The sequence below is a fragment of the Mobula birostris genome, chromosome 7 (assembly GCF_030028105.1).
Source record: "Mobula birostris isolate sMobBir1 chromosome 7, sMobBir1.hap1, whole genome shotgun sequence".
Lineage (NCBI taxonomy): Eukaryota > Metazoa > Chordata > Chondrichthyes > Myliobatiformes > Myliobatidae > Mobula > Mobula birostris.
In genome coordinates, this window is record NC_092376.1 from 81304172 (window position 1) to 81448350 (window position 144179).

The 144179-nt window shown below is 41.5% G+C and overlaps 1 long non-coding RNA gene across 2 annotated transcripts; it reads left to right on the top strand.

Annotated features, from left to right (window-relative positions):
• Positions 1-18375: 18375 nt before the first annotated feature.
• Positions 18376-72344, top strand: LOC140200770 (uncharacterized). 2 transcript variants are annotated; one of them, XR_011886725.1, is made up of 4 exons: positions 18376-18896; positions 45621-45801; positions 59849-60028; positions 71681-72344. It is a non-coding gene; the product is annotated as an uncharacterized lncRNA (long non-coding RNA). The 2 variants fall into 2 exon arrangements; XR_011886724.1 differs by lacking the exon at positions 59849-60028.
• The last annotated feature ends 71835 nt before the right edge of the window (positions 72345-144179 follow it).

Below are 144179 nucleotides of genomic sequence, written 5' to 3' on the forward strand. Positions count from 1 at the left end.
ATGGGAAGTCCGAAATTGTTTATAATATTCAAGGTGAGGCCTACACACTGCCTTATAAAGCCTCAGCATTACATCCCTGCTGTTGTATTCTGCACTTCTTGAAATGAATGCTAACACTGCATTTGCTTTCCTCACCACTGACTCCACCTGCAAGTTAACCTTTAGGATGTTCTGCACAAGGACTCCCAAGTCCTTTTGCATCTCAGATTTTTTGATTTCTCCCTATTTAGAAAATAGTCTGCACATCTATTTCTACTAGCAAAGTACATGACCATGCATTTTCCAACATTGTATTTCATTGCCACTTTCTTCCCATTCTCCTAATCTAAGTATTTCTGCAACACTACCTGCAACGTTTCCTCAACACTACCTGCTCCTCAACCAATCTTCATATCATCTGCAAAACTGGCAACAGAACCATCTATTCTATCATCTAAATTAATTGATATACAGCATAAAAAGAAGTGGTCCCAACACCGACCCCTGCAGAACACCACTAGTCATTAGCAGTCAACCAGAAAAGGATCCTGTTATTCCCACTCACCGTCTCCTACCAATCAGTCAATGCTCTAACCATGCTGGTAACTTTCCTGTAAGACCATAGGCTCTTGGTAGGCAGCCTCCTGTGTGGCACCTTGTCAAAGGCCTATTGAAAATCCAAATATACAACATTCACTGCATAACCTTTATCTACCCTACTTGTAATCTTCTCAAAAATTCCCAGCAGGTTCATCAGGCAAGATATTCCCTCAAGGAAACCATGTCGACTTTATCCTACCTTGTCTTGTATCACCAAGTACTCCATAGCCTCATCCTTAACAATTGACTCCGACATTCTCCCAATCACTGAGGTCAAGCTAACTGGTCTATAATTTCCTTTCTGTTTCCTCCCTCCTTTCTTAAAGAGTGGAGTGACATTTGAAATTTTCCAGTCTTCTGCACCATGTCAGAGTCCAATGATCTTTGAAGATCATTATGAATGCTTCCACAATCTCTACTGCTACCTCTTTCAGAACTCTAGGGTGCAGTTCATCTGGTCCAGGTGACTTATGTACCCCAAGGTCTTTCAGGTTTTAAGTTCCTTCTCCCTTGTGATAGTAACTGCACTCACTTTTCTTCCCTCACACCTTTCAACATCAGGAACACTGCCAGTGTCTTCCACAGTGAAGACTGATGCAAGATACTCATTTACTTCATCTGCTATCTCCTTGTCCCCCATTATTATTTTTCTAGCCTCATTTTCTAACAGTCCTGTATCCACTCTCATCTCTCTTTTATTTTTTACATACTTGAAAAAGCTTGTACTGTCCACTTTGATATTGTTTGCTAGGTTATTTTTATATTTAATCTCTTCCCTCTGAATGATTTTTTTCATTGTCCTCTGTAGATTTTTAAAACCTTCCCAATCCTCTATCTTCCCATTAATTTTTGCTTTGTTGTATGCCCTCTCTTTTGTTTTTACATTAGCTTTGACTTGTCAGCCACGGTTGTACTATTTTGCCATTTGTGTATTTCTTTGTTTTTGCAATACATCTTCCTCATTTTTCCCAGAAACTCATGCAATTGCTGCTCTACTGTCATCCTGGCCAGCATCTCCTTCCAATTTACTTTGGCCAACTTCTTTTTCATACCACTGCAATTTCCTTTACTCCACCGAAATACTGCTACATCAGACATTACTTTCTCCCAATCAAATTTCAAGTTGAACTCAATCATATTGTGCTCTTAAGGGTTCTTTTACCTTAAGCTCCCTAATTGCCTCCGGTTCATTGCATAACAGCCAATCCAGTATAACTGATTCCCTAGTATGCTTGACGACAAACTGCTCTAAAAAGCCATCTTGTAGGCATTCAACAAACTCACTCTCTTGAGATCAATTACCAACCTGATTTTCCCTATCGAACTGTATGCTGAAATCTCCAATGACTATCGTAACATTGCTCTTTTGACTTGCCTTTTCTATTTTCCATTGTAATCTGTGGTCCACATCTCAGCTGCTATTGGGAGGTCTATATATAATTACCAACAGGGTCCTTTTACCCTTGCAGTTTCTTAACTCAACCCACAAGGATTGAACATCTTTTGATACTAGGTCACATCTTTCTACTGATTTGAATGGCATTCTTTACCAGCAGACCCATGCCACCCTCTCTGCTGATTTTCATATCCCTCCGATACAACATGTAACCTTGGACATCCAGCTCCCAGCCACAACCATCCTTCAGCCATGATTCAGTGATGGCCACAACATCATACCTGACAATCTGTAATTGTGCAACAAGATCATCCACCTTATTTCTTATACTCTGTGCATTGTGATATAACACTCTGAGAACTGTATTTGCTACCCTTTTTGATTCTGCGTCCCTAATGCACTGATACTCATCCTGCTGGCTGCAATTTTGTACTATCATCTGCCTGCCCTTCCTAACAGTCTGACTGCATGCTATCTTTCCTTTTTTACCATCTGTCCTATCCTGAGTCCCTTCACTCCAGTTCCCACCCCATTGCCAAATTAGTTTGAGCCCTCCCTAATAGCTCTAGCAAACCTGCCCATGAAGATATTGGTCCTCTTTGGGTTCATGTGGAACTTGTCACTTTTGAATAGGTCATACCTTCCCCAGAAGAGATCCCGATGATCCAAGAACCTGAAGCCCTGTTCCCTGCACCAGCTTCTCAGCCACACATTAATCTGCCAAGTCATCCTGTTTCTACTCTCAATGCCACAAGGTAATCTAAAAATCACTACCTTGGTGGTCCTGCTTGTCAGTTTTCTGCCTAGCTCTCTAAATTCTCTCTTCAGGACCTCTTTGCTTTTCCTTCCTATGTCATTGGTACCACTATGTACCAAGACATGTGGCTGCTCTCCCTCCCCTTCCAAAATGTTGTGGACGTGATCTCAGACATCCCTGACCCTGGCACCAAGGAGGCGACATACCATTTGGGTGTCCCGTTCACATCAACAGACATCCTGTCTGTTCTTCTTACTATTGAGTCCCCTATCACTACCACACCCCTCTTCTACCTCTTTCCCTTCTGCACCATAGACACATGCTCAGTGCCAGTAATCCAGTCTCCATGGCATTCACTGGGGAGATCATCCCCCAGAACAGTATCCAAAATGCTATACTTATTATTGAGAGGAATAGCCACAGGGGTGCTCTGTGCTAACTGCCTATTCACATTTCCATTTCTCCTGACAGTCACCCAGCTACTCGTCTCCTGCATCTTAGGAGTGACTACTTCCCTGTAACTCTGATCAATTACCTGCTCACTCTCCAAAATCCAAATATTATATATCCAAATATATCAGTATTTGGATAGACAGGAACTGATTAAAGATATTCAATGTGGCTGTGCATGGTAGGTCGTGTCTAACCAACCTTATAAGAGTTTTTCAAAGATGTTACCAAGAAAGTTGATGAAACAAAGGCAGTGGATATTATCAACATGGACTTTAGCAAAGCCTTTAATCAGGTCACGCATGGGAGTTTGGTCAAGAAGGTTCAGCCACTTGACATTCAGGATGAGGTAGTAAAGTGCATGTGATAGTGAGTTCATGGGAAAAGGCAGAGTGGTAGTAGACTGTTGCCCCTCTGACTAGAGACCTGTAAATAGTGCTGTGCCACAGGGCTTGATGCTGAGTCCATTGTTGTTTGTGATCTATACCAACGATCTGGATGATAATGTGGTGAACTAGATCAGCAAATTTGTAGATGATGCCAAAATTGGGAACATCGTGGACAGAAAGGAGGTCTAATCAAAATTTGCAGCAGGATTGTACCAGCTGGAGAAATGGCAGTTGGAATTTAATGCAGACAAATGTGAGGTGTTGCACTTTGGGAGGACAATCCATGGCGGGACTTGGACAGTGAATGGTAGGGCACTGAAGAGTGCGGTAGAACAGAGGGGTCTGCGAATACAGATCCACCATTCCTTGAAAGTGGTGTCACAGGTAGATAGGGTCATAGAGAACATTTGACATATTGGCCTTTATAAATCAAAGTACTGAGTATCGGAGTTGGGATGTTATGTTGAAGTTGTATATGATGTTGTTTGAGACCTAGTTTGGAGTATTGTGTGCAGTTCAGGTCACCTACTTACAGGAAAGATATCAAAAGATTGGAAGTGTACAGAGAGAACTTATAAGGATGTTGCCAGGTCTTGAGGACTTGAGTTATATGGAAAGGCTGAATATCCTAAGGCTTTATTCCCTGGAGTATAGGAGAATGAGGGAGGATTTAATAGAGCCATACAAAATTCTGAGAGGTATAAAAAAAGGGTAAATGCAAGCAGGCTTTTTCCACTGAGGTTTGGTGAGACTTAAAGTTGAGGTCATAGGTTCAGGATGAAAGGTGTTAACTTTCAGAGGCACATGAGAAGGATCTTCTTCACTCAGAGGGTGGTGAGAGTGTGGAATGAGCTGCCAGATAAATGAGTGGATCCGGGTTCAATTTTTAACTTTAAAAGAAGCTTGGATAAGAAGATGGATGGGAGGGGAGTGGAGGTCTATGATCCAGGTGCAGGTGCAGGTTGGTGGGACTAGACAGAATAATAGTTATGCAAGGACTAGATGCGCCAAAGTGCCTGTTTCTGTGCTGCAGTGCTCTGTGACTCTCTGACTATCTATTAAGGTACTTGGCCTTCCAGTCAAGATGGCGCTGAGCAGCGATATCCTTGGAGGTTGCGGCTCAGACTGTTTTTTTTAGGTTTATGTGGATGGTTTTGAGGAAAGCCTGGGAATTGGGGGTTAGGGACAGAGACGAGGGGAGTTAAAGTTAGGGGCAATAAATGAAGAGTCAGAGGCAGGAGGAGGAGTACAGGTCGAAGCGGTCCGCTGTAGATGGCCAGTGATCCCAGTGGATGGTTGTCAGGTCGGTTTGGCAGGTACTGAGGATGAAAACCAGCAACTCCTATGGTCAATAACCGAGGTTGACAGGCCTCATGTGATGAGGGCTAGTGCCCCGAGGTTGGTGAAACCCAGGATCGGAGGTCTGTGTGGACAGGAGTCTCTGGGTCAAAGCTCCTTACCTGTATCATCTCTTCTGATGCCCCTCCTCCTTTCCTTTCTCCCATGGCCCACTCCCCCTCCAATCAGATTCCTCCTTCTTCAGTCCTTTAACTTTTCCACCTATTGCTTTCCAGCTTCTCACTTTAGGCCCCTCTCCTCTCCCCCACCTAGCTACCTTCCCCTCACCTGGCTTTACCTATCACCTTCCAGCTCGTACTGCTCCCCCAACCCCCACCATTTTATTCTGGCTTCATCCCCCTACCTTTCCAGTCCTGATGAAGGGTTTCAGCCCAAAACATCAGCTCTCCATAGGTGCTGCCTGACCTGCTGAGTTCCTTCTGTGTTCATGTGGATCGCTTTGTTATTATTATTTTGATTTGTTCTGGTTATTGTGTTGTTGATATTGCTTGTATTGTTCAGCTGAACACTGTGGGCATGCTATGTTGGCTTTGCGGTCTATCTCCAGCACATCATCACTCTGTGTTGTTTGTTAATTCAAATGATGCATTTCACTGTATGCTTTGATGTACATGTGACAATTAACTGAACTTCAGTCCTATTCACTGCACAAAAAAAGATAAATTGTGTGAGTATTTGCATGGTTAACACCAAAAATTATACTTGGTTTGGAACAAAGCCGAAATCCTTCAATTTGCATAGCTGCAAGCAAATTGCTGCACCTTGGACAACAAGAGGATGTTCGTCCTTAAAATCATGTTCTTCATCCAACAGACACGGAGAGGCTCTCTGTCTGCAGGAGCTGAGAAGAAAGTTCCATATTTCACTCAAAGGACCATCAAATTCCTTGTCAATGAGCTCTAAGTCAGGAAGAAGGTCTTCACACCATTCAGGGACCAGCAGCACTGCTGGAAGCCCTTTGAAAGAGTCAGCTTCTTTCAGAATTGAGACTACCTAAGTAATTCAGCAATCCTATAAGAAATTTCATGACTTTATAAGATATGCCAAATTCACCTCTAGACCAAAGTAAATAGTTGTTATCCATCTATATAGACGCACACACCCCAGACTAATGAGTTAAGTCGGGGGTCATTGCCAGGGTCGCAGATTGCCACAAACTGCATCTCCATACTGCCCCAGGGTACTCAGGATGAGGATTTTTGTTTTTAATGAGGAATATATTAGGAATGCAATGCAAGTAAACATGGAGACACAAGAGACTGCATATGCTGGAATCTGGAGCAAAGAAACATCGCTGGAGGAACTCAATGCATCAGGCAGCATCTGTAGAAGGAAATGGGCAGTCGATTTCAGATTGAAACCCTTCCTCTGGACTGAGTTCCTCCAGCAAATTGTTATTTTTTTTGATCCAAGTAAAGGAGCTTGCCTCACTGAAGGCAGAGGTGAAAAGGTGTAAGGAGGAGTCTGTGTGTAAGCTCGTGCAGAAGATTGTGTTGAGCCAGGAGACTGTGAGCTCTACTGGAGACCATGCCCACATCTTTGCTGGAGAGTAGCAATAATCCTGACACGCATGACTGATGTAGATGGTAGCCCCCGTGGCACAAAAAAGCCACCAGATAGTCTTGCTGCTGCGATGCAGGATCACGTTGAGCAGGTAGAGGTCTGATATCAGCCATGTAGGAACATTTGATACTGTAAAGTACTATCACCAGAGAACACCCTCAGTCCTACTGAGCAGAAAGGCATCAATCACAAGCAGATTATTGCTCTCATTGGGAATATGGATGAAACTCAAGAGCAGTTCTTGCTTTCCTAGGAGCAGGGGACTGCAGCACACGAGCAGCTGTTCTGGACACACAAGCTGAAGCTGTGCGTCAACAAGCAGTTCTGCTACTCCATGAGCGCAGATCTTGGTTCTGCAGGAGCAGAGGTTATTGCATGCAACAACAGTGAATTACACCGCTTCACTGATCCCTCGCCTCCCTCTTCACTGTCAGCATTCCTCATGGGATATCACAGACAGGATAAAAACAGCTGGAATAGACAACATTGTGCCAGAATCTGTGTAGATGACAGAATACTGGAGTGCTGTGGGATAACAGCACATTGGTCTATGCCTCCTCTTGTGCCCAGATGAGGTCACCCTCAGCGTAGCTTTCAACCTGATGGCACGAATATCGATTTCTCCTTCAGGTAAATTAATCCCCATGCTTTCTCTATTTGCCCCCCCCCCGACCTTTTACCTCTTCTTGCCTACATATTATTTTCCCCTGGTTCTTCTCCTCCTTCCCTTTCTCCTGTGGTCCACTCGCCTCTCCTATCAGATTCCTTCTTCTTCAGCCCTTGACCTTTCCCACCCACTTGGCTTCACCTATCACCTCCTAGCTAGCCTCCTTTTCCTCCCCCACCTTCTTATTCTTGTTCTTCCCCCTTCCTTCTCAGTCCTTATGGGTGGAGGTGAGAAACAGGAAAGGTATGGCCACATTAGTGGGATTGTATTACAGACCACCCAATAGTCAATGAGACTTGGAAGAGCAAATCTGCAGAGAGATAGCAGGCAACTGCAGGAAACATAAAGTTGTGGTGGTAGGGGATTTTAATTTTCCATGCATTGATTGGGACTCCCATACTGTTAGGGGTCTAGATGGCTTAGAGTTTGTAAAAGGTGTTCAGGAAAGTTTTCTAAATCAATAAGAGCAAAAGGATTGTAAGGGATAAAATTGGTCCTCTTGAAGATCAGAGTGGTCGGCTTTGTGCGGAACCAAAGGAAATGGGGGAGATCTTAAATAGGTTTTTTGCATCTGTATTTACTAAGGAAGCTGGCATGAAATCTATGGAATTGAGGGAATCAAGTAGTGAGACCATGGAAACTGTACAGATTGAAAAGGAGGAGGTGCTTGCTGTCTTGAGGAAAATTAAAGTGGATAAATCCCCGGGACCTGACAGGGTGTTCCCTCGGACCTTGAAGGAGACTAGTGTTGAAATTGCGGGGGCCCTGGCAGAAATATTTAAAATGTCGCTGTCTACGGGTGAAGTGCTGGAGGATTGGAGAGTGGCTCATGTTGTTCCGTTGTTTAAAAAAGGATCGAAAAGTAATCCGGGAAATTATAGGCTGGTGAGTTTAACGTCAGTAGTAGGTAAGTTATTGGAGGGAGTACTAAGAGACAGAATGTACAAGCATTTGGATAGACAGGGACTTATTAGGGAGAGTCAACATGGCTTTGTGCGTGGTAGGTCATGTTTGACCAATCTGTTGGAGTTTTTCGAGGAGGTTACCAGGAAAGTGGATGAAGGGAAGGCAGTGGATATTGTCTACATGGACTTCAGTAAGGCCTTTGACAAGGTCCCACATGGGAGGTTAGTTAGGAAAATTCAGTCGCTAGGTATAGATGGAGAGGTGGTAAATTGGATTAGACATTGGCTCGATGGAAGAAGCCAGAGAGTGGTGGTAGAGAATTGCTTCTCTGAGTGGAGGCCTGTGACTAGTGGTGTGCCACAGGGATCAGTGCTGGGTCCATTGTTATTTGTCATCTATATCAATGATCTGGATGATAATGTGGTAAACTGGATCAGCAAGTTTGCTGATGATACAAAGATTGGAGGTGTAGTAGACAGTGAGGAAGGTTTTCAGAGCCTGCAGAGGGACTTGGACCATCTGGAAAAATGGGCTGAAGAATGGCAGATGGAGTTTAATACTGACAAGTGTGAGGTATTGCACGTTGAAAGGAGAAACCAACGTAGAACATACAGGGTTAATGGTAAGGCACTGAGGAGTGCAGTGGAACAGAAGAGGGATCTGGGAATACAGATACAAAATTCCCTAAAAGTGTCGTCACAGGTAGATAGGGTCGTAAAGAGAGCTTATGGTACATTGGCCTTTATTAATCTAAGTATTGAGTATAAGAGCTGGAATGTTATGATGAGGTTGTATAAGGCGTTGGTGAGGCCGAATCTGGAGTATTGTGTTCAGTTTTGGTCACCAGATTACAGGAAGGATATAAATAAGGTTGAAAGAGTGCAGAGAAGGTTTACAAGGATGTTGCCGGGACTTGAGAAACTCAGTTACAGAGAAAGGTTGAATAGGTTAGGACTTTATTCCCTGGAGCACAGAAGAATGAGGGGAGATTTGATAGAGGTATATAAAATTATGATGGGTATAGATAGAGTGAATGCAAGCAGGCTTTTTCCACTGAGGCAAGGGGAGAAAAAAACCAGAGGACATGAGTTAAGGGTGAGGGGGGAAAAGTTTAAAGGGAACATTAGGGGGGGCTTCTTCACACAGAGAGTGGTGGGAGTATGGAATGAGCTGCCAGACGAGGTGGTAAATGCGGGTTCTTTTTTAACATTTAAGAATAAATTGGACAGATACATGGATGGGAGGTATATGGAGGGATATGGTCCGTGTGCAGGTCAGTGGGACTAGGCAGAAAATGGTTCGGCACAGCCAAGAAGGGCCAAAAGGCCCGTTTCTGTGCTGTAGTTTCTATGGTTCTATGGTTCTATGGTAAAGAAGCGTCTCTGCCCTATCTAATCATTTCCATAGATGCTGCCTGACCAGCTGTTCCGCAGGCATTTTGTGTGATTTCCATCATCTGCAGACTTTCTCATTGAACCATTACCTGTTCAGTCCACTTTAGGACTTAGCTCCCTCACCTCTCATTTTAGCCTCTTAGACAGCAAATTCATCTAAATCCCAAAACCATTCCGTCATTGGCCCAGGCATCAGTATGAATTCAGCCCAGCCAGGCCAAAATATTCTCAGGAATCATCAAAGCCTGCATGTGAAAGAAACAGACAGACTGAAATCACACATTGACGTGTGCAAACCACTATGGTGTAAAACATTCAGATACAAAATAATTACAAATCTTAGTAATATTTGGTTTCTAGTTATTCTATCCTATTCTGAAAACATTGGTACAGTTGAATTGGAGAAAATAACATCCTTCCTTGTATATAGAGTTAGATGGCATTGGTTGTAAACTCCATAACACCTCATCGAAAAAGGCTTCTAAGTGATAGCTGGCTACAGTGTTACTACTGAGGAACCCTTTGATTATGTCAGCTAGTGTGGCAGAAAGTATGCCATTGTAAATCTTAGCACATTCTGAAAATCGGCAGTGCCGGACAGAGGCATTGTTAGATGAAGGAAGAACATTAGTCATGCTCATGTGAATATTGTGCAGAGGTACTCCTGTCAATTTGCAGTGGGTCTAGTTTCACTTGAAATGGTCACTAGCTTGATCTACTCTGGGTTAGCTTTGCTTTCCTATATAAAAAATGTAAATATAATATACACAGAGCTAATCAATTCAATTTCAAGGCTTGCAATTTTATGCAAATTAAGATCAAAAGCATAGGAATTATTATTTGTGTTTTTGTATGTGCTGAACAAATGCATTGTGCTCTTAATAAGGTCCTAGGATGAAAGAATCACACAGCACTGAACAAAAACCTTTCCTCCACCCCTCCCCCTTCACCCCAACACACGCACACTCTGTCCATTCTCCCTCCAGAGGATAGATCTTCAGTCGAGTAAAATGATTTGTGTAACTGATTTTTTTTATCTCTGTGCTTTTGGTAGGGCAAGCTGCAAACTTAATCACCTGTTTTATGTTATCAAAATTAATCATTATCTATCTCTTGGTGTGAGAAACTCATGGAGTGAATATTAAGTTGGAGCTGGGATACAAGCACAGAGGTTTGGAGTGCAGTGGTGCAGCAGTACAGATGAAAGCTCATGAGAAGCATGGGAATTCCCATCTTAACTTTAATATCTAGCTGTAATCTAATATTCATTTCTGAAATGCTTGATGCAAAACTGGCTGATTATGTAAAATATCTATCCCTTACCATTTCGTTAATGCAGGGAATTTGGAGGAGTTGGTGAGCTTCAACTGAGAAATTGAAGCTTAAATGGATTTGGGTGGAGAAAAGACTGCAACTGCTTTATTGAGGTATCCCTCTGTGTATCGCTTGATGTAGTAATGGTACAGAAGGAGGCCCATTTTCCCAGAAAGGATAAAGAAACCCATCTCAGATAATGTGTGACTGGATTACTGAATTCGAGTGTGGTTCTTAGGATGTGGATTCAGTGCAAAAAGCATTTAAATGATCTGACCAGAATATCTGATTGGCCACAGATGAGATTCACCTCCATCCTTTCATGGATACATTAAGAATGGAAGCAGTTCCCTCAGTATTCTTCAATAGGATCAATAGGTACATTTAATATTAGAGAAATGTATAAAATATACATCCTGAAATTCTTTTTCTTCACAAACATGCACAAAGACAGAGGAGTGCCCCAAAGAATGAACGACAGTTGAATGTTAGAACCCCAAAGCCCTCCCACTCTCCCTCCCATGTACAAGCAACAGCAAAGCAACGAACTCCCCCTCCCCCACCAGTAAAAAAGCATCCGTGCCCACCACCGAGCACTCAAGTGTGCAGCAAAGCATCAATAAAGACACAGACTTGCAGTACCCCAAGGACCATTCGTTCACCCAGTATTCGACATACCACAGGCTCTCTCTCTTCCTAATAGAGAAAAAAGAGGTGTCCCCATTTCACAGCGAGAGGGGAGACATAACAAACAACTCGCTGATTTATGATGTTAAAAGACTGTTGCATCACTTTTTCCAAGCTCTGCGCTCAGAGAGTGGACACCAGAAAGGTGCGGCTCTCTGGACACACAACCCCCGGCAGCTGACACGCTGCTCCCGATGTTCCATGTTCTCCCCCGATGCTTCAGTCAGGGGCACTGGCCTAGAATCAGCTGGTCTCCAGGGCCACGAGAATCCGGCACCCTGAAGGCGAGCTAGTCTTCCAGGCCACATCCTTGGGATATCAAAAAGCGGCCGGTCGTGAGGCCCTGAGAGCGGGTCCCACTCCCACAAAGAACCAAAGCCAGTGTAACTCCAGGTCAGAGTCTGCAAAAGAGCCTTGAAAAGGAAAAAAAAGAGATATCAAAGATAGAACTAGAGCTGTTTCCGAAGCTGCATCTGCACCGACGATCAAATACTGTATATTATTCCTATTTTTCCCATTAATTTCCCTCCCCAACAATATTCTCCTTCCATTGCAGGGGATTTTTAAAGCAGAGAGCTAACCCACCAACCAGCATATTTTTGGTACATGGATGAAAAGCCATATGGTCTAAGGAGCAGTACTAATCACTGTGCCAATGTACTAAATCACTATTCTTTAAATACATTTTTAGATCCAATCCAATAATATATTTGATACATCATGATATTAGTTATTAGATTGGCATTAATATAAAAGACTCTGACCAAATAAATAGAATAACTCAGCCCTGAACCTTAAATACATGCTGTATTGTGTGTTGACTTACGAAGAACTCCTGGTCTTTGTGACTCCAAATGTATTCTCATTACAATTGTTTTGAATCCTCTTTGCTTCTAAGTGGAAAATGGCATCTGTCTTGTACCCTTTAGATTTATGATTTTCTTTCTGCTTCATCTTGTGTTTTACAGCCACCCATTAATTTCTAATAGATTATAAAAGGAAAATCCTGTTCCTTTCTCACAGCGCTTTTACTTCCGGCCCCATCTAACTTTTCATGGTTGGTTAAGCAATGCTAGTACTGTATTGTCCTCTTTGCATAGACAACAGCACTTCGCAGCACAGAAAAGCAATCGCGTTTAGAAATATCTGGGTACTTACCTTTTCCAGTTGACATCATTGGGTGGGGGGGATTGGTTTACAATTGTATTGCTCTGGTTAAAATTTTTACCGCTAATGCGATAGGGTATTTCATTTAGTAGCTTTCTGCGGAAGCATGATAGCATGTTTGGGTTTCGTTTAAAATTAAGGGGCTGTGATGTTCAACTAAGGAATACTGTATCAGCCAATCAGGACGGTGGAATTGGGAGGAAGTTCCAGAGAGAACTGCTCTGAGAGATTTGTAACAGACTCTGGTGGGGTTTGTGGTCTGTTTGGTGGAAGATGAAGGGAGGAGATCGGGAGAGATGGCCGTAGGGAAGACATGATTGCAAGCAGTGCTCCATGAGTCGCAGGAGTCCAAGAAAGAAGATCTACCAGGGACTGGTGATGAGAATTCGATGCTATGGGTAACAGTCATACCCAGCTTTTGAGCAATATGACCTCAAACAATGTGCACACTTAGACTGGTTTAATTGTATTAGGCCCTTTTATTTTTTTTTCCCTGTTTCCTCTTAAATACACTGTATGCAGTGTACGATCTGAATTTACACAGCATTTGCTCAAACTGGGGTTCAGTTAATCAAATCTTCCCAACTTTCCTGTTTGGTGGGACCCAAATCATACTGACCCTAGACGTATATTTTTTAAGAAGGGTAGCATTCTCACCACTGAGTCCAGTGGCTGTTAGCAGAGCTGGCTTATAAGCCAAGTTTCCATACTAGCCCGCCCGGTAAGAGGGCTTCATTGTGGGGGCTATTGTCTGGCGATTCGCTGAATGCTATGTAATTCCTGTAAAAATTGAGTAAGTGTTTTGTGTGTTTAAGCCTGCGTTTAAACGTGTTGGGGAAGGTGATTAAGGTACTTTATCATGGACATCGCAGAGATTAAGCTTTGGTGCAATTCAAAGAGGTTACCCTTGTGTTTACCTTTGTGAATGCTTGTGTACATACTTGCATCCTGGATGAATTGCTGATTATAGTGCTAAATTCTGTGAAAGTATTGGAGGAAGTTCCACTGGTTGAACAGGTGTTCCACCAATTATTGGATAAGGATGTCTTGTTAACCTGAACTAGCAGTGATGTGACTGAAGTTGCGCTGTCTGATAGGGTAGAGACATCTGCAGAGGTGGGGCCATGGGCTATCCATACTTTTAGAGAAGGGTGGCATGCAGTTGAGAGTGAAGACTTTAAGGGCAAATTGTTCACATTTCTGTGAAGTGAGGGGAAGGAGTTGTCTGATGTGAAAGGTCTAATGCGTCCTTCAGCGGGTGGTGAAAATTCTGAGTTGGTTTGGGCAATTACATCACTGGTAGATGTATGCTGAAGTGTACCAGCAGAGACTCAAAGTTGTCATAGGCTGTGAATGTTCTCTTAAGTCAAGCCCACCCCTGATGGAGTGGAGGAATATGAGGCTTGGGCGGAGCAGATCTCAGTTACTGGATGAGTGGCAGTTCTCAGATAATATGAAAAAGCAGTGACTGGTGGAGTCTAAAAGATATGGCTGCTGAGGTGGTGAAGTCCTGAGGTGGTGAGGTGGTGCAGAAAACCCATTAGTCACATCCATGGGCTACATGCAAGCATTAGAAAGTGTTATTGGTACGACGGCAGGTCAGCAGAGCTTATGATGAGGTTTAGGCACACATTCCAGGAGAAAGGGGAGAAGCTTTCTGCCTATATTTCAGGTGAGAGACACAGCTTCATTGCTTGTGCTGTAAAGGGGACATTCTACTGGCTGAGATAAATTGATTAAGGGTGGAACAAGTTGTGAAGGGCGTGCTGTCATGTGATATGATTGCTTTAAGCATTTGAATGTCTCATAAGATGTGTCCCCATCCCTTGCTTACTGAGCTGATCAGAGAAGTAAGAGAGGAGGAGAGCTCAGTGGAGCAGTGGGAGGCCTCAATCAGCAGGGCAACGTCCTGAGTAGTAGGTTCTGCTGTGGAAGCGACCCCTGATTCACCACGTGGGTGTTTTGCAGGATATAGTGAAAAATCTGCAAGCCAAGGTATTTTGGTTGATGTCGGCTAGTGCTATCCATATGGATTGAGGGTATATATGCGAGAGCCATACTTGATACAGGTTCTCAAGTTACTCTATTCTACAGACCCATTTCCAACCGGTATTTGATGCATTTACCATTGACAACACTCAGTACCCTTGACATTTGGGGCCTTAGTACTGACGATTATCCATATGATAGTTATCTGCCGTTGAAGCTAGAGTTTTCTGAAGCAGATGTTGAACTGGCTGAGGCATTTGATATATTAGTGTTGTTCTGTCTGGATCCAGTTGAAAAAGGTGAAGCTTCCAATATTGCGGGAACAAATGCTCCCATTGTGAGAACACTCGTGGGAGCCTGAAAGAGAGAAATGGAGAGATTTTTTTGAAAATCTTGTCCGTTCACCAGGTGCTCAGAGCTGTTTTTTTAATGAGGTGCAAGTTCCTCCTAATCAGGATGATGAGCATAAATGAGGAACTGTGTGGTACACCCAGCTCAAACCTATTGTGTTACATTCTGGGGAAGTAGCTAGAGCGACCCCAAATTTCCTGGAATGCCTGATGTCGAGGCTCGCTTGATGGAAGCTCCAGAAGACCACAAAGAGGAGTCACACTTCCCTGCTGGGGTGCTGGTAAGACCTGAACTGCAGAAACCTTTGACTGTCCATGTAAACAGCATGACAGTGATCGTCAGGAACACCCCTGAGAGAGAGGTTAGCCTCAGACATGGGATGCCAATGGCACATCTTTTCTCCATGACTGTAAAGTCTAGTTTTCTGGTGAGAAAATCAGTGGAGAGACAATCTCTTAGATTGGGAAAGTTAACAGCAAAGTCATTCAACTTTGGTGACTTACTGATACCCAAAGGAATGAAAAGGAGCCTGAATGAGAAGATGCTGAAATTCAAAGATGTCTTTTCTACAAATGAGTTTGATGTGGATTACTCCAAGAGAACTCACCACACCACCTGAGTGACAGAGGACGCCCCTTTCAAAGAAAGGTCTCGACAGTTAGCAGCCACAGAGGTAGAAGATGTTCTGCAGCATCTGATGCAATTGAAGGAAGATGAGATTATCACTGAGTCAAGGAATCCCTGTGTGTCACCCATAGTGGTGGTGAGGAAGAATAACGGGAAGGTATGAATGTGTGTTGAATATCGGACACTGAACCAACGTACAGTCCCTGACTAGTATATCGTTTTGTGGATTGAGGATGATGCGCCCTGCCTAAGTGAGCAAAATAGTTCTGTGTGCTGGACCTAAGGAGTGGGTATTATGGGATACCCATGAGTGAAGGTAATAAAGAGAGGATGGTATTTATATGTCCACTTAGGTTCTTTCAGTTGAGAAGTTGAGGAACATGGCCTGTCATTCCCAGAGTGATGCCCAGTCTGAAAGGTTCAACAGGGTATAGTTAGACATGCTTGGAACCCTGGATATCAGCAATAAGAACAAATTGAGTCAGCATACTGGGCATTTGATCCACTGCTACAGCTGTACACGGAATGAAACTACCAGATACTCAAAGCAAGATTACATGTAGTTCTCTGTTTCGGAGCCAGTGGTGAAGACTTGCCACAAAAGTCTGAGTATGTATCTGACATGAGGAAAAGGCTTATAAGATAGCAGCAGTCTCTGCTACCAAGCAAAATCAAGGAAACAAGCAGAGATACACCTTATGTAGTAGAGAGCCAGATGCCAAATGTGCCAGTTTTCTGGGTGGAGCCAGGGGATAGAAATGACCCTGTCAAAATTCTCTATTGGATCACTTTTTACCTCTAGGGCAGGAGGTATATGTTGACCCAAAGGCTGACCTGGGCCCTACACCTAGTAGGAGAACTCTGCGCAGAAGGAGGAGGACAGAAAAGTAATCAGTGGAAAGACCTGAAAAGGGCCCAACCACAATGCTGCACAGGCTCAGAGGATGAGGAAATGAGAGTGTCGTGTGCATTACCCTTTGCAAACTCTCCAAGAACTGATTAAGAGATTCCTGAGTCTCCCAATCCTGACTCAGATGTAATGGGGAGGACTACCAGTGGACAGGAGGATGCGGTGGTAGACAGTGAAGAGAAGCTGGGCTCCAATGTAATTGGGAATGAAGCTGAGCTCAGTGACGGGGGCCTGAGTTGCTAGAAGGCATGAGTAACAGACCAGGGGAGGCATCCCCAAGTGCAGAGGAAAGGTCTCAAGGAATGCCTGAGGTTGAAGATGAGATAAGAAGGTTTCATGTGTACAGTCACCTTTGAAAAAAGTCTCTGAAGTTGACCTGGAAGGAGTCAGTGTCAAAAGCTTGAGGATGATGGTGATTTTCATACTAGTTAGCAATATTTGGCCAAGATTCAGCAAGTAGTAGATCTATTTTTGTGACTACCTCACATGACAAACTCAATCTTCAGAAACGGTGTTCTTTCAAAAGGTCAAAGAAGCTGAAGCTCTTTCTGTAGAGTCTGGCAGTGGTAGGCTTGACTTCTCTACTGCTTCCTGCTATGTTGTCCTGCAGTTTCTTTCTCATCACATACGTAAGTCAGATAACATTGATCTCCTCTATCTAAAACCCATTCAAATGTATCCACCGTGTCATGTATCCTCCTTTTCAATGTATTGAAAAGTTCTTCCTCCTGTGCACTGTGGTTCTTTTGAATGTGAGTCCACTGGCAATTTATTTTGAACAGGAATATACAGTAAATCCTACCATGGGCAAAGAAATCACAGAAATATATCAAAGGTGTATTTCACACCAATAAAACAGGAAACTTCTATGCACTCTTGACATACAAACTGCAGCAGTTTCAAAAACTAGATTCATTCATGGGCTCAAGGTTTTGGACTATTCTTTTGGTGAGACTGTATTTTACTGATACCTTATATGCTTCAAATCGTAAACAAGAGAAAATCTGCAGATGCTGGAAATCTGAAAAAATGTACACAAAATGCAGAAGGAACTCAGCAGGCCTGGCAAAGGAAGTTACACAGCCAAAACATCGACTCTACTTTTTTCATAGATGCTGCGTGCCCTGAGTTTCTCCAGCATTTTGAGGGTGTTGCTCTTAGATGTGCTTGCTCTCTTATACATGCTTTGTGCTGTGTGTGACTATCGGTACTGTGTTTTGCACCTTGATCCTGGAGTAATGTTGTTTAATTTGGCTGTATCCATGGGCATTCATGTGTGGTTGAATGACAATTAAACTTGAACTTGAGCTACCTTCTCAAGGACTATTGGAAGTGGTAAGTAAATGCTGGCCTTAACAACACTGCTCAGATTCCAAGAATTATTAATCCTTGCTGCACATAATAACTGTTTATAGAGTCCATCATATGTAAATTGGATGTGACAAATCTCTAATCTTTTGGCACAGAGACCAAAGGTTTATTCAATGCCTAACCTGAACAGTGCTCCATGTGTCAACCTCAAATGTTTTTTGCCTTGCAGTACCTGTGTGCATGTTTCAAAAAGCCTCATTAATTTCCTAATGTAATTCAAATTAAGGAAGTCCTCATAGAATGTTTGAGAACATTATGTTTGGCCCAAAGCTGAAGGGCAGGTCATAGTTGTTCATTGACCCTCTTTGCCAAGTTTGAGCCTGTTTCATTGCAGGATATCTTGTATGATGTGCTCCAATAATTCATAAACAAGGTCTTCTTGATGCAAGTTTACTCAGCTAAAAATTAAGCAGCATATCTTTTAGTCAGCTTCTTTCTTTGAGCTTGTTTTGGCTGACAACCTGCACCAACCACATGGGGAGTTGATTTAAATTAGTCAATTTTGTGCTTTATATTCCTTTTGATGGTGAGCCTGCCTGATCTACAGAGCTCTAGCGTCAAGTTATCTTAAACAGCTCTTTCTTTGATATCCCTCCCATTTTGTATTTGCTAGTTTGCACTTTGAGACTAGACTATTTCTTATGATCTGTAATTCCTTTTTGTGCATTTTCTCGTGCCATAATTAAAATTCATTGGATTTCTAAATTATTTTTCTAACAATCTATCAACAATCTGAAGCCTGCACTATGCCTCCCTTTGCTCTCTGTTTTCCAGTTGAGTACATATACTTTCTAACTGTTATAGATCACAATGTAACTATGGAAGTCATAGTGCTCCCAATCACTGCTCCCAGGACAAATGCACTCATCTGATGGACTCCTTCTGAAACCTGGCAAAGCAATGACAACCTGCAGGTTTCCCAGCAGCTAGGTTTGGAAATCTCCCAGCTGATTCTACAGCAGATTAATCAGGCACATGTCCAGTGGGCCCATTCTCTTCAACTGAACTGCAGAGAGAAGAGTAAGTACAAGGTATTCTCTCTCGTTATTTAAACGTGTTTAAATATTTTTTGTTGGTTCTAAGCACTACAAGTGTTTTGTCATTCAGGAGGTGTTTTAATAGCTTTTAAATGTTTTTGAATGTTAGCGAATATCAGAGGCAATCACTGACATACTATGTTCTTAATAGCATGGACAGCCAATAACTCTGAGGGAGGGAGTTGTGGGCATGATTTAAACAATCCTGAGGTGGGGTCCTGCCAGTTATGATATCAGAAAGATCTTACACTGTGTAGAATATTGCCACCCTGCTGGTACTTAGCTCATCAATGGAAGTCAAGCTTGAGGAATCATTCCAGGTGAGAACAGCTTTTGAGGACAAGTGACCAGTGATCTTCGATAGTTCAGTGATTAGTGGAAGATCCCAGCCATTGTTTAATTCGGGCCAGGCTGTGATAACTTTGGATTAACAATGAAACTTACTTTGCATTTTAGTTTCCAGCACCATTTTCAAGACTTTCAAAATTGAAAAAGTCTTTTTTACATGTGAGTATCATTGCACACTCAGCAATAATCATAATGCTTATTCTGATGACATTTTTTAGCAACTGAAGCTCAGCCCAGCACTGAATATTGATCTTTAAAAAATCAGCTCAACTCTGAAAATTAATCGCACTCTGGGGAAAACTACTTTGCAGTGCAGGTGCTCAACCAGGCCAAGTTGGAGTAGAACCAAGTAGTTGTTGAGCAGGAAAGGTGAGGAGTGAAGATTCACTTGGTAAAGGAAATGAACTTATCTTGCTTCTTTTATTAACCCATTTCTACCTCTTCTTAACTTTCTGGTAACATTAAGCTTGTTTCTTACTTCTTAGATTTTGCCTTATCTGCTAAGAATTTCTAGAAAGTTTTATTTTTATTTGTAGCTAATATTCGACGTGTTAGATTTTGCCGGAAAGGAGGCGCCATTAAGTGGTGACTCTGTTTGCAGCTCAGATGGATATCATCAAATATTCCTTTTCTGAACTATGACAGCTGAAATACACAGTCACAGCCAAGGGTACTTCAATAAGCAGCAACGTTTTAAGAAACTGAAAAAATCTATTGAAACTCAAAATTGACAAATCTCAGATGGCAGACTTGGGTTGTGAGTGCAGTTCTTCTTTAAGAAAACAGAAGTGGGGATGCTATGCCAATCTACCAGTACAATTGAAACACAGAAGCCTTAGACTTACACTCATGACTATCTTGTTGGCAAATCTATAGTCTCTGGAAAATAAAATTGAAGAATTCAAGCAAGATTACTGTACCAGAGGAACATCAGGGACTGCTGTGTACTCTGCTTTACAGAAACATGGCTCACACCTACAATTTCAGATGTAGCACTGCTGTTTCACTGTTCTCCACAAAGACAGGACAGCTAGGTCTTTTAAAGCCGGAGTAGGTGGAGTATACTTTATAATTAACTCATCACAGTGCACAAACATGGCAGTTTTGTCTTAGCCCTGTTCTCCCGACCTAGAACATCTAGCTGACAAATGTCATCATTTTATCTGTCAAGGAAGTTTTCCATCATTATCCTAGTAGCAGTATACATTCCATCTCAGGTCAATATCAGGCAGCCAATGAAGGAGCTGAGCAATGTAATCAACAAGCACAAAACAATGCACCTGATACCTTCCCTATCATTTGTGGAGAATTTCAACCTGGCCAGCTTGAAGAAATCTGAACAACTACCATCAACATGTCACCTGTGGAACCAGAAGAGGTAACACGCTTGACCACTGTTAAAGCACCATCAATAGTGCTTACTCTACCATCCCATGCCCACACTTTAAAAAGTCTGATCACCTGACTGTACTTCTACTCCCAACATATAAGTAAAGACCGAAGACTGCAGTACCAGTGGTGAGGACCAAGAAGATGTGGTTAAGGGAGGTAGATGTGGTCAATAGGTCTAGAGCAGATGCAAACACATTGGCTCTCCATGCACCCTTGGATCACCTGAACAATAGTGATACCTACGTCAGGCTGCTGTTTATTAATTACAGCTCAGCATTCAACACAAACATATCCTCAGTACTAATCAGCAATCTCCAAAACATCTGAAACTCCCTGTGCAGCTGGATCATTGACTTCCTCACCAGGAGATTATATCTTCTCTCTCTGACAATTCAGCACTGGTGCACCTCAAAAATGTGTGTTTAGGCCACTGCTCTTGTTATGTATTCATGTACATTTTGACACTTGCTGACTGGGGTCAGGCTTCCTGTGTGTTACATACTGAACCTAATGTGAGAGGGCATTCTGGGTAGATATCTTGCAAGTAAAATGTTCAGCAACATGTTTCTCCTCACCTCTCCATCTCTTTTGTGTGCTACTCAACTACCCGGCTCCCCAGAACCACAAACATAACATCTGGCGATGAGGTGACAAGTCTTCATGTGGTATTTACTGTTTTGTTCCCTTCGTCAAAAAAAAAGTCAGTGTGCAATGCTGGAGGTGTACTGGTGTGTAATGTGGAGAGTGAGGGTGTTTGAAAATGGTGACAATGTTTGGAGGTATGGGGCTGTATGATGAAATGACAGAGCAATGAAGTTCATATACTATAACATTTGAATATTTTGCACTACAAATCAAGTTTCAGATGATATTTGTGTCCCAACTTTTCTGACTGTGATGGGTGCAAAAACATTTAATTCATTACACCAACTAGTGTAACCTGCTAAGTCTGGCGATAAGCCTTATGGATACATAGTTAAAGCCCTAAAGGACCACGATTCACCTAAATGTTTGATTATTGTTGAGAAGTTTAGATTTCATTAGGAATTAAGAGGAAGGTGAGTCTATTTCACAGTTTGTGGTGGTGCTGAAGCAATTGTCTGAATTCTGTGATTTTGTGCAGTTGCTGAATGACAGCTTATGTGATAGACTCATATGTGGTCTGCCTAATGAGGCAATTCAGGAATATTTGCTTACAGAAGATAGAGACTAACATTACAGAAGGGAAATGTGATTAGTACATCGATGGAGATGGGAGCTAAAGAAGCACAGCTATTAAGTGCATTTTCCCAGGTTCATATAAGTATCTTCTGATTTTGAGAATAAGACTCCTTTTGGCAATCAGTGTTACTGTTGTGGCAAAACTGGGCATTTAGCAGAAGAATGCTGGTATAAGGATTTAGATTACCAAAACTGTGGCAAAAAGCACAGCACCCGTAAAAGTAGACAGTCACTGTCAACCAAAAACTCTGTAATAAAGAAAAATGACTTTTGGAAAAACAAAAAAGAAACTTGTAAACAAGATGGAGCATACTAAGGACAGACTGAATGACTCTAACTCTATGGTTGAAGAAGCTTTGCATATTTTATCTGTTTGAGGGCACAAAGATAGCTACTGGGTGACCCTGCAATTGGTTGAGGCCGAGCGGACATGAGTGCTGTCAGAGACCGTTTACAAGGAGAAATTATGGCATCTCACCTCAGAATGGGCAAGGTTAATTTTAAGACGTATACTGGTGAAGTTCCACTGAGGGGAGTAGTACATGTTCCAGTGGAAATTAATGAACTGTACTTGGTTTACTATAGACCATGGTTTTCGGTCGGGCGCCGGATGCTTGGAGAGATTTGGTGGGGGATGGGCGCCCAGCGCTCGGCCAAGAGCCGTGGTCGAGTGGCCGGCGACTTGGCCCGCTCCCCCACTGGACTTAGTCTGGTGAGGAGGGTGTGAGGACACCCAGCAGGACTGAAAAAAAAACAAGACCTGACAAAGGGCGAATGAGCTCCTTGTAAGTCAACGGCCATCTTTCGTGGAAGAGATTAAAGCCTCATCACGTATCTATGAATGGTATGCTATGCACCTAGTTAGAAGAGACATGATGAACTTGGGCACTGCACCGTGTGTCCGGACCTGCCCAAGGCCTCTGTCTAAGGAAGGGCCGAGCTTGAAGAGGCGGCCACGGCTGGAGGCTGACACGGCTTCGGGCTCGAGTTCGGTGGGGGCGGCGGTGGGCGGTGCCGAGGCGGCCAGAGATAACAAACTGGAGGAGAGGCTGTACTTGGTGCTGTCGCAAGATCGAAGAAGATGGAGGTGTATAGCTGCCAACCCCGGATTCAGGACGGCACCCAGTGACTGAATGGCTGACTTTATTAAAGGTAGTGGTAGTTATCCTGCACTTCAGGGCTGCTCATGGTTGGAACCACTCAAAGTCAATGGTCACAAAGTACACTTGATTAGTGGGAACAAAAGGTATTAAAGAAACAAGCAGATGTATTCATTGAGAACTGAGCAGTATGAAAGGAATCACTCTTTGGATGGCTGTTCAGCCCAGGTTCTTTACAGAGCGGCTGAGGTGGCTGCTGAACCTCAGTGGCGGAATGAAAAGGAACAATTAAATGATATAATAAAAATGTGTGCCATGAAGAAAACATACAGCTATTTCAAGAAAAGCTGCTGGAGACCGAAGAGTACCCATAGGCAAAGCGGAGACTAGCATGTCTTTTGGAAAAATATGTCAAGGGAATGCATCTGGGACCCTGAAAAGTGGCATAAGTTCTTGTATATCCCAATTCTGGCAGGAGTTTGACACTGGATGGAACTGAGAAGGACCATGCTTCAGGTTTGGAGAGAGTGGTTCTCAAGCGAAAAAAAAAAAGCAGATCCACAAGAGAGAATAAAGGAAGAAGACCCTGATGTTGTGTTCAGACATCAGCGCGAAACTTCAGTGGTGGCTGTCATGTGACCAATAGTCGGCGATCCGGAATCCCATTGGAAAATAAAGGGAATGAAGATATTTGTTGGTTGGGTTGTCAGCAGAGAACCGGATACGGGCACTTAATAACATGAACAACCTTTGATTGTGGTGGCAGAGACAAAGACTTGCATGACAGATGCTAGAGAAGGAAGGAAAGTACTTCAGGAGAGAGTTTGCTGACGGCATACACATTTTTGCTGAGAGCAAGCAATGTGATTCTGAAACTGAAGAGGAACCAGAATAGATTTCTGCTAACTCCACTAATCAATCAGAAACAATAGAACTGAAAGGTTTTGCTGATAAAATGCTATTGGAGGATCAAAGATGGCAAAAAGGTGGAGGAAGCATGGTAGCATAGTGGTTAGCACAATCTTTCACAGTACCAACTACCTGGGTTCAATTCCCACCACTGCCTGTAAGGAGTTTGTATATTCTCCCTGTGACCGTGTGGGTTTCCTCTGGGTGACCAAAAGACATAGGATCAAAATTGGGCCATTCAGCTCATCGAGTCTGCTCACCACGGGGCCTCCGGTTTCTTCCTAGAGTCCAAAGACGTACCAGTTGGTAGGTTAATTGGTCATTGTAAATTATCCCATGATTAAGCTAGGATTAAATCGTGGAATTGTAGGGCAGTGTGGCTTGAAAGGCCGGAGTGACCTATTTTGCGCTGTATTTCAATAAATAAATAAATAATGTACTGCTATTTATTTTACTTGTAAGTCTTCTACCCAAAATGTCCTCTCACATTATGCTTAGTACATAACACACAGGGAAACTTGACAGCAACCTAGAAAGGTCAAAATATACATGAATACATAATATATCCCTCCCCCCTTATTTTAACGGTTTCTCCCCATTTCCATACACAGCCCAGTTGCTAAACCATTAACATTCAACGCCACAATCACTAAATTCAACCAACAACAACATTTTTTTTCAGGGGGTGTGGATTGCAAAGGCAAGGTTCCACTTGCCTTCAAATTGTTAAGAAGCTTTTTGAAAGCAGACACATCTGTGTCTTTAATTTTTCTTTTAATACATTTGTTTCGGACCAGTTGATAACATTAGAGTGTGTTGCAGATGTTCCACCATGAACAGGATGGCATTTCCTCTTGATTCCATTTTGAGACTTTTCAGTTCTGCTTCCATCTATTCCACAAACAAAACCACTCTAGTTTGTGAACTCTCCTTTAGTTTCTCCATGTTGGCAGTGAGATCGGATAGCAGATGGTTTCAAATCCACATTTGCTTTTCTCAGTATTTCTAAAATATCAATCTTTTTATTATTCTTCATTTTATCTTCTCATGATGAAATGGGAGCAAAGTAGATTCCAAGCTGTGAAACTGGAGTTGGGTTTCTCTGCTCCAGACCAGCTATTCTCTCATGTTCTTCATGAGGAGTAGACCACAGGCTACTGAAGAAGCTACTTGGTCTACTTGAAAACCAATGACTGAACCGGCTGGATGACACTGATCCTTCACTAAGCATCTCTTCAATCATCGATACTAGTCCAGGAACACTTTTCTCCATGTTGAAGAACTCATTAAAAGCAAAGTCCCTAGATGAGGGCTCAGGCTTGATTGTTTCTTGTGGAACGTCTTGGTCAGCTTCTGATGCAGAAACAGTAGGTCTCTCTGCTAGAGCAGCACCATTGCATTCTACGTCTTCTTTAAGGGTTTCCAATTGCAACTTCTGCTTAAAATGTACCTAGCGATTTGTCATTCACAACTGTCTGAGGCAATGAATTCCACAGATTCACCACACACTGGCTAATGAAATTCCTCCTCATCTCTGCTCTAAAGGGATGTCCTTCTGTTGCGAGGCTGTGCCACCTGGTCATAGACTCCCACACTCTAGGAAGCAATCTCTCCATATCCACTCTATCTGGGCCTTTCAATATGCGATAGATTTCAACTGGATGCCCCTTCATTCTTCTAAACTCCAAGAAGTACAGGCCCAGAGCCATCAAACACTCCTCATGTTAACCTTTTCATTCCCGGGATCATTCTTATGAACCTCCTCTGTGCCCTTTCCAATACTAGCACACCCTTTCTTAAATATGGAGCCCAAAACTGCCCACAATACTCCGTGTGGTCTTATAAAGCCTCAGCTTACATCCTTACTTTTACATTCTAATCCTCTTGAAATGAATCCTAACATTGCATTTGCCTTCCTTACCACAAACTCAACCTGCAAATTAACCTGAGGGAATTCTACACAAGGACTCCTAAGTCCTTTTGCACCGCTGATTTTTTAATTTTCTCTCTGTTTATAAATAGTCTACAACTTTATTCCTTCCACCAAAGTGCATGATCATACAACTCCCGATACAATATTCCATCTGCCACTTCTTTGCCCATTCTTCTAAACCGTCATTATGCAGACTCCATGCTCCCTCATTAAGGCAGGGAACCAGAGTGCCACAGGCAGTGGAGTGGTTGTGAAGACAGATGCTGTTAAGACCTCAGACGAAGTCAGGAAGCACACGGTTGAGCACAGTGAGACTAATGTTCTGAGTTGCGTATATTTCAATACAACAAGTATTGTGGGAAAGGTAGATGAGCTCAGGGCATGAATCAACACATGAAATTATGATATTGTAGCCATTAGTGAGACTTGGTTGCAGGAGGGCAGAACTGACAGCTTAATATTGCAGGGTTCCGTTGTTTTAGACGTGATAGAGTAGGAAGCATTGAAAGTGGAAGGGTAGTTAGGGAAAATGTCATGGCAGTGCTCAGTCAGGACAGACTGGAGAACTCATCTAATGAGGCTTTATGGAAGGAACTGAGGAATAAGAAAGGTACAACCACTTTAATGGGGCTATATAATAAACCATTCAACAGTCTGCAGGATTTTGAGGAACAAATTTGTAGAGAGATCCCAGAGTGTTGCAAGAAACACAAGGTTGTTTTAGTAGGTGATTTCAACTTTCCACATTTTGACTAGGACTCTCATACTGTAAAAGTACTAGATGGGATAGAGTTTTTCAAATGTGTTCAGGGAAGTTTTCTTAATCAGTACACAGAAGTTCCAATGACAGAGTATGTGAAACTTGATCTGCTATTAGGGAATGAGACAAGGCAGTGACAGAAGTTTGTGTAGGGGAGCACTATACATTTGTGATCATAATGATATTACTTTCAAGATAATTATGGAAAAAGATAGGTCTGATCCTCAAATTGAGATTCTAAATTAGAGAAAGGCCGATTTTGTTGCTATCAGAAAGGATCTGGCAAGTGTGGACTGAGACAGGCTGTTTTCTGGCAAAGGTGTAATTTTTTTTTCTTTTTCAATATTTTTATTAATTACTTGCATAGATGAATACAAAATACATTATGATATTATGGAAACAGAAACAAGATTGAAATGCCCCATAGCTATGTATAGTAAATTAACTATAATATTGAAAAGGTATGTTTTATTCTAATCTAAAGCAAAATCAAAACCCCATAACAAAACAAAAAAAGAGAGGGGAAAAAAACAGCTGTTTGGTTAAAAGAAAAAAAAATCTGACATATAGTCATAAATTCAAACATATAATAGCCATCATCATTGTTGAACAAATCGAAAATTGTGAAAGTAGTTCCAAAAAGGTCCCCATAATGGTCAAAAAATCTTGTCTAGGTATAGAAATAGAACACCTAATCTTCTCCGGATTTAAACAAGACATAACATCAATCAACCAATGGGCATGAGTAGGCGGAGCGGCATCTTTCCATTTAAACAACAAAACTCTTCTGGCTAAAAGAGAAATAAAGCCCAAAATATGCAAATTATTCGGCTTAAGAGTAAAATCATTTCCTCCAACAATGCCAAACAAGGCAGTCATAGGGTTGGGTTTAAAGTTTACGATAAAAAGCTTCGAGAAAGTTTGAAATACTTCTTTCCAAAATTTATCAAGCCACAGACAGGACAAAAAAATATGAATTGGAGAGGCCTCTTTGACATTACACCTATTACAGTATGGAAAAAAATCTGAGTAAAATCGAGAGAGCTTATCCTTAGTCATATAGGCTCTATGAACCACTTTAAGTTGTAAAAGAGAGTGACAAGCACATAATGAAGAGGTGTGAAGAAGTTTAAAAATTCCATCCCAAGTATCCTCATCAATTGAAGTCTGTAGGTCTTGTTCCCAGAGGTCTTTAATTTTGTCTAATGGAATTTTTCTCATTGCCAAAAACATACTATAAATATTAGAAATAGATCCAATATGAAAAGGTTTCAAAGTAAAAATTGTATAAATTAAATTCTTATCTGGACATTTAGGAAATATATGAAGTTGAGAATGCAAGAAGTCTCTAATTTACAAATATCTAAAAAAGTGAGCTTTATGAAGATTATATTTAATAGATAGTTGATCAAATGAGGAAAGACTATCTCCAACAAACAGATCCTGAAAACATTTAATACCTAGCCTATTCCACTCTTTAAAAACTACAACGGTCAAAGAAGGTTTAAAAAAAATTAGAAAAACTGGGACTAGAGAGTGAAAAACCAAATAACTCAAAGAATTTTCTAAATTGTAACTAAATCTTCAAAGAATGTTTAACTACATAATGATCAGTTAAATTACTTAAAGATAGAGGAATTGAAGAACCAAGAAGAGAAATAATAGAAAATGTATTAACAGAATTAACTTCTGAAGAAACCCAAACCGGACAGTCTTCACGATTAATGTAGCATAACCAAAACGTAAGCTAGTGTATATTGACTGCCCAGTAGTAAAACCTAAAACTGGGTAGGGCTAATCCCCCATTTTTTCAGTTTTCTGAAGATGAACTTTGTTTAATCGGGAGGGTTTTATTCTTCCATAAGTAAGAAGATATAATTGAATCTAAAGAGTCAGAAAAGGACTTAGGAATAAAAACAGGTAGTGCTTGAAATAAGCATGAAAATTTTGGAAAAATATTCATTTTAATAGAATTAATCAGCCATAAAGAAAGGGGAGACCAATTTGATACTACCTTCTTAACGTATTCCAAAAGAGTGATAAAGTTTTCTTTAAAAAGAAATTTATAATTCCTAGTAATTGTTATATCCAAATAAGTAAATTGATTTCTTACAATTTTAAAAGGAAGGTCAGACTTGACTGATACCAAAATATTCAAAGGAAAAAATTCACTCTTATGAAGATTAAATTTATATCCTGAGAACTGACTAAATTCAGAAAGTAAAGAAAGTATTGAGGGTAGAGAGGACTCCACATTAGAGATGTAGAGCAAAAGGTCATCGGCATAAAGCGACAACTTATGAGTGATACCCCGCCTTAAATTACCTGAGATGTCAATGGATTCACGAAACACGATGGCTAAAGGCTCTAAAGCCAACTCAAAAAGCCAAGGACTCAAAGGACATCCTTATCTGGTTCCACATTAGAGATTAAATGGTTTAGAACTCTGAGAGTTAGTAAGAACCTGCGCAAGGTTTACACCTGTGTAACGGTGTAATTAACAATCTGAAAAAGGGGACCAAGTATCTAAGTCTGCTGATGATACTAAACTGAGTGGAAAAGCAAATTGTGCTAAAGATATGGGCAGTCTGCAGGGAGATATAGATTGGATAAGTGAGTGGGCAATGGTCTGGCAGATAGAGTACAATGTTGGTAAATGAGAGCTTATCCACTTTGGAAGGAAAAATTAAAGAGCAAATTATTATTTAAATGATAAAAAATTGCAGCATGCTGCTGTGCAGAGGAACCTGTGAGTGCTTGTGCATGAATCACAAAAGGTTGGTTTGCAGGTGCAGCAGGCTATCAAGAAGGCAAACGGAATATTGGCCTTCTTTGCTAGAAGGATGGAATTTAAGAGCAGGGAGGTTATGGTGCAACTGTATGGGATACTGGTAAGGCCACACCTGGAGTACTACGTGCAGTTCTGGCCTCCTTACTTAAGGAAGGATATACTGGCTTTGGAAGCAGTGCAGCGGAGGTTCACCAGGTTGATTCCAGAGATGACGTGTTAGACTATGAGGAGAGATTGAGTTGCCTGGGACTGTACTCACAGAAATTGAGAAAAATGAGAAGAGATCTTATAGAAACATAAAATTATGAAAGGGATAGATAAGATAGGGGCAGGAAAGCTGTTTTCACTGGTAGGTGGACTAGAACTAGGGGACATAGTCTCAAGATTCGGGGGAGTTGATTTAGGAAGAAGATGTGGAGGAACTGCTTCTCCCAGAGAGTGGTGAATCTGTGGAATTCTCTGCCCAATGAAGCAGTAGAGGCTACCTCAATAAATATATTTAAGACAAGGCTGGATAGATTTTTGCATACTAGGGGAATTAAGGGTTATGGGGAAAAGGCAGGTAGTGGGAGATGTGTCTATGGCCAGATTAGCCATGATCCTATTGAATGGCAGACAGGCTTGACGGGCCAGATGGCCTACTCCTGATCCTATTTCTTATGTTCTTATATAAGTGGGAGGCCTTGAAAGTTGAAATTTTGAGAGTGAAAAGCTTGTATGTGCCTGTCAGAATAAAAGGAAAGGATAACATGTTTAGGGAACCTTGGTTTTCGAGAGAAATTGAGGCTCTGGTTAGGAAAAAAAGGAAGTACATTGCAGGTCTAGGCAGGTAGGTACAACTGAAATGCTTATGGAGGAAAGAAATGCAAGAGAGCAAGTAAGAAACCTACAGGGCTAAAAGAAAGCATGAGGATACTCTAGCTGCAAGACGGCTTCTACAGATATGTTAAGAGCAAAAGGATTGCAAGGGAGAAAATTGGTTCTCAGGGAGGCAGAATGGCAGCCTTTCTGTGGAGCCAAAAGAGTTGGGGGGATCGCATATAGATTTTTTGTATCTGTCTTTATTTGGGAGATGGACACAGAGTCTATAGAAATGTGGCAAAGCAGAAGCAGGAACACAGACTCTGCATAGATGAAGAAGTGCAGCTGTTTGTTGTCTTGAGGCAAATCAGGGTGGATAAATGCTTAGGGTCTGACAATGTGTTCCCTCGGGCCCTGTGGGAGGCAAGTGAAGAAACAGCTGGGGCCCTAGCAGATATATTTAAATCACCCTTGGTGACAGATGAAATACCAGAAGATTGGAGGGTAGCTAATGTTCTACTGTTTAAGAAAGGCTCTAAAAAATATTATAGTTTGGTGAGCCTGACATCAGCAATGGGAAATTATTAGAAGGTATTCAAGGAGACCTGATATATGAGTATTTGGTTAGACAGGGATAGTCAGCATGGCTTTGTGTGGGGTAGGTCATGTCTAACCAATCCGTTTTTCCTTGAGGATGTATTAATAAAATTGATGAAGGCAAGGCAGTATTTTGTCCACATGGACTTCAGCAAAGCATTTGACAAGTTCCCACATGGGAGGTTGGTTAAGAAGGTTGAGTCACTTGGCATTCAAGATGCAGTAGGAAATTGGGGCAGACATTGGCTTTGTGGGAGAAGCCAGAGAGTGGTAGTAGATGGTTGCCTCTCTGACTGGAGGCCTGTGACTTGTGGAGTGCCGGAGGGATCAGTGCTGGGTCCTTTGTTGTTTGCCATTTATATCGACGTAGGTTTTCTCCAGATGTGCTGATTACATACTGAAGCCATTGTGGCTAGTGAATTAAATGTCATTGGAAAAAATTGTATCAGTGTGGGATTAGTGGAAATGACAGTTTGATGGTCTAAGGTCTTTCTTCCATGCGGTTTGAGTTAATGAAGCTAAAAATGACAACTGGAAGCAAATATCATTGGATAGCATTCCACATAGATAACTGATTTAAAATGCTCCTGTGTAAAGCAATAAACAAGGTTGAAAGTGTACACAATTTCTGAAATGATAGAAAAAACACTAAAACAGCAGGGAGGTATCAGACCTTTATGCTGATTTCACAAACTATAGCCACACCAAAGCACCTTACATTCTGTAAAGTCCCTTAAAGTTATAGTTAATTTTGTAATATATGGTAGGTTTATTCTGCTAATGCATCTTGGCTCAGTAGCACCAAGGGGATAATGAGCAGATAATCTATCAGTGATGTTGAAGGTGACCAACAGAACACATCTGCTCTGAAATTATTCATTGAGAATAAATGTCCATCTGAAGGACAGAGGGGCGTCTCAGTTTAACATTCATCTGAAAAGTGACACTTCCAACATACAGCAAACTCCCAGTAGTTTTCAATTGATTGTCCACGTTCTGTGTTGATCTCTCTGGAGTTGGCATTGAACCTGCAACTGACTGACAAGGAAATTAAAGAGCCATGACTGACATTCAATATCTGTTGAAAACAATGAAAAACCTATAGTGCTGCTTTACCTGCAACAGGTTCTTCTCACAAGCCACAGTATTCAAAAAAGGTGTATCATTTTCATTGCAAAGGTAACCAGCTAGTCACAGAGTCTGACTGTTAACATCTTGACATAGAATCAGAGAAAGAGAAAAGATTATTTTTAATTGTCACAAGTATAGCAACTCATCAAAGTATTCTGTGAAATGCCTTGTTTGTGTCAACAACAAACATAGCCCAAGGATGTGCTGGTGCAGGCTGCAAAGTGTTGCCATGCTTCAGGCACTGACATAGCATGTCCATAACTTACAAACCATAACCTGCATGTCTTTGGAATGTGGGAGGAAAGTGGAGGCAACCCACACTGTCACACGGAGAATATATATGTTCCTTGCAGGTGATGTCAGGAAGGGAACCCAGACCAGTGGCACAGTAAAGCACTACCATACCTAATGTTATAGCTTTATAATGAGTGGGCTACATAACATTACTGGACACCTTAGCTTGTTATCCATGATTAATGCATAATTTGATTATGCACATAGGTGTATTTCATATCTGATGTACAAGGCTAAGCTTCCTACATGTTTAAAGACCATTCTAAGTTCATGGGTTCAATGTCCATTTAGAAATCAGATGGCAGAGGAGAAGAAGGTGTCCCTGAGTTGCTGAGTGTGTGCCTTCAGACTTCTGTACCTCCTTCCTAATGGTAACAGTGAGAAGAGGGCATGTCCTGGGTGGTGGGGTTCTTAATGATGGACGTTACCTTCCTAAGACACTGCTCCTTGAAGATGTCTTGGATACTATGGAGGCTGGTACCCATGATAGAGCTGACTAATCTGCAAATTATTTCGATCCTGCGCAGTAGCCCCCCCACCCCCGACCCACCAATACCAGATGATGCAGCCAGTCAGAATGCTCTCCTTGGTACATTAGTAGAAGCTTTCAAGTGTTTTAATTGACAAACCAAATCTGAAACAACTTTATGGCTGTGATGTAAAATCCAGTGTGCTGATTCCACATAGTCACAGTTAGAATTCTTGTGAATTGACTGTAATGGATCATTTACTGTTTAACCCAGAACTGGAGGATGTGTTACCATGAGAAAACTACGTACAAAATGGGGAGCAAAAACACAGACTCAACCTCTCCCAACAACATTGCCTATGGCCACATACAGGCATGTTCATCCCATATCATTTAGGGCACAGAATATGTCCTTCAATATCTGGACATAGCTGTAGAAAGCTTAGTGCAATTCTGTGGCGTTGCAACAGGGTAATAGTTGGAGATGTGCAGAAGAAATTCTACAGTAAGTAATTCAGCAAATAGGTACATCAAATTTAAGTTTGTACACTGCACTGTTTTTCATCATGTATATGAATTTTATTCCAGCACATAATTCTCCGTAACTTCCGCCATCACCAACAGAATCCCACCACCAAGCACATCTTTCCCTCCCCACTACTCTCTGCTTTCTGCAGGGATTGCTCCCTACATGACTCCTTGTCCACTCGTCCTTCCCCACTGAACTGCCTCCTGGTACTTACTCTTGCAAGCGGAACAAGTTTCCCCCACCAGTCCCTACACCCTTTCCTTCTCACCTATTCAGACCCCCAAACCGTCATTCCAGGTGAGGCGACACTTCACCTGTGAGTCTGTTGGGGTCATCTACTTTATCTGGGCTTGTTTGGCCTCTTGTATATCGCTGAGATTGGAGATTGGGAGAGTGCTTTGCCAAGCCCCTATGCTCTGTCTGTCAGAAAAAGCAGGATCTCTTGGTAGCCACCCAATTCAGTTCTACTTTCCATTCCCATTCTGACATGTCAGTCCATGGCCTCCACTTGTGCCATGAAGAGGCCCCACTCAGGTTGGAAGAGCAACAGTTTATATTTCACTTGGGTAGCCTCCAACCTGATGGCATGAACATTGATTTCTCAATCTTCCGCTAATTGCACCCCATCTTCTTCATCATTCCCTATTCCTGTTTCCCTCTCACACTTTATCTCCTTACATCCCCATCTCCTCACTCTGGTGCTCCTCCACCTTCTCTTTCTTCAATGCTCTTCTGTCCTCTCCTATCAGATCCCCCTCCTCAAGTCCTGTATCACTTTCACCAATCAACTTCCCAGCTCTTTACGTTACCCGCGCACCCTCTCCTGGTTTCACCTATCACCTTCCACCTTGTACTTCTTTCCTCCCCTCACTTTCCTGCGCTGACTTCTCATCTTTTTTTTTCTGTCCTGATGGATAGTTTTGGCCTGAAACATTGACTCTTTACTCCTTTCCATAGATGCTGCCTGACCTGTTGAGGACTTTGTGTGTGTTGCTTTAGATTTCTGGCATCTGCAGATTTTCTCATGTTTATGAATGTTAGTGTTCAGTCAAGAGGTTCAGAAAAGTTAGACTGTCATAATCACTGCTGGGGAGAAAAAAACTGATGTAATTATTGAAACAATGATCAAACTGGGCAGGGACAACTGAAGGGTAAATGAAGGTACCCTTTGTTCGAGTTGTAAATTAGGAATTAAACCTTGCGGTAAGTGAGGAGGAGTCTTATAATTAAAAGCTTAATGAGAGCGCAATGTGCATCACAGTGTGTAAGAGTGGTTTCCCATCAGTCTGCTTGTCACAGGCTAAGCTGCCAGCTGCTAACATAGCCCACTGCATGCAATTCAGGGAGTACGCCCTGTCAAACCGATGATTTTTATTTTTGCAGTCAGCTTCCTGCGATGGGAGGGGAGGTGGGTACAGTAGAACAGAAATCTGCTCTCTTATCAAAGGGGAAGCAAGGCAAGTGGCCTTTCATTGCCTGTGCTGTCTTTAGTAGCAATAGTATTGCAATGGTGTCAGAATCATAATGAGACTTAACATCATTGGCATATGTCATGAAATTTGTTAGCTTTGTGGCAGCAATAAAATGCAATACATTATAAATAACGATAAAACCTGAATTACAGTAAGTATATGTGCAGTTAGAAAGAAGGCAAGACAGCAGCTATACTTCATTAAGAGTTTGCAGAGATTTGGTTTGTCAACAAATACACTCAAGAACTTCTATAGATGTATCATGGAGAGCATTCTGCATTCTGACAGGCTGTATCACTGTCTGGTATGGGGGGGGGAAGGGGGCTACTGCACAGGACCGAAAGAGCTGCAGAGGGTTATAAATTTAGTTGGCTCTATCTGGGGTACTAGCCTACAAAGTACCCAGGACATCTTCAAGGAGTGGTGTCTCAGAAAGGCAGCGTCCATTATTAAAGACCTCCAGCACCCAGGGCATGCCCTTTTCTCACTGTTACCATCAGGCAGGAGGTACAGAAGCCTGAAAGCACACACTCACTGATTCAGGAACAGCTTCTTCCCCTCTGCCATCTGATTCCTAAATGGACATTGAACCCTTAAAGACTACCTCACTTATTAAATATATATTATTTCTGTTTTTTGCACAATTTTTAATCTATTCAATATATGTATACTGTAATTGATTTTTTTGTTTTTTTTCTATATTATGTATTACATTGAACTGCTGCTAAGTTAACAAATTTCTCGACAGATGGCTGTGATAATAAACCTGATTCTGATTCTAATTACGTATATTAAATAGCTAAATTAAATAAGTAATAAAAACCAGAAATTATAAAATAGTAGTGAGGTAGCGTTCATTGGTTTAATGTCCATTTACAGAAATAGAGAACAGTTTGCGGTCGAGTTGGTTCTGGAGGAATAGCATCGGTGGCTTGAGGGGGCCAAGACCAAGAATTCTTTTATTGTATGGACAGACCACAAAAACCTGTCTTATATTCAGGAGGCCAAGATACTGAATTCCCTGCAGGCCAGTTGGTCTCTTTTCTTTAACTGCTTTTGTTTCATCCTGACCTATCGACTGGAGTCAAAGAAACATAGAAACATAGAAAACCTACAGCACAACACCCTTTGGCCCACAAAGTCATGCCCAACGTGTCCCTTACCTTAGAAATTACTAGTGTTACCCATAGCCCTCTATTTTTCTATACTCCATGTACCTATCCAAAAGTCTCTTAAAAGACCCTATCATATCCGCCTCCACCACTGTTGCCGGCAGCCCATTCCACGCACTCGCCACTCCCTGCGTAAAAAAAACTTACCCCTGACATCTCATCTGTACCTACTCCCAAGCACCTTAAACCTGTGCCCCCTTGTGGCAGCCATTTCAGCCCTGGAAAAGAGCCTCTGACTATCCACACGATCAATGCCTCTCATCATCTTCTACACCTCTATCAGGTCACCTCACATCCTCTGTCACTCCAAGGAGAAAAGGCCAAGTTCACTCAACCTGTTTTCATAAGGCATGCTCCCCAATCCAGGCAACATCCAGGTAAATCTCTTCTGCACCCTTTCTATGGCTTCCACATCCTTCCTGTAGTGAGGCGACCAGACCTGAGTACAGTACTCCAAGTGTGGTCTGACCAGGGTCCTATATAGCTGCAACATTACCTCTCGGCTTCTAAATTCAATCCCATAATTGATGAAGGCTGTATGCCTTCTTAACCACAGAGTCAACCTGCGCACAGCTTTGAGCATCCTATGGACTCAAACCCCAAGATCCCTTTGATCTTCCACACTGCCAAGAGTCTTACTATTAATACTATATTCTGCCATCATGTTTGACCTACCAAAATGAACCACTTCACAGTTATCTGGGTTGAATTCCATCTGCCACTTCTCAGCCCAGTTTTGCATCCTATCAATGTCCCGCTGCAACCTCTGACAGCCCTACACACTATCCACAAGACCCCCAACCTTGGTGTCATTAGCAAACTTACTAACCCATCCATGCGCTTCCTCATCCAGGTCATTTATAAAAATCATGAAGAGTACAACTCCCAGAACAGATCCCGGAGGCACACCACTGGTCTCCGACCTCCATGCAGAATATGACCCGTCTACAACCACTCTTTGCCTTCTGTGGGCAAGCCAGTTCTGGATCCACAAAGCAATGTCCCCTTGGATCCCATGCCTCGTTACTTTCTCAGTAAGCCTTGCATGGGGTACCTTACCAAATGCCTTGCTGAAATCTATGCTGAAATCCCCAGAAGACCCAGAAACCGGATGCCGTTTCCCGTCAGTTTGATGGATCCGAATGAGGGGAGCAGCCTACCAGCATTTTGCCCCATGGCACGCTATAGCACCAATTCATTGGGGAATCGACACATTTGTTCGCAAGCCCCAGGTGGAAGGGGAGATCCCTCAGTATGTCTCTTTAGGTTGGCTGTTCATTTCTATTTTATTCCGGTCTAAGGTTCTTCAATGGCAACATGTATCAAGAATGTCTGCTGACCCAGAGATTGCCAGGGCTCTTAAGTTCATTAAGAGAAGATATTGGTGGCCTGGTATGGTGAAAGATGTCTATCAATACTTGTAGACATGTGAGGTATGTACCCGGAACAAGAAGCCCTGCACCCAACCTCAAGGGCTCCTTCACCCTCTGCCTGTTCTGGACAGACCATGGGCTCATATCTACATGGATTTTGTCACGAGCCTTTCTCATTCCAGTGGGAAGACTGTAATCATGGAGATTGTGGATTGTTTTTCGAAGGCTTGCAAATTCATCGCCTTGGACAGACTACCATCTGTGGTGGAGATGACTAAAACTGTCCTGCATCAGGTCTTCAAGAAGCACGGTTTTCTGATGGCCATTGTGTCAGATTGTGCTGTGCAATTCATGTCACCTTTTTGGAGGCATTCTGCAAGCTGATTGAGGCTAGATCGTCTCTAGCTTTCACCCACAGTCCAATGGCCAGATGGAGTGGGTGAACCAAGATTTGGAATGAACCCTAAAGTGCCTGGTCTCTGAAAGACTGGATGAGTGGTGCGACCAACTGATGTGGGCAGAGGTTGTCCACAACATTTTGGGGCATTTGGTGCACAGAATATCTCCTTTCGAATGCCATTTTGGGTATTCTCCATCACTCTTCCCTGAGCAGGAGGCAAAGGTTGGGGTACCTGTGGCTGAAGAGCTCATCCAACACTGCAAGGATGAATGGATTAGGCCAAAAAAAGATTTTGTTAGCTTCTACCCAGAAGGCTGAAATAAAGGCTAACTACAAGAGAAAACAGGGACCAGTTTGCAACCTGAGCAACAGGTCTGACTGTTGATTCAGATTTGCCTCTCTGTAGATGGTGGAGTTTAGGAGATTGGCGCCCAAGTTTACTGGACCTTCAAGACTCTCAAGAAAGTAAAGCCGGTTGACTTATATGTTGCAGCTCCCCAAGATCCTCAAGATCAATCCCACTTTCCACATTTCCAAATTTAAGCCTTTAACACCACCACCATCAGTCCCATCATCGCCCAGGTTTTTCAATGGGAAACAGGTCTTCACCGTGAGAAGAAATTTGGATTCATGATCTATTCAGGGTGTTCGGCAGTTCCTTGTGGATAGGGACTCAAGCAATAGTGTCGAGTACCTGAAAGAGATATCTTGGATCTGGCTCTCATCCATGACTACAACCATCATCTCTCCGAGCAGCCAGGGCTATCAAAAGCTGGCCATGAGGGAGGGGGTCCTGTTGTGACAGACACCCAACCACGCCACCTTCCAGGGTTTAAGCACTCTAACACTCCAGAATATGGTTTGCTGGTGCAGCCCCTTTAAAGAATCAGGCCACCCCGCTAATTGATGGCCATGTTTTTGGCACCAGGATTTAATATTTAAAGAACACTTGAACTAAAGTTCAGTGCTCAATTGTCAGCTCAGTTTTGGATTCTCGTCTACTGTCTAGTTTAGAACCTTGTCTTCATTTCAGTCTTGTATCAGGCCTCAATTCTAGTCTTGGATATTCCTGCACTTGGGTCCTAACTATCCTTGCCTAGGTGTCTCCTCACATTGTCTACGCTTTGCAGATGAAGTGACTGTTCAGATGTTATCCAAAAATGGGGACACTCCTCTTTTTCTCTCATTAGGGAGAGAGAGAGGCTGTGGTATGTCATATTACCGGGTGAATGAGTAGTCTTTGGGATACCGAAATTCTGTGTCTTTATTGATGCTTTGCTGCATGCTTGAGTGCTTGGTGGAGGGCGCCGATGCTTTTTGCTGGTGGTGGAGGGGGGATCATTGCTTTGCTAATACTTGTGCGTGGGAGGGGTGAGCTAATGAGGACTTTGCGGTTCTAACATTTAACTGTCATTCATTCTTTGGGGCACTCCTTCGTTTTTGCGGATGCTTGCGAAGAAAAATAATTTCAGGATGTATGTTGTATACATTCTTCTGACATTAATGTGCCTACTGTCCTATTGAATATTGAAAACTAAGACAGGACAACATCAAGGTATCTTAAAAGAAGGCAGAAATGAGGTATAGACAATTTAGCGCACTGAGTTTTGGGATGGGAGTGTGAGGAGATAACACACTTCACATACAAAGAGTACAATAAAAATGTCATTGCAAGCTGAGCTCAGCTGTCACTTATTAAGTGAACTCTCAAAGCAGTTTCAGAAAATTTTAGAGTCATTCAAAGATATACAAGAACAGTTTAAAACAAACGATGAAGATAAATGGTATATTAAAATATATGAAAACTGAAGTTAAGAGATAGGAAAATCAATATTACTCAACAGATTTTCAAATGCACAAGCAAATTTAATACATTAAATAAACTAAACTAGCAATTGATTGGGGTTTATAAAATATTCTAAAGAGTGAAAAGACTAATGTTATACAATGAATTTATCTAAATATCTTTCTGTATTAAACATGACACCTAAGTAAGTCCCTCACCAACTTTTCTGAAAGGCATTAAAAATGACAATATTGCTCCTATTATCAGCCAGAGGATTCTTCCATGAGGAGTAGAGCGTTAAAGGATGATAAATCACTGCGACCAGATCTTGGACCTCTACTTTCACATGCATGTTGGCAGAAATGATGAAACAGCTGAAAGTTATGTGGCATAACACGAGCAATTTCACTGAAACCTTCAAGCTAAATCTGAGGATTTGTTTCTAAATTAGTTAATTAGCCTTGGCTCGTACATTGATTAATTTGTTTTACTATTCTGAGTTTAAACAAAAGATTTGAATTTTTTTAAGTTGCTGTAAAGATAATCATCAGTGAAACTATAGCACCCTATACTGAGTGCTTTGGCTGTGTTTTTATGCACTAACATATGTACAGATTTTAAGTGCCTCCTTTCCTACTTCTGAAATACAGTCTCTCCTCCTTCCTTCTGCTCTCACTGGCTGCCTGCATTACTGTCTCTCTCCAACTCTACCCTCATTGTTCCCCTGTTCCATTTCACTCACTGCCTGCCCATGTGCACCCTTCCTGTAACCCATCACCCCATTCACCCCTTTCTCACTCGGTTCTCACTGCCTCCATCCTAACTGTCGACCCTCCCTCCCTCACTCTACTCTCACTAGCTTCGCTTTCCCTCACTGCCAGCCCAGCCAGCTCCAGCTCCACTCTCACAGCCTCTTTTCTTCCACTTGATTTTTGCTGCCGCTTCCTCCTCTCACTGAACCCACTCCCATTCTCCACTCTACCTACTTTTGCTCACTTTTCTTTTAATTTTAACCATCTCCCATCCATGTCTGTAATGTTACTATCTGCCCTCCTGGCCTTCTTCCTTTCCCCAATCTCACTGTCTCACTGCCTGCCCTGCCTGGTTTTGCTCCCAGTCTGATGCTGTAACAATGATGCAGCTTTCTGTCAACATGCTCTGGTCAGGTTTGGTAGCCTATGATCCTGCAGCAGTTAACACAGACACACAGAGAGGGAATCCATACCAAAGATGGTGGGGTTCCCATTCCAACCTATGTCCATGCCCTTCCCGCCCCTCAGGGGCAGACAGTGCAGTTGGAAACTGGGCCATTGAAACTCAGAGCCACTCAGCGTCCTCCTTAAAGAGGAGTTCTGCATCCATGGGACATTCCAAGGCTATGACATCATTTTCTAAATTGAAACTTTTTGTGATAGAAATTCTTAAATATGCTTTATAGGTCTTGCTCACAAATTGCATGCCTGACATCCTGTCTACAGTCTCCATGTTATGTGAGAGGGAAGAGGTGGGAAGGGGAGAGGTTGGAGTAGGGCAGTTGTCAACAGATTGCCTGCTGAGGAATTTATTGGAGTGAGAACATCAGGGGACGTGGAGAAGGTCACAAAGGGAATGGAGCCGGAAAGTGATCAGTGAAGATTTGTGTGAAAATTGTTCAGAGAGATGATCAGAAGAGTCTACGGTAGAATGTTCAGAGATCAGAGGTCAAAGAAGTGAAAGGGGAGAGGACTAGTAGAGAGTGTGAGGAGAGCAGAGGAGGCTGAAGAGGTTTCAGGACCATGTGGGCTAATATTGGAGGAAGCTGGACTGGAAATGAGGAGAATAGCATGAACCATGGAGAGATCAGGAGGGGCCAGTGAGAGATAAAGGTGGGTTAGGGAGAAATTGTAGTGGTAGGGATGAAGATCAGAGTGGAACAGTAAGGAAATCAGAACTGGCTGCTGAGAACTTAGTGGTCTGGCAAGAGATGAGAGTGATCTAGGGAGGAGGCTGGAGTGGTCTGGTGGGGTTAGGGGTGGGGATGGTGGCTGATGATCAGAATGGGGCAGTAAGAATGTAAGAACATGAGAAAGGAGCAAGAGCAGGAATAGGTGATTCGACTCTTTGAGTGTGCTGTCATTCGTTAGGATTGATCTCCCTCAATGTTCCACCTTTTCATTAATCTCGCAGTCTTTGATGTCCAGCAGCACTCACATCTACAGTGATGTACTGCTGGAGAGGTTGATTATGGCTAGAATCAACTCCTGTCTCAGCAAGGACCTGGACCCACTATAATTTGCCTATCACCACTATCGGTTTACAGCAGATACCATATCTTTGGCTTTTCACGTAGCGTTGGATCACCTGGATAGCGCTTATGTCAAGATGCTGATGGTTGAGTATAGTTCAGCGTTTAACACAATCACTCCTACAGTTCTGATTAAAAAGCTCCAAAACCTGAGTTTTTGTACCTCCCTCTGAAAATGGATCCTCAACTTCCTCACCTGAAGACTACAGTCTATGTGAATTGGAACTAACATCTCCACCTCACTGACGATCAGCACTGGTGCACCTTAAGGTTGTGTGCTTTGCCCACTTCTCTATTCTCTTTGCACCTATGAATAAGTGGCTGGGCACAACTCAAATGGCATCTATAAATTTGCTGATGACTCAACTATTATTGGTAGAACTTCAGATAGTGACAAGAAGGTGTACGGGAGCACAATATATCAGCCTGTTGAGTGGTGTCGCAGCAACAACCTTACATTCAATGTCATAAGACCAAAAAAGTGAATGTGAACTTTAGAAAGGTTAAAGTGAAGGAACACACACTAGACCTCATAGAGGGATTAGAAGTGAGTGGTGGTGGCGGGGGGGGGGGGGGTACATTACTTTGGTGTTGCTTACATGTGGGAGGGGGGAGTTTGGGGGGCTTAGGGTTCTAACATTTAACTGTCATTTATTCTTTGGTGCACTCCTCAGTTTTAGTGAATGATTGCAAAGAAAAAGAATTTCAGGATGTATATTGTATACATTTCTCTGACATTAAATGTACCTTTGAAAGAGTGAGCAATTTCAAGTTCCTGGGTGTCAACAATTCTGTGGATATGTCCTGGGCCGAACATATCAATGCAATTACAAAGAAGGCACGACAACGGCTATGTTTCATGAGGAGTTTGAGGAGAATTGGTATGTCACCAAAGGCACTGGCAAATTTCTATCGAGGTACCATGGAGAGCATTCTAACACTATAGCATCCAGGACATCTTCAAGGAACAATGGCTCAAAAGGGCGGCATCCATATTTAAGGACCCCTGTGACCAAGCATATGCCCTCTTCTCATTGCTACCATCAATAAGGAGGTACAGGAGCCTGAAGGCACACACTGAATGATTCAGGGACAGCTTCTTTTCCAGCATCAGATTTCTGAATTGACACTGACCTCATAAACACTACTTCCCTACTTTTTTTGCACTACTCATTTAATTTAACTATTTGATATATACCCGTATACTACATATTTTATATGCTTACTGTTGTAAGGGGGTTTCGATTTTTATGTTACTGCGGAGGCTAATTAAAATGGCGTTTTTGTTATGTTAATCTGGGGAATGCGGCTTTGTTGTGCTTTAACGCTGAGAAAGTTTGCGCTAGCAGCTTATTGTGGTTTAGAGGGTGATAAGAGGGTGCTATTAACCAATTGGGATAGTTGTTATGGTTTTGGTGTATTTGAAGATACTGTATGCGCGGGGTTTTGGGGCAGAAGGCGGGAGAGCGAGACAGAGGATGGACCAGGTGCTGTGAGTCCGCTAACGGGGTCGGACCCCGAGCGGGACGTTCGGCGAGGAGACGGAGACGGAGACGGACTCGTGTGGAGCGTCTGGTCGACCACCGTTGTTGGTCCCAGGCGGCCGGTCGAGGTGGTCCGAGGGGTCACAGGGTGAAGAAGAAGGTCCTTGAGCTCCAACGGTTTTGTGCACGAAGAGATTGAACTTTGATAAGTGTGGCGCCTTTTATTTTCCTTTTATATTTTATTCTCTTTTAATTATATAGTTCCAGTAATATCTATAAACTGTAAATCATTTAATTGCATCTGGTGTAATGTCTGTTATTTGGGCGGGGTGGGGTACCTCACACAGCATCCACACAAACAAATTACCCAGTTTGGCGGGGCCGAGGCTGTTTCCCTAGACGACAGCGAGCCGAGCGACCCTGAGGGTGGCCAGGGGGGCTGCATTGTAATTCACAGTTTTTATTATTATGCATTGCAAGGAACTGCTGCTATAAAAACAACAAATTTCATGATGTATGCTGGTGATATTAAATCTGATTCTGATTCCTTTGTATCCAGAAATTTATCAATCTCTGTTTTACATTAGCTCCATGATTGAGCCTCAGAGACCTCCAGGCCAGAGGAGTCCAAATTTCCCCACCCTCTACGTGAAGGTACTTTTCCTTATCTCCATCCTCTATGGCCTACCCCTTTTTCTGAGACGGTAACCCTTGGTTCTAGATGCCAAACCAGGGAAAGCACACCTATCTATTTAGGTATGTAAGAATTTTATAAGTTTCAATGGGATTTACTCTCATTTTTGTAAACTCTAAAGTACACAGCCTCAAGTAACTCAATCACTCCACATACATCAAAACTACCATTCCTGGAATTCTTTTGGTTAATCTTTGCCTCATTCCATTTATTGTAAATGTCTTTTTTTTAGTAAAGAGAACAAGTTTTAACAATGCTCCAGCTGCACTCTCACCATGGCCCTATCTAATTGCTGAAAAACATTCTGACTCCTGAATTCAAACTCTCATCATAAAATGCCTTCTTCATACCCTTTTGTTTACTGTAGCTTTAAGTTATTTTCCTGTAAGTTTTGTACAGGGGCACCAAAGACACTTTGAGTTTCAACATCATACATCTGTTAGCACTTAAAAAATACACTGCTTTTCTGCTTTGTGTTTCAAAGTGGATAACTTCTGCCTGTTTTGTCCAGTGATTCAGCTTGCCTATATTCCCTTATAACCTCTTTACAACTTCTTCATTACTCACAATCCATTGGCAGAGAGGAGGTAGATGGGCCAGAAACAGTAGGGGTGGACCAGGGAGGAGACTCTTATAAGGTTCACCAATGAAATGAAGTGTTCAAAGGGAGATGATTGCCTGAAATAATGATGTCAGGAATGATTATTAACAGTAGGAGTTTGTTGAGAATCTTTTGACATCAGAAGTCAACAACGTCCATTTGCAGTGGTTGTGGGAGATTGGTTTATCATCATTGAGTACTTATTAATTTCAAGACGATTGTGCTCTGGTGTACTCTGATCTGGGTTCTGGAATTGTCCATTGCCCTCCCTTTAAAACAAGCCATTGCAATTGAAGCCACGCTGTTCACTATCAGTAGGAAATCAAAGTGAAACCAATGTCCTGCATGTATCCAATAAGCATCATGTATTTCTAAATCATGTCTAAGTAGGAATGCAATGCACCTTATGGAAAGAACCTGTATGTATACAATGTGTTTGATCTTTAAATTCCTCAGAGTTATCATTTCAGAGGATCTGTCCTGGGTCTAGCACGTAACTGCAATTACAAAGAAAGCATGGTAGCACCTCTGCTTTCTTAGAAGTTTGTGAAGATTCAAAATGACTCCAAAAACTTTGACAAACTACTATAGATGATAGAGAGTATATTGACTGGTTGCATCGTAGCCTGGTACGAAAACACCAATGCCCTTTCAATGGAAAAGCCTACAAAAAGTAATGGATACAGCCCAGTCATTACGGGTAAATCCCTCCCCACCATTGAGCACATCTTCATGGGGTACTATCACAGGAAAGTAGCATCCATCATCAAGGACCCCCACTATTTAGGCCATGCTCCCTTCTCGCTGCTACCTTAAGGAAGAAGGTACATATTTTTACATATTGGTTGTTTGTCTGTCCTGTTAGGTGAGGTATCTCATAGATTCTAGTGCTTTCCTTTTAATTACTGTGAATGCCTGCAAGATCTTCTGGTAAGATGGTGGCGTGTATAATCACAGCAGCTTTTACAGGGTGTAACCAAAGGTGTTATTGTCTTTTTTAAACATTTTTTTTTAATGATTGCAAGACCCTGTTGGACCTTGGTATTGTGAAATGTTGCAAGTCCGATGCAGGGATTGGTGGACTGCAGGGGTAGTTGGTAAGGGAGTTGTGTGGCCTTCGTTGTAGTGAGGATAAGGCCTCAAACTATGGTGTTGCCTGTTTACAGCCGCCCAGGAGAGAGGCGTTGGAGTCGGTGCACTCCGCCAGAGATGATGTGGCATGGGATCCCAGCTGGAGTTGGTGCTGCCCCCAGGTGTTCGCATGGCAGAAGACAAGCTGTATTGTGTTTGACTGCAGACTGCTGCAACATTCATGGACTCTGGGTCTTGGACTATATTCTTGTTTGTGTGAGTGTATTCTACTGACATCTTATATGTGCTTGCTGTCTTATATGTGCCTCGTGCTATGTGTGACTGTTGTTTTCTTTCTTTGCACCTTGGCCCCAGAGTAACACTGTTTCGTTTGGCTGTATTTATGGGTATTCATGTGTGGTTGAATGAGAATTAAACTTGAACTTGAAGAAAATGAACCTCAGGATGGTTTATGGTGACATACAGTATACATTAAGTACTTGGATAATAAATTTACTTTGAACTTCCATCAATCTATCAATTATATTAGCAATACAATTATTTTGCATTGCACATAAAAACATTAGGCTGCAGTTGAGGATTCCTGGGCCGGCTTGCCATCTGATGGACCTTTTGTAAATGCATTGAGTCTGGTCTATTGGTTTTATGTTTCTGACTCATTCTTGCAATGATGTCATTGAAGGTCAAAAACAGCATCCTGATTTCTCAGACTGTAGGTTTTTCTGCCAACACTGCTTTAATCTGATACATCCTTTCCTAATGGTACTCACTTTGGTTTTGTTGAAATACAATTTAAGGAAAAAATGAAACTTTTTGAAGTCTTTTGAAAATATTAATCCCTTTTGATTTTATTCTTCTGCTCCTTTCCTTTATTCCACATGTATGCCTTTTGAGTGTGGGCACGTGGCCAAGTGGTTAAAGCATTGGACTAGCTACTTGAAGGTCATGAGTTCGAGCCCTAGCCTAGGGAACGTGTTGTGTCCTTGAGCAAGGCACTTAATCACACATCGCTCTGCGACGACACTGGTGCAAAACTGTAAGGGTCCTAATGCCTTTCCCTTGGACAACACTGGTGTTGTGGAGAGGGGAGACTTGCAGCATGGGCAACTGCTGGTCTTCCATACAACCTTGCCCAGGCCTGCACCCTGGAGAGTGAAGACTTTCCAGGCGCAGATCCATGGTCTCGCAAGACTAACAGATGCCTTAAATGCCTTTTAATGATGGTGTAGTGTGCAGGTAAACTGAACATAGAACAGTACAGGGCTTTCAGCATACAATGTTGTGCCAACTTTTTAACCTACTCTAAGGTCAGTCTATCCTCAATATCCTCCCTCATCAACCTTCATTTTTTACTTTCATCCATGTGTCTATTTAAGAGTCTCATAAATCTTCCGGATGTACAGTATTTGCCTCTGCCATGACACCTGACACATACTTTCTGCTCTCTGTGTAAAAACCCACCTCTGATATTCCCCTGAACATTCCATCAATCGCCTTAATATTATGCTCTCTACTAATAGCCATTTCCCCCCGAGGACGAAGGATCTGCCTGTTCACTCTGTCTTTGCCTCATATCATTTTATGCCCTTCTGTCAAGTCAAATCTCATCCTCCTTCGCACCAAAGAGAAAAGCTTTAGCTTGTTCAACCTTTTGTCATAAAATATGCTCTCTAATCCAGGAAGCATCCTGATAAATCTCCTCTGTCCCTTTCCAAATCTTCCCAATCCTTCTACCATTGAGACACCAAGATAGTGGTTAGTGCAAAGCTATTACAATTCAGGACATTGGAGTTCAGAGTTCAGTCTCCTCTATAGGAGTTAGTACCTCCTCCCCGTGAAATGTGTGGGCTTCTTCAGTGTCCTCCAGTTTGTTCCTGTAGTATGTAAGACGTATCGATTAGTAGGTTAATTAGTCATTGTAAATTGTCTTGCGATTAGGTTAAGGTTAAATTGGGGTTGCTGGAGGCATGGCTCAAAGGGCCAGAAGGACTTATTCCATCCTGTATCTCTAAATAAATAAATGAATGATCAGCTCTGAACACAATACACCAAGTGTGGTTTAACCAGAGTTTTATAGAGCTGCATCATTACCTCATGACTAATCGGAGTCATGCACAGGCTTGCAAATGGTAACCAGGATGCGGGATACAAATTAGATAGATGTGTACTTTGATTACAATGGGAGATAGAAATGCCATGTAATAAGGGCAATGTTATGATAGTTATATGGGATTTCAATATGCAGGTAGATTGGGAAAATCAGATTGGTGCTGAATCGAAAGAGAAAGAGTTTGTAGAAAGCCTTCAAGATGGCTTTTTAGAGCAGTTAGTAGATGAGCCCACGAGGGGAAAGGCAATTTTGGATTGGGTGTTGTGTAATGAATCCAATTTGATTAGAGAACTTAAACTGAAAGACTCCCTAGGAGGCAGTGATCTTAATATGATAGAATTCACTCTGCAGTTGGAAGGGAAGAAGAAAAAGTCACATGTATCAATATTACAGTGGAGTAAAAGGAATTTTAAGAGGAGCTTGCCAAAATTGATTGGAAGGGTACACTAGCAAGGATGATGGTAAGGCAGCAATGGCTGGAGTTTCTGTGGGAAATTCAGAAGGCACAGTATAGATACAGTGCCTATAAAATGTATTCACACCCCCTCCCCCTGGATGATTTCATGTTTTATCGGTTTTTCATCATTGAATCATAGTGGATTTAATTTGTCTTTTCTGACTAATCAAAATAAAAAGGTGCTTTCATGTCACAGTGAAAACAGGTCTCTACAAAGTGAATCAAAGGGGGAAGGGAGGAGAAGATGGTGGCACAACGCAGCGCGTGCGGCCACTCTGAAATGATATCGTTTTTGTAAGTAGGATGCCGTGCACAATCCTGATTTGATGGAGGCAGATGTGAGAAGCATGGAGGAACATCTGGAGAAACTTCTGAAATGTCGCTTTGCTGCCGCTGCTACTGTGCGATCGAGAATCTCTGGAGGGGAAGGCCCGAAATCCTTGGCTTTGCCTAGTGCCTGTTGCTGGGGTTGAAGTGCTCGGCAGAGATAGTGCTCGGTGTCGGAGGGCTGGTTGGAGGCTCGAAGTTTTCGGACGGACTCGAGAGTCGGCTGTGGTCGGATGCTTCCAGGGTGCTGCATCGGCAAGTTTGCGGCACTGGAAGCTCATGGTAGGAACAGAGTTTCTCTTCCTTCTACCATCTGCGTGAGATGATGGGACTTTTGAGAGACTTTGAGACATTTTTTTTTACTGTGCCATGGTCTGTTCTTTATCAAATTACGGTATTGCTTTGAACTGTTGTAACTATATATTATAATTATGTGGGTTTTGTCAGTTTTTTCAGTCTTGGTTTGTCTTGTGTTTCTGTGATAACTTTCATGAAGGAACATTGCATCATTTCTTAATGCATGCATTACTAAATGACAATAAAAGAGGACTGTGTGTCCTCATAATCTAATCTAATCTAATCTAAAATTAATAACAAATATAAAACAAAAACTAATTGACTGCATAAGTATTCACCCCCTTTAATGTGACACATGAAATCATCACTGGTGCAACCAATTGGAAGTCACATAATTCATTAAATGAAAATCACCTGTATGCAGTTAAAATGTTTTAATTGATTGCAGTAAAAATACACCTGTGTCTGGAATGTCCAACTGAGTTGCAGGAAGTATGGGATACAGAGAGAGATGATGAGAAATAAATCAAGGGAGTTGGGGATGCAGGAATTCACATTAAAAGGGTTGCTGGGCATGGGTGAGAGAGCGCAAGTCCGGGTATTTTTAGCGTTTTTAAGGGGTACAGGGGTTTTTTATAGAATATGATGAATAAACAGGAATAGGATACTAGGATGGTCAAAGATGGGAGGGTGAAGTGTAGGTTTGTATATATATATATATATGTGTGTGTGTGTGTGTGTGTGTGTGTGTGCACGTGTGTGCGCGCGACTGGGTGAAGGGATTTAGAATGTATGTCTAGTGCACATTCTGGAGCAGAGGGTGGCGGTAATGCACTATTAAGCTGGATGCCAACCGCTGTAAGACAAGATACAGACAGACAGACAGAATGTCCAACTGCTGGTGAGTCAGTGTCCTAGCAAAAACTACCCCATAAAGACAAAAAGAACACTCCAAGCAACTCCACAACTCTTATTGAAAAGCACAAGTCATGAGATAGATACAGGAACATTTCCAAGTTACTGAATATTCCTTGGAGTGTAGTTAATCATCAAAAATGGAAAGAATATGGTAAAGCTGTAAATCTGTCTAGACCATGCTGTCCCCAAAAACTGGGAGACTGTGCAAGAAGGGGACCAGTGAGGGAGGCCACCAGGAGACCTATGACAACTCTAAAGGAGCTACAAGCTACAGTGGCTGAGAAGGGAGAGACTGTATATACAACTGTTGCCTGGGAGCTTCACCAGTCTCAGTTTTACAGGAGAGTGGCAAAGAGAAAGCCACTGTTGAAAGAAACTCACAGTAAATCTTCGCTAGAGTTAGCCAGAAGACATGTGAAAGTCTCTGAAATCAGCTGCAAGAAGATTCATTGGTCTGATGAAACCAAAATTGAGCTTTTTGGCTATCAGACTAAACACTATGTATGGTGTACGCCAAACACCACACATCATCCAAAACACAGCATCCCTACCGTGAAGCATGGTGGTGGCTGTATCATGCTGTGAGGATGCTTCACTGCAGCAGGCCCTGGAAGGCTTGTGCAGAAGAGAGTAAAATGAATGCAGCAAAATACAGGGAAATCCTAGAGGAAAACTTAACGCTGTCTGCAAGAAAACCGTGACTTGGGAGAAGATTAGTTTTCTAACAAGACAATGACCCCAATCCTAAAGCCAAGGCTACACAGGAATGGCTTAAAAACAACAAAGTTAATGTCCAGGAGTGGCCAAGTCAGAGTCCAGACCTTAATCCATTTGAGCATTTGTGGCTGGACTTGAAAAGGGCTGTTCATTCACAATCCCCATGCAATCTGATAGAGCTTGAGCAGTTTTGTAAAGAGGAATGGAGAAAAATTGCAGTGTCCAGATGTGCAAAGCTGGTAGAGACCTATCCATGCAGAATCAAGGCTGTAATTGCTGCCAAAGGTGCATCTATTCAATACTGACTTAAAGGGGGTGAGTAATTATGCAATCAATTTTGTGTTTAATAATTGTATTAAATTTAGACTAATTTGTAGAAATTTGTTTTCACTTTGACATGAATGTCTTTTCTGTTGTTCAGTGTCAAAAAAGCCAAATGAAAGCCACCTTGATTCAATGTTGTAAAACAATAAAACAGGAAAAGTTCCAAGGAGGAGTGAATACTTTTGATGTGCACTGTACATCTCAAAGATGAAGTATTTCAAAGGGATGTTGGTGCAACTGTGGCTGTAAAGGGAAGTCAAAGACAGCATAAAAAGAAAAGAGAGGGTATACAATAGAACAAAAATTATAGGGAAGTTGCATATTTGGGAAGCTTCTAAAAACCAATAGAAGGCAACTAAAAAAAAAACAGGAGCGAAAAGATGAAATGTGAAGATAAACTAGCCAATAATATAGAAGAAGTTACCAAATGATTTTCAAATACATATAGATTAAAAGAGAAATGAGAGTGGATATTGGACCACTGGATAATGACGCTGGATAAATAGTAATGGGATCAAAGAAATGGCAGGTGAACTTAAGAATTTTACATCAGTCTTTATTGTGGAAGGCTGTAGCAGTATGCCAGAAATTCAGGGGGAAAGAAGTACGCATGTTTGTTATTGCTATGGAGAAGATGCTTGGGAAGCTGAAAGGTCTAAAGGTGGATAAGTCACCTGGACAAGATGGACTACACCCCAGGCATCTGAAAGTGGTAGCTGAAGAGATTGTGAAGGCATTAGTAGTGATCTTTCAAAATCACTAGATTCTGGAATTGTTTCAAGGACTGAAAATATCACTGCATTCTCTTTAATGAGGGAGGAAAAAGAAAGGAAATTACAGGCCACTGAAACCTCATTCTGAATAATGGACTCTAACATCTTGCCAACCTCTGAAGTCAAGGTATTAGAGTCCATTGTTCAGAATGAGGTTTCAGTGTCCTTGGAAGCACATGAGAAAATGGGCCAGGTCAGTATAGTTTCCTTTAGGGGAATGTTGTTTGACAAATCTGTTGGTATCTTTGAAGAAATAACAGAAAGGATAAACAAAGGAGAATCAGTGGATGTTGTGTACTTGGACTTTCAGAGGGCCGTGGACAAGACTACTAACATGGATAGAAGATTGGCTGATTGGCAGGAGGTAGAATGCAAATAACAAGAGCTTTTTCTGATTGTCTGCTAGTGACTAGTGGTGTCTGTAGGGGTTGGTATTAGGACCGCTTTTTTTCATGTTATACATGAATGATTTGGAGGACAGAATTGATGGCTTTGTGACCAAGTTAGTAGAGGACACAAAGGTAAATGGAGGGGCAGGTAATATTCGGGAAGCAGGAGGTTTGCATAAGGATTTGGACATTTTGGGAGACTGGGCAAAAAAGTGGCAGGTGGAATATAGTGTAGGAAAGTGTATGATTATACAATTTTTTTTTAGATTATGAGAACACTCAGTCCTCTTTTATTGTCACTTAGAAATGCATACATGCATTAAGAAATGATACAATGTTTCCCCGGAGTGATATCACAGAAAACAAGACAGACCAAAGACTAGCACTAACAGAACCACATAATTATACCATATAGTTACAGCAGTGCAAAGCAATACCATAATTTGATAAAGAACAGACCATGGGCACAGTAAAAAAAAAAGTCTCAAAGTCCCGAGTTGATTGACTCCCAAGTCCCCGATAGCAGGCAGCAAAAGGGAGAAACTCCCTGCCATAAACCTCCAGACACCATCAACTTGCCGATACCTTGGAAGCAGCCGACCCCAGCCGACACTGAGTCCATCCGTCCAAAAACTCCGAGCTTCCGACCAGCCTCTCCGATACAGCCTCCCGAGCGCCATCCTCTGCCGAGTGCCTTTGACCTCGCCCCGGCCGCTGAAACACGCAAAGCCGAGGATTTCAGGGCCTTCAGCTCCGGAGATTCCGGTTACCACACAGTAGCAGCGGCAACGAAGCAGGCATTTCAGAAGTTTTCCAGATGTTCTGCTGTGCTCTCACGTCTGTCTCCATCAAATCAGAATTGTGCGTGGTCCCCTACTTGACAGATAACAGATATTCATCACCAAAGTGGCTGCGCATGTTGTCGTCGCGCCGCCATCTTCTCCCCCAATTTGGTGAAAGGAATAATGGTGTAGACCATTTATAAACAGGGAGAAATTCAAAAATCAGAGGTGCTAAGGGAGATGGGGGACCTTGTGCAGGGTTCTCTAAAGGTGAACTTGCAGGTTGACAGTGGTAAAGCAAATGCAATGTTAGCATTTATTTTGAGAGCAGTAGAATATAAGGGCAAGAATGTAATGCTAAGGCTTTATAAGACATTGGTCAGACAGTACTTGGGGTAATGTTTTGGCCCCCCTTGTTTAAGAAAAGATGTAGGATTGAGAGAAGTTTCATGAGAATGAAAGGGTTAACATATGAGGAGTGTTTGATGGATCTGGGCCTGTACTCAGTGAAGTTTGGAAATATGGTGGGGGGGGGGGAATCTGATTGAAACCTATTGAATATTGAAAGGTCTAGATAGAGCAAATGTGGAGAGGATGTTTCCTATAGAGGGTGAGTTTAGGACTGAAGAATATTCAGCCTCAGAATAGAGGGAGGTCCATTTAAAACAGAAATGAAGAGGAATTTCTTTAGCTGGAAGGTAGTGAATTTGTGGAATTCATTATCACAGAGGGCTGTGGAGCCAAAGTCACTGGGTATATTTAAAATGGAGATTGATAGGTTCTTGGTTAGTCAGGGTGTCAAACGTTACAGGAGGAAGACAGGAGCCATGCTGGAGCAGTGGAGCAGACATGATGGGCTGAATGACCTAATTGTGCTCCTATAACTTGTGGACTTGTGAACTCAATCCCCCAACTAATGAAATCCAACTTCCAGTAAGATGGTAGCACACTCTGATGCAAAGGATTCTATAGAGCCAACCAAAGGTGTTTGTTTTTTAAATGTATTTTCTCATGATTGCAGGACTCTGCTGGACATTAAGAACATAAAGTTTTGTGGGGTTTACAGCTGCTCAGGAGGAGATGTCAGAATTGGTTTGCTCAACTGGTGTGTCGGGGCAGTGTGGCACAGAGCCCATGCTGGAGTTGGTGCGGTCCCCTGGTGTCTGCTCGGCAGTAAACAATTTGTATTGTGTTTAAGTGCAGACTATTGCAAAATACCTTGACTCTGGGTCTTGAACTATATCTTTTTTTTTGGTGTGACTGCATTTTACTGATATCTTTTATATGCCCTTGCTGTCTTGTATATGCTATATATATGCCTTGTTCTATGTGTAATTGTACTGTGTTTTGCACCTTGGCTCTGAAGTAACACAGTTTCATTTGGCTGTGTTCATGGGTATTCATGTGTGATTAAATAACAATTAAATTTAAACATAAACAATTAAACACCCCTTACACCTTTTGAACCACCCTATCAACTTGCACGTCGTCTTTGGGGCATGTATGCATGTGGGCCCTAAGATCCCAGTGTTCTTCCTCACTGCTATGAATCTGCTATGATCTTTGTACTGTGCGTTCAACCTTCCAGATGTGTCACTTCAAACTTTCCCAGAGTGAACTCCATGTGCCTCTTCTCAGCCAACTCTGCATCCCATCAATGTCCCATTGTAAATTACGACAGCCTTATTTATTATCCACAACACTATCAATCTTCGCATCATCTGCATACTTACTAACCTTGTCTTCCACTTCCTCATCCAAGTCATTTGTAGAACTCACAGGGATCAGCGGTCCCAGAACAGATCCTTGCGAACATATCTGGACACCGACCAAGAGGCAGAATATGCTCCATCTATCACCATACACTGTCCTCTGTGTGCAAGCTAATTCTGAATCCACACAGCCAAGTTTTCCTGGCTCTCTTGTCTCCCGACTTACCGAATGAGCCTACCATTGAAAACCTTGTCAAACATCTTACTAAAATTCACTTACACCATGTCCACTGCTCTTCCTTCATAATTCATTTTCTCACTTCACTACTTGGACTAAAACTCCTATTGAGAGATATCGATGGGGTTGTAATCTCACCATCCCTTTATAATTAGTTCAAATACTAGGAGAAAATGGCATTATATATATATTTTTTTAACACTTTGGCTGAGGAATTTTTTTGACCAAGGGCTTGAATGTGAGTGATGTTAATGTGATTCTCTTTAAGTAAAAGCTTCCCTATGGTGTCTTCTGAGGACAAGCAATGAACAATTAGCCAGACAAGTTTAATTAATTATTTGGATGTTTCAGCTCTAGGACTTCAAATAATTTATGTTAAAAATTCTCTGGAACTCTGGGAAAGGGTTTCAAAGATCAGAAATCTGTAATGATGGCAGTGAAGTTCATTTTGGGAGGGACCACTGTTTGGATGATAACAAATTTGAACTTTATCAGACTGATTGTTTTTTTCCCCCTTCTGAATCTGAAAGCAAGGCAAGTTTATTTGTATAGCACTTCTCAAACACTTTAAAGTGCTTTACATAAAACAAGATACAAAAATCAAACATCAAATTTCAGACAATATAAAGAGAATAAAATCACACATAAAAATAAAGAAATAGAAGTTACAGTGCAGGAGATTCTAATTAAAAGCTACAGAGAAAAGAAAAGTTTTGGGCTTTGATTTAAGAGAGCTTAAAGTTGGGACAGACTTCAGATCCTCTAGAAGGTTATTCCAGATGTGTGGATCATAGTAACTAACAGATGCTTCACCATGTTTAGTTTTGACCCTGGGGACGATAAGCAGACCTGCCCCAGATGACCTGAGAGCTCAAGAAGGTTCACAATGCAGCAAGAGATCGGAGATGTATTTTGGCCCCAGACCATTCAGTGCCAAATTTTGCAGTAGGTATTCATAGAAACATAGAAAACCTACAACAGAATAACATGTTCCTACCTTAGAACTACCAAGGCTTTACCCATAGCCCTTGCCTTTTGCCTCCAAAACTTTCCATAGCAACAGGCATCATCACCACTGTCAAGTTCTTCAGATTATTTGTCTACTGGTTTTTTCAACAAGTCTGTATTACACAGATGGTTTACAGACACACCAAATATTTCAATGAAGAGCACTATTCCACCACCACTATCGCTCTAATGTCTTGAGGAAACCTCACTCTGTCAAGCCCTGTGTAGCAGCTGGATTGCATCAGCCACTCAACGTTAAGAGAATTCAAATACAGGCAACTTCCTCTCCCCAGGCTACCTTGGAAGCCTATCATCCTCAACTATTATCTGCACTGTCAAAGAAGATCCAAAATGGGAAGTTATTTTAGAAGGTTCTAAGCTCTGATGAGTTTGATAAGATAGATGCTGAGAGGATGATTCCTCTCATGGAGGAATGCAGCTTTGGAATAAGGAGTCATCAACACAGTCAGAGATGAGAAAGTATTTTTCTCTCAATATGAATTTTGGAGTGCTTTACTCCAAGGAACTGTGGAAATTAAATATTGAATATACTTAAGGTGAACACAGAGAGTTTTAGTCAGCAGGTACATATGTCAAAGCTTGTAGGGAATAAGAAGGAAAACGACAAGGTGAAATTAGCAATGATACTAAATGGTAGAGCAGGCTTGAGTGGATAAATGCCCTCCTGCACGTATTTCTTAAATTCTTTTGTTTTGACATTATCACAGTATGCTAAATAAAGGTTCTTTAATCCAGTAATACCCAAGACCAGGAATGTTATTTTGAAAGAGCTCATTTCAAAGAAATGAGAGAGTAGCGTCAGGAAAATGATGAAAGATTTTTAAAGAATAATATTTCAGCAGAAGGCAGTAAAGTGTGTGCTGCTGAATATATAGGATAAATAAATTCCAAAAGCCAACTAGATCAAACGAATCAAACTTCAACAACAAAAAATATAAAATTTGATGAAAAGAAAAAATAAAGTACTTATTCTAATACTGCAGGAAACTCAAGAAATAGCTCTTGTGAATGAATACAAGAAAAAGCAATAAACATGATTATAGTAGTGAAGGGAAATCTGATGCAAAAAAATAACAAAAACAATAGAAACATTTTTTCAGCTACAGAAAAAGTGAAAATCATCCAGTAAATATCAGAAACAAATTGAAATTGATACTCTGGAAATTTCATACATACGTAGAAAGTATAATCAATGTGCCCTCTTTGGATAAGCATTGTTTAAGTAGAATTGAGAAAAGATTGTAACTCCTAAGGAGATATGATCTAAAATTTTGCTGCAAAATAGATCGAAGGCTGTTTGAGTAGCTGAGGGCAGTGATTTACTTGGAGATGTTTGATGCAAGGAGTAGTGTTAAGCCCCGAGCGTGTACAGGAAGCACAAGCTTAATGTCTGATCTCCAGTAGGACAGGAAGGCTTCAGGCAGTGACCTTCAGCTGGAATGCAGGATGGACACTGGAGCAGGCATCTCACATCTCCAGCAGATGAGCAGGCCTTATGGCAGCAGAAGTGGGAGCACCTGAGCAGTTAGATTCTTCTTCTACCCAACCATACTCAGAAGAACGTGTAGACATTGGACACATCAATGACAATTTGATGGCTGGTTTCAATGGCTTTGCAATAGACTCCCTAACAATGGTCCAGTATAGAGCAGCACTTTAATTTACAATTGCACTTGTAGTCTAAGTCCAGATAACATTCATTGGCATTTATGAATGCTTCAATTTTGTATCAGCAATGTCAACCCTGCTTCACACACTGATCGATTTCACTGCGGTGGACTCAGCCACATCTGTGCATAGGTATGCCTTGTGTACAGGGTTCACCAATTCAATTTCTGACCTCTGGACATGAAGCACAGATCATGTTTCTCAATCAGCAACAAATCAATTGTGTGGTGCATAAGAAATATGCGCTGTAAGATTGAATTTCTTAGCCAATGACTTCATAATAATAGGGATGGAAACCTTGAACAAAATAAACAAGCTTCAAACCAATAAATCATTGGAGTCGGATGATAATTTTGTAAGGGTGCTATTAAGGTCAAATCACAAGCTAATCAACAACAGGGAGGTGCCACGAAATTGGAAAGCAAATTAATGTGGAGTAGTTTTCAAAATGGACGTTCATATAGAACCAGAGAATCAGAAATCTATTTGTCTTTTCTATTCCATTTCAAATCATCATTGAGAAACTGGGAATCACCTTTACATCAATAATCTAGTTGACAGCAAATGAGATGGATTCAGAAATGCAATATTCTCCTGTTGTCTGGGGAACTCATAGGATAAGTCACCAGGATATGATGCATTTCAATACCCACAGGATTTCTGGTAACGTTTCACGTGGAAGGCTATCAATAAACTTGGAACCGTGTAGATGCTGTGCGACAAGGACAGACAGCGCTGGAAATGCTCAGCAAGTCAGCCTCGTGTTAGGACTGAAATCAGGAAGTTCTTCTGTGCATTGAAGGTGATCAGCAGAAGCTTTGTGATACATTTTGGAGATGGTGTGTGGTGTCAGCTTTCCAGTGGTGTTAAGTAGTTTCCTTGACAATCTTCAGTTGACACCAGTGAATTCAAAGTGTGTGAAGTTATATTATTGCAATCTAAACAACTAAAAAGTAATTTAAGCAGATTCTCTTTATGTCACATAATGTAAAAGTCATACATATTTACATACACATATTCCACATTATTTCCAGAAGAATGGTATTTCTCATATTCAGTAACTTCAGGTTCAGTCTTTTAATTGACTCTCAAACACTGAAATGGCCCCTAATATTATGAAGGTTGTTGGTGTTGTGGTCACCTATTGGCTTGATGAATCTTGCTATGTGACATCTTGACTCGACTCATTGATGTGTATCTGCTCAGTGCTGTTTCCAGATCCAGCTCTTGTCATCACACATTTCTCTGAGAAGTTGTGATCTGTTCCTTGTAGCTATCACTCCAGCATTTACACTTGTAGACACTCCCAATCTCTCTTCTAATTTGCACAAAATATCCACTAAAACTGCAGCCATGTACTGCCCACTTCTGTGTGATGTACCTGCTCATTTGCTTCAGTACTCTTACTTTCTAGTGTTTTCTTAAAGACTTTACAGTTTGTTGTTCAGCTCCAAATCATGATTTTGCTTTAGTTTCAACTGCAGTCTCACTTTTGTTCCCTCTTGCAAACTAATCTATAGCGAGCTCAAGTACACGGAACGTCTGCAACCCATCAATGACACTACTGGGACGAATCCCGTGAAATATGGCATTATATGCCACAAGAAATTAGGTAAAGAATGATAGATGGGCCTGATTTTTTAAAAAAAGCTCAGAAAACTGTCTCTTCAAGGCTTCCTTAATATCTTTCAGCTTCACCATTAGAGGCCGGATGGTATGAGAGAATTAATGAATGCTTGATGTAGTTATGCTTTATGAAATGTTCAAACCCATGTGACATGAGTTGAGGTTTGCTACTCTCGGGTGTACCATCTGTTACAAATATCTGTTGTAATACCTCAGCTGTACTTTCTCCTGCATAGTCCCACATGTCACATTTAAATTTGTTTAGAATAAACATTGATTAAGACTGAGAAGTTGTCATTTTCTTTCTGACTAAAATCGTCAGGACTTCAGGGTATCTGATGGTTTTGCTCCGCACTCTTCAAAGTCATTAAATCTTGTGGATCCTTCATAACATCTGGCCAATATAAAACACTTCCAGTCATATTGTTTACATGATCTGAATGTGTTTCATTGGTAATTGCCTTGGGGCATTTGGGGTGATTAACCTGTGTCAGCATGTGTCTCTAGAGTAGGGCAATGATGTAATTCTGTTGCTGTAAAATGGTTACAAATTTACATATGGAGACTTGCGGTATGTGAACTGATCCAACCTTTGAGAGTTTTCAATAGACTCTTTTCAAAAGTCTATCTTTCCATATTATCTCAGTGATATCTGTGATTTCTTGCAAGGAAAAAAAGTAAATTCTTGTCAGGGTCTTCATGTGATAGACTAGTTAGAGCAGGGAGTAAATATATCATACCCAGAGCAGCTACACATCCCTTGGCTGACTGAGAAATAGGCTGTTTGAAGATTAAAATGTTTAATTTGATCTAAATCCATTGGCCAGTGGTGATCGCTGCTCTTATGCATGGTTATGAGAGTTGGACTAACTACAGCACACATCCTGAGGGATTTATCCTATCTTTACAATTTAACATACTTCCTCTCTTTGCAGGGATTCCAACAACACTCCTTTAATCAGTTATTCTGGCTTTGGATCCTCACAAAATCACTTTCTTCCAGCACACAAAACACTCTGCTGCCATGAAGAAAAAGAAGCTTAATGAATAGTTGCCATTGCATCTGTAGCAAGAATTCAACTATTTGCGTTGATACGGTGCTGATCTTGCTTCAGGTACGGAGTTTTCACTGCTGCCTTCTGTCTATAAGCTACCATTATATTAGTCTATTCATCATTTAAGCTACATATATCCATTTGATGCTTGTGTATTTTTAACATTAGCCTCCACTTTGAGAATATTTTTAAACATAAAGAAAATTTCCATTATTTCCAAATATGCTGTGATAAACTCATGCACAGTTGTGCACATCAAAGCTGTCCAAGGAGTATCACTTCTCTCAAGCTTCCATTTTGCGTGAATTTTTACACAGGCAGCAACCTTTTTGAACTCACAGCTTCTCTGCCCTATGCTCATTTCAGGTGTGCTTAATCTCCCTCTGTGTTCCAGGCTAATGCTATCTGTGTTCTAAATTACTGCTACTTACATAGATTCATTGGCTCCCTGTGTACCAGGAAATCTTTAAACCCATGCCATTTTCTCTCCTGATTGATTGAGTCTGAGAGACATATGGAAAGTGCCAATGATCAACAATACTCAGTAAATGCTTCAAAGAGTTTCTGTACATCAGTGTTTCTGTTTTCTGGACCTTCCTATACATTGGTTCTTGAGACCATTTGGCGACTTCCATGAGCTGAGTTTGTGCTGGTAAGTATTATCTTCAATCTCTAGAAATGACCAGAATTTTCAGAGCATGTGTGCTTACAGTATAAGCATGATGATGTCATTACATAACATGTGATTCATTTACATATCTTTGTACAAGTATACAACAGTACTATGGGAAGAATTAAATTATTCAAAAAACAATTTCACCTTTCAATATTGTCGTTAGACTCTTTTCAGATGGATTAGTGAATCATAAAATCATGTATCACGGCAAACTAAGTCCCTCTCCGACCCTTTCCCAGTAGCTTTACAATTGTTTTCCTCACAATGTGCATTTATCCAATTCTTTCAAAAGTCACAGTGGAGTGCTTCCACCTCTTACACGGCAGGCAGTGCAGTCCAAAATCCAATAGCACACAAAAAGACTATCCTCATTAATTCTCTTCCATTTTATTTTGAGCCTGTGATGTTCAGTTCTTGACCATTCCAACAATGGAAACAACCTCTATTATGTGCTCTGATCAGATCCCTCATTGTCTCATATACCACCAATATATCTCCCTTCTTCCTCCTATAACAATTCAAAGTAAACAGACCATGACTCCCAGTCTATTCTTATATCAGCAGTCCCCCATTCCATGGGACATTCCAATAAATATCCTGTGCTCACTGCTTCCTCATCTTTTGACAATAGGGTATCAAACACTCTCATAGAAGAGATTAGACTAGTATTATATAAAGGTTCAAGATGACATTCCTGTTTTTATATTCTGAGCCTGTATTGATAACACCTAGAAATGTGTATGTAAGGATGAGCCAAGATGCAGTTCCACTTGTGGACGTACCATTCCAGTCGTCTACAAGTTGCCTTCAACCTCCTACGTTGTGCGGGTTTCAACTCATCCAAGCCTTTTGTTGAAATGCCTCCCCATGTCAAGCCCATTCATTCATCATTTACATCAATTCATTGCTCTGTCAGCTCAAGGAGCCATTTACAGAGGACTCAGACATTCCTGTCCCTCGCACTTTGCTGTGCGACATGGAGCAGGTACTCTTACAACGCTTAGGAAAATTTAGACACATTTCTTGAATCACCGCAGCACAGAAGTTGTAGACCAAATATGGGTAAATGGGAGCAGTATGGAGAAGTATAGTGGTCAACATGGATGTTCAACTGATGGGCCTGTTTCTCCGCATATGACTCTATGATTGCATGAAGTCTACTTGAAAAGAGACAAGGTGTCAAACAATGGAATAAAACGGGGGTTGGACTGTGTAGGTGGTTCTTGCAAGGAGCCAACAAAATATAATGTCTGAAATGCCTCCTTCAGTAACGTATAATGCAATAACATTTACCTATTTACAAGATTTTATGCTTGCAATTTTGTTTTTACTTAGTGGAATCTATTTAATTCTGGGGTCTGTTAATCTTTGCTCACCTCAACAATACAAGACGTGAATAGGTCATGACTTAATATACAACTAATTATTCATTATCCTGCTCCTACACAGTTCGGGAACAATACCATGGTCAACTTCATTATGAACAAAATTACAATTTGCTTTTGGAATTAGAACACAGCATTAAGTGATTTCATTTGAACAATACATAATGGTATCAGTATTTGCTGGTTTCAAGATATCAATAATACTCAATTCTCAGGAAATACAATCCGTGAAATCTAGTCCTCTCTAGTTAATATGGCAAAGTAATTACGGCTCTTCTCACTGAAGTCTGGGGGAATTGATTTTTACCTTATATTTACTTCTGAAAATTGGATTGAGGATGCTCTATGAGATTGGATTTGGGAAGCTTATGCAGGATTCTGTTCAGATCAGAATGATTGAAGTGCCCTGCCAACAAGCTAAGGAAAGGCCTTTAGGTTAAGGTAAAATGCTTTTTCTAAATTGTCCACTGAATGTTTAGGCACCTGGCTGATTTTCTCTATGAACAACAAAAGTCCTCAAGGATACTGGTCCAGAATATAGCAGGAAGTATTTAACGTTTACAGGTACAATGGAGCTGCCCTACCAGTGTTTCTGGCATTGTTCCAGCACAATACACATCTGATATAATACTGAACAATAGTAGGGCAAAGAGCAGGACTAAAAATTTAAAGAATATCATTGGATTTAGATCTTAATACCTACCCATCACGTGTCCCATGAATGTAGTGCTGGGTTTTCTTGAACTGCCAGTAGTTCCATAGAACTGAACTGAATGATTGCTTAAGAATCAACCAGGCGATATTGTAGTAGAGTTTCAAACAGGCGAGTCTCAGTTAAAGGCACCCAGACTTTTTTTTTCCTGAAAACAAGTTAGGTTCTATGGTAATTTTACACCTTCATGCTCATTTTTACTGATAATACTCTTTCTAATTTTACATTTTTAAACTATTTATACTGTATACTTGCAAATTATTATGGTGAACTCTACAGATCATTAATCCCAATTTTTGTATTACTCTACACAGCAGCTTGGTGAACATTCTAATTTAAAACATGAGTTTAATTGTTTTATAGACATCTATAATTATGATAAAATGCTTCTATCTTTAAATGTACATCTTCATCCAGCAGCCTGCTATTTTCCAATTTGCCTTTTTTCAACATGACTATAACTTTCACAAGGGGAGAAAAACTATTTTATAATTGAATGCTCTCTCCCCGATGAGGTTAAATTATTTTAACATTATTAGTAGCTGATGTTATTTTCTGACAAAGACCTCACTTTCTTTGCAATTGTAACTGAATGCCTTCTGTTATTCTGTACATCAGCCTATCAAGATCAACAGGTTACTTCAACCAGACTGAATGACATTCAACACAATTGACAATGATACTAAAGAAAGCAGAGAACGCATCCAAAAATTGAACAATTATTATAGAGCTGCAGATAAATTTAATTCCAAACTTATTTCATTAATAATGTATTCAGAGAAGGTAATTGTATTCAGAAAAAGGATTGTGGTCAGCAACACAGCATATTGCATATTGGTATTTAGTTTATTCCTGTCATATGTATTTGTATATTGTGGAAAAAACTTTATTTCATTTGCCACCCTTGCAGATAATTTCACAACATATGTATATGCAAAACAGTAACAGAATGCGGAATATAGTGCTATAATACAAATAAAGAGAAAGTATAGAATAGATAGAATATAAGGTGTAAGTGCCATGACAAGGTAAATAGTGAGGTCAAGAGTTTATCTTTAATATACAAGGGGCTCATTCATTAGTGTTACATGTGTGGGATAGGATTGCCCAGAAACCAAGCAATGTGTCATTTCAAGCTTTTATATCCACTGCCTAATGAAAGGGTGGAGAAGAGGGCATGTCCAGGGCGAAAGTGGCCTTTGATTTTGTTGGCTGGTTTTCTGAGGCAGCGAGAAGTGCAGACAGAATCCGTGTGAGAAGGCTGGGTTTTTGTGACGTGCTGAGCTGTGTCCACAATTGCGCAATTTCTTGCCATGCTATTTCATGATTTTTGTGGAATGCTTTTTGTAGTGCACCAATAACTGTTTTATGAGGGTCAATGTGGACATGTCAAACTTCTTCAGCCTTCTGAGGAAGTAAAGGCTCTGAAGCACTTTCTTGATTATGGTGTCTATGTAGTTGGATCAGTACAATTTATAGTGGGTGAAACAGAGTGAATAGTTCAAGTATATTTTAAGTTCAGGTATATTATATAGTAAGAGTACTACTGCACAGAAAAACCTGATCTTTCAGCCCATCCAGTACCTACCCAACTATTATTCTGCTAGTCACATTCCCATCTCTGTCGATTCATCTACAACTCACCAAACATCTCTTTCTTCATTGACATACTCCGTGTTACAGTAATCCATGGGTGAAGTTCATGGGAGAAATTAATTCAGAACTGATGGTGGAAGTTCAGCAATCTGATTTACCTTCTACATTCAATGGTATGATTTATTCTAGTCAATCAGAAGCACAGAGGGTTTCTTTAGTTTTTTAAAGTTGGCTTCATATTAGATAATGGATTTGGGGTGGACAACATGAAATATACTTGGATTTATCTAAGTACATATCCAGAGGACAGACCAATACAGTTGACATGGTTTGATAGAGACACAGATGGACATGTGATCCACTTAACAATGAGAGAAAAGAGCACAATCTGCCATGTGTTCCTTGTGCCCCACTAATTGTCCTGTAATGTGATGGACATTCAAACAGTTGGTTAAGTTTCACCATCCAATGCTCAAGTAGTTCACTGACTGGACTACAAAGATTTGTTGGAATTCTTGGTTCTAAAAATTCACTCAGATCATAGCTAGGTTTTGATCTCCAAAATTCAAAGTAAATTTATTATCAAAGTACTGGTCACCATATACCACACTGAGGTTCATTTTCTTCTAGGTAATCACAGTACAATAAGGAAAAACAATAGAATCAATGAAAAACTACACACAAAGACTGACAAAGACTGCAATAGAAGACAAACTATGCCAATGCAAAAACAATAGCAATGACAATAATGAATAAATTAAATAAGTAATGCAGAGAAGGTGAGTTGTAGAGTTTTTGAAAGTGAGTCCATAGCTTGTGAAAACTTTTATTGAAAGGACAAGCAAGTAGGCAGAGGAGGTGGGTGACTGTTGGTAAATAAGGAGATCAGATCCTTGGAAGGAACTGACATAGGATCCGTAGCTGCAGAATCCTTGTGGGTACAGTTAGGAAATTGCAAAGGTAAGAAGACTCTGTTGGGAGTTATATACAGGCCTCTAAACAGTAGACAGGATGTGGGATATAAATTTTAAGGCATGTAATAAGGACAATGTTATGATAGTCATGGGGGATTCCAATATGCAGGTAGATTGGGAAAATTAGGCTGGTGCTGGATCCTCAGAGAGGGAATTTGTAGAATGCCTACAGGATGTTTTTTTAGAGCAGCTTGTGGTTGAACCCACGAGGGGAAAGACAATTCTGGATTAGTTGTTGTGTAATGAACCAGACTTGATTAGGACGCTTAACGTAAAGGAGCCCATGGGAGACAGTGGTAAAATATGATAGAGTTTATCTTGCAGTTACAGAGTGAGAAGCTAAAATCAGATGTATCAGTATTACAGTGGAGTAATCTGACTTACAGAGGCATAAGAGAAGAGCTGGCGAAAATTGATTGGAAGGGGACACTAGCAGGGATGAAGGCAGAACAGCAATGGCTGGAGTTACAAGGGCAATTCAGAAGTGCAGGATAGATAGATAGATCCCAAAGAAGAATAATTATTCTAAAAGGAGGATGAAGAATTTAAAACAGAGTTTCATAGGTTCTTGGTTAGTCAGAGTGTCAGTAGTTATTGGAAGAAGGCTGGAGAATGAAGTTGAGAGGGATAATAGGTCAGCCATGATGGGGCAAAAGATCAGGCAGAGAAGACTTGATGGGCCAAGTGGCCTAATTCTGCTCCTATGTCTTATGGTCATATGGATTCAGTTCAGAGAAGTTATCCATGTTAGTTCAGGAGCCTGAAGACTGCAGGGTAATAATTGTTTCTGAACCTGGTGGTGTGGGACTTAGGCTTCTGATAGCAACAGTGAAGAAAGAGCGTGGGCTGGGGGTCCTTGTTAGTGGATGCTGATTTCTTTTGGCTGTACTCCTTGTAGAAATGCTCATTACCAGTACATCTACATGGCCCAATGATGCCCCTCTTCTGAGTCCTGCCATGCCATGCCATTATCTGTCCCATTTCACAGAGATACCTAATAAAACCACAAAAACTGCATACATATGGGCCAGTGTTATGTGTATTGGGCATGAGTCCTGTCTAGTTGAAAAGTCGGTTCTACATTTCTCTGTCCATATAGTTAACACCAACTGATGAAAATTTACAGTTCCAAGTATGGTAAAAGAACCAGATCCACAAATTAGCATCCTTATTCTCTCAAATCTTTAGTGATTAGCAAAATTGAAAAGAAATTTTAAAAGAAATGAGAAGAAACAGTTTCCTGCGGTATATAGTGTTTCCACTAATAAGAAATGTCAGCAAGTTCAACCGCTGCTCTTGTATTTGGGAATGAGTAAAGATAATATATTATAATCGATCAACATTTTACATGTATAAAGCTCGAAGATATTTAAGAGAATTCATAAACACCACTGTTCAAAGTACCAAACACATTTTGATAATTTAAAAACTATTCCACTCAACCTGGGGTTTGGAAAGTACTTATGTATCATTTTTGAAGTATATATCTCCTATTTTCACACTAGAAGTATTTTGTTGCTTTGAGTAAATCTCGGATTATTTGGCACTGCATCACTGTGGTTGTTCTCTTACAATAACAGCAAAATGCTTTGTAATTGTGCTTCATCGTACAAGTATACAGAGTTAAAATTTGTTCACTTGTGAAGGAACATAAAAAATAACAAACTGAACAATTATGTATCACAAAAGCGAAACATCCAATAAAACCAACTGTACGAAAATATATAAAATAAGCCACATTTTATGTTTCAGACCTTTGAAAATGTAATGGCAAATTGCATTTATAAAATAAATAAGCAAACATGTTGGCGTGTGGCCAAGTGGTTAAGGCATCGGTCTACTGATCTGAAGGTCGCTAGTTTGAGCCTCAGCTGAGGCAGCGTGTTGTGTCCTTGAGCAAGGCTCTGCAACGACACCAGTACCAAGCTGTATCGGCCCTGGTTCCCTTCCCTTGGACAACATCGGTGGCGTGGAGAGGGGAGACTTGCAGCATGGGCAACTGCTGGTCTTTCATACAACCTTGCCCAGGCCTGCGCCCTGGAAACCTTCCAAGGCACAAATCCATGGTCTCACGAGACTAACGGATGCCTTAAAAAAAGCAAACAAAGAACAGCATATCTCAGGAAAGTAGTAGAAGTTCAAATTGGAGATACATAGTTGGGCTAGTGACTCAAAACTTCATGAGAAGTAAGTTTTAAGAGGGCTCTTAGCGAAAATGGAGAAAGATATTTAAGGAAGGAATGACGGAGTTTAGGCTCTCAGCAGCTGAAAGTATGGCTGCCATCGTTGAACCAAAGTCATCTAGGGAGCCCAGAGGAGGTTAAAAAAAACTTGAAAATGTTGCAAAGCTGAAGGAATTTTTAGGGCAAGGAAAGGTCATTAAGAAATCTAAATATCTGCAAGAGGTGTGCTTTAAGAAGGCAACATCCATCATCACAGATCCCTACCCTCTGGTCCATGCAATCTTCTCACAGCTGCCATCAGGAAGAGGTAGAGCAGCCTGTAATCTCACACCACCAGGTTCAGGCCTACGTCCCTTCAACCATTTCAGTTCTTGAATCAACCTGCACAACTCTATTCACTACATTTCAGCAAACTAAAGCCACATTGATTATTTAGCACTGTGATGGATCAGTTTTTGTTCTAATTGTGTTATTTATTGTAAAAAAAATTAGTTTAATTTATGTTTGTTTAATTATGTTTTTCTGTTAGTGAGGGCAGCAAAGGCTACAGGGAGAAGACTGGAAAATGGAGCTGAGAGCAAAACTAAATCAGCCATGATGGAATAGCATAGTAGGCTTGATGGGCCAAATGGCCTATTCTGCTCCAGTATCTTATGGACTTGTATGATGCTATGTGCCTGTGATGCTACTGGAAATAAAACTTTTATTGCCTTGTGTGCACATGTGTACTTGTGTGTGTGACTATAAACCCAACTTTGGCATTCACTTTGAAAATCAGCGTAGTTCCACTTCCATAGGGGTAATAGGTGAAAGGGTCATAATCTGTTATGATGGATGTACTGGAGTTTCAAATGGAGGTATGTTGTGAGGAAGGCTGGAGAAGCTTGGAGAAGTTCATTTTGGAGATGGTCAAAAACTTCAGCAGAAGGTAATCTGAGGGACTACTTATATACAATATTACAGCTTCTTCACTAGTTGGAGGAAACTGCAGGAAGTGACCAAATGTCACAGCGGTTTCACTATACAGGTGGACCTTCACTACTCTGACTACCTGTAATCCGGTTCCTTCGATAATCCGCACTGATTTAAAATTTTCTGCGCAACTGTAATTTCAAATTTTCCGGGCCATTGTACCAATGTGCTGCGCGTTGTTTTGGTTGCGCTAGATCTGTTCGAGTGTTGGTGCGCTCTTGTAAGCACAGACAGATGATTCCTGCTTGATTTTCTGCATTTATTAATATCATTTTTGTGAGGCACGGCCGCCCTGCACCCGCCCATCTCATCTGCTAGCGGCGGGGAAGCTGGCACGTGCTGGGTCGGTCTACCTTCTTGCCCGCCTGCCGGTAGTCATGCACTGCCCTCCAGCGTCGCCCGGCCGGCGCTCCGTTCTCTTCTGCCTATCACCTCAGATTGGACGTGGTGACCTGCTGAATTTAAGCATATTACTAAGTGAAGGAAAAGAAACTAACGAGGATTCCCTCAGCAACTGCGAGTGCAATGTAGCCTTTGGGGTAACTGCAAGTCTGTGTCTTTGCTATCGCTTAGCTCATGCTTGAGTGCTGGTAGTGGGTGCGTTCTATTTTTTGCCGGTGGGGAGGGGGATTGTTGCTCGCTGCCGCTTACGCGCGGGAGGGAGGGGAGTGGGGGGGACGAAACTTAGGGGTTCTAACATTTAACTGTGGTTCATCCCTTGGGGCACTCCTCTGTTTCCGTAGATGGTTGCAAATAAAAGCATTTCAGGATTACATTTTATACATTTCTCTGACATTAATTGAACCATTGAATCCTTTGATATTTTAAAGGTATGATGAGGCGGGTAGCTATTGCTTAATGTGATCCTTCTGTAATTCGGCATCTTCACTAATCCAGCACTCTTCAGGTCCCAATGGTGCCAGATTATAGAAGGTCGACCTGTGTATCGATAAGAGGGAAGTTGGAAAGAAGGCCTGAATGCAACTTCATCTGGATGGGATCTTGGACTGTATATGTGGATGATATAGTCAATGGTCATAATGTAGATAAAATCTATCTAGGGTGAAGGATAGTTTTTTGGTGACTTCAGAAATAACAAGGTTAGACTAGGTGGAGAAGCACTGCAGGGAACGCTGTAGCTGTATCATGCTATATCAAAACCTGCCTGATGATCGGGTTAGGCATTGGAGGACAATGACAAAGGGTCACTGGTCTGAAAAATTAACTGTTAAAAGAGAAACAGAGTTGTTGTCTGAACTGCCAAATGTCTCAGAAGGACAATGAACCTATGAAGTAAAAGATTATAGACAGGTCCAGGGATGCTTCATGATCTTATTTGTAGTGGATGTCATTCATGATTTGAGACAGTCATTGTAGTCCCATGTCAGGGCTTGAAATCTTATTGAATATATCTAGGTGTGGAAATGTATTTATTTATTTTGTTTGAAGTGTGAGTGCTGCAAGATATTCAATGAATTTGGTAAAGATAATGAGCTTAGAGACATAGATGTAGTTTTAAAGGGCAGAGGATGGGAAAGGGGTGACAACAGTTTTGAAATTAGGAGGGAAAGCATAGCAAGAGAGAAGGAAATTGAGTGATCAATAGTTTACTGATAATGTCAAGAGTCTAATGAACAAGATGAGGAAAGGTATGAAGGAAACTGTATTGCCTTCCTATTCTGAGCGTGTGACCCATCCCCCAGCACAAGGTCTTTAGGAAAGTGACCAAAGTAGAACAGACAACTATCTTCATGAGGCTGTGATGGACACATTGAATGACATCTTAACCTTGAGTGGGGATAGTTAAAAGCTTCTGTAAACCCGTGGTCACTGTCTCAGATGTCATTTGAAAAGACTGCACGGATAATCTGCTTGCCAACAGTATCAGACTGCTCTTTGTGTAATATTCACATAACTTTGTTCATACAGTGCATTTCAAGTCAAATCAAATCAAATCAAGTTTAATTATCATTCAAACCGTACATAGGTACAGCTGAACGAGACAGCATTTCTCTGAGGCCAAGATGCAAAACATTCAAAATAGCAGGCAAAGATTCAAAAACAGCAGTGACATAATTCAAAATATTGAGCAAAGAGCATATTCACTCAAAAATGAACACATATAGCCCAAGACCCTGAGCATCAATGTCCAGCAATCTATGGTATAGTCTCATGCAATCTAGCCTGTCATTCCACTGCTTGAACATGGCAGGAAACGCTGACAGGAGAGGCCAGGCCCCAGCCGTGCGGTAGCACTTCTGCGTCTCTCACCCGGTCTGCAGCAGCAGGCAAGCCCTCGTCCTCGCTACAGCTGAGGCTGCACAGTTCCCATGTTGACTGTCCCTCCACCAGACAAGGATAACAGGCCTGCAGCAATTTACATTATCACTGTCCAACAGAGTCTTACAATCGCAGTCCAAGACAGTCTCCCACGGTTGTACTGCACCAACTCTGATGCTTCTGCGTAGCAGGTGGCAACATGGTCTGCAGCCAGCTCAGCTCCTCTGACCCCAAACTGGCTCCACTGATATTCTAACAGTCTCCTCCAACATCCTGACAGTCACTTTTCACGATATCCTGACCAGCTCCTTAGACATCTCGGCTTACCCCTTTGGTACCTCAGTTGGCACCTTCTCCAACCCCAGTCCAGCTACTCTGATTTTTATTTATTGAGATACAACACGGAATAGGCCTTTTCCGCCCAGCAATCCCCCAATTTAATTCTAGTCTAATAATGGGACAATTTACAATGACCAATTAACCCACCAAACAGAGAGGAAACCTGAGCACCCAGAGGAAACCCGCGCGGTCACAGGGAGAACGTACAAACTCCTTCCAGGCAGGAGTGGGAAGTGAACCTGGGTCAGTGGTACTGTACGCATAGTGACTGTTCCACCCCATAAAGTGTCAGCAAGTAATGTACTCAGTGCAAACTGCCTAGTCTATTGTTGTGTTCTCACGCTATCATCATTCCATGGGTTGATTATTGGTCTGCTAAATGCCACACAACTTATGTGGCCAGTCTAATTCAGCTGCTGGTCAGTGATGAACTGGGGAACACTGGTGGAGGACTCACTCATGGTGTCAAATGTTATCTGTAAGTGATTGTACTCCTTCATATTGCAGGTGGCCATTGCCCTGCACTTAGAGTACATGATGAGAATTTTACCTGCTATTTATCAGCGCAGTAATGTATAGGTCTTTCTGTTTTCAGGTCCAGACTGATTCATTTTGGAGGCGCTGTGAATAACTTTGAACATTGCACAAACATTGAGCACATCTATTTGAAACATTGCCGTAAGAAAGCAGCATCCATCATCAGAGATCCTCAACACGCAGGGCATGCTCTTTTCTCACTGCTGCCATCACATAGAAGGTACAGGAGCTTCAGGACTCACATCACCAGGTTCAAGAACAGTTACTATCCCACAACCTCTTGAACAAAAGGAGATAACTACACTCACTTGCCTATCAATTGAGATGTTCCCTCAACCAATGATTTCACTTTAAGGACTTTATCTTGTTATTTCATGTTCTCATTATTTATTGCTATTTATTTATATTTGCATTTGCACAGTTTGTTGTCTTCTGCACTCTGGTTGATCTTTATTGATCCTGTTATAGTTACTATTCTGTGGATTTGCTGAGTATGCCACAGGAAAATGAATCTGTGTTGTATGTGGGGACATGTTTGAAATTTGACAATAACATTTACTTGGAACTTTGAACTTTGAGTCATTAGTGAATGTCCCTCTTCTGTCCTTATTGTTTAAGGAGGCAGTTGATGAAGCTTTTGAAAGTGATTATGTTAGAACGCTGCCTGAGGGCCCCCTTCAATAATGTTCTGCGACTGAGATGATTAAACTAAACAGACATTTTTCTTTGTGTGCTGCGTAATTCTAGCCAGAAAAGAGCTTTTCCCTTGATTTTCATTGATTTTTAAATGTGTAATTCCTTTGAAGTGTTTTATACAATTCTTAAACGCAGGTACTAAATAAGGTATCTACCAGTTTCTAGCATCTACAGTCTGTTATGTCTTCAACATTAAACACAGAATAGAACTGCACAGGAACAGGCAGTTTTACCCATGATATTATGCTGAACCAATCAAGCTAATGAGAATTAGTGCCTTCTGCCTGCACACTGTGAATCTCATTGCATCTTCAGCATATTGATCTGCCTATCTAAGAGTCTCTTAAATACCTCTGTCATATCTGCCTCCACCACCACACCTGCAATGCATTTCTTTCATCTATCACTCTATATGTAAAAACAAACTTGCCCATGCCATATCTTTAGAATTTCCCCTCTCTCACCTTGTATGCATACACTCTAGTACTAGCATTCCAGCCCTGTAAAAAGATACCAGCCAGCTGTCTACTCTATCTACGTGTCTCATAATTTTATGAATTTCTATCAGATCTTTCCTTAGCTTCCTCTGATCCTGAGAAAACAACATTAGTTTGTCATACCTTTCCTATAATACATGTTCTGTAATCCAGGCTGCATCCTTGTAAATCTCTTCTGCACTCTCTGAAATGCCCCCACATCTTCCCTATAATGGGACGACAGAATTGAATGCAATACTTCAGATGAAGCCTAACTAGAGCTTAATAAAGCTGCAACATGATCTCCCTGACTCTTGAATTCAATTCTGCAACTGTTAAAGAAGTTGAGAAGCAGGACCTCATCTCGGGATTACTGCCTGTGCCACATGACAGTGAGTATAGGAATAGAGTGAGGTGGAGGATAAATGCATGGCTGAGGGATTGGAGCAGGAGGCATGGATTCAGATTTCTGGATCATTGGGACCTCTTCTGGGGATGGTGTGACCTGTACAAAAAGGACGGGTTGCACTTGAATCCGAGGGGGACCAATATCCTGGCAGGAAGGTTTGTTGAGGCTATTGGGGAGAGTTTAAACTAGAATTGCTGGGGGGTGGGAACCGAACTGAAGTGATGGAGGAAAGGGAGGTTGGCTCACAAATAGAGAAAGCTTGGAGACAGTACTAAAGGGAGGATAGGCAGGTGATAGAGAAGGGACGCACTCAGTCCAATGGTTTGAAATGTGTCTATTTTAATGCGAGGAATATCATGAATAAAGTGGATGAGCTTAGAGTGTAGATTGACACTTGGAGCTATGATGTTGTGGCCATTACAGAGACTTAGATAGTGCAGGGACAGGAATGGCTACTTCAAGTGCCAGGCTTCAGATGTTTCAGAAAAAATAGGGAGGGAAGCAAAAGAGGTGGAGATATGGCACTGTTGATCTGAGATAGTGTCACGGCTGCAGAAAAGGAGGAAGTCATGAGGGGTTGTCTATGGAGTCTCTGTGGGTGGAAGTTAGGAACAGGAAGGGTTCAATAACTCTACTGGCTGTTTTTTTTTATAGACCACCCAATAGTAACAGGGACATCGAGGAGCAGATAGGGAGACAGTTTCTGGAAAGGAGTAATAATAACAGGGTTGTTGTGGTGGGGGATTTTAATTTCCCAAATATTGATTTCTGCTTCTGTTTTATACCATATGCTTTCTTTACTAGCCCAGCATCTTCCAGGGAGCCATGGAGTTGGACCTCCAAGATCCTTTCACTCTCCCATCATCTTTGGAAGTCACCGTTTTTTGTCAATGTTTAAAGGCTGTGATTGAGCATGGAGTCAAGTGGTCCTGGCAAAATTCAAACGTAATGAATAGAAACTCAGCAAATCAGGCAGTATCTATGGAGGGGAATAAACAGTCGATTTTTCGAGCAGAGATTTTCATCAGGGCTGGCCACCAACTGTTCTCTGCAATAGATTCTGCCTGACTTGCTGAGCTCCTGCAGCATTTTGTGTGTGTTTCTCAAGGCTTTCAGCATCTGCAGAATATCTTGTGTTAATGAACAGGTTATTGGTGAGTATGAGTCTCTTGATGACACTTTTCATCACATTGCTGATGCTTGAGGATATACTGACTGTAATTAGTCTGATTGGATTTGGTCTGCTTTTTGTAGGCAGAGGACATCTGGGCAATTTTCCATGTTGTCATATAGTTGCCAATGTTATAACTGTACTGGAATAGCACAGCAAGAAGTGCAATTGATTCAGGGGCACATCATCATTACAATAACTGGGATCTTATCTGGTGTTATAGCTTTTGTTTTATAACATGCTCCCAGCTATTTCTTTTTAGCAAGTGGTGTGAATCAAATTGGTTGCAGATCATTCTCTGTGATAATGAGCATCACAAAACATTGGAATTCCAGCCCATGTACCACAAGGCTTTACTCTCTTCCCTCTTTCATGCATTAGCCCTCCTTAATTTAAATTTAAAATTTTAAGTTAATCTCCATACTTTTTCATTAATTTTCATCTGGCTCAGTGATGTCACAACAACAATCTCTTACTCAATGTCAGCAAGACCAAAGAGCAGATTATTGACTTCAGGAGGAGGAAACGAGAGGTCCACAAATCAGTCTTCATTGAAGGATCAGAGGTGGAGAGGGTCAGCAACTTTAAATTCTTTGGTGTTATCATTTCAGAGGACCTGTCCTGGGCCCAGCAGGTAAGTGCAATTACTAAGAAAGCACTGCAGTGCCTCTAGTTCCTTAGGTGTTTGTGAAGACTTGGCATGATATAAAACTTCGACAAACTTCTATGGATGTGTAGTGGAAAGTATACTGACTGGTTGCATTTTAGCCTGGTTCAAACGTACATTTATTATCAAAGTATATATGCAGTATACAACTCTGAGATTCATCTTCTTCAGATAGCCATGAAACAAAGAAAACCATGGAAGCTATACCAAGAAAAGCATCAACCCTACCATGCAAAACAAAATCACGCAGATGATAACATGATCATCAACACCCCTGCAGGCAAACAAAATTGCACTAATGGTAACAAGATCATCAAAATCCTCCCATGCAAATAAAAACAAATCATGCAAATGGCAAAAAGAACATCTAACCACAACTCTTCCCTTGCACAAATAAACTAACAAATCAAGCCAATGTTAACAAGGAAGAATGGGCAAAAACACAGAATATATCATGGAAACACCATGCTTTTGAATGAAAAATATTATAAAAAGCAGTGGATACTGCCCAGTCCATCACGGGTAAAGCCCTCCCCACCATTGAGCACATCTACATAGAGCGTTGGTGCAAGAAAGCTGCATCCATCAGGGACCCCCACCACCCAGGTCATGCTCTCTTCTCGCTGCCGACCTCAGGAAGCTTTAGGACTTTAGGACTCACCACCACCAGGTTCAGGAGCAGTTGTTACCCCTCAACCATCAGGCTCTTGAACCAAAGGGGATAACTTCATTCAACTTCACTTGCCCCATCATTGAAATGTTCCCATAACCTCTGGACTCACTTTCAAGGACTTTATCTCATGTTCTCAGTTCTTATTGTTTATTTTTTGTTATTTATTTATTTTTGTATTTGCATAGTTGTCTTGTACATTGGTTGAATGCCTAAGTTTGTGAGGTCTTTTATTGATTCTATTATGGTTATTATCCTAATATGGAATTATTGTGTATGCCCACAAGAAAATGAATCTCAGGATGTATCTGGTGACGTAAATGAACTTTGAACTTTATTGGTCTGTAAGTTATGTTTGTGAAAGTGCCAATCCATTCCTTCTCTCCCATCTTTTCATGCACAGCATTGGATTCAGTGGTCACCTGAACAAACCTGAGCTGCTCTGAATATACTGTGCATAACGTGAAACAGGTCTCGCTTCTTACTGCTGGTGTCCGGAAATCAGCAAAGAGAAGTAGAGGTAATACTTCATTCAACAATGAAAGAAATTTGCCTTTGCCACTGCCATTAATTTTGTTATTGGCTGCCAATTGCATTTACCTCCGCTTCCTTCACTTCCCCTTCCATTCATGCTCCAGTGATCATAAACAAACCTTGATTAGAACCATACAACCCCACCCCCATTGTGTAAAGATACCAAAATATTTTTTAATTTTTACATAATATTGCGAAGAAAGAAATAGGACAACAAATTTGCACACTGATTTCTTTAAAATCTGCACTTCACCACAACATTTAAGTCAGGACTGAGCCTGTCAGCCTATTGTGTCTGTTTAACCAAGAAGAAAGCTCATCTTTTACCTCAGAATTATTTTAATGTACCAACATGTAACTCATGATTCTCTTAATATCCAATAACCTATTAACCTCTGTGTTAAATATCCACAGAAACAAAACTTCTATGGTCCTGTGGGTAAAGAAGCCCAAAGATTCACCAGCCCCCGCGTGAAGAAATTCCTTCAAAAATAGAATTTAAATTTGTTCTTAGTGTTGATGATGGATAAATTAACCAGTGAACAGGGGAAACTCTTCAGGCCTTCTCTGTAGCTCTATGAAACTATGGTTAGAATACTCGGAGTATTGTGCTCAGATCAGGTTGCCTCATTATAGGAAGAATCTGGAACATTTAGAAGGGAGTTCCTTTCTTCCAGAGCGGTAATGGATAGTGGGAGAGCATCATTTTGTGGTGATTAGAGGAAGATATGAGGGATGTCAGAGGTAGGTTTTTTACACAGAGTGGTAAGTGCATGTAACACACTGGCAGGGGTGGTGGTAGAGGGAGATACATTAGGTACATTTAAGAGACTCTGAGGAACATGGATGAAAGACAAATAGATGGCTGTACCAGAGAGAAGGGTTAGTATGATCTTAGTGTATGTTAAAATGTCGGCACAACAACATGGGCTGAAAGGCCTGTGCTGTTTCCACTGTTCTATATTCTAAAATAGAGCTTTAGTTTAAATTCTCAGCAGCTTGACGGCAGCTCACTCACTTGGATTGTACTGGGATAGAGTGCCAGCCTGAATTATGAGCTCAAGTTTCTGGAGTGGGAATTGAATTCACAAGCTTCTGGCAAAGAGTAGTGTTGCTAAACCACATGACATCAAAATGCATCCACTCCATTATGTTGAAGTCCTAATCACTGTCTCTGGATACAAATATTGAAATAAGCAACCTTCTTCCTCTCTCATTCATTATCAGATAAGTATAAAGATAAATACTTAGAAATTGGAGGTCACTTTTTACCAAACTAAACAGATGCTGCCTGTAATGATGGGATGGAACAGAAAAAAAAGCAAACCCACAGGAAATCAGGATATCTGAAAAGTATGGGGTGAAAATTTACCAGAGGTACCAGTGCTGAGGTTATAATCAATCATTTGGCAAAGAGGTGGTATACTGGAGTAACACACATAAAAGTTGCTGGTGAGCGCAGCAGGCCAGGCAGCATCTCTAGGAAGAGGTACAGTCGACGTTTCGGGCCAAGGCCCTTCGTCAGGACTAACTGAAAGAAGAGATAGTAAGAGATTTGAAAGTGGAAGGGGGAGGGGGAGATCCAAAATGATAGGAGAAGACAGGAGGGGGAGGGTTGGAGCCAAGAGCTGGACAGGTGATAGGCAAAGGGGATATGAGAGGATCATGGGACAGGAGGCCTAGGGAGAAAGAAAGGGGGAGGGGTGAAGCCCAGAGGATGGGCAAGGGGTATAGTGAGAGGGGCAGAGGGAGAAAAAGGAAAGAGAGTAAAAGAATGTGTGTATATAAATAAGTAACAGATGGGGTACGAGGGGGAGGTGGGGCATTAGCAGAAGTTAGAGAAGTTGATGTTCATGCCATCAGGTTGGAGGCTACCCAGACGGAATATAAGGTGTTTATACTGGAATAAGATGGGACAGGGGGCTGAGCTGTGTTGCAACAGCAACCTCACACTGAACGTTAGCAAGACCAAGCAAATTAATGTGGATTATTGTGCACTTCAGGAGGGCAAAGTCAGGAGAAACCATGCCCCCCTTATGGAGTCCTCATTGAGAAGTCAGCAGTGGAAGGGATGGACAGTTTCAAGTTCCCAGATGTCAATATCTCAGAGGATCTGTCCTGGGTCCAGTATTTGATACAATCACGAAAAAGGCATGCCGGTGACTCTACTTCATTAGGAGTTTAAGGAGACTTGGAGTGATACCAAAGACCCCTGCAAATTTCTAAAAATGGTGGAGAGCATTTTGACTGGTTGCATTGCAGCCTGATTTGGAGACTCCAAAGCACAGGATCACAAGAGGCTTTGGAGAGTTGTATACTCAACCAGCTCCATCAAGAACACAGCACAATCTACTCGAAGGTAGTTGCTCAAGGCAGATGTATCCATCACTAAGGATGCTCACCGTCCCAGAAATACTTTCTTCTTGTAACTATCATCATGGAGGAGAAACAGAAGCCTGAAAACCTACGCTTAGTGATTCAGAAGCATCTTCTACCACTCTAACATCAGATTTCTGAATGGTTCATGAACCCATAAACGCTACCTCATTATTCCTTTTTATGCTATATTTATTTTGTAATTTGTAGTGATTTTGTGTTTTTCATTGTACTGCTACTGCAAAACAACAAATTTTATCAATTTTGACATACAAGTTAGTGATAATAAATCTGATTCTGATTCTTAACAACTCTTTTTTTCATGGTAAAGCAATCTTGAGGGGCTCAGTAGCCTAAAGCTGGATTTTTTTGTATGCTCAGATATGAAGATTATTATGCTGCATTTTATCCTGAACCATGTGTGAAAACTTCACTTCTGCGATTTGAGACAGCAGTCATTCCCAGAACTTGCAAATGTTGTCCCATCACCAAGCTGATCTTTGTGAAGTGAGTCAGTTCTTAGTGAGTAATTACCAGGGCAGCTGCTTTACTGCTGCATGACTGGCTGCAATGGAGGTGAATGGAAGTATGAGTAATGACAGAACATGGTGCTCCACCAGGTGTGACTGAGCAATCTCCACAAGATCTGGCCCAATGGTTCCCTGTTTCATGTAGAGTCTCAAAGATTTAGAGCTTGTAGGCACCTTAAGAAATGAGTAATTACAACTTTTTATAGCGTTATGTAGAACACAGGAAAATTAATATGGCAGAAACGGTGGGCAAATAAAGAATATTCTAGTGGGACTGTTTAATTTGTCTCCCTTGTTGTGCAGTTTATGCTTCACTTCACAATAAATCATAATGCAGGTCATAGGTTGAGTCTTTAATAGTCACTTCTATTGATAAATGTGGAAGTGCGCACTGTACTCTTCATGACATTACTGGATATGTATCTGTCTTTGAAAAAACATCCAATGGTTTGAAGTGCCTAGGCCAATTTCCCGATGGTTACTAATTGACCTGGACATGATCTCAAGCCTGATTTGACGTTTGCGAATAGTTTATACATGAAAATCAAATAACGTTTCCAAACTGGTGCAATTTCTAGGCAATATCAACCATTTGTAGTCCTATCCTTTTACACAATCTGTCACTTATTATTAGATCACCAAGTTTGATAAGTATTTCCAAGAATTTGTGCAGCTATGTGAGCAATATAAATGTTTTGTTTTACAATAAAATCCAACGTAACCTCTCCTGAGGGCATACATGTGAAATTACATTAAAAAAAATCTGTTAGCTTGTGCTGGAGACAGAGAAGATGTTTTATCTGCCCTAATGTAGATGGAATTATTATATTATTTTGTTTTATTTTCCTTTCAAATCTTCTGTAGATTGCAAAATGTCATTATGTAGCAGAACCCAAACATTGGAAGAGACTCACCTGAATAGATTCCTGAATAAGATTCAAACTGGTAACAAAAGGAACTGAATGTCCTTTTCATTTTCAATATTTTCTGACTCTATACTTTTTGGTTTTCCTATATACGAAGATTTTGATGCTGACAATGAATTAAAAATAGATTTCAGACAGATACAGCACAACATAGTGCAACTCCAGAGCTTAATGACTAGACAGTATCCCAATTAAGCAATGATATGCTCATAGAGTCATTTCCCCAGTACCACAGGAGTAATAGAATTTTCCACTAACAGGTGCAAACATTTAAAATTTACTGTCGTTTTCACTCATTTAAAAAAACGACTGAATGCATTCTCTCCAAGTTCCAGCAAATGTGGAAATTATAGCTATACAGAATGAATAGAGCTGAGAATTTTTATGCTGGTGTTGTTGTGAACTGGAAGTATATTCCAGTCAGTAATCTAATTGTTGTCATTATTTGTGTGCAACTGATCCAAAAATGTTTACATATGACTAATTAATTACATTGTGAGATAGTACTTCCTAAAGAGGCACATTCAGTTAAAGCATCATCTACAAGTCTTGGTGTAATGATAATGTTAAAGTGCACAGTAATTGCATTTTGGACTGATAGATGTGTATTGTCAGCAAAAAACATATAAATGGCATTTTTATATTTTAAAATCATTGAGCACAGCATATTTCCAGCTCTTGCACTTGCATTTCTAGAAACTGGTCTGACAAGCAAACTCTCACTTAAAAGCAGTTTATACCTGATGCAAATTTAACACCTTGTTTGGATTGCCACTAAAGGAAGTTCCAGAGATTATCACTGATGATATACCTTGAGTTATTTTCAAAGTGCTGATAACATAAGTTATGTATATTTTAGATCACTTTTTGTTGTGATTCCAGTTGGTGCATAGAACTCTAGGCTCCAGCACAATGTATTCTTCACCATAATTGTGCCAAAATGATCACAACTATCACCAGCTCAGAAAAGACTATTTGGATGATTATCAGTTATGTATCAGCAAACCAGCTAATGAGCAACATGTGTTGAAGAGTAAGAATGATGTCAAATGTTAAAATTGCTTTTTTAAGTATACTAGTCTAGGAAGTGAAATTCTCTCATAGTTCAAGATTTAAAGCGCTGCTGAAATGCATTCTCTCAAAATTAACCATGATGATGTATTTTTAATGTATTGCGCCATCAGATCAGAATCTTGGGCAGATTGCATGCTGGAACACACAGTGACGTTAATTGCCACACAAAGTAAGTTTTTTGGTGTGAAATATGTTGATGGTTAACTAATGACACCATCCTCAACTGCTGCTGCAGGTTTCAAATAAAAAGGGGAAGGCATGTTTGCAGTAATTAAAAGGCTACACTAAATGGATTGTGAGTATTTAAATTCTCACTTTATCCTCTCCTCTGTGCCACTAACTCCCACCACCATTACTCTGGACTACTGACATTCTCTCCCTATCAATATCTCTCTGTGATCCCTCAAATAACCATAAACCCCTGTCCCCATGATCTCAGTAGCTCGATATTCTCTTTGGCACCCATCTCTAATCCACACCTCCTCAGCTCATTTTATTAACCCTTTCAAAGTTCTCCACTCCTCTTTGCAGTCTTCCCACAATTATTTGTTCACCCAAGGTCTTGGATCTATCCCCAGCATCTTCCTGCCACTAAGATTCTCTCTCCAGATCTTCCCCATCCATACTCGGGCCCCCAGCCACTTTCTTCCCCACCCCTTCTGGCCCCCACATGCTTTCTGCTGCAAAGAATTCCCCATAATTCATGATGGCACATTGTAACCTTGATTATATAACAATATAATATGTATTATATAATTTAATATAAAAATAATAAGCTATATTGTTTAACATGAGTACCGCATATTGAACTGATCATACCACATCTCTGGAATACTATATTTGATATGATAAATACATGTTTTATCACTAAATTTGTATGTGACCTCTTCTCTGTGCTATCCTCATGCAAGTGGTACAGAAACTTGAAGTCTCACAACACCAGGTTCAGGAACAGTTTCTTTCCTACAATTATCAGGTTCTTGAACTGCCCTGCACAACCCTGATCCCACCTCAGCAATGAACACTACAGACCACCCCTTACAACACTACCATGGGCTTGGCTCTGACTGTTTCTTTTTTTTTGCACTACAGCTTTGTTTTGCAGTCTTGGTTATTCTCCTTCTCCCCTCACCGCCGTTCTCTGAGAATTTACTTTCTTTGTGCTGTCTGTATTTATATTCCTGTGATGCTGCAGCTCGTAAGCTTTTCATTGTACCTGTTCCTCATTGTACTTGCATATTTGACAATAAACTCACCTTGGCTTGATTTGAATTGGCAACAATATACATCTATCTGATCCACAGATCTTAGTTTGGAAATCTAGCAGTGCTCTGGCAAATATATAACACAGCAGCACTCGTTATGTAAGTAAAGAAGGAAAAGCATGTTACAGAATCTGTGCACTGAATACGAAAAAGAAAGCATTACTTGCTTGAGATGATTTATCTGTGGAAGATGGCTGCAATATCTGTACAATTTTGAGTGCAAAACCAATACTACTCCAGAGGCATCGGGAGAATTCTGTGGTTTGTTTGGAAGGTGTGAATGATGAAGAGAAGGTCAGATATATCCTTTCATAGACAGAAGGGGTTAGCTCTTTCCAACAGCTGGGAAATAACTGTAGTTGAAAGTAGAACTCCCAATGTGAATTTTGAAAAGTTCAAAGCACACACCTCAAGCAGATATTGCATCACAGTATCCACAAATGTGAATTGCAAAGGCTAAAGCAAGGAAAAGGTGAGAATGTCTTTGTTTTTATGGCTTATATATGTATGAATATATGCATATATAATAAGATATTATTAAAAGATCAGAGTGAAAAGTGATTTGGGAAAGTGGAAATAACAGGCTGTATATACAGCTAAAGCACAGGAAGCTACAAGTTGAAGATGAATACCTAAACAGTTAACTCCCAGATCAATACAGGGAAAGCAAACAGAGTTGATGAAAAGCAGAAAATGCTGAAAACACTTAACCATCTACACAGATAAATGGAGTTACTGTTTCATGCCGTAGACCCTTGGTGTAGAACTGATGTGGGCAGTGGGGTCAGTGGGGAAGTACCATCCCTGCAACTTGTTGACAAAACTTGCCTCTGATGCTGCCACAAGTAAGGTTTTCAATGTACTTGTGCATATGACAATAAACTCAACTTTGACATTAAACTACATTCTCTAGTTCTTAGGAGTGTCTTCTGTTACTTGAGTGTGCTCTTGATGACTGGACTTCCATTATCTTTCTGAATGTCTTTTTGGTTTGGAGAGGTAGCGGACCAAGAATTCTGAAATGTTGATGCAAACATTAAACATGTTGAAGGAAGGTTTCATAACCTCTCTAATTCATTCCTTCTGTGCTCTTGCTTGTCTCTTAATAAGGAATTTCTATTTTGAGGGTGTGGTGTTGGGCCCACAAGCTTCATTGTTTCATGCTGTAGATCAAAAAATGCATAAAAATAGTTTAATGTGATAACCATGATGAAGTATGGTGCACTTCTAATATTGTTAAAATAGAGACTGATAGGCAAGCGAAGAATAGGAGCCAAGTATGTTGTATGTTACAGACTGGTAACTCTGGATTTACAGCTCTACACTGCACTTTCAAGATTAGATCATGAGCTGCCTTGAAGTTTTTAACATTCTAAGGAAACGATAGCAGTGGTGGAGAGAAGCATTACTCTTGGCTCATTCTTTTCCCTCAGCTTCCTTTGCCAAACTAGACTGACCTTTAATGTAGCCCAGAGTAAGATGGATGCTACTTCAGCTGGCTTTAGGTTACTGAAATGAACCGGGCTTACACATGTTAAAGTCTTACACACTTATTTCAAATATATTCTAGGAAAAATTTGAGCATTTGTGTGTTGTGGTGTTACTAAGGATTAGGTCCCTGCAGTGGTCATTGATAAATACGTCATACCTGATAAAGGAGACTATCTTAAAGTGAGTGAAGTAATTTGCAATACATTGAAAGGAAGGGTTTTGTATGAACTAAGTCCAAATCTGGGAGATGTGGAAGAAGACAACATAGGACTATAGTCACATGTCATGCTGCTGAACCTCTCATCACAGCACTAAGCAGTATTGCATCCGTATTGTACTGTCTCAGTACTTTTATATTTGGGCGCTGTGGCACTTTTTTTATTCACAGTTATTTTGTAAATAACACTATTCTTTGCATTTCTGGTCAGATGTTAAATGCATTTCATTGGCTTTGTATCTGTACTCGGCACAATGACAATAAAGTTGAATCTAATCTAATCTAATTGTGACTAATAAAAGTTGTGTTTTTTTTTCAGAAGCACAGAACTGCAGAATTTTGTAGATTTAGGAGGTGAACACACTGAACTTGGAGATAAAAGGGTTGGAGATATGGAGTTGTGCAAACCGATATGTTGAATAGACTGGTCATAAACAAACTGTAGGAAGTATGGAATTAGGGCTACTTCAGTGAGCAGCCTAGATCTAAAAGGTTCCTGGTGACTATCCTTTGCTGTTGCTAGGAAGGCCTCACAATGATGGATAGTTTCCATGAAAGATGAACAAAGCTATGGAGATGTGAGCAAGAGAATATCCTCCTCTCAGGCCATAACATTACAACCATAGTGAAGTTCCAGAGATAGTTACAGTGGAAGCATGCTGTCAGGGAAGTTTCCATATGTCCTGTGGAACGTTTTAACTGTAAAGACATTGCTCCGGGCAGTTCACTCAAGCAAGGTACTAGTCTGGCCTCATGTCTGCTGTGCAAAAGGCAGCCGCAACTCTCTTCCCCAAGGAAAGACCATATGATGAAAACAGAACTTTTATCCTGCAAAAATGTAAAAAGTTCTGTATTATACTTTTACATGACTTTATTTGGAAAGAATAACTGTGAGTTGCACAGTTATTTTGGGTGGGTTATATTTCTAACTCATTGCCTTGACTCAAGCAGTAACAGCGGGAAGTAACCAGCTTTTTTTGACAACGCCAGTGAAATAATAAGGAAATTGAGTCAATAGACTGAAGGGAAACTGGAGAAATTCATTGCGAACTAGTGTTTTGTCTTCACTGCAGGCCCAGCAATCTGACTGAGCAAGTGCTATATTGATGAAAATTGCCCAAAAGGTAAATGACTTGCTCTAGCAGAACATGGCTGCAGTATCCTGACAAATAATGAGCCTTTTGTCTTGAAGGTTCACTGGTGATTACTTGTTGGCTTGTACATTGACAAAATTAAGATTTGTGACATATATGATTTCTGAGGGCAAAAGGTATACAAATCTAGCTGTTGAACTTTAGTTCAGCTCCAGTTTCGTCCAATTGCCACTGGAATTCCACATATTAGTCAAAAATATATTTGTCCCTGTATAAATATTGCATTGGGAAATGTGCTTATTTTCTATTTTAGGCAATCAGTATTTCCGAAGAAAAACAAACCAGATGTAGCATGTTTGAATTATGCATAATCCTTGCTCAAACTCAATACAACCTCATAAGTGTTTCCACTCTCCCTGTATGTTCCAAAGTTCATTATGCTGCAAGTTCAGGGCTAAATTAGAAGTTTTATGACATATGCCCTTCCACTGGGAACTGCACTGCAAGAAACCAAGCTAATTCCATACTGAGTCATCCTGATCCTGCATCAGTGTGATTGCAATTTGCATTTTTTAAGAAGCACAAGAACTTAAAGGTATATTGTCTACACCAAGTGTTGGGCCACAATAGGTAGAATAGGTCAGCGTTAAGTATGTGCTTTTATTTCATATTTTATTTTAGTGTAAACGTGACCTGGAAATAATAAAGACATTTGTTCAAATTTATAGGGAAACTTGCCTGTGGTCTTATTCACTGGTGTTTTTGTCAACATAACAATCATTTTTGCATTTCTAAATATTGGGTTATTCTGTTTCGTTCAAAGAGGAGGAATGTGTTACAGCTGGGTATTATATGTGACGCTGTGCATACCTTTGAAAAGAAGCAGACTGATTCCTGGCAAGGACAAAAAAAACTTAACATAGCTCAACTGTTAATATATACATTGCTAATATCTGAATTACTGAACTGATAATGATGACCTATGAGCAAAGACAAATTTCAATATGTTTATTGACCATAGGTTACCTTCTGCATTTCTGCCACTCTGGAGTATGCCACGCCATGGGTTGCAGCGGGTGTGGAGCCTGGTGTTGGGATATGAGTATTCACTTATGACAAGCTCACGGACCAGTTTTTCTTCTGCTCATTATTTCCATATGTTTGCAAAGTACTCCTATGATTATAAAATACTTTGTCAGCTTTTGCTGATGTGATTAAAGCACAAAATAATTCTCTCTAATTTTGTACTGTGCTCTCTTATCTACTAAAAGTGTTAAATTGACTGAAGCTATTTTATTTAAGTGTGAAAGCTAGAGAGAGAGCTCCTCATCCTATTTAAGCAGATTTGAACTTCAGTTTTATAGAAGAAAGTAGAATCTTCTAACCCATTGCTCCAATTAAACTTTAAAACTCTGCTAGTTCTTTCTTTCTCTCATGACTACAACATAGCTATAATCTGTCAGAAAATTCTTCTGTTTAATGAGAAAGGAACAATTTTTTTTGCAAGTAAAATGTCAGTGAAGAGAAGGCTTCCGATGTTGGTATTTCTCTGGTACCATTTATCTCAACTAGTAGTACCTGGAACTGCTAGCACTGCAGCGTCATCAAGATCCCACTAATGATGTCTCCAGAGTAATTTAAGAAACAATTGAAAACTGAGACACTGTATGAGGTTTCAGTTACAAAACAGATTTAGCTGTGCAGTTTCTTTTAAAATGTTGGCCATACTTGTTACTAGAAAAGGCACCATAATTCACATTTCCACATGACTCAGTTAACCATCCAGGCCTTTAATGTTACTTAAAGCTATTCACTCACACAAAATCCTTTTGACAATTAATGTAGTGATCACAGCAAGATCACAAGGCGTTAATGGACGTCATTGAAGCAGACTGTACAAGTTATCACTCAGTGTCCTGAGTTATCAGAAATAATGGATGTCAGATATTGAGATTAGAAGTGTGTATGAGTGTGTGCATATAATGGGAACAAAGTTCATTTCAACTATTTAAAGTATTGTAAAACCTGTTTAAAATGGGTAATGTTCAAATGATTAACTTGGTGCTATCAGAATCAGGTTTAATATCACCAGCGCATGTAGTGAAATTTCTTAACTTTGTGGCAATGGTACAATGCAATATATGATAAATATAGGGAAAAAAATCTGAATTACCGTACATATATATATATATATATCAAATAATTAAATTTATGTTTTTGCACTGCTTATTTAATTAAAAAAATATAGTGATGTAGTGTCCATGGTTTCAAAGTCCATTCAGAAATTGGATGGCAGAGGGAAGGACACTGTTATTGAGTATAAAATTGCTGCAAAACTTTTAACCATGTATACGGGGTAAATGCAATGGCTGATATCTGCATTGAAACGTAAAGAGAAATGAGTGACTGAAAGGTGTATGGAACACTTGGTCTCATTGGCCTATATTCCATACAAGCTTTTAGACCCTCTCTGTCTATTCAATCGAATCAACAGGACCTGCTATTCCTTTCACATGTTGACATCAGAATCAGTATCAGGTTCAATATCACTGGCAGTTATGATGAAATTTGTTGTTTTGCAGCAGCAGTACATTGCAATGCATATTAATAAGAACGATAAATTGCAGTAAGTATATATTAACAAAATAAATTAAATAAATAATGCAAAAAGAAAAGTTTAAAAAGCACTGGGGTAGTGTCCATGGGTTTATCGTCCATTCAGACATCTGGTTGCAGCGGGAAAGAAGCTGTTACTGAAAAATAGTCTCTGTGTCTCCAGGCTCCTGGGCCTTGGCCTTGATGGTAGCAATGAGAAGAACGCATGTCCTGGGTGATGGGGATCCTTAATGATAGATGCAACCTTTTGAAAGTTCCCTGGATGCTGGGGAGGTAAACGCCCATGATGGAGCTTGCCGAGGTTACAACTTTCTGCAGCAGTGGCCCCTCCATAACAAACAGTGATGTCACCAGTTAGAATCCTCTCCACAGTATATCTGTAGAAATTTGCGACTGTCTATGGTGACATACCAATTCTCTTCAAACTCCTAAAGAAATATAGCTACTGTCATGCCTTCTTTGTAATTGCATCAATATGTTTGACCCAGGATAGATCTTCAGTGATGTTGACACCCAGGAACTTGAAATTGCTCACCCATTTCACTGCAGATCCCTCAATGAGGACTGGTGTGTGTTCTCTCAACTTCCCCTTCCTGCAGGACACAATTCTTTGGTCTTGCTGACTTTGAGTGCAAGCTTGTTTTTATGTGACACCACTCAACCAGCTGATCTATCTCACTCCTGTATGCCTCCTTGTCAGCATCTGAAATTCTGACAACAATGGTTGTGTTACTGGAAAGTTTATAGGTGCCATTTCAGCTATCCCTAGTCATTCATTCGTGGGTGTAAAGAGAATAGAGCAGTGGACTAAGCATGCATCCTTCAGGTGTGCCAGTGTTAATCGTTAGCGAGGAAGAGATGTTATATCTGATCTGCACAGACTGTGGTTTCCCACTGAGGAAGTCAAAGATCCGGCTGCAGAGCGAGGAACAGACACCCAGGTTTTGGAGCTTCTTGATTAGAACTGAGGGTATGGTTATATTGAACACAGCTATAATCAATAAACAGCAGCCTTACTTAAGCATTGCTATTGTCAAGGAGCTCCAAATTTGAGTGGAGAGCCAGCAGGATTGCATCCGATGTAGACCTATTGCGGCGATCAGCATATTGCAGCAGGTCAAGGTCCTTGCTCATGGCAAGTTGATTGTAGCCATAACCACTCTCTCAAAGAACTTCATCACAGTAGATGTGAGTGCCAGAATCAGAATCAGGATAAATATCATCGGCATGTGTCGTGAAATTTGTTGTCTTTGCGGCAGCAGTAAAATGCAATACATAATAATAGAAACAAAACTGTGAATTATAGTAATTATATACAGTATATATTAAATAGTTAAATTAAACAAATAGTGCAAATATACAAATAAAAAAAGTAGCAAGGTAGTGTTCATTGGTTCAATGGTTCAATGTCCACTCAGAAATCAGATGTCAGATGGGAAGAAGCTCTTCCTAAATCGCTGAGTGCGTGAGTTCAAGCTTCCGTACCTCTTTCCTGATGGTAGCAATGAGAATAAGGCATAACTTGGGTGATGGAAGTCCTTAATGACGGTCGCTGCCTTTTTGAGGCAGCTATCCTTGAAGATGTCCTGAATACTAAGGAAGCTATCGTCCATGATGAAGCTGAGTAAGTTTACAATTTCCTGCTGCTTTTTTTGATCCTGTGCAATGCCCCCACCCTCCATACCAGATGGTGATGCAATCCGTTAGAATGTTCTCCACGGTACATCTGTAGAAACTTGTGAGTGTCTTTGGTGACCTACCAAATCTTCTCAAGCTCCTAATGAAGTATAGCTGCTGAGATATTGGCTATAATTGCCACGGGGCGATAATCAATGGGCAGCTCACCCTGCTCTTCTTGGGCACTGATATATTTGTTGCCCTTTTGAAGCAGGTGGGAACCTCCAACTGCATCAGTGAAAGATTGAAATTGAAGATGTTCTTGAACACTCCCAACAGTTGGTTGGCACAGGTTTTCAGAGCTCAACCAGACACACCATCAGAGCTTGAGGGTTCACCCTCTTGAAAAATATCCTGACATTAGCCTCCGAGATACAGATCATAGGGCTACTGCATATTGCAAGGATTCACATTGAAGCAACACATACAAAATACTGGTGGAACACAGCAGGCCAGGCAGCATCTATAGGAAGAGGTACAGTCGATGATTTGGGCTGAGGCCCTTCGTCAGGACTAACTGAAAGAAGAGATGGTAAGAGATTTGAAAGTTGGAGGGGGAGGGGGAGATCCAAAATGATAGAAGACAGGAGGGGGAGGGATGGAGCCAAGAGCTGGAAAGTTGATTGGCAAAAGGGATACAGAACTGGAGAAGGGAGAGGATCATGGGACGGGAGGCCTAGGGAGAAAGAAAGGGGGAAGGGAGCCCAGAGGAAGATGGAGAGTAGGCAAGGAGGGATTGTGAGAGGGACAGAGAGAGAATAAAAAAAAAGGGGAGATAAAAATAAATAAGGGATGGGGTAAGAAGGGGAGGAGCAGCATTAACAGAAGTTAGAGAAATCAATATTCATGCCATCAGGTTGGAGGCTACCCAAGCGGAATATAAGGTGCTGTTGCTCCAACCTGAGTGTGGCTTCATCTTGACAGTAGAGGAGGCCATGGATTATCATACAGTATCAGAATGGGAATGGGACATGGAATTAAAGTGTGTGGCCAGTGGAAGATCCTGCTTTCTCTGGCGGACAGAGCGTAGGTGTTCAGCAAAGCGGTCTCCCGGTCTGCATCGGGTCTCACCAATATATAGAAGGCCACACTGGGAGCACCGGACGCAGTATATCACCCCAGTCGACTCACAGGTGAAGTGTCGCCTCACCTGGAAGGACTATCCGGGGCCCTGAATGGTGGTAAGGGAGGAAGTGTAAGGGCAGGTGTAGCACTTGTTTCTGTCTACAAGGATAAGTGTTGGGAGGCCCCAGCTATGCCTGCCTTTTTGTTGGCTTTGTGGAACAGTCCATGTTCCAAACTTATACTGGTATCCGTCCCCCACTTTTCCTTCGCTGCATCGACGACTGCATTGGTGCTGCTTCCTGCATGCATGCTGAGCTCGTTGACTTCATTAACTTTGCCTCCAACTTTCATCCTGCCCTCAAGTTTACCTGGTCCATTTCCGACACATCCCTCTCCATTCTGGATCTTTCTGTCTCTATCTCTGGAGACAGCTTATCTACTAATGTCTACTATAAGCCTATGGACTTTCACAGTTACCTTGACTATTCCTCTTCCCACCCTGTCTCTTGCAAAAATGCCATCCCCTTCTCGCAATTCCTCCGTCTCCGCCATATCTGCTCTCAGGATGAGGGTTTTCATTCCAGGATGAATGAGATGTCTTCCTTTTTTAAAGAAAGTGGCTTCCCTTCCTCCACCATCAACTCTGCTCTCAAACGCATCTCTCCCATTTCACGCACATCAGCTCTCACCCCATCCTTCTGCCACCCCACTAGGAAAAGGGTTCCCCTTGTCCTAACCTACCACCCCACCAGCCTCCGGGTCCAACATATAATTCTCCGTAACTTCCACCACCTCCAATGGGATCCCACCACCAAGAACATCTTTCCCACCCCCCCCTTTCTACTTTCTACACAACTCTCTTGTCCATTCGTCCCCCCCATCCCTTCCCACCGATCTCCCTCCTGGCACTTATTATTGTAAGCGGAACAAGTGCTACACATGCCCTTACGCTTCCTCCCTTACCATCATTCAGGGCCCCAAACAGTCCTTCCAGGTGAGGCAACACTTCAACTGTGAGTTGGCTGGTGTGATGTACTGCGTCAGGTGCTCCCGGTGTGGCCTTCTATATATTGGTGAAACCCGACGCAGACTGGGAGACCGTTTTGCTGAACACCTACGCTCTGTCCGCCAGAGAAAGCAAGGTCTCCCAGTGGCCACACTTTTTAATTCCACATCTCATTCCCATTCTGATATGTCAATCCATGGCCTCCTCTACTATTAAGATGAAGCCTCACTCAGGTGGGAGGAACAACACCTTATATTCCGTCTGGGTAGCCTCCAACCTGATGGCATGAACATTGATTTCTCTAACTTCTGTTAATGCTGCTCCTCCCCTTCTTACCCCATCCCTTATTTATTTTTATTCTACCATTTTTTTCCTTCTCTCTCTGTCCCTCTCACAATTGCTCCTTGCCTACTCTCCATTTTCCTCTGGGCTCCCCTCCCCCTTTCTTTCTGCCTAGGCCTCCTGTCCCATGATCCTCCCCCTTCTCCAACTCTGTATCCCTTTTGCCAATCAACTTTCCAGTTCTTAGCTTCTTCCCTCCCCCTCATGTCTTCTCCTATCATTTTGGATCTCCCCCTCCCCCTCCCACTTTCAAATCTCTTACTATCTCTTCTTTCAGCTAGTCGTGATGAAGGGTCTTGGCCCGAAACGTCGACTGTACCACTTCCTATTGACGCTGCCTGGCCTGCTGCGTTCCACCAGCATTTTGTATGTGTTGCTTGAATTTCCAGCATCTGCAGATACTTTATACTTTATTGTCGCCAAACAATTGGTACTAGAACGTACAATTATCACAGCAATATTTGATTCTGCGCTTCCCACTCCCTGGATTACAAGTATTAAATATTAAAATATTAAAAATAGTTAAAATTAGTAAATATTAAAATTTTAAATTATAAATCATAAATAGAAAATAGAAAAATGGAAAGTGAGGTAGTGCAAAAAAACCAAGAGGCAGGTCCGGATATTTGGAGGGTACGGCTCAGATCCGGGTCAGGATCCGTTCAGCAGTCTTATCACAGTTGGAAAGAAGCTGTTCCCAAATCTGGTCATACGAGTCTTCAAGCTCCTGAGCCTTCTCCCGGAGGGAAGAGGGACAAAAAGTGTGTTGGCTGGGTGGGTCGTGTCCTTGATTATCCTGGCAGCACTGCTCCAACAGCGTGCGGTGCAAAGTGAGTCCACGAACGGAAGATTGGTTTGTGTGATGTGCTGCGCCGTGTTCACGATCTTCTGCAGCTTCTTCCAGTCTTGGACAGGACAACTTCCATGCCAGGTTGTAATGCACCCTAGAAGAATGCTTTCTACGGTGCATCTATAAAAATTAGTGAGGGTTTTAGGGGACAGGCCAAATTTCTTTAGTTTTCTCAGGAAGTAAAGGCGCTGGTGGGCCTTCTTGGCAGTGAACTCTGCTTGGTTGGACCAAGTCAGGTCATTTGTGATATTGACCCCGAGGAACTTAAAGCTTTTGACCTGTTCCACTTGTGCACCACCGATGTAAATTGGGTCGTGCGGTCCGCTACTCCTTCTGAAGTCGACAACCAATTCCTTCGTCTTGCTGACGTTGAGGGATAGGTTATTGTCTTCACAGCATGCCACCAGGTTCTTAATTTCCTCTGTGTACTCAAACTCATCATTACCCGAGACACGGCCTACAATTGTGGTGTCATCAGCAAACTTATATATTGAGTTTGATGGAAACTTGGCTACACAATCATGGGTGTACAGTGAGTAAAGCAGGGGGCTGAGTACACAGCCTTGTGGGGCACCAGTGCTCAGAGTGATTGTAGAGAAGAACTTGTCCCCTATTTTTACAGCCTGGGTCCTGTCTGTGAGGAAGTTGAAGATCCAGCTGCAGATCTGTGTGCTAAGGCCCAGGTTCCGGAGCTTAGGAATCAGTTTATTTGGAATGATGGTATTAAAGGCAGAGCTGTAGTCAATGAAAAGGAGCCTTACGTATGCGTCTTTATTCTCCAGGTGTTCTAAGGAGGAATGTAGGGCCAGAGAGATGGCATCTGCCATTGACCTGTTGCTCCGGTAGGCGAATTGCAAAGTGTCGAGGTTGACCGGTAGGCTGTGGTTGATGTGTGCCATAACCAATCTCTTGAAGCACTTCATAGCAACTGATGTCAGAGCCACTGGTCGATAGTCATTCAGGCATGCTACCTTTCTCATGTTTGAGGATTCACATTGATATAGTTTCATTCTCCTTTTCAAGGCGAACTCATCAGGGAATGAAGCATTGCTGCCATTCATTATGTTAGGATTTGTTTTGTAGGAAGTAATGGCCTTCAAACTGTCCTTCTGATTCCTTCTCTAATCTCAATCAGATTTAAGATAGACGTTCATAGGTCATATCTGGACTTCCTGTGTAGTTCTGAATCACTGGTTTTGAATGCCACAGAACTAGCTCTCAGCAGACCAAAGATCTCCTGGTTCATCCACGGCTTTTGATTTCAGTATGTCCAGTGTGTTCTAGAAGGCACACACTCATCCTCACAGTTTCTGATGAAAGTCGGTAACAACTGTCGGGTATTCATTCGGACTCGAAGATGAATCCCTGAATATTGTCCAGTCCACTGACTCAAAGCAGTCCTGTAAGCGCTCCTCCATCTTCCTTGACCAGACTTTGTTGGTATTCTTCACTTTCATCTCTGCCTATGTGCTGGGAGTAGACGTTTAACCAGGTGATTGGACTTCCCAAAGTATGGGCGTGGGATGGCACAGTAAGCATTCTTGATGGCAGTGTAACTGTGGTCAAATGTGTTGGCTCCTCTTGTTCCACAGGTGATATGTTGCTGGTAGCTGTTCAGAGACTTCTTCAAGCTAGCCTGGCCGAAACCCTCCACAGAGGAAGGGAAGGCATCACGCTGTGCTTTCATTCCTGCAGATTATGGAGCTTAGCTCCTCCAGTGCTTGCCTGATGTTGGCCTGAGTTGGAATGTACGCTGCTACCAAGCTGATGGAGGAAAAATCTCAGCAGATAAAGAGGACGATGTTTGACTGTTAGATGTTCCAGGTTAGTTGAGCAGGATCGAGACAGAACCACAGCATCTGTGCATCACGCTGAGTTAATTATAAAGCATGCAACACCTTTAAAAGACTGATTTTGCCTTGTCTTTATGGTGAATAGAGCTGCAACACTGCATCCAAAATGGGGACGGGGGGGGGAATCAAATAGTCATGTTTCCAAGAAGCAAAGTATACAGAAGTCCCTGATGTCCCTCTGGTACAGCAATCTTTCTCTGAGGTTTTCAGCTTTATTTTCCATACACTGTACATTCAGCTGTCAGGAGTGGTGGTCTTTGCGTTTCAACATCACTTGCAACCCAGCACACTTTCCTCTCTTCCTCTTTATTAAAGGGAAACTGCACTCATGACCTGAGTCTGCAGTCCGGGATCATTCAATTTTGTGTATTGATAGATTTATTAAATGTCTTAAAACAATGTTGTTTTCTGAATTACCTAAAGCTGTGATTGTGGATTTCAGCTGTAGTTGTCCTAAATGGAAATGTTTGTGATTCCGATTGAGCTGCACATTCGCCCCTTATCATTTCTATCTTCCCTGATCATCTGCAGTGTTCACCTCAACCAATTACTGTGATGGAGTCCAAATTCTTCCCATACCTTCTTTATTAAAAAAGTATTGTAACACCCTGGGAAAAGTTTCACCGCTAATGTAATGGTCTTTCTGTAGAAGCAGTGTTTGGGTTACGGTTAGAGATTACGGGTGTTTTGGAATATGAGCCATCCAATGAGGGAGGATGTTTTCATGCTGTGTGTCTGACACCAGGGTGATCTGGGTCTTTTTTTCGGTGGGAGATGAGGAGAGAAGACGGTGGAGCGGAACCATGATCTGACAAAGGCTGGGGAGATCAAAGGAGGATCAGTGAAGGGGAAAGCGTGAGCTCCAACTTGTACACATTAGATTATTTCAGCAATATGGGCCCTTTTCTTTTTTTGCTGTTTCTTCATTAACCTGTGGTCAAATTAAGAATTATAATGCTAAATCATTTAATTGTATGCGGTCTGTAATTTCATGGTATTGATTTGTAACTGGTTAACAAGTCACACAGCATCCACACAAACAGGGGGAGAGGGTTTCGGGGTAGACTCAATCTCAATCTCAATCTCATCCGTTTGGCGGGACCAGAGATTGTCTTCCCTAGACTTACGCAGATGACAGAACTTGAGGGTTACAACTGTGGGGGTATCGTTCAGGATTGATATTGTTGGATGCTGTGTGATTTCCCTGAGCTTTAATCCAGTGGGTTCCGTGTTTAAGTCTGTGCTAAATTATTGCTTGGTAAAGTGATTACGATACGTGAGTATGGATGCTGCCAAGATCAAGCGGTGGTGTGCATCCACGGGGTTACTGGTACCAAATGCGTGCGTGTTGAGTGGGGTAGATATTTGTATCTCTGATGAATTGTTAATTTGACTTTGAAGTACTACTAAAGCTGTAGGCAAGTTTACAATTGTGAGGCAGAAGTTTGATAAAATGGCAAGCCAGACTTCGTTTTAGTGCAAACTAGTGCTGAGGTAACAGCAGTGGAAGTGCCTGGTACTATTGGGACCCCAAGAGAGGGGGGTCCATGGACTGTGTGTACTTTCCGGGAGGAGGAGAGTATAGGTGAGCGGGCCAAATCCCAAGTCAAAACTCCCATACCTGGAGGCAGAGACTTCAAGGTCATGGTTCTCTCATTTCTGCGTAGCGAGGGGAAGGAGTGGTCTGATTTAGAAGGTCTAATTAGCCCCCCAGTGAGGAGTGCATTGGTAGCGGCCCTTAATTCCCTGGCGAATAAGAGGCAAAGTGCCCAGATTCAAAGTCCCAGGCATCGCCTGTTCTCAGGAACGAAGCCCACCCCTAAAGGGGAAGAGGAGAATGAGGGTTCGGCGGAGCAGACCTCTCAGTTGTTAGATGAGTGGCAGTGCTCTGATGATGTAAAACAACAGCCATTGTTTGAATGTTTGAGCAGGTGGGCTCCTGACGTAGTGAGAAGCATAAAGGCACAGAACCCCCTTGCCACTTCTGTGGCCTACATGCAAGCACTAGGGAAGGTGTTTGGTTTGACGGGAAGGCCAATGAAGCTCATGACGGGGCTTCAGAACATGTGTCAGGAGGAGGGGGAGAAGCTTTCTGCCAATATCTTCTGCTATAGAGGAATCTAGACTGCCTGCGGCGTAGAGGGGCCATTCAGACGGCAGAGGTGGATCAATTAAGAATGAACCAATAGCGAAAGGTGCCCAGTCCCAGAACCTGATTGCTTGGGGTCTCTGACTGTCTTGTAAGATGCCCCCCCCCCCACTCGTTTGTTGAGCTGATCAGAGAAGTATGAGAGAAGGAGAGCACATTGGAGGTGTGGGAAGCCTCCATAAGCAGGGTACACTCCTCGGTAGTGGTCCCTTGTGGTGAAGTGACCACAATTATCCTGCCCCAGGGAGTAGTAGAGGAGATTATGGCAGAGTTGAGAACTGAGATGTCCCTTTTGTTAATCAGTGGGTGTAGCCCCCCCATTTGATGGAGCTGATAGGGAGGAGGATCCTCTAAGGGGCCGGACTACGCAGAGGGCTGCTGGCAGCCAGGGTCCCGTGAGAAGGGGAGCGGCTGATATTGTCAGTTATAACTGTGATGAAGAGGGTCACTTCAGGCGGGAGTGTGAACGACAGGAAACCCCTCGGAGAGTGAGCCTCCGGGTACCTAAGCAGAGAGAATCCTTGGGAAAACTTCACAGACCCCATGAGGGGATGGCTTGGCGTCTCGGGGGGCGGGGGCACATTCCCAGCAATATATCAAGGAAAACCCTAAAGCAAAAAACCATGTTCCTGAAGGCTTAAGTAGGGCCAAGCTCCAGTGTATTGCTACAGATAGAGGGTATTTACGCTAGAGCCATACTTGACACAAGGTCGCAGGTCGCTTTGCTGTACCGTTCGTTTTACAACCTGTATTTGACGCATTTACCATTGACGCCACTCAATGCACTAGAGATCTGGGGTCTTAGTGCAGGTGATTATCCATATGATGGTCATTTGTCAGTGAAGCTGGAGTTTCCAGAGGCTAAGGTGGGAGTGGTTGAGGCCCTTGATATATTATCGCTAGTTTATCCAGACCCCATTGAGAAGGGCAGCGTTTCAATTCTTGTGGGGACCAACACTCCTATTGTGAGGAGGCTCATGGGAGCCTGCAAGGAGAAAGGTGGAGAGAGCTTTCTGAGGACATTGTCTGTTTTCCCGGTGTTTCGAGCTGCTTTTGTATACAGTCAGTATACAGTCACAAGAATCGAAGACACACTGACCTGTCTGAGTGGTGCGTAGTGGTTCAGTGTCTTGAGGAGTGGATATTACCAGATCCCCATGAGTGAGGCCAACAAAGAGAAGATGGCATTTATATGTCCACTGGGATCCTTCCAGCTCGAAAAGATGCCCAAGGGCATATTGGGAGCACCTGTAACCTTTCAGCGGGTCATGGAGAAAACGGTGGGGGATATGAACTTGCTTCAGGTATTGGTGTATCTGGATGACCTCATAGTGTTTGGATCCACCTTGGAGGAACATGAAGTGAGGCTACTGAAGGTGCTGGGCTGCCCAAAAGCTGAAGGGTTAAAACATTCCCTGGACAAGCACCAGTTCTGTAGAACGTCTGTCAGTTACGTTGGGTACATAGTCTCATGGAATGGAGTAGCTACAGATTCATCTAAGATAGAGGTGGTGACCACATTGCCGAGGCCCCAGACAGTGAGCACTTTGTGTTCCTTCCTTGGGTTCTGTGGTTACTATCAGAGGTTCGTGAAAAGCTATGTGAAAGTAAGTCACCCTTTAAATCAGCTTCTGTGTGGTTATGCTCCCTTGGAGAAGAAAGGGAGGAGGACAAAAGGAGAGGAGGGTAAAGAGTATCTTAGCCCCTCAGAGTCATTTGGACCGAAGTGAGATGCGAAATGTGAAGCGGTCTTTCAGTCACTGAAGGTTCTGTTGACATAGGCACCTGTGCTGGCTTTTGCAGACCCCAATTGCCATATGTACTGCATACAGATGCCAACGGAGAAGGCTTAGGGGGTGTCCTTTATCAGAATCAGGCACCAGGTTGAGACCTGTTGTGTTTGCCAGCCAGAGTCTTTCGCCCTCTGAGAAAAACAAGTTGAAGTTTCTGGCATCGAAATGGGCTGTGGTGGATAAGCCAAGACCCGACGATGCCTGGGGAAATCGAAAGATGATCGGCGGAGGGGAAACCGTGAGCTCCAATTTGTGCACGTGAGCCTGTTTCATCAATATGAGCCCTTCTCTTTTTTTGCTTTTTCTTCACTAACCCTGTAGCCAAATTAAGAATTATAAAGCTAAGTCGTTTAATTGTATGCGGTGTACTGTCTGTATTTTGTGGTACTGATTTGTAACAGAGTAACAAATCATGCAGCAACCACACAAGCAGGGGGAGGGGGGTTTCAGGGTGGACTCACATCTCAATCTCACCCCTCTAGCGGGACAAGAGATTGTCTTCCCTAGACTTATGCAGATGGCAGAACCTGAGAGTTACTATACTTTCTGCACTCTATTTCCTCATGTATGCATGAATAAGAGAAATTATAAATATTTCTTCCAGTTAGAATAGCACCTGAATCCATAGAATCAAAGAAATGAGTAACAGCAAAATGGATCCTTGTCCATTCTAACCATAATGTCTATCAATGCTAATCATCATTGAGCATAGTGCTCAGTGTCTTTCCTATCTGTTTACCTGAATGTTGTAATTGTATTTGTTCCCACCACCTCTTCACTAACTTATTCTGGATAGCCATTACCCTTGTATGAGAAACTTACCTCTCAGATTTTCTTTCGATTTCTTCAGTCTCACCTTACCCCTATGCCTATTGGTTCCAGACTTCCCTGTCCCATATAATTTTGTAAATCTCTATATGGTAACTCCTTAGCCTCTTAGTGATAATACACCCAGCCAACCCCACCTGTCTTATAAATACAGTCCTCTATTCCAGGCAACATCCTAGTGAATCCCTTCTTCACTATCTTGATTGCTATTACGTCTTTCCAGAACTTTACAGAATATTCCAATTGTGGTCTAACCAATGTTTTGTCCAATTACACTGTAACATTCCATCTCTTATTTCAATGCCACTTATAGGTGGCCCATAAAGGCACACATACTGAATGCCTTTTTCATTACCCCTTGCTACTGTGTTGCCACTTTTAGGGAGTTATATACTTGTACCCTACGGTCACCCTGTCCAATAATGATCTTCAGGTGCTTCCCATTTATTCCACAAGAGTCTGACTTCTCAAAATGTATTACCTCACACATGTCTAAATTAAGTTCCATCTGCCACCAGTCAATCCAACTTTTCAGCTGATTTATGTCCTGCTGTATTCTTAACCAAACTTCTTTGCTGACTGTGGTTGCATGAATTTGAGTGCTACTTGCAAATTTTTCTAATCAGACCACTTACATTCTCCTCCAAGTCATTTATATAAAGCACAAGCAAAAAAGGTTCAGTACCAATGCCCCCTAGTTGCTATAGGCTCCCAGTTAGAAAAAAACACCCAGCCACGCTACCCTCTGAACCCTATCACCAAGCCAGGTTTGGATCCAATTTGCCAATATGCCTTGAAGCCCTTGTACTTCAGCTTAACATGACTGCTCTTTAGGAACTTGTTTTGATTTTCTTGAATTGAGATGGAGCACAGCTGGATCATGAAACTTGTGGTGTGGGGTCAGAACAACCTAGCCACGTATCACCAGCAACCTCACTTGTCCCTTCTAAATCAATTAGCATGTCTGCTATAAGTATCATTAGCTTGTAGACATATTGAAACATTTTATCCCTGATGATATTTGTCAACACAAATACCTTCAATTTAAGATATCTGTGAAATGTAAAAGTACTATAAATGGGGGCAGATATTCCAAATATTTTCCCTTCATTTCCAGCCTACTGCGGAGAACAAAAATAAGAAAAAAAAGACAGATGCTGGGAATCTGAAATAAAAACAGAAAATGTTGTAAATGCTCAGTATGCCAGACAGCATTGGCGGAAAGCGGTACAGAGTTACTATTTCAGGCCCAAGATCCTTTGTCAGAACTGAGCGAGACATTGATGCTCCAGTCCTGTTAAACAGTCTTCAAACTGAAACATTGCCTGTTTGTCTTTTCACAATGTAATGAGAGCTTCTAGCGTCTTCAGTTTTTACTCGTGTTTTTCCTACTGTGGAAAATTCCAGCACTTAGAGCAGGGAATCTGCCTGAAAAGCTTCCTCAGTTCAGAGCATCTACTTCACTGATATGAATGGAGTGGAATAGTATGAGCAATTAAGGTCAATATTTGTAATTGTTGATTAATTTACATGCTTCATGCACTTTAGTTAATTATATATTTAACGTGTTTAAAAAGTTTGAATGATTCTGTTGCTTTGGAATGTCAGAAATGTTGACTATTGAAAAAATTTGAATGTCGATAGGTGGCTAAGGCAGAGACGTTGGTCTTCACTGGCTTCAAAGACTTGCCACTCCGTGACATCTGAGATGACTTCCTTATTCTGAAATCATGTCTTCCACCCTACCCACCTCCATGGTTGATGCAGCCCTCATCAACTCTCCGCTATTTCCTGCACTTCTGTTCTTATCCCCCACCCACACTCCCCTATGCCGCCAACAGAGACCAGAAATGGAGTTTCCCAATCCTTACCTTTCACACCACCAGACTAGGCATCTAGCTCATCACTTCCTTTCAAACTTCAGCCAGCTACAATCCCACAATCCCTTCCCACCCCTCTCTGGTTTCCACAGGGACCACTGTCTCAATGACTCCCTGGTTCACTCATCCTTCCCAACACGACTTTCCCTCTCTCCACACACTTTTCCCTGCAACCACAGAAAGTGTAACACCTGTCCCGCACATCCTCTCTCACCAACATTCATGTTCAGAAACATCTCAACCGGCTGAGGAAGAGATCCACACGCATCTCCTTCAGCCTAGTATGTTAAATTCGGTGTTCACAATGTGGCCTCCTCTACAAACGTGAGACCAGACACAAGCTGAGCAACCATTTTACCAATCACCTAGCCATTATAATTTGCCTCTCCATTTCCACACCGATGTATCTGTCCTTGGCCTTTACTGTCAGGTGAGGCTAAACACAAACAGAAGGGTCAGCATCTCATATTCAGTCTGCATACATGACAGAATGGACACTGAATTCTCAAATTTCAGGTAACATATCTCCCTTCTATCTACCTTGTAACCCCCATCTGTCTACCATCCGGCCTATTGATTTGCAGTTCTGGCCTCACCCCTTCCCCTCACCTCTTTTTATTCTCCCCTTAACCTTTCAGATCCTGTGAAGGGGCTGGACCTGAAATGTCAACAATTTGTTTCTCTCCACAGAAGCTGCCAGACATGCTGCATTCCTCCAGTGTTTTCTTTGTTGCTGCAGATTCCATAGTTGCAGACTCTTGTGTTTTATTGGTACGGCCGTTTCTGTAGTCTCCAACCGTCCCCTTCGTCAACACCATGATTTTTATGTCATAGTAGGTCACATCACTATAAATAGCCTTGCCCTGATATGTGGAGCAAGTTTCTGACTGAAGAACTGAAGAAGCCAAGAGGGATCTTTCATCATGGGTCAGTGGCAAAACCAGCAGTTGACCACTCACTGGAAATTCAGAGCGATTGCCTCTATTGTCCCTTTACCAACGTCTATTTATTATTGTAGATGGAGTAATATGATTTTCTCTCCTGCTATGAGTACATTTTCAATTAGCTCTACCTGTCTGTCTGAAATATTGTTACTGTTTGTATTCTTCATAGCTATCTTGGTAATCTCTCTGTTACTATTGATGGTGAGGACCTACAAGTACCTGGGGGTGCACCTGGATGACAGACTGAGTGGAGCACCAACACAGAGACTGTGTACAAGAAGGGCCAGAGTCACCTCTACTTCTTGAGGAGACTGAGGTCCTTTGGAGTATGCAGGCCTTTCCCTCACATGTTCTGCCAGAATGTTGTTGCCAGAACAGTCTTCTATGTGGCGCTGTGCTGGGGCAATGGCATCAACAGGGTTGATGCCAATAGGCTCAATAAACTGATTAAAAAGGCTAACTCTGTTAGAGTCAAACTGGACACTCTGGAGGTTGTGGTAGAAACAAAGGACCCTAGCAAAAATCCTTGCAATTCAGGACAATGTTTCTTACCCTCTGCATGCCACCTTGGCTTAACAGAAGAGCACTTTTAGTGAAAGACTAAGACAACTGCACTGTTTCAAAGAGTGCTATATGAGGTCATTCTTACCCTCGGCCATTAGGCTCTATAATAAGTCAACATATAGACTGGGAAGTGATGGCCCCCTCCTGTTAGACTGTTTGAGGTAACTTATTTTTTATTCTTTCTTATTTCTCTTCTAATATTTGTATATTTGTATATCTGTGCACTTGTAATGCTACTGTGACACTGTAATTTCCTTTGGGATCAATAAAGTATCTATCAATCTATCTAATAATGAGGAAAATTAACTACGCTCTTTATTTCCCACCTTGTTGTCAGTAACTGCATGCTGTTCTGAGGCATTCTCCAGTGTCTGTTCTCAATTTTAATCTTTAATTGTTATTGTAAAAATATCACCTATAAAATATATCTTTATTTCTTCATATTTTCTTGCTAGTTTGAAATAGAACACATTTTTGCTTTCCTATTTTTTACATTTTCTTAGCTTTGTCTTTTTCAGTTTGCTTCTCTGTTCACTGTCTTCAGTTTCAATTGTGTCTTCAGTCTTTAGAAGTACATGATGTTTCATTACATGATGATTAGTTCTTGCTTTACAAAATAATTTATTTACCCTGGATTCTGTTAGTCACTGTTTTATGCATTCCCTACTGCAGTTCTGTCTCTTGTCATTTTTTTCTCCTTTATCATCCTAAGTCCCATTTTCATTCTCTCCCAACTGACTTTTATTCCAACTTAGTCTTCACTTTAAGCTTACATATATTTTTCTCAACTATTATTTTCAAGGTTATATTGTCTTTGTTAGCTCTTGGTTGCTCTGTTGGTCAATTGGCGTTATTGACATGCCTCCATTTCTGGCCTCATCATCCTCTTAGAAACTGCATTACAACAAGCAACTTCATCTTTAACTTCTGAATCTAAGACTCTTGAATTTTTGAGTTCCCTGAAATTCACTTTATGACCTTCTCCACTTTTCTGCTTCTCTTCTTTTTAAGATATAACAGAATTTAAAAAGGCAGGACATTAAGCTAACTTATTTGACCAGGCTTTCAGTCATTTCTCTAAACATTTTTTTTACATGGTTTGATGTCGTTTTGTTTGGCTTTCAAAGTTTCAGTGGATGTTTTGCTACATAGAAGTATTTTGATTTCATTGCTTTATTTCTCTTTCCTTGATCTTTCCTGATCCAAGCATTCATTAACTGCTCTGAACATATTCTGCTACTAAATCTAGAAGTTATTTCTCTCTATTCAAGCTTATTTCATTGTGAGCATTGGGTTTCCATTTTAAGATGGCAATCTGTAGATGTGTGACAGCTTACTGGTAGATCATAAGGCAAGGTGGACAACAGCGCATGTCAAGAGATTTGACTAAAAACATTACTTATGGCATCTTTTTTGAAGCAAATTTGTGGTGAACTACTGTCATAGACAGTGAAGAGGCAGGCGGAGTGAGGCTGGTTCAGGGGATGAGCCGTCCCAGGGCATTTTAAGATGCAACGAGTTCGAGCTGGAGTAGCAGATGGAGTTGTTATTGCTGTCGGAGATGGAGTGAGCGATTTGGAGAGGGGTCGATGCAGAGAAGTTTCGATGCCAGTCCACCTAACCAAGGTGTGAGGTTGGATCACTCCAAGCACCGAGGCAGTTTGGTGAGATCAAGAACGGCTTCTGGCCGGGCAGCCCGGGTGTGTTGCTATCCTGGATTCAGGTCCTGAAGCGCGACACTACCCAATGCTTGGACAATTTAAAAGTCAGCCCAAACAGACTGGAAGCCTGAGTGTCGGGTATGGAGGCAAGGGTGCGGGTGATTTTGCTCACTCTCCTGTGAATTCCTTTCTCCATGGTGCCGAGGCTGTGAACTGATCTGGCTGCTGAGTGCTCCTGCCCCACTGTTGTGTTGAATTGGGACCGAGACTAGGGACTACTCCAGCTGCTCTGGGAGCTGCTCTGGGACTCCTTCTGGTTTGGGATGCCATTGGCTTACTTTTATTATTTGCACAATGTGTGTTTTTTCTCTCATTCTGTCTCTGTGCAATAGTGTTTGGTCTTTTTGTTTAAATTGGGTTACTCAGGTTTCTTGCTTTGTGACCACCTGTAATCAGACAAATTTCAAAGTGTATAATTTATAGATCCTTTGATAATAAATGTGCTTTAAATCCTGAATCTGATAAACAATGATCTTTTTCAATACCTGTATTCTCCCTCAGTTTAATTTCTTTCATTTCTATGACTCTTCTTTCCTCAATACCACTCAATGTTTCAACCTTTGTCTATCCTCACTTAATTTCAATAAACCATACCATACTTCACCAGGTAATTCCAAAAGAAAGTATCTAAATCCTAAATGTAAAACTTGAATTCACAGCTTCTGACTCAGAATCAGAATAGATGGATATAAAAATACAGATTTATTGTGCAGTGAAAACATCTCTCGTTTAGACCAGCTTTCTCAGCCTTTTTGTCCTGGAGGGATCCTTGAAATAGTTTTTAGCTCTCAGGAAACCCCTGCATAAAAATTATTTTATCTACAGTGCGATCAGTAAGTTGTCAAAGCTTTTTTGAATGGAGAATAAATTTTTAGCCAACCTTTTTTGAATAAAACAGATAGTTAAGCTTAGTTTACCTTTCTTGAAATTACTCTTTCTTTCTCTTTCATAAATTTTAAGAACTCGTAAGGCAAATACATATTTCTCAATTCTGGGTGGAACTGGAGCTGAAATGAGATGATTTCTATTCTTGCTCTTAATACTTGTTAAACAAGGAAGAAGCTTGCTCACACATGTAAAAAGTTGAAAACTGCAGCAAAATGTTCATTGCTTTCCTATGAATGGCAGGATACTCTTCTTTCACAGAAATCCAGAACTTGTCCAGGGGCAGGTCAGTAAATCTCATTTTGAGTGCATTATTAGAGTGCAGCTCACAAAGTTCTTCCTCTTCTCTCAAAATCAAGTTCACAGACTGAGCTGATGATTCAGAGAAAGGGTCCCTCACCCAGTCATAAACTTATGTTGAAAGGGAGGAAAATACTGTTCAATTTTGTTCTGCAGTTCTTCCAGGTGGTTTTCAATAAGACTTAAAACTTTCTGATATCCTTCCTCACTCCCAAACCCAAGCAGCTGTGGAAACATTTCAAGTTTTCCTTTTGCAGCACGATTTTTCCAAAGATTCTGTTTCATTTTAAATCCAAGAATATTGTCACTTGAAGTCAAAACATTTTCTCTAGAGCTTTGCAGAGATTTGTTCAACTGATTCATTTGATGAAAAATGTCTGTTAATAGGCTTGTTTCTGGAGTCATTCTTCATCTTCAAAGAACTTATCAAAATCTGGCCTACGATTTTTTGTAAGTACTCCTGCAATTCACCTTTCAGCTCAATCACCCTGTTGAGAACTCTTCTTCTGCTAAGCCACCTGATTTCTGCATGTAGTGGGAGATTGGTGTCCAGGTTTTAAACATTCGCAAGTGAACTGGTCTTAAAGCTACAAAATAACTTGCTTCCTGTATCCTTTTACTGACTGTGACTTTATTTTCAAAAGCTTTAATCTATTTGTTTTGAGATTCCAGTAGTCGTTTAAAATAATCAGCATTTTCACATGTCATATGGCTGTGATTTGTCGTTAAGTGCCTTTTCAGTTTTGCTGGATCCATTGTTACATTCGTAAGTTGTTTGCCACAGACCAGGCACAATGGAATAGGACAACTTGGATCACCAGTCCATGTAAAACCCGATGATAAGTAGCTCTCATTGTAAAGATTTGATACCAGTGATTACTTTAGTGTCACTCAATGCTTTTGTCTCCAGCACCCAGAAGAGGCTGGTGGACTTTTTCTGGGGTAACAGGAGGCACTGGGTCTTTGCTGTGGTCCTGAGCCTTCTGATCGCGTTGGGCGGTCAGTCATTGGTGTGTGTGCGCACCCAGCTGGCGGCTCTCCACCTCAGGACCCTGCAGAGATAGGTGTACAGTGACCACCCTTCGAGATGCATGCAATGGTGAAACACTTTCTCTGCCGGAGACATTGCCTGCTGGAGGGCATGGGGCTTCCAGCCAATAGCATCAGCCACACTACAGTGAGGGAATTGCCTCGCTTTTACTGAGCGCTGTTGAGGATAAGGAGTCTAATCTCATCCAGACAGGGTGCTCCTGCGCCACTGGGGGACAGTACTCTAGCTGCGAGAGGGACTAGTCCCCATCCTATCACGGTGATTGCTGAGGGGTCTCGGGGCAGTGAAGGTGTTCTGGCTGCAATGCCACCTGATGGACCAGGAGTGCTTGTCGGACCCAGGGCCTCGGGTACCACGCGGGAGAGGGTACCTCACAATGTGAGACGTCTCTCAGGGATGCCCACCTTGCCCTTCCGTGACGGCTCAAAGCGTTTCTTGTACGGGCTGCTCCGGCACACCTTTCACTTCCTTGCCTTCGTCTGCTGACCAGAATCACCTTGACGGTCTGTTTCACCATTCGGTAGTGGAGGAGGATCCTAGTGGAAATCTCTTTATACAGGGGCCCTTCCCTGTACACTGGGGACTTGGGGTGGAAGGTGTTGCACAGGACAGTACCGTGCAACAGGTACTGACACCCCGTCCACCTGTCCATTCTGTGTCCGGGGGGAGTCAGTGTACCATGCTTATGTGGAGTGTGAGAGGTTGCAGCCCCTGTTTGAGTATCTGAAGGGGCTGCTCAGGTTCTGGCTGCACTTCAGCCCCACGCTCATTATAAACGCCGCCCCCCCCCGTGCGGAAGGGGGCGAGTTGGGAGGAGGAACTACTGGTGGACTTGCTCTGGGACCTGGCCATTCATGGGTCTAGGTGACGGAAAGTCAAGGGCTCTGCCAGGGCCGACTGCCTGTCCCTTCCGAGGATACATTCGTGCCCGGCTGTCCTTGGAGAGGGAGCACGCGGTCACAGTCGGTACAGTGGGAGATTCTGAGAGCGGTGGGCTCCCCATGGAATTGGCTGTTTTATAGACTGTAATAATCATATTTTAATTTGAAAATATTCACTGTCTTGTAAATACTTTATGTTTGTACTTTGTGTATTTGTTGTGTAAGTAACTTCTATAGTTTTGTAAAAAAAAAGGATGAACTTTTTGTGTCTATTGTTGCACTAGTGCAGTGAAATGACTCAGAAGATTGTAACACTTCAGCATTAACCTTATCAGAATTGTCTGTAGGCCCAGGCTGAGAATCCTCTTCTTCCATCTCACAACTCCTCTTCAAAAATCACCAAATTGGACTGTCTTTAGAATGGAAGCTTCCCTTCAATTTTCTCCTGTACCAGTAGTTTGTTCGCTCCCATAAGTCAGTCGACAGTGTGTAAGGGGAAGTTGGGGGAAGGAGTTTGAGAGAAAGAGGCTGACATCACAGCCCAAGTTGAGCGAGTCCTTTCAGTGCTCAGAAAATGCATTTCATGTTCTGCAATAGCCTGCCGTCCTCTCCTTCATGCAATACAGTTCTATCATCAGCCTACCATCCTCCCCTCTGTGCAATACAGCGCTCACCAATTGTCAGCCTACTGTCCTTTTCCTCCCCTCCTTGCAATACAGAGCTCACCATCAACCTATTGTCCTCCACTCCATGCAATACTGCACTCACCAATTAACAGCCTACCGTCCTCGTCCTCCACTCCGTGCAATACAGTGCTCACCATTTATCAGCCTATGGATTCCCCCCGCCACCTTTCAATACAGTGCTCACCAATTATCTTGTGTAAAAATCTGAGAATGGCACCAATTATCTTGTGTAAAAATCTGAGAATGGACTCAAACAAATAAACCCAGTCCTATTGCACACTGCCATACTGGGCTGAGAGATCTCTACCGAGATTGCTAACGGGGCTGCTCGGTCACTGCTTACCACTGTGAGCACCAGCATCGCGAGTTGCCCGAAGTTCAAAACGCAATGTTTAGTTTTAAAATCTGGTGGAATCCCTAGCGACCTCTCACGGAACCCCAGGATTCCATGGAACCCAGGTTGAGAAACCCTGGTTTAGACTGATATCACGAAACAACATTACCAAGCAAAAATTGATAAGAAGCTACATACAAGCACTAATACAAACACAAGAAACAAGGTCAAATTGATGCACTAATAATGAGCCTTCAAGAGAAGCAGAGATATTTAAGGAGGTAAATTCAGGAATCTGGAAATTGAAGATATTGAAAGGATTAAGTTCAATGAATATCAGAAGACATTCTTGGAGGATACGAAGTGAGAGATAATTAAAAAAAAACATGGATGATTGATAGGAGTTATGTTTTTTATATCTCAGCAGTGCACTTGTAAACAAGTACAAACATAGATGTGTTATGTTGATGTAACAGATATTACCAAACCTGGATCAGGGGTGCTTACTGTTGATGTTGATTGAAGCTCAAACCCAAATCTCTATGCCACATCCAAACTCACACCTGGTATTGTTTGCTCATACAAATCTGTGTCTTTAATAAGAAAAATGCTGTGTCATTGTCATCTCATCAAACAGAAATAAGGTAGTATGTTGATTAAGTTCTATACAGTAATTCGTCCTGGATGGGGAATCCAGAAAACACTTATCAAACTAACAAACAGTGAGTTCTAGATTATTGACCCAGCAGCATGAGTTAAAATCCATCATGGCTGCTGGTGAATTCAAATGTCATCAATTAAGCAAATATAAATTGCATACACAGTAAGTATGAATTTGTTGTAAAAACCCATCTAGTTCATCAAGGTCATTCAGGGAAGGAAATACTTATACTTTTATACTTTATACTTTATTGTCGCCAAACAACTGATACTAGAGCATACAATCATCACAGCGATATTTGATTCTGCACTTCCCGCTCCCTGGAGTACAAATTGATAGTAAATATTAAAATTTTAAATTATAAATCATAAATAGAAAATAGAAAAGGGAAAGTAAGGTAGTGCAAAAAAACCGAGAGGCAGGTCCGGATATTTGGAGGGTACGGCCCAGATCCGAGTCAGGATCCCTTCAGCAGTCTTATCACAGTTGGAAAGAAGCTGTTCCCAAATCTGGACGTACGAGTCTTCAAGCTCCTGAGCCTTCTTCCAGAGGGAAGAGGGACAAAGAGTGTGTTGGCTGGGTGGGTCATGTCCTTGATTATCCTGGCAGTACTGCTCCGACAGCGTGCGGTGTAAAGTGAGTCCATGGATGGAAGATTGGTTTGTGTGATGTGCTGGGCTGTGCTCACGATCTTCTGCAGCTTCTTCCGGTCTTGGACAGGGCAACTTCCATACCAGGTTGTGATGCACCCTAGAAGAATGCTTTCTGCGGTGCACCTATAAAAATTAATGAGGGTTTTAGGGGACAGACCAAATTTCTTTAACTTTCTCAGGAAGTAAAGGTGCTAGTGGGCCTTCTTGGCAGTGGACTCTGCTTGGTTGGAGCAAGTCAGGTCATTTGTAATATTAGACCATGACACCATAAGACAAAGCAGCAGAAGTCGGCCATTCGGCCCATCGAGTCTGCTCCGCCATTTTATCATGAGCTGATCCATTCTCCCATTTAGTCCCACTCCCCCACCTTCTCACCATAACCTTTGATGCCCTGGCTCCACAGATACCTATCAATCTCTGCCTTAAGTACACCCAGTGACTTGGCCTCCACTGCTGCCTGTGGCAACAGATTCCATAGATTCACCATCCTCTGACTAAAAAAATTTCTTTGCATTTCTGTTCTGAATGGGCGCCCTTCAATACTTAAGTCATGCCCTCTCGTACTAGACTCCCCCATCATGGGAAACAACTTTGCCACATCCACTCTGTCCATGCCTTTCAACATTCGAAATGTTTCTATAAGGTCTCCCCTCGTTCTTCTAAACTCCAAGGAATACAGTCCAAGAGCGGACAAACGTTCCTCATATGTTAACCCTCTCATTCCCGGAATCATTCTAGTGAATCTTCTCTGTACCTTCTCCAATGTCAGAACATCCTTTCTTAATAAGGAGATCAAAACTGCCCACAGTACTCCAAGTGAGGTCTCACCAGTGCCTTATAGAGCCTCAACATCACATCCCTGCTCCTATACTCCATTCCTCTAGAAATGAATGCCAACATTGCATTTGCCTTCTTCACCACCGACTCAACCTGAAGGTTAACCTTAAGGGTATCCTGCACGAGGACTCCCAAGTCCTGTTGCATCTCAGAACTTTGAATTATTTCCCCATTTAAATAATAGTCTGCCCGTTTATTTCTTCTGCCAAAGTGCATAACCACACACTTTCCAACATTATATTTCATTTGCCACTTCTTTGCCCTTTCTTCCAATCTATCAACGTCTCTCTACAGACTCTCCATTTCCTCAGCACTACCGGCCCCTCCACCTATCTTTGTATCATCAGCAAATTTAGCCACAAAGCCATCTATTCCATAATCCAAATCGTTGATGTACAATGTAAAAAGAAGCGGCCCCAACATGGACCCCTGTGGAAAACCACTGGTAACCAGCAGCCAGCCAGAATGGGATCCCTTTATTCCCACTCACTGTTTCCTGCCAATCAGCCAACACTCTATCCACGTATGTAACTTTCCTGTAATTCCGTGGGCTCTTATCTTGTTAAGTAGCCTCATGTGTGGCACCTTGTCAAAGGCCTTCTGAAAATCCAAATATACAACATCCACTGCATCTCCCTTGTCTAGCCTACTTGTAATTTCCCAAAAAATTGTAATAGGTTTGTCAGGCAGGATTTTCCTTTAAGGAATCCATGCTGAGTTCTGCCTATCTTGTCATATGCCTCCAGGTACTCTGTAACCTCATCCTTGACAATCAACTCCAACAACTTCCCAACGACCGATGTCAAGCTAACAGGTCTATAATTTTCTTTTTGCTTCCTTGCCCCCTTCTAAAATAGTGGAGTGACATTTGCTATCTTCCAGTCCTCCAGAACCATGCCAGAATCTATGAACTTCTGAAAGATCATCGCTAGTGCTTCCGCAATCTCCACAGCTACTTCCATCAAAACACGAGGATGCATTCCATCTGGTCCAGGAGATTTACCTACCTTTAGACTATTCAGCTTCCTGAGTACTTTCTCTGTCGTAATTGTGACTGCGCACATTTCTCTTCCCTGCCACCCTTGAGTGTCTGGTATACTGCTGATGTCTTCCTCAGTGAAGACTGATGCAAAATACTCGTTCAGTTCCTCCGCCATCTCCTTATCTCCCATTACAATTTTTCCAGCATCATTTTCTATCGGTCCTATATCCACTCTCACCTGTCTTTTACTTTTTATATACTTGAAAAAGCTTTTAGTATCCTCTTTGATATTATTTGCTAGCTTCCTTTCATAGTTCATCTTTTCCCTCTTAATGACCTACTTAGTTTCCTTTTGTAAACTTTTAAAAACTTCCCAATTCTCTGTCTTCCCACTAATTTTTGCTTCCTTGTATGCCCTCTCCTTTGCTTTAACTTCGGCTTTGACTTCTCTTGTCAACCACGGTTGCATCCTTTTTCCATTCGAAAATTTCTTCTTTTTTGGAATATACCTGTCTTACACCTTCCTCACTTCTCGCATAAACTCCAGCCACCGCTCTCTGCCACCTTTCCCGTCAGTGTCCCTTTCCCGTCAACTTTGGACAGTTCCTCTCTCATGCCACTGCAATTTCCTTTACTCCACTGAAATACCGACACATTGGATTTCGGCTTCTCTTTCTCAAATTTCACAGTGAACTCTATCATGTTATGATCACTGCCTCCTAAGGGTTCCTTCACCTCAATCTCTCCAATCACCTCTGGTTCATTACACAATACCCAATCCAGTATATCTGATCCCCTGCTGGGCTCAACAATAAGCTGTTCTAAAAAGCCATCTCGCAGACATTCTACAAATTCTCTCTCTTGAGATCCAGTGCTGACCTGATTTCCCCAATCCACTCACATGTTAAAATCCCCCACAATTATCATAACACTGCCCTTCTGACAAGCCTTTCTATTTGCTGTTGTAATTTGTAGTTCACATCCCTGCAGCTGTTTGGAGGCCTATAAATAACTGCCATCAGGGTCCTTTTACCCCTGCGATTTCTTAGCTGAACCCATAAAGATCCTGCACCTTCTGATCCTATATCACCTCTTTCTAATGATTTAATATCATTTCTTACCAATAAAGCCACGCTTCCCCCTCTGCCTACATTCCTATCCTTCCGATACACCGTGTATCCTTGGACGTTCACCTCTCAGAGACGTGCCTCCTTTAGCCAGGTCTCAGTGATGGCCACGATATCATACTTGCCAATCTGTAGCTGTACGACAAGATCATCCAGCTTATTCCTTATGCCGAGTGCATTTAAGTATAACACCTTAAGACCAGTATTTGGTTCTTTTCGCTTTGATTTCATTGCAACTTTATTGCCCTGCAACTCATCCCAATGGCTACAAATTTGCCACATCACCTGCCTGTCTTTCCTGACACCTTTACTGCTCACTATCTTAGATATATTTCTGTTTTCCCCTTCCTCTGCTCTATCATTCTGGTTTCCAACCCCCTGCCAAATTAGTTTAAATCCTCCCTAACAGCTCTATTAAACTTTCCCGCCAGGATATTCGTCCCCTTCGGGTTCAGATGTAATCTGTTCATTTTTAACAGGTCATACCTCACCCAGAAGAGATCCCAATTATCCAAGAATCTGAAGCCCTGCCCCCTGCACCAGTCTCTCAGCCATGCATTCATCTGCCTGATCCTACTATTCTTGCCCTCTCTAGCATATGGCACAGGTAGCAATCCCGAGATTACTACCCTGGAGGTCCTGCTTTTCAGCTTCCTTCCTAACTCCCAGAAATCTCTCTTCAGGACCTCCTCCTTCATCCTATCTATGTCATTGGTACCAACATGTACCAAGACAACTGGTTGCTCACTCTCCCCCTTCAGAATATTCTGGACCCGATCCGAGACATCCCGTACCCTGGCACCTGGGAGGCAGCACACCATGCGGGTATCTCTGTCAGGCTCACAGAATCTCCTGTCTGTTCCCCCGACTATGGAATCCCCTATGATCACCACATTCCTCTTCTCCCTCCTTTTCTCCTGCACAACAGCGCCAGGCTCAGTGCCAGAGACCCAGTCACCGTGGGCGTCCCCTTTCAGGTCATTCCCCTCAATAGTCATAGTCATAGTCATACTTTATTGATCCCGGGAGAAATTGGTTAAACGGCCAGCATGAACGCAATCAGCTGGTCCCTGGAATAAACAAAGCGGCCATCCTGCTGCCACGCTAACGAGAATAGCATCCAGAACAAGATATTTGTTGCTGAGGGGGACTGCCACAGGTGTGCTCTCCACTATCCGGGCATTTCCCTTCCCTCTCTTGACAGTGACCCAGTTTTCTCTCCCCTGTAGCCTAGGGATGACTACCTCCCTGTAGCTCCTATCTATCACCTCTTCACTTTCCCAGATAAGCAGTAGGTCGTCAAGCTGCAGCTCTAGATCCCTAACACGGTCTCTGAGGAGCTGCATCTCGGTGCACCTGGCGCAGGTGTGGCCATCAGGGAGGCTGGAGGTCTCTCAGGATTCCCACATCCGACACCCTGAACAAAGCACTAACCCTGCAGGCATGCTATCTAATTCTAGGGGAATGAAACAGGAAAAATAAGTCTACTCACCCAATTAACTCGCCAAACAGATGAACTTTTTAAACCGTTAGCTCGTGCCGTTAGCTGTGTGAGCCCTGCTGTTCCAGTCTGTCCGGGCCGATTCGTGAAAGGGGGGTGGGGAGGAAAAAAAAGAGTTGGTGCTTCAGTCTCGCCTCTTCCGTTTACTGCCGAAGCCCGTTGAAGCCAAAGCCCTACACTCTGCTACCGCTCACTCCACTGCCCTCTGTATAGGGTGGTCTCCTTTTTAAACTCTCCGTGCTGTCCTGTTATGTCACGTGCCTGCGCAGTCTCGTCCTTCTTGCACACAAAGAAGTTTTTTAAAAAACTGCCTCCCTTCAGAATTCAGCTCCCACTCCGCTTTGTAGTCTGTAGTCCTGATCCAAAAAATATTGACCCCGAGGAACTTAAAGCTTTTGACCTGTTCCACTTGCGCACCACTGATGTAAATGGGGTCGTGCGATCCGCTACTCCTTCTGAAGTCAACAACCAATTCCTTCGTCTTGCTGACGTTGAGGGATAGGTTATTGTCTTCGCACCATGCCACCAGGTTCTTAATTTCCTCTCTGTACTCAAACTCGTCATTACCCAAGATATGGCTTACAATTGTGGTGTCATCAGCAAACTTATATATTGAATTCGATGGAAGCTTGCTAATCTTACCTTGTCTGTCCTCTCCTTAACTCTAGATCCATCAGTGCTGGTGGCTCTTACTCCTCAGTTCAGAGGTCAATAAGTACTAGCATGAACAGCCATATCTATATTCTGTGAATAAATAAGTGGCTGATAAAACATACGTACTTCTTTCTGGTAATGGATAAGGATTTCTCGATGTTGATTGCAAATTGGATTATGTACTAAGCTTGCATGGGCTCAGAATCCTCCCAGCTGAGGTACTAGAATCAAATACTGGCTGAGGTAAAATCAGAAAATTCTGGAAATACTCAGTGTTTCAGGCAACAATGTGGAAAACAACAGTACAAGGTTAATATTTCAGGTTGATAAGGTATCAACAGGAATTAAAGCAAACTAGGATACAAAGGGAAAAGAAAACTCAAAAGTGGACCAGGATAAAAGTAATGAGCAGTCTGGAAGTGGATAGGAAAAAGTGATTATGCTTCTTTTTGAACACAAGACAATCTGCAAATGGTGGAAATCCAAAGCAACACAAACAAAATGCTAGAGGAATTCAATAGGCCAGGCAGCATCAATGGAAAAGAATAAACAATTGATGTTTCGGGCTGAGACCCTTCATCAAAAAGCTGCTGTTCTTTGTGGCTGCCATGGGGGAAGTTACATAAGGGTCTGATGTCCCTTCCATTAATTTGTATATATCAAAGAAGGATTTAAAAATAATACTCTTTACCTCAGAGCAACATAACTTCTCATCTTTTTCTCCAGTCCTGACGAAGAATCTCTGTCCAAAATCTCTACTGTTTACTCTTTTCCCTAAATGCTACTTAGCCTGCTGAGTTCCTTCAGCATTTTGTGTGTGATATTTTCTTTTTGAGCTCAGTGTGGCAGCAGCATTGAAATGGCCATCAAAGCACCAGTAAAAGAGGCCAGGGTGAGGATCGTTGTTAGGCTGCAACAAGGAATGATCCACATATTCCATTATCAAACAGGACTCACATAAAGACCAGAGTAAATAAGGATGGGAAAAAAAAGATTACATGGTTAAATCAAGTAATATTTTGGACATTGTGGTGATATTTTAGAAATTATAGCTTAGAAAATGAATCCATCAAGATTTTTCATGTGCAAATTGTGTGCAGAAGCAGGGAAAAATGATATGGAATGAAACTGTGCCTATTGAAAACTGGCATTAGCACTTTACGCACAATTCACTTAGTGTGTTTGACATTTCCCACTATCGTTCATGCATTAGGTTATGTCACAAGTCATGCATTGCACAGGCACAGTACATCATCCACTAGCAACTACTGGAGCCGAGTGGAGACATGTCTGACCTTTACTGAACTGTGATTAAAGAAATTTGGAGCATATCGTGCTGAGATCATTAGTGAGGCGTTAAATAAAGGATCTGCACTCTTGACGTTGATGTGTTTAACATAACATCTGCCAGCCTCAGCTTTTAACGTTTGGGATAGTTGAAACCTCATCATGGTTGCTTAATCACTTTTAACCGCGTGTACATGGAGCTACGTGCCATGATCTCTGCCTCTCGGATTGTCCCACATTCCACTGTGACTCAGAAGCTCTCTTGGAACAAGACTCCAATCAGTATAGATCACTACATTGCTTCTGTGTTTTCTGTAGCATAATTTTATGCAGCTGTTCTCTGCGGTTGCCATGGGGAAAGTTTATACAGTATAAGGTCTCATGTTCCTTCCATTGATTGGTATGGTTCAGAGAAGGATATTTTTTAATACATTTCCCCTCAGGAGCCACATAACTTCCATTTTTCCGTGATATTCAGAATGTAAACTACAACAGTGTATCTTGACGTATCTTTGGTCAAGCTCTCAGTTCCTTACAGAACAGTTAGGTGAACATTAGCATTAAGTACAGCACACACATAATCACTCCAAATAAAAGATGAAATCTAATTCAGTGGCATATCTATTCCTTCATGACATTTATACACTTTGGGCCTTTCTTACTACATTTATCAGAACAAAGGAAATCCAGGTACATTTTACCAGCTCAAACTTAGTAAGCTGCTGGAAACTTTAAGTTTGGATATATGTAAATATGTTCTTAGCGTGAGTAGGGCAGCTCCTTAATCCATCAAAAATTCTTCCTCTCCACTAGGCAAAACAAATAATTGGTGGTTCTTTACAGAGTCCTTCCAGTTTTTGTTGTGTTGGTTGTAGCCTGTCCTTGAAAGGGAATGCTTACTCCCCAGAGGTCAGGTTAGCAGAAGAAAATTGAAACACCTATGTTAAAAATCATCCTCAGTTTAACTACTGTGTTCTCTCTTTCCCATGGAGGAAGTTCAGTTTAGTTTTAAAAGTCACAAGTCCATGATTATAACTTTCCTGGAACAAGATTTAAAGACCGGTCCTGCTGAGTTGCATTAAACTAGGGCAAAAGTGGAAGACCGATTTCATCTCCATCTGCACCAAAACTCCCTCTACAGTTGCTGATCAAACTGCATGAGGTGTGAAAGGAAATTTGCAGCATTATGTACATGTGAATTGCTTTTTGTTGGTGATGGTGAGCAGAATATGTTGCAGGTAGCACTCAGTTTCTGTGTTGACTGATCTTAGATATCATTTGAGCAGCAAGGATATCTACAGTTCAACCTTAGCACACTTCTCAATCAGAAGCTAAGTGATTAAAACCAGTACAAAATCAAGACTGGCACTTCCATGGAAAAATGCACTGAGAGAGTGCTGCCTCTTTGGAGGGAAGCCTTCAGTCAAGATCCGATCTGCTGTCTCAGGTAGGTGCTTTAACATTATTTTAAGAGCAGGTTTATTTCCCTTAGCGCCAATAGTTAGTTCCCCAAAACACCTAGTCAGTTCATTATCTCAGTAACCAAGCTGCAGTAAACATTTGAAGAATCCTCAAGTTGTAAATGGTAAATGTAATTTATTTCAAATAAACTCTTCTCAGGCTTCTAGCCGGGTACAAGTATCGATTATAACCGACGATTCAATGACAAGCTCTGCCATCTTCTTCAGGGATGATGCCTGGGTTTGTCTAGTCCAGTGGTATTTATACCCCCGTAGTCCATCCCTCCTGATTGGTTAGTCCTTATCCTATCACATTTTTGCTCTCCCACCTTGTTTACAATTGAATTCCAGTTCTTACTTAGAGCAAAATCTTCACCTTTGTTAAAATTCTTTTCCTCTGTTTCCATTTATATAGCTTCCTTTACCAGGCAGTCCCAAAAACCATTGCCAAAGCACAGTAGTTCTGTGCCATCAAAGTCAATCCTGTGGCCCTTGTGAATGCAATGTTCTGCTACTGCCAATTTCTCTGGGTAATCCAAATGGATACACCTCCTGTGCTGCTGGATGCGGATTTCCTCTGTGCATCCCATCTGGCCAATACATGCTGCTCCGTATTTACGGGAAATCCTGTATGTGCCAGCCAACCTGAGTCCCAGCTCAGTTTTGGGTGATTTGAGTGTCTGTACGAGTTTGTGGATGGTATTAATCTGGTATTTCTTCAGGATCCCAGTGATCCTTCCAGAAAACATGATAATATAGGGAAAACAGACGGTAGCAATGGGTTGCTTCTTGTTGTTAAGTTTCCTAGTTGTTCCGTCGGCCCTTTTAATGACTCAATTGATTTCCTTCACCTTGTAGCCATTCCGTAGGAACATCATGCGTAATCATCTTATTTCCTCATGGAGACTTTCCGGGTCTGAACTGGTTTTCACATGGTTAACCAAAGCAGAAAGAACCACTCTATGTTGGAAAACATGATGATAGCTGGGGATAGCTGAGGAGATGTCAGGTGTAAGTTTTTTACACAGAGAGTGGTAAGTGCATGGAATGGGCTGCCGGCAGCGGTGGTGGAGGAGGAAACCATAGGGTCTTTTAAGAGACTCCTGGATGGGTACATGGAGCTGAGAAAAAATAGAGGGCTATGGGTAAGCCTAGGTAGTTCTAAGATAAGGACATGTTCGACACATCTTTGTGAGACAAAGGGCCTGTATTGTGCTGTAGGCTTTCTATGCTTCTATGTAATTGTTGAGGTACAAGTCCGTGTAAGTGGGTTTCCAATTGATGCCATGCCCAAGGCTACCATCCAGTTTGCATTGTATTAGAATGTCCAGGAAAGGGAGGGAACCATTCTTCTCCATCTACATCATAAATTGAATATCTGGATGTATACTGTTCAGATTGTCATGGAACTGTTGGAGTTCTTGGAGTCCATGAGGCCACACTAAGAAGGTGTCACTGACGTATCTGAAGAAGCATATAGGGCGTAAGGGCAATGAACTGATAGCCCTCTCCTCAAAGTTCTCCGTGTAGAAATTAGCAATAGCTGGTGACAAGTTGATCCCATGGCCACTCTGTCCATTGTTCACAGTAGTTCCCCTTATAGAGGAAGTATGTTGATGCAAGGGTGTGTTCAATGGTACCCTTATTAAACCTTGACTGCAGGAGGACCAAGCTATCCTTAATGGGAACTCTCATGAACAGGGACACCACATTGAAACTGGTCATTATATCCTCTGGGATCAGCTGGATGTTGGCTATCATTTTTACAAAGTCGGTCAAATTTGTGATGTGATGATCACAGCCCCCCAATAAAGGGAAACGTCATGGTCATTAAATGCTTAGCGAGGTAGTACATCAGAGAATCCAACCCACTGTCGATAGACCTGGTGGGGGCGGGGGGGGGGAGAAACACCCTCTGTGTCTCTTAGGGACTCCATAAAGTCTTGCAGGTACCGGCACCTGCGGCAAAATTGTCTTGCAGATGTCTGCTGGCTGTCCGAATTTCTTCAGTAAAGAGGGATCATTCTCACAAACGAATCCATGGGATCCCACTGTAGAACTCTGTAGACAGAATTGTCCAGAATCTGTTGGACTTTCCTGTGGTATTCCTCCGAGGACATCAGGACCATTGCATTTCCTTTGTCCGCTGGTTAAGTCATGGTTTCGCTGTAGTGCCTGGAGGGCTAGTTGGTCTCCATTTGTAATGTTCAATTTTGGCAAAATGGCTGTATTGAAGGCAATGCAGACCTGTATCCTTACCTCCTCCACAGTTTTCGGATTGCTTGCTCTACTCCACCTGTGTAGTCCAAATAAGGTGTAGCTCTGGGGACCAGAACGAGGATTAGCCCCTTGGCGAGGACCGATCAAGTCACCTTGTCGATGCTTTGCCCAGTTTGATTGATGACAGTCCTTTCTGGGTCCAATGGTGGGGTGGCTGAACTCTGTTTGAATAGATTGTTGCATTTCCTGACCTGCCTCACAGTGACCTTTTGTGAAACTAGTTCACCTTGGGCAGCAGTAGACCTGTCGATGTACTCCCCAATCACTAGGAGGCAAGAGAAAATAACAATTCTAGGTGAAGAGACAGTTGTCTAATCACGTTGATGTTCAGAGCAGATCAAATGTAACAGATAAGCTCCCTAATCAACGCTTGGCTAGCTCATTGTAGAAGGTATTTAGCTGCCAGGGAAACAACCACAAAATGCAACCTCACAAACTTAGGGATGATGTCCTTGTCCTGGTATCTCAGAAAGTAGGCTAAAAAGCAAAGAAGCCTAGCCTTCACTTTATGCAATGATTCAAAGTGATGAATATTGTGCTGACCCTCCTCCCAGTTGAGGTAAGTGAAAAAGGGTCTAGTGCTTTTCCGACATATAGGACAAATAAACTCTTCCTGGGTTCCAGTTGGGTACAGGTATCAATCTAGCTATTGCTATTTCTTTCATTCAATTTCTGGGGAATTTTAGGAATGTATCTTTGGTCAAGCTATAGGTAAATGCTGAAAATAAGTCCCAGCCAAAGTTCCAAAGTACAAAGTTCAAAGTAAATTTTATTATCTAAGTGCATATACAGTGTTTTATTTAGAGACTCGTTTTCTTGCAAGCTTTTATGGGGGAAAACAAAAGAAATAGAATTTTACAAAATTGCTACATAAACAAAGGCTGACAAACAACCAATGTGTAAAACAAAAAAAAACAAAATGCAAATAAAAATAATACTAAGAAAATGAGTTGCAAAAAGTCCTTGAAAGCAAGTCTGTAGGTCATAGTGTCAGCTCAGAATAGGGCTGAGTGAAGTTATCCATGCTAGTTCAAGAGCTTGCTGTTGTAGGGTAATAACTATACTTCATCCTGGTGGTGTGAGACCTGAGGCTTCTGTACCTCCTGCCTGCTTGTGGGAGAGAAGAGCGGACATGGCCTGTCTGGTGGGGTTCTTTGATGATGGATGCTCTCTCTTGTGGCAGTGCTCCATGAAAGTGTACTTACTGGTGGGTTACTTTCTCTCATTGTCAATAGCTGATTCATGGATTAATACTGGGATGACTTTACCCAAAGAGGCTCTATGCTTCCATCATCAAGAATTCTTCATTCCTACATATAAAGAACTTCAGATTCAGAGAAGACATGGTTAATTGGAAATTTATTGTGAGGTGATAATTTGCCAGGGGAAAAAAACAACAATGCATAGATATTAGATTAGATGTGTTTGTCTTTTAAATGTAATTATCTTATTTACAGTTGACTATGTATTTGCCTGCAGCTTTGCTATGACTGGGGTCCTCATCTTTTAACCTGACTAATGACATTTTAGATGACATTAATGCAGATTTGCAAGCTTAAAGCAGCATTTTCACTGAATAAATTTCACGAGAGTTTAATCATGATATAGGCCAAAGGAGAACTGCTGAATAATTGTGGTTGTCACATGAAGGGATGAAACTTTGGCTGTGCTGTCAAGCGTGATAATGGCAGAAATGAGATGAAAGCATATGACTCTGGGGAAGAACTTAAGGCTGATCAGATGAATGCTACTGTCATCTGAACATATTCATGCTGAATGCATTTATCAGCTGAGGAAAAGTTCTCAGATGGTCTACAGTGCAATATTCTGATCGTAGAGCGGTGTGAAGAACTGGATCATGGGCCATAGGGACAGGTGGGCGGGAGGGATGGATTCTCATTAGTGGGGCATAATTTGAATCTTGTGGAGGGGTCCAAATCCATGTGGTAGGGATTCCAGATCTTAAGGGAGTGTCTATTTGCAAGGCGGATTTGATTACAGGGCTAGGAGGAAGCAATGAAGATGGCCAGCACATGAGGGAATATACAGAATAAGATAGTTGAGCCTCTTGTTAGTTAACACTTCCTTTCACTGCCAAATTCTGTCTTGGGAAACATTAAGTGTTAAAATTAGTGAACTCATCATTCTATTTAAAAATAAATTAATTTCCTGAAAACAGGTTTGTTCTCCATATCTTAATCCATCACAGTTAAAAAATAGAATTGTGGACTTTTGAAATTGATGTTTTTACTGTTTTAGAATCATTTTGCAACTTTACTTTTCATCCTTTCAAATTTGGGAAACGAAATTCATTTTAAAAACCTCTGGATTGCTAGTTCATAATCACAAAGTCACAGAACCCACTATTTCTGTCCACACTGTCATGATGACATAAAGCATATATCATGTGGGCTTATTTGTCCACTTTAAATAAAACACCTACTGTGTGCTTAATAAATCAAATGGCAAAGAGGGATATTCATATATGTACCAAAATCTATTGCATTATGCAATTCTATTGAGATCTCCTTCCACTGCCCTTTCAGGCACTGTGTTCCATGTCATAACTCTTCCTGCTCTGTTAATAATTATCCACAGTCTATGCCCTGTGGTTATCAGTGCAGCTACAGGTACAAACAAGTTCTTTTCAATTGTTTTATCCAAAATCTATTAAACAAAAGCTTCTCTTTACACGAGAAAGTCTGCAGATGCTGGAAATGTCAAGCAACACACTTAAAATGCTGGAGGAACTCAGCAGGTCAGGCAGTGCCTATGGAAATAGTCAACGTTTTAAGCCAAGATCTTTCTTCAGGACTAGGAAGGAAGGCAAAAGACACCAGTACAAAAAGGTGGGGGAGGTTGAGGAGGCTGGCTGGAAGGTGATAGGTGAATCCAGGTGGGTGGAAACGGTCATGGGCTGGAGAAGAAGGAATCTGATGGGAGACAACAGTGGACCATAGGAGAAAGGGATGGAGGAGGGGACCCAGGGAGAGGTGATAGGCAGGTGAGAAGAGGTAAAAGGTCAGAATATGGAAGAGGGAGGTGGGGAACTTTTATTTTACCAGAAGGAGAAATCGATATTCATGCCATCAGGTTGGAGGCTACTCTTTGCTTAGTCTTCTTTAAAAACAACCATCCCTACATCTCCTCACAGCTAAATTTACTTAAAATTTGTTACAACAAACTCCCCCTGAGCTGGCCTCAAGCTTGTGAGATAGTTTTAGATATTGCAGACCATAGCCAGGCAGTCTTATTTGTTCACTTCTTTGTAAACTTGAGGGATTCAGAACTCTGCTGCATACACTGCACCCACCAGGCTGGAAATGCAAAGCAACACACACAAAATGTTGGAGGAATATGGAGGACCAGCAATCTGTATTCAAGTGTCTCACTCCGTTCAGTATTTCCTTAAAATTCACATCCTGTGCTTTGAATCCCTCTATGGTTGTGAAACCGTCCCCCCCCCCCCCACTAACTTGTTACTCTGCTCCAAACAATAATGCTCCAAGACATCTATGCTCATTTAATTCTGGACTGTGAGTATTTACAAATTTAGGAGCATCGCTGTTGGCAGCCACAGTCTCAGATTCTAAGACTACAAACTCTGATATTCCTTCCCTAAACCACTCTATTTCTTGATCTCTTCTGTCAGATGCTCCATTGTGCTTGATTGACCAAGCTTTGACTATCTGTCCCAATATCTGGCTAGGAAACAAATCTTGGTTAATTGGTAATTAAAAGAATTGATCTACTAAATTCACTTTGCAAGGAGTCTCTTCTCTCCAGTGCCATCTTGAAACACTCCTGCAAAGAAACTTGGAATTGGAATTGAGTTATTATTTTCACCTGGGATACAGTAAAAGACTTGTTTTGCATACTGTTCATACAAATCAAATTGTGCTACAGTGCATTGAGGTAGAGCAATTAAAACAATTACCGAATAGAGAATAAAGTGTGAAAGCTAAAGATAAAATGTAGTGCATTTAAACAATAAGGCGCAAGTTAATAATGAGAAGGTTTGTGAGGTTGAGAGTCCATATTATCATACTATGGATCTATTCAATAGTTTTATGATAGTGGGGTAGAAGTTGTCCTCGAGCCTGCTGGAGGCCCACTACAATGGTGTCATCTACAAACTCTAGATAGAGCTAGAGCAGAATCTGGTTACACATTCATGAGTGAAAAAAGAATGGAGTTAGGTGCTGAGAATACAATCTTGTAGAGCACCAATATATAGAATAATTGTGGAGGAGTTATTGCTGCACATCGTTACTGATTGCAGTATGTTGGTTGGTAAGTCAAAGATCCGGTTGCAGATGGAAGTATTGACTCCTAGTGTCCAGAGTTTGGTGATGAGGTTGCTTGAAATTACAGCATCGAAGTTGGAGCAGTAGTCAATAAGCAATAGTCTAATGTAGGTATCTTTAGGGCCAGCTGGTGGTGTAGTGGCGTCAGCACTGGACTTCAAGGCAGATGGCCCTGAGTTCAAGCCCAGCCGGGTCCCAACCTGGGCAGCAGCAGTATCTGTACGGAAGAAAGACCTCGACTTAACCATTGAACAATAAGGTGTCTTTAATATGCTCCAGAGATGAGAGAAGGGCCAAAAAGATAGAATTTCTCATAGACCTAGTTCAGCAGTGGATGAATTACCATGGTTCAAACTTGTCTGAAGGCTGGAGTTAATATTTGTCATGACCAGAGTTTCAAAGTACTTCTTGGTGATAAATGCAGGAGCACTGGGCAGTAGACACTACGGCACATTATCTTGTTGTATTAGGTACCAAGATAATAGTGGTCTTCTTAAAGCAGGTGGCGACCACAGATTGAAGAGTACTTACAGATTAAAATATCTGCAAATACTCCTGCCAGCTGACCTGCTTAGGGTCTATGGATACAGTCAAGGACCCCATCCAAGCCAAATGCTTTACATGGGTTCACTCTCTGGAAGTTGAAACAGTTTTCAGCTATACTTTTTCTTGTTATTTTCATCTGAAGATGGAGTTAGGGTACTTTCATAATATTGAAACAAAACCATAGAAATAAGTTCTGATGAAGGATCATGCCAATGCATCAGATGATTGTCAATCTCTCAAATTGTTCCCATCACAGTAATAATGTTGGAACAGACAATTGCATTTCATATTTTTATTTTACTCCATTGGATTTATAGAGATGTAAATCTATTTAAGATTAATGGCTAATGTCTTCATTAAAGCACTAGCCAGAGGACAGCAAGATGGTGTCAGCGGAGTATATGACACCAGTTCTCATTTCTGACCCATTTTACTCTTTTAACCCAATCAGAAGAACTTAATATACTGGAGATAAAGAACATTGCACTATCCAGTCATTAGGAAAAAAATGAAAATTAATTGCTTTCAGCAATGAGAATAAAGGCTGGATTTTGTTTCTGTGATGTGTCGGACTTAGGAATGGTCTTAATAAAAGGTGGAAAAGAAGTTATCAGTAAGAAGTACTGGAATTATGTTTTGGCTTCCATGAAACACAAACAATATGTTGTACAGCTGTGACATAAGTAAAAAAAAACTTGTGTGGACTGGTCAGTAGCTTGTACGTTGCACAATTGACAGATTTAATTTGTGATATACATAATAATTCTCATCCTTTTTTAAGATGGCACTGATGAATCTCAGCAACTTCTGGCTGGTGGCTGATGAAATAAGGAAAACAATTAAATACATTGCTAGTCACTCTTTTTCTGGTAAACAATCATCGCCACTAATAGCCTAAAACTTCTCTTTGGACTGGGAGGGAATTTGATGCGGCAGAACCAAGGCAAGGCAGCGGGCCCATGGCCGAGAGCAAGAAAGACCAGAGGTTCAATTGATATAAGTGCTCGGGTACAGGCTGAATCGAAGCAGTCAAGTCCAAGCCCCGGAGAAGATTGAAGCCACTGAACCTTAAATGTTTACGATTTAAGCACTGGGCCAAATTGGAAAGGTCAGCGTTTTGGGGCCCGAGAGAGGGATGGGCTGGTACAGCTTGCTACTCCATGACGTTTACTCGGCTCTGTGCTGAACTGAGCGTCTGTGGACAGACTCTCTTTGTGGACTTCGGAAGGCTATTTACTTGCTTTTATTGTTTGCATGATTTGCTTTTTTTTGTCTCTGCACATTGGGTGTTTGGTGGCCTTTTTTATTAATGGGCTCTTTTGGGTTTCTTTGTTTGGTTGCTGCCTGTAAGGACTCATACCTCAAGGATGAATACTTTATATACTTTGAACTTTATTATTTAATATTCCATGTAATCAGTAAAATATCACAACTGAAAGGTCTTCATTGATGCAACTGAAGAGGTGATATGCCATTAAAGGAAGTCATTCAACTCAGTAATACTAGCCCTTTAACCCCAGGCAATGCTTTACATTATCTTTGCTAACTGGTTAACTATCAAACTGAATCATATATGGTCAGAAATTTCCAGTCTGGTGGTGGAAATCCCACCCACAGTCATTCACAGTGTTCTTACGGCACATCAGGTGAAATTAAGTTTGGGAAAAGGGAGCAGTGCTTAAGATAGATGAGTTGCAACAGCATGCTCGATGTAGTACACCTCCCTTTTAAACTGGATGGCGAGCTGGCCATTTTCGGTCATCACCCATTCTCATTCAGTATCTTTCAGGTGTTCAGAATGTTAGAAAGTTTTATAGTTTATGAATATGCACTGCATGATCTTTATTTTCCTGCAAATTTTAACAATTTTTCTACATTCAACTTGAATGATCTTTGACTTGTAATAAAATCATTCTAAATTCCACTGATTTTGTAACTGGTAAATAGTTTGAAATGTTTAACATGGAGCCACAGGTGAAGAGCATTAAACATACGAGAACAAACTCCATTGATGCTTAACTGATACAAGTCCAAGCATCAACTGCAATTGGCTTGCTTGTTAAAATTTTGGCCTCTGCAAATTGAATTCAACAGCCAATATTGAATAGGCAGAAAAGTTGAATTTATATTTATTATGCCAATTAACTCAATACAATCAGAATCAATAGCTTGCAATCGGACAGTATAAGACTTGATCCAACTTTGTTAATGTTGTTCTGATGCTAAGATCCACATCTCCAAACACAAATTGGGTCATCAACCCAATGCCACAAACAGGAGCTTTCTCAAGCACCATCAAACTGCAGAATGATAATAATATCTATTAAGTTGGATAAATAAAAAAGAAACCATACCTTTGCTTTCCTACATAATAATTTGATAACAGACTACAGCAAGAAAACATTCTGTAAATCTTTAGTTGAATTGAATGTTATGAGCTAATTTATACACTTGTTTGTCTTTCTTTAAATAGTAAGCTGAACTAAAGTACCAGAATAAGAGGTTAGTAAGGTCAAGTGAACAGGCAAAAAGCTGTGCATTAGGTGCTTTAATGAGAAATGCAATGTCCAGCTTGTTTTCAGATTTATATCTTACAGTTTATTTGCAGTTGTGCCATGAGTTCTAAAGTTCATGCCAGTGCAAAGTACTACTTCAGGATAATTATAGAGATGGGAATTGTTTTTTAAATAAAATTAAAGATGAAGAACACATAAATTTTACAAACTGTAAGAAGAGTAAATACTACCAGCAATGAAGGTGAGAAAGAAACTATAAACAATTGAGGTGATGATTGTAACAGGTCTGAAAAATTAGTGGCAGAGATCAAGATGGAACAAGATGAAGTCAAAGATAAGGAATTAACTTTAAATTAATTCCGTATTTTAATTTCTTCATATTTTCATGCATAAATTGGTTTGTTTTGAGTAACATTTACTCAGAAATTTCTTGAAATACTCAGCAGCTCAGATAACATCTTAGAGAAAGGAACAGAGTCTCTACAATTAAAGAGAGTGAGCAAGAGTATGCATGTGCCAATTTGTGTGCCTGCCACAATGTGATGAGAACAGGTTTTTTTAAAAACAGTGCATTTAATGAGCATCCCAGTAACCATGGTGGATCCATAATATGAAGATCATCATTTTAGCTGGAAGCCACGTGAAATAAGCAGGAATCAAAAATCAGAAAGTTGTATATGTTTCAAATCTAAAATAAAAGCAGAGAATGCTGGAAATTCTCAGTGGGTGAAGCAGAGTCAGCTGTTTGTGCCATTCAGGTTCCTCCAGGTCTCCAGCTGATCCATACTCTTTCTCCACAACTCTAAACATGTTCCATTTCTAACTTATCAGACTTCTGAGGGAAGTTCACAGACTTGAAATATTAACTCTGATTTCTCTATAAATGCCATATTTATAGAGAATATATGTTGAATATTTATAACATCTATCTATTAATTTCAGAGTTCCAAGTTCCGTAGGTTTCTCTTGGCTTTTCAAACATTATGATTTAGCCATTTAGTTCTTGTAACAGTTGTATAATCAGATACCTAACCAAACATATGCATTAAATTAAAAAATGCAGATTAAAAAGATCTTAGATCACTGAATAAGGATGCTAATAGAGATTAGTACAGAAACAATAAAGTTAACAAGATGAAAATAGAAATTACTTAACAGGTAAAGCTGCATCTGTGGAGAAATCAGAAGTGAAAATTTCATCAGGACTGGAAAAACGAGCAAGCAAATGTGTTTTACTTTGCAAAAAAGGGGGAAGATTAGACAGAACAGAACAAATGCCATGATAAGGCGAAGATTAGGACTATCCTGATGACATAATGTTGCTGTTTCTTTTCTAAAGAGGGTGGTCAATGCTTGTTGCAGTTGATCTGTGTAGAGATGTCCACAGATGGGAATGACTGAGCAGAGAGAAAAGAGGGGTAAAAAGAAATAATTCAGCAATGCTGGAACTGTGAAAAACAAAACAAAGCCAATGCTGGAAATCTTAAGTTAAAGAAAGTGCAGGAAAATTTAGACAAGTCAGAGGGCATTGATGGAAACATAAACATAAGAGTTAATGTTATTGATTGATAACTGTATATCAGAACTGAACAGCTGGGTCTGTGGATGGGGGAAATGAAAGAAATACCTCCTGTGAGTTGGAAAATACCATGACAAGGAGAGTTGTTGAAGGTGAAGGTCATGAAAGGAATCACCCTTTCAGAATATTGAAAGGAAAGGGAAGGGAAAGACATGTCTGGTGACGGCCACTTTCAGAAGCAAACAGAATTTTCCAAGGATTATCCTCTGAAGGTGGAGGCAGGTAGAAAGGAAAGTGAGGGCAATTGAACTAACTTTATAAAAAGTTGTCAGATCTCAAACTGAATATTTTATATAGTTCTATTTAGAACATTGTAGAAAGGATGAGATAGTACTGGAGACGGAGCATGCAAGATTCACCAGGGATGGGGGCTGCTAGGTCAGTTTAACCCTGGAGCAATGAAGGTTAAGTGGAATACAATTTGAAGTATACAAAATTATGAAACTGCAGGAATCTTCTCAGAGGTAAATAGAATTAAAGTAGGATAAAGAGTAAGAGATAGAGAGGGGATCTGAAGGTGTCCTCTTACACCCAAAGTTTGGTAAGTACTTGGAATGCACTGCGGGAGAGAAGGTGAAAGCAGAGTCGCCAATAGCATTTAAGAAACGTCTTGTTGAGCATATGAATCAGCAAGGCATTGAAGACTACCAGCTAGGTCCTGAAAGGTGGTTCAGTATGGATAGGTGCTCACCAATCATCATGAACATGTTGAGCTGAATAGCTTGTTTCCATACAGCATGTGTCAATTACATTATCCTTGGCCTGGATAGCAGGAGAAGGTTTACAGAAGATAGTAACCTCTGGAATGAGTACCCTGTATTATAGTAGGGAGAATGTCAGAATTCAAAATAAAGACTGTCATCCTAGAAGCCTTCAAATGGAAAGCCGCTTCATCAGAATAGATAAAACCCAACAAACTGAGAGAATGAATTTGTATCTATGGATAAAGACTTTAGTTCATTCTTAACATCATCGCATTTTCAAGAAGAGTGCAATGCATATTTAGAATGAGTTGCCAGAACACAGATGATGGTGTTGTGAATAGTGTAGAAGGTTGTCAAGATAGCTGTAGGAGTGTCTGAGCTTGTGATAGAAATTATTTGGAAATCTATCCAGTAAGGTCAAAATAGGGAAATCAGGAAATAAGGCATGGACAGATTTGGACCATACGATGGCAGATAATGTGCTGGATGGTGGGAGGCATGAGTGAAAAGCATTTTCACAATCTCAGAGAAGCCAAAGCATATTCAGTAGAACAAGCCAATTAGATGAGTGAGAAATATGATAGCTACAGTTAGATCATGTGGAAGGATGCAAAACAGTGTTTAAATGTAAGGGATATCTGAAAGGAAAGAGAGGTCTAGGTTCATTAAGGTTTGTCAGTGAGGTAGAACATAATGCAACCTTTCCCAGACTTTTCGCCCTGGAGGAACCTTTGAAATTATTTTCAGGTCTCAGGAAACCTCAACATAAAAATTATATCCAGAGCTCATGATATGTTAGCATGATCAGTAAGTTATAGATATAATAATCCAAAAATATTTTTCAATGCTCTTTTGAGTGAAGAATGAATTTTTAGCCAACCTTTCTCAAAAAAAATCAAATAGTTAAGCTTAGCTTACCTTTCTTGAAATTACTCTTTCTTTCACTTTCATAAATTTTAAAAACTCAAAAAACAAACATAAATTTCTCAATTCTGGGTTGAACTTGAGATAAGCACACACAGATTCACCTTCAACTGAAATGAGTCAATTTCTATTCTCGCTCTTGATGCTTGTTAAACAAGAAAAACTTGCTCACACATGTAAGAAGTTGAAAACTGCAGCAAAACGTTCATTGCATTCCTATGAATGGCAGGATACTCTTCTTTCACAGAAATCCAGAACATGTCAAGGGGCTGGTCAGTAAATCTCATCTTGACTACAGCTCACAAGGTTCTTCTTCTCTCAAAGTCAAGTTCTCAGGCTGAGCAGAAGATTCAGGGAAAGGGTCCCTCACCCAGTAACACACTTATGTTGAAAGGGAGGAAAAATACTGTTCAATTTTGTTCTGCTGTTCTTCCAGGTAGTTTTCAATAAGACTTGAGACTTTTTGATATCTTTCCTCACTCTCAAGCCCAAGCAGCAGTGGAAACATTTCAAGATTTCCTTTTGCAGCATGATTATTCCAAAGATTCATTTTCATTTTAAATCCAAGAATCTTGTCACTTGAAGTCAAAACCTTTTCTCCAGGGTCTTGCAGAGACTTGTTCAACTGATTCATATGATGCAAAATGTCCGATTAGTAGGCTAGTTTCTGCAGCCAGTTTCCTCCTTCAAAGCAGTTAGCAAAATCTGACCTACTATTTCCTTGAAAGTACTCCTACAATTCACCTTTCAGCTCAAACACCCTGTTGAGAACTCTTCCTGTACTAAGCCACCATATTTCTGCATGTAGCAGGAGATTGGTGTGTTCTTTGTCCAGGTTTTCACACAAATTTTTAAACATTGTTGAGTGAGCTGGTCTTAAAACTACTAAATTAGTTGCTTCTTGAAGCCTTTTACTGACCATGACTTTATTTTCAAAAGCTTTAATCTGTTTGTTTTGGGACTTGAATAGTTGTTTAAAATAATCAACACTTTTATATGTCATATGGCTGTGATTTGCAGTTAAGTGTCTTTTCATCTTTGCTGGAGCCATTGCTACATTTGTAAGTTGTTTGCCACAAACAAGGCACAATGGAATAAAACAACTTAGATCACCAGTCCATGTAAAACCCATTGATAAGCAGCCTTCATTGTAAAGATATGGTACCGGCTGATTACATTAGTCCTGCCAACCGCTTCTGATCCTGAGTCTTCTGATCGCGGAGGGCGGTCAATCATTGGCGTGTGTGCACCCAGCTGGTGGCTCTCCGCCTCAGGACCCTGCAGAGATACAGTGACCACCCTTTGAGATGACATGTGCTGGTGACTCACTTTCTCCGCCAGAGACACTGCCTGCAGGAGGGCACGGGGCTTCCAGCCGACAGCATTAGTCACGCCTCTTTGAAGGAACTGCATCACTTTTACTGAGAGCTTTGAGAATAAGGGTTCTAGTTTTATCCAGACAGGCTGCTCCTGCTCCTGTGGGAGATGGTACTCTAGCTGCTAGAGAGATGGGTCCCTATCCTATCACAGGTCTTGGGGATATAGAGGAGCTCCAGCTGCACCACCACCTGATTGGCCCGGAGTGCTCATTGGACACAGCGTCACGTACATCAACAAACCTGGCAGCGATTAGTGAAACTACCAGCCCAACACTTCTGTACCTTACAATAGAAAGTAAAACTCAGTTTTAAAATGAAACTGCGTCATTAAAAAATACACAGCAATGTGGAGTTACTGAGGAACTAAACTTAAAACTCAACTGGGAAAACTAACTGTGTCACCAGGGGTCTACCCTTATATATACTTGTTAAGAACAGGTCATCATGTGACTTCACAATCAGCAGGAAAAATTACATCATGTGACCTCCGTAAGACCATTACATCATTCTCATAAGACAGTCACAAGATATCCATGAGGTATGTAACAGTAGGCCTCGGGATACCACACAGGAGAGGGTCTCACACAACATGAGCTGTCTCACAGGAATGCCCACCGTGCCCTTCTGTGATTCTCCAAAGTGTTTCTTGTACGAGCTGTTCCTGCACACCTTTCACTTCCTCGCCTTCCTCTGTCGACCAGACTCCCCTTGATGGTCTGTTTTACCATCTGGCAGTGGAGGAGGTCCCCAGTGGAAATCTCTTTATGCAGGGGTCCTTCCCTGTACATTGGGGACCTGGGGTGGAAGGTGTTGCACAGTGCAGTGCTATGCAACAGGTACTGACACCCCGTCCACCTGTCCATTCTGTAGCCGGGCGGAGTCAGTGTACCACGCTTATATGGAGCGTGAGAGGTTGCAGCCCCTGTTTGAGTATCTGAAGGGGCTGCTCAGGTTCTGGCTGCACTTCAGCCCCACGCTGCTTATATACGGGCACCAGTACAGAAGGGGGCGGGTCGGGAGAAGGAACTACTGGTGAGCTTGCTGCTGAGACTGGCAAAAATGGCCATTCAAGGGTCTAGGCGATGGAAAGTCCAGGGCTCTGCCAGGGCCGACTGCCTGTCCCTGTTCTGAGGATGCGCTTGTGCCTGGCTGTCCTTGGAGAGGGAACATGCAGTCACCATAGGTATAGGGGGGGATTTCCGTGAGCGGTGGACCCCCCCCCCCCAGTATTGACTGTTTTATAGACGGTAGTAACTATATCTTAATTTGAGTATACTTACTATCTTGCAAATAATATAAATAAACTTTTATAGTTTTCTAAAAGAAATAGGTACTGGCACCCCATCCACCTGTCCATTCTGTGTCCGGGGGAGTCAGTGTACCACGCTTATATGGAGTGTGAGAGATTGCAGCCTCTGTTTGAGTATCTGAAGGGGCTGCTCAGGTTCTGTTTGCACTTCAGCCCACACTCCTTATATAGGGGCACCCAGTGCAGGAGGATGCAGGTTGGGATGAAGACGTACTGGTGGGCTTGCTTGTGGGCCTGGCCAAGAAGGCCATCACGAGTCTAGGTGGCAGAAAGCTGGGGCTCTGTAGGGCCGACTGCCTGCCCCTTCCGAAGTTACGTTCATGCCTGGCTGTCCTTGGAGAGGGAGCATGCGGTCACGATGGGTACAGTGGGGGATTTCTGCGAGCGGTGGGCTCTGCAGGGAATTGACTGTTTTATAGACAATAGTAATCATATTTTAATTTGAATTTATTCACTGCCTTGTAAATATTTAATGTTTGTATTTTGTGTATTTGTTGTGTAAGTACACTTCTATAGTTTTGTAAAAAAGATAAACTTTCTTGTGTCCATTGTTGCACTAGTGCAGTGAAATGTCTCAGAAGATTGTAATTCTTCATCATTATCCTTATCAGAATTGTCCAGAGGCCCAGGCCTAGAAACCTCCTCTTCCATCTCACACCTCCTCTTCAAAAATCGCCACTGGACAATCTTCATAATGAAAATGTCACACCAACTTTCTCCCACACCGGTAGTTTGTTTGCTCCTATAAATCAGTCACAGCGCGTCAGGGGAATTTGAGGGAAGGTAATTTGGGAGGGAGAGGCTGACGTCACAGCCCAAGTTGGGTGAGTCCATTCAATGCTCGGCAAATACACTTCACGTTCCTTATTAACCTACCATCCTCTCCTCCATGCAAGGCAGAACTCACCATCATCCTGCCATCCTCCCCTCCGTTCCATACGGTGCTCACCAATTATCAGTCTACCATCCTCCCCTCCATGCAATACAGCATTCACCAATTATCAACGGCCTCCCCTGTCTCGGGTCGAAAACTGAGAATGGACTTAAGCAAATAAACACGGTCCTACTGTGCACTGCCACACTGGGCTGAGAGATCTCTAACGTGATTGCTAATGTGGCAGCTCGGTCACAGCACAACACTGGAAGTGCTAGCATCGCGCTTTGCACAAAGTTCAAAAAACAATGTTCTTTTTTAGATCGAGATCGCTCGTGGAACCCCAGTTGAGAAACCCTGACATAACGTAATAAACAGGGTGGGAAGTTAAATTATTAAAACTTGGCATTATAGAGCTTAATAGCAATGAAAAATCATTTACAATGGAAAATGTGAGGATCCTAATGTCCTATAGGCTCCCAGTATCTGCAATGGATGAGCCAAGATGATATGTTGAGTGATATCCAAGCAATACACTTCTAGGAAGTTGAAATTATGCATGGCCTGCACAAGGCACTGATCACTCATACAGAAACAGATTTTCACTGCACCTTTGGCTGCGTACTGTATGCTGTTGACTTATAATACAGGGTTATATAAGAGTTCAATTCCTGTGAAAGACAGAAACAAACAATGTCAGCAAGGGTCAATTAATGTAAATATTTAATTATTCCCGTGCAGTTACAATGGTACAGAAAGGGAATGAGTGTTTCGTTGTTTAAGAAAATATTTCGCAAGTGTTAGTAGAAGGGACTGTCCTGTCTGTTTCCAAATCAGATCTCTTAAAAGTCCTGAAAGTACAAAAATCTATTTGATTGTTGCAGGAGGTTATTTCTAAATACATTATTTTCTGAAGACAGACTGTCTTTTGTATTAACTGTTACCTCTACTGCATAAGCCCTACACAGCTTGGATTCCTGTAACACACATAAAATGCTGGAGGACTCAGCAGGTCAGGCTCCATCTATGGAAAGGAGTAAACAGTCGCTATTTTGGGCTAGGACCCATCATCAAGACTGGAGAAAGCGATGGGAAGTCAGAAGGAGTAAGAAGGTGGGGGAGGAGAGGAAGAGATGCAAGGTAGTAAGTGTCAGGTGAAACCTGGAGAGGGGGAGGTGTGAAGTAAAGAGCTGGGAAGTCGACTGGTGAAAGAGATAAAGGGCCGAAGAAGAGGGAATCAGATAGGAATGGACAGAAGTCCATGGAAGAAAGTGAAGGGGGAGAAGCATCAGAGGAAGGTGATGGGCAGGTAAGGAGATGAGGTGAGAGAGGGGAATGGTGAAGGGGGAGCAATTACTGGAAGTTCGAGAAATCGATTTTCATGCCATCAGGTTGGAAGCTACCCAGATGGAATATAAGGTGTTGCTCCTCCAACTTGAGTGTGGCCTCATCGCGGCAGTAGAGGAGACCATGGACTGACCTGTTGGAATGGGAATTGGAAATGGAATTAAAATGGGTGGCCACTGGGAGATCCCGCTTTTTCTGGTGGACAGAGCACAGGTGCTGGTGAAGCAGTCTCCTGATCTATGTCAGATCTCACCGATATAAAGGAGGCCACCCCAGGAGAACCAGATATATAGTAAATGATCCCAACAGACTCACAGGTGAAATATCACCTCACCTGGAAGGATTGTTTGCGGCTCTGAATGGTAGTGAGTGAGGAGGTGTAGGGGCAGGTGTAGCACTTGTTCTGCATGGAGAAGTGCCAGGAGGGAGATCAGTGGGGATGGATGAATGGACAAGGGAGTTGTGTAGGGAGCAATCCCTATGGAAAGCAGGAAGCAGGAGAAAGGGAAAGATGTACTTGGTGGTGGGATCCCTCTGGAGATAGATTTTGTGATTGGATTTCAGTAACTAACTTCTGTATCTTGAAAATTTCTTTAAAAATTTAAGGGAGAATTTTTATAATGTCAGATTTCTGTAGGTTAAGTTTTCCAGAAGCAGGGGAGCCCTTATAATAGGTGCCCCTGTACATTGCCTCATTAATACCTTTAGCAGTGCTATCAAATTTCTAGGCAACAATTATTTCGAGTCAGCTCTACCCTGCAGTTCTTCATTCAATTTTTCTGACCTTTTCACTTGCTTCTCATCAATCTGTATTGACATATACAGGACAAGGGACCATGAGCACCTGCTCATCTCAATTCCACTCAGCTTTCACTTTTGCAGCAGACACACACACACACACATATATACAGAGTTTCCAATGAGAATTGTTGAAGTGTCATCATATCCTTTTATGCAGGTTACTGGGTTATGATCAAAAGTCTCAACTGCTTTCAGTTGTAAACCTTTTATTTGACTTGATTCTTCACAGACTTTACAAATATTTTTCCCCTTCGCTTTCATTCTGGACCCAACCATTGGAGGATATATTTGGCTTGTGACAAGTAACTAGATATCTGTTAGAGAAGGAGATCGGATGGTGTTCAATAAGTACCTGCAGTAATCAGGAAGTATGGCAAAATGTAATTGCAATTTCCCAGTTCCACGGCATGTTTGGAAATCAACACATAAACTTGACTTGTACACAGCACAGAGAAAACCTCAAATACGACTCCCATGTTCTCCAGCAGGAATCTTTTGAAGCCATGTTGCTCCCAAAGGCAGAGTTTGACTGATAAAATTGTGTGAAGTGTAGGAGTTTGAAACAGTGATCAGGCCAATTTGAGAGGAAGAAGCTAAAATCAGATATATCTGAATTACAGCTGGGTAAAGGCAACTACAGAGCATGAGAGCAGAGCTGGCCAAAGTTGATTGGAAGGGGACACCAGAAGGGAAGACGACAGAGAAACTATGGCTGGAGTTTCTGGGATTAATTCGAAAGACAAAGGATCAGTTCATCCCAAATAAAAAATACCCTATAGTGAGGATGAGGCAACTGGAGCTGACAAGGGATATCAAAGTCAGTAAAAGATAGTGAATATAATATAGCAAATAATCTGTGGGAAGCTAAAAGATTGGGATGCTTTTAAAAACCAACATAAGGTAATAAAAAAGCAATCAGGAGAGAAAAGATGAAATATGAAGGTAAGCTAGCCAAATATATAAAAGAGGATAACAAAAGCTTTTACAAATATATAAAAAGAGGGAAGAGTAGAAAATGATGCTGGCAGCTAGTAATAAGACCATAAGATATCGGAGTAGAATTAGGCCATTTGGTCCATCGAGTCTGCTCCACATTTCATCATAGCTGATCCGTTTCCCTCTCAGCCCCTTTCTCCTGCCTTCTCCCCATATCTCTTCATGTCCTGACTAATCAAGAATCTTTCAACCTCTGCTTTAAATACACTCAATGACCTGGACTCCACAGTCACCTGTGGCAACATATTTCACAGATTCCCCACTCTCTGGCTAAAGAAATTCTTCCTCATCTCCATTCTAACTGCACATCAGTTTACTCTGAGGATGTGTCTTCTGGTCTTTCTTTCTTTTTAAATCTTTTTATTAAATAAGTACACAGAAGGTAAACCATATAGGCACTAATACACTGTTAGAATATAATATATTACAGGAAATATTAATACAGAAAAAATTAATACAATCAGTGCAATTTAAACATAACGTAACAAGGTAATATAATAGTATACTAATTTTTATATATATCAATAGAAAAAGAAAAAAAACCCACCATGCAACTAAACTAAAAGCAAAGCAAAGCAATGGGCTAACTAGGAAACAAGTAGAGTTAAAGAACTTAAAATCACGTCCTCAAACCCGACCTCCATTAAAAATAGTAAAAAAAAACAAGAAGGGAATATAAATATGGACCGAGAGAAAAAAAAAAATTACATTAAATGAAAATGTTGAATAAAAGATCTCCAGGTCTGATCGAATTTAACTGAAGGATCATAAAGATTATTTCTAATTTTCTCCAAATTTAAACATAATATCATCTGGGAAAACCAAAAAAAAAACATAGTTGAAGCATTGGTCTCTTTCCAATGTTGTAAAATACATCTTTTCGCCATTAAAGTAAGAAATGCAATCATTCGACCGGCTGAAGGAGAAAGATTACTGGAAATTTTAGATAATCCAAAGATAGCAGTAATAGGATGAGGAGAGTTATCTATATTCAATACCTTTGAGATAATATTAAAAATGTCTCTCCAAAAAGTTTCCAGAGTAGGACAGGACCAAAACATATGAGTTAAAGAGGCTATCTGCCCCTGACATCTATCACAAAAAGGATTAATATGAGAATAGAAACGAGCTAATTTATCTTTGGACATATGTGCTCTATGGACAACTTTAAATTGAATTAGGGAATGTTTAGCACAGATAGAGGAAGTATTGACTAGTTGTAAAATCTGCACCCAGTCATCTGCCGAAATAATAAAACCCAATTCCTGTTCCCAATCTGACCTAATCTTATCAAATGGAGCTTTCCTAAGTTTCATAATAATATTATAAATAATAGTCATTGCACCTTTCTGACATGGATTAAGGTTAATTATAGTATCTAAAATATATGTAGGAGGGAGCATTGGAAAGGAAGAAAGTATAGTACTTAGGAAATTTTTAACTTGGAGATATCTAAAAAAATGTATTCTTGGTAAACTATATTTATTAGATAATTGTTCAAAAGACATAAGGGAACCATCTAAAAATAAATCCAAAAACCATGAAATACCCTTAGTCTTCCAAATTTGAAAAGCACGATCCGTGAAAGAGGGATGAAAAAATATGTTACCTAAAATAGGGATCGCTAGCCCAAATTGGTTAAGATCAAAAAATTTTCTGAATTGAAACCAAATACGTAAGGTATATTTAACTATCGAGTTACAGACCTGTTTGTGGCGTTTCAAATCAAAAGGAAGAGAAGAACCTAAAATAGAGCCAAGTGCATAACCTTGAGCAGATTGTAATTCCAATGCTGCCCATTTAGGAATGGATAGTGTATCCTGGTCTAGTAACCAAAATTTCATGTGTCGAATATTAATTGTCCAATAATAGAATCTAAAGTTAGGTAATGCTAAACCTCCATCTCTCTTAGCTTTCTGTAAATGTATTTTACCCAGTCTCGGGTTTTTATTTTGCCAAATAAATGAAGAGATTTTAGAGTCAACTTTATCAAAAAAAAGATTTTGGAACAAAAATCGGTAATGCCTGAAATATATATAAAAATTTTGGCAGAATAAACATCTTAACTGCATTAATACGACCGATCAGTGTCTTCTGGTCTTTAGACACTCCTACATAGGAAACATCCTCTCCACATCCACTCTGTCAAGGCCTTTCAACATTCTATAGGTTTCAATGAGGTCACCCTCATTCTTCTGGATTCCAGTGAGTAAAAGCCCAGAGCTCTCAATCCCAGATCCCAGAATCATTTTCATGAACTTCCTTTGACCCCCTCCAATGTCAGCACATCCTTTCTAAGATAAGGAGCCAACAATACTCCAAGTGAGGCTTCACCAGTGCCTTATAAAGCCTCAACATTCTATTCTTGCTTTTATATTCTAGTCCTCTCAAAATGAAGCTAACATTGTATTTGCCTTCCTCACTACCAACAAGACCTGCAAATTAATCTTTAGGGAATCCTATACGAGGACCTCAAGTAATGTTGCACTCAGATTTTTGTATCTTCCATCCATTTAAACAAATAGTCTACACTTTTATTTCTTCTACTGAAGTGCATGGCCATACACTTCATAACACTGTATTACATCTGCCACTTCTTTGTCCATTCTCCTAATCTGTCTAAGTCCTTCTGTAGCCCCTCTGTTTCCTCAACATTACCTGCCCTTCCATCTATCATCGTATCGACCACAAACCTGTCCACAAAGCCATCAATTCTGTCCTCCAGATCATTGACACATAACGTAAAAAGAAGTGGTCTCAACAAAGAATCCTGTGGAATACCACTAGTCACCGGCAACCAACTAGTAAAGGTTCACTTGATTCCCACTCTACCTCCTGCTAATCAGCCAATACTCTATCCATACTAGTATCTTCCCCTTAATACCATGGGCTCTTAACATGTTAAACAGACTCATGTGTGGCACCTTGTCAAAGGTCTTCTGAAAATCCAAGTACACAACATCCACCATTTCTCCTTTATCTAGCCTGCTTGCTATTCCCTCAAAGAATTCCAAAAAATTTGTCAGGCAAGATTTCCTCTTAAGGAAAGTATGCTGACTTTGGCCTATTTTATCATGTGCCACCAAGCACCCTGAAACCACATCCCTAACAATCAACTCCAACATCTTCCTAACCACTGAGGACATATGCAATTTTCCAAAAGCCTCCCACTAATTTTGCTCTATTATATGCCCTCTCTTTAGTTTTTATGTTGGCTTTGGTTTCTCTTGTCAGTCACTGTTGCATCATCCTGCCTTTAGAATACAGTACTTCTGCCTTCTGAATTGCTCTGAGAAACTCCAGGCATTATTGCTCTACAAATATCCCTGCTAGTGTCCTATTCCAATCAGTTTTGGCCAACTCCTCTCTCATGCATCTGTAATTCTCTTTACTTCACTGTAACGCTCATACATCCTACTTTAGCTTCTCCTTCTCAAATTGCATGGTGAGTTCTATCATATTATGATCACTGACCCCTAAGGATTTCTCTCCCTTAAGCCTTCTAATCAATTCCAGTTCAATGCACAACACTCAATCTAGTGATCCCCTAGTGGGCTCAATCACAAGCTGCTCTAAAAAGCCATCATATAGGCTTTCTAGAAATTCCCCCTCTTGAGATCCAGCACCAATCTGATTTTCCAAATCCACCGGCATATTAAAATGCTGCTTGACAATTGTAATATTGTTCTTTTGACATGCATTTTCTATCTCCACTTGTAGTTTGTAAACCACATCTTTGCTACTGTTTGGAGGTTGGTATGTAACTCCCATTAGTGTCTTTTTACCCTTTCAGTCCCTTAGTCTACCCACAACAATTCTACACCATGTTACCTCTTTCTGATGATGTGAATTCATTTTTTTTACCGCTAGAGGCATGCCACCCCTTCTGCTTACCTGCCAGTTCTTTTGATACAACGTGTATCCTTGGTTATTAAACTCCCAGCTATAATTTTCTTTCAGCCATGATTCAGTGATACCCACAATGTCATAAATGCCAGGTTCATCTACCTTATTCCATATACTGCATGCATTCAAATTTAACACTTTCAGTCCTGCATTCATCATCAGTTTTTAATTTATTCCCCTTTTTACATTGCAACTGATCCCATTGACAGCAATTTTGCCCTATCATCAGGCTCTCCTTACCCCCACCCCACAAACAGTTCCAGGAAATCCACCCACATGGATATTGGTCCCCTTTGGGTTCATGTGTAACCCATCCCTTTTGTACAGGTCATACCTTCCCCAGAAGAGATCCCAATGATCCAGAAATCTGAAGCCCTGCCCTCTGCACCAGTTCCTCAACCACACCTTCATCTGCCAAATCATCCTATTCTTAGCCTCACTTTTCAGCTTTAACCTAGCCCCCCCCCCCCCCCCCCGGGTAGGCCGTCCCCCTCAACAGAGGAACAGGCACAGTGGTACACTGCACTGGCTGCCTATTTCCCTTCCTTTTCCAGATAGTCACATAGTTACCTGCCTCCAGCAACCTAGGGATGACAACCTCCCTGTGGCTTCTATCCATCTCTTCTTCAGTCTCCTGTACGAGTGGAAGGTCATCGAGCTGCAGTTCCAGTTCCTTAACACGTTCCCTGAGGAGCTGCAGCTCAGTACATCTGAGGCAGATGTGTTATCCAGGAGGCCGGAGGACTTACAGAATTCTTACACTAGCACTGCCCCTGGAGCCATTCATACTGCACTAACTGAGTTCTAGTAAACGAGGAATGAAGAGTAAAGAAGAAGAAACTTACCAGATATTTAGCTGATCTCACTTAAACCTGATGAGAAAAAGCCACTTCAACATTTGCCCACTTACACAATAGCCACTCCAAAAACAAGGCAGAAAAACAATAAGTATTTTTCACCAGTTCTCACTGTAGAAAAAACCAGCAGCATGCCAGTCATTCACGAGTGTTGGGTGCAGAAGTGAGTATAGTTGCTATTACAGAGGAGACGGTGCTTGGGAAACTGAAATTTCTGAAAATAGTTAAGTCACCTGGACCAAATGGAGTATACCCCAGGATTCTGAAAGAGGTGCCTGAAGAGATTGTGGAGGCATTAGTAATGATGTTTCAACCAGGCATATATTGTTTCTGATTTCTTATGGGCATTCTTGAAAAGAGAATAGTTGAATGCCAGCAGGATGTGTGAAAAATTGAATGGCCCACTTTGAAGAATCTGTTGTGATTGGGGAAAAAAACATTATAACTGGAAAATAAACCTTGGCATGCACGTTCAAACAAGAGGTATTTATTAATTTCAGTTGTGTTCCACAATACCTGTACAGCTAAAGACGTCATTAAAACATTTATGCAATGTCTGGTTGCTGTGATGTTGTCATCCTTAGAATGATCTTTAAACATGTAGGAAGCTTAGCCTTGTACATCAGATATGAAATACACTTACGCGTATAATCAAATTATGCACTGATCATGGATATCAAGCCAAAATATTCAGACATGTTAAGTAGCCCACTCATAATAAATCTATAACATTAGGTGTGGTAGTGCTTAGCATGACGCTTTAGTGTGCCAGTGATCTGGATTCAATTCCTGCCACCACCTGTAAGGACCGTGACAGTGTGGGTTTCCTCCAGGTCCTCCACTTTCCTCCCACATTACAAAGACATGCAGGTTAAGGTTTGTAAGTTATGGACATGCTATGTCAGTGCCTGAAACATGGCAACACTTTGCAGCCTGCACCAGCACATCCTTGGGCTATGTTTGTTGTTGACACAAACAAGGCATTTCACAGAATACTTTGATGAGTTGCTATACTTGTGACAATGAAAAATAATCTTTTCTCTTTCTCTGATTCTATGTCAAAATGTTAACAGTCAGACTCTGTGACTAGCTGGTTACCTTTTCAATGAAAATGATGCACCTTTATTGAATACTGTGGCTTGTGAGAAGAACCTGTTGCAGGTAAAGCAGCACTATAGGTTTTTCATTGTTTTCACCAGATATTGAATGTCAGTCATGGCTCTTTAATTTCTTTGTCAGTCAGTTGCAGGTTCAATGCCAACTCCAGAGAGATCAACACAGAACGTGGACAATCAATTGAAAACTACTGGGAGTTTGCTGTACGTTGGAAGTGTCACCTTTCAGATGAATGTTAAACTGAGACGCCCCTCTGTCCTTCAGATGGACATTTATTCTCAATGAATAATTTCAGAGCAGATGTGTTCTGTTGGTCACCTTCAACATCACTGATAGATAGATAATCTTCTCATTATCCCCTTGGTGCTGCAGAGCCAAGATGCATTAGCGGGATAAACCTACCGTATATTACAAAATTAACTATAACATTAAGGGACTTTACAGAACGTAAGGTGCTTTGGTGTGGCTATAGTTTGTGAAATCAGCTACTTAAATAAAAAACCCTGGTCTCAGCCCAAAAAGTCAACTGTGGCTGTCCCCCTGAACAATTAGTACTCCTGTTTGAGTACTGTTGGTGGAGAAACAACAGCGGCCATGCCTATGGCACAGGGTCCGGCTTTGTGGCTCAGAAGGGTTGGGAAAGGAAGAGAAAGGCAGTAGTGATAGGGGACTCTGTAGTTAGGGGGTCAGACAGGCAATTCTGTGGGCGCAGGAAAGAAACACTGATGGTACTTTGCCTCCCAGGTGCCAGGGTCCAGGATGTTTCAGATGACGTCCACGATATCCTGCAGTGGGAGGGTGAACAGCCAGAGGTCATGGTACATATTGGTACCAATAACATAGGTAGGAAAAGGGAAGAGTTCCTGAAAACAGACTACAGAGAGTTAGGAAGGAAGTTGAGAAGCAGGACCACAAAGGTAGTCATCTCAGGAT